Genomic DNA, 144,179 nt, shown 5'->3' on the forward strand with positions numbered 1-144,179 from the left:
GAGTGAATGTTGAAGGTGGTGAAGTTTAGATGAAGATCAGAGTGTGGTAAAGGAGCATATATTCAGGCATGGACTTGTTGGGCCAGCGGCCTGTTGCTGTGCTGAAAATACTACGTAATTCTCTGCAAGTGTTGCTGGATAACTTTAATACTTTGACAGGCCCCAGCTGCCACTTTGATCTCATGTTCCAAGCGATGAAGCTTTGTTTTGTCCTGCTATTGTATTCCAACATTCCAGTTTGAGATGAGGTTTATTTTTAGCCGGGTTTATCAGCAGTGTCACAGCGAGGAAAAGACTTTTACTGTCAGGGAGAGAGCGAGTGAGATTCTGCTTTCTAACAACCGACATCAAACAACGTTACCGTGGAGAAGAAACGCAATGGGGAACTACAAATCCAGGCCGAACCAGACCTGCACGGGTAAAGCAACCTTTGTGCGACTCAATTTCATGTGAAAGGGAAGATTAAAGCGGTCATTTTAGGAAGGCGAGTCCTTGAGTTTGCTGGTCCCGTGTGTGAAGCAGATGCCAGGCTTTCTGTCCAGTGTGTTGGACAGTGTGGCGGGCCAAGCCTTTCTGTAATGTCTTATTAATATTTAGTACCCCCTCACTACTCCCTCCCAGACAGCTCGGTGCTTTTTCTCCATTGAATGGCCGAGCTTTCTGGTCCCAGGTTTGATGGCCATTCTGTGCTGACCCGTGACACCCATTTCTCAAGGGTCTAATTATAAATGGGCACCCTACACCCTGCAACACAGGGGGTTGTGCGGAGAGCTCATTTATATATGTTAATGCAGAACAGGGAGAGCTCATTTATACAGGTGCAGCGTCCCGAATCTGGAATCCTCAGGACCGAGGCCGTTCCTGATTTTGCGTTTTGCCAGATTTTGGAACGTCTTTCTGACGGAACGAGTCCGGAAACTCACGAGTCCAGGTTCGGGTATTTCCAGATTTCGGAACGTCAGAAAGGGGTGGGGGTGAGGGGGGGAGAAGGGGAGAAGGGGAGTGCTCGGCGATGAGCTGTTCGGGTCGGCGAGTGGGGCCCCACGCCGAGGAAGTGTTCGGGCGGGCCCCCACCTCCGAGGAAGTGTTCGGGCGGGCCCCCACCTCCGAGGAAGTGTTCGGGCGGGCCCCCACCTCCGAGGAAGTGTTCGGGCGGGCCCCCACCTCCGAGGAAGTGTTCGGGCGGGCCCCCACCTCAGAGGAAGTGTTCGGGCGGGCCCCCACCTCCGAGGAAGTGTTCGGGCGGGCCCCCACCTCCGAGGAAGTGTTTGGGTGGGCCCCCACCTCCGAGGAAGTGTTCTGGTGGCCCCCACCGCCGAGGAAGTGTTCGGGCGGGCCCCCACCTCCGAGGAAGTGTTCGGGCGGACCCCCACCTCCGAGGAAGTGTTCTGGTGGCCCCCACCGCCGAGGAAGTGTTCGGGCGGGCCCCCACCTCCGAGGAAGTGTTCTGGCGGGGCCCCCACCTCCGAGGAAGTGTTCTGGCGGGGCCCCAACCTCCGAGGAAGTGTTCTTGCGGGCCCCACCTCCGAGGAAGTGTTCTGGCGGGGCCCCCACCTCCGAGGAAGTGTTCGGGCGGGCCCCCACCTCCGAGGAAGTGTTCTGGCGGGGCCCCCACCTCCGAGGAAGTGTTCTGGCGGGGCCCCCACCTCCGAGGAAGTGTTCGGGCGGGCCCCCACCTCCGAGGAAGTGTTTGGGTGGGCCCCCCACCGCCGAGGAAGTGTTCTGGTGGCCCCCACCTCCGAGGAAGTGTTCGGGCGGGCCCCACCTCCGAGGAAGTGTTCTGGCGGGGCCCCCACCTCCGAGGAAGTGTTCTGGCGGGGCCCCCACCTCCGAGGAAGTGTTCGGGCGGGCCCCCACCTCCGAGGAAGTGTTTGGGTGGGCCCCCCACCGCCGAGGAAGTGTTCTGGTGGCCCCCACCTCCGAGGAAGTGTTCGGGCGGACCCCCACCTCCGAGGAAGTGTTCTGGTGGCCCCCACCTCCGAGGAAGTGTTCGGGCGGGCCCCACCTCCGAGGAAGTGTTCGGGCGGGCCCCACCTCCGAGGAAGTATTCGGGCGGACCCCCACCTCCGAGGAAGTGTTCTGGTGGCCCCCACCTCCGAGGAAGTGTTCGGGCGGACCCCCACCTCCGAGGAAGTGTTCGGGCGGACCCCCACCTCCGAGGAAGTGCTCGGGCGGGCCCCACCTCCGAGGAAGTGTTCGGGCGGGCCCCACCTCCGAGGAAGTGTTCTGGCGGGCCCCACCTCCGAGGAAGTGTTCGGGCGGACCCCCACCTCCGAGGAAGTGTTCGGGCGGGCCCCCACCTCAGTGTAAGTGTTCTGGCGGGCCCCACCTCCGAGGAAGTGTTCGGGCGGGCCCCACCTCCGAGGAAGTGTTCGGGCGGGCCCCACCTCCGAGGAAGTGTTCGGGCGGGCCCCACCTCCGAGGAAGTGTTCGGGTGGGCCCCCACCTCCGAGGAAGTGTTCGGGCGGACCCCCACCTCCGAGGAAGTGTTCGGGCGGACCCCCACCTCTGAGGAAGTGTTCGGGCGAGGCCCTGCCGTCAAGGAGGAATTCCTTGTCTGGCTCGAGGTAAGTGGGGTCGGGCAGCCCCCACAAAGGGGAGGGAGGGGGGCCGGGGCGAGGTCGGTTCGCCGAGGCGGGGGGGCATCCGGATATCGGAACATTTTCCAGTTTCTGGACAACCCCGCCACGGATTGGCCCGGTGTCCAGATTCTGGACCATTCTGGATTCCGGAACTCTGGATTTTGGAGATCGAACCTGTAAATGTTAATCATACAATGATACAGCACAGAACGAGGCCATTCAGCCCACCGAGTTTGCACCGGCTCTTTTGAAGAGCGATCCAGTCAGTCCCACTCCCCCGCTCTTTCCCCATATCCCTGCAATTTTTTTGCCTTTGAGTATTTACCGAATTCCCTTCTAAAGGCATCTATTGAATCTATCAGACAGTGCATTAATGTAGAACAGAGAGCTAATTTGCATATGTTAATGTGGAACCGGGAGAACATATTTGCATACATTAATCTAGAACAGTGAAAATGAATTTACATATGTTAATAAGATTTTCCGAGGGGTAGGGGGCGTTTCCTGGCTCCTGAAGTTTTAGGTTTCGGAAGTAGTCATGTGACATAGAGTGCATCATGGACCTCGCTCGATTTCTCCAATCAGGTTTCCCTGATTCTCATTGGGTGAAATCATTAAGCCTTGGAGAGGGGGCAGAGGTGATTTACTAAAATGGTATCCGGGATGGGGAACTTCAGTTATGTGGAGAGACTGGAGAAACTGGGATTATTCTCCTTCGAGAGGTTAAGGAGAGACTTAGTAGAAGCGTTCAAAATTTTGATAGAGCAGATTTGGAGAAACTGCTTCCAATATTTTGACGGGATTGGACAGGTTAGATGCAGGAAGAATGTTCCCGATGTTGGGGAAATCCAGAACCAGGGGTCACAGTCTAAGGATAAGGGGTAAGCCATTTAGGACCGAGATGAGGAGAAACTTTTTCACTCAGAGAATTGTGAACCTGTGGAATTCTCTACCACAGAAAGTTGTTGAGGCCAGTTCGTTAGATATATTCAAAAGGGAGTTAGATGTGGCCCTTACAGCTAAAGGGATCAAGGGGTATGGAGAGAAAGCAGGAATGGGGTACTGAGGTTGCATGATCAGCCATGATCATATCGAAGGGCCGAATGGCCTGCTCCTGCACCTATTTTCTATGTTTCTGTGTTAATGGCAGGAGGGTCGGTAACCAGGGGGACACAGATTGAGGGTAATTGGCAAAAGAACCAGAGGGGTAGGTGAGGAGAGTTTATTTACGCAGCGAGTTGTTGTGATCGGGAACGCGCTGCCTGAAAGGGCGGTGGGAGCAGATTCAATAGTAACTTTCAAACGAGAATTGGACAAATAGTTGAAAAGGAAACATTTACAGGGCCGTGGGGGAAAGAGCAGGGGGAGTGGGACTAATTGGATCGCTCTGTCACAGGCACGATGGGCCGAATGGTCTCCTGCGCTGTGTGATTTTATGATTGACGAATCTAGGCTTCAGTGTGCATGCCGATAGGTGAAGACTGCCCTCACGTAGGTGAGGTACATAGGTCACTGGTGCCCAGGATGTTGTACCCCAGCAAGGAGTCGCTGCCTTCGGAAGGAGAAGGAAGGGGTTGTGGGGGGGCGTAAACTGGGGGGGAAGAAAAGAAGTTTAAATAAAAATGTGCCGTTTCCCGACAGATGAATGGAAGAAGAAAGTGAGTGAATCTTACGCTGTGGTGATCGAGAAACTCGAGGACGATCTATGTATTAAAGACAGCGAGCTTCTCGAACTCAAGCACGTTTTCAGGTGAGGAGGAAAAGGCGGACACTGTTTTGAATTTTTTCAGTGTTTTTACGAAGCGGGCGTCATCCCTGGTTACCTTGGAGTTCCATTTGCCCCTGAGCTGAGCTTCCGACCCTATGTCCTCTCCATCATCAAAGACCGTCTACTACCACCGCCGTAACATCGCCCATTTCCACCCCTGCCTCAGCTCATCAGCTGCTGAAATCCTCATCCATGCCTTTGTTACCTCCAGACTCGACTATTCCAACGCATTCCTGGCTGGCCTCCCATCTTCCACCTTCCGTAAACTTCAAAACGTCCAAAGTTCTGCTGCCCGTGTCTTAACTCGCACCCAGTCCCGCTCACCCATCACCCCCTGTGCTCGCTGCCCCGTGTCCTAACTCACACCCAGTCCCGCTCACCCATCACCCCATGTGCTCGCTGCCCCGTGTCCTAACTCACACCGAGTCCCACTCACCCATCACCCGCTGTGCTCACTGCCCCATGTCCTAACTCACGCCCAGTCCCGCTCACCCATCACCCCCTGTGCTCACTGCCCCGTGTCCTAACTCACACCCAGTCCCGCTCACCCATCACCCCCTGTGCTCACTGCCCCATGTCCTAACTCACACCCAGTCCCGCTCACCCATCACCCCCTGTGCTCACTGCCCCGTGTCCTAACTCACACCCAGACCCGCTCACCCATCACCCCCTGTGCTCGCTGCCCCGTGTCCTAACTCACACCCAGTCCCACTCACCCATCACTCCCTGTGCTCGCCGACCTACATTGCCTCCCGGTCCGGCAACACCTCGATTTTAAAATTCTCATCTTTGTGTTCAAATCCTTCCATGGCCTCGCCTCTCGCTGTCTCTGCAACATCCTCTTGCCCCACAGCCCGCCGAGATCTCTGTGCATCTCCATTTCTGGCCTCTTGTCCATTCCCAGTTTTCATCACTCCACCTTTGGTGGCCGTGCCTTCAGCTGCCTGGGCCCCAAGCTCTGGAATTCCCTCCCTAAACCTCTCCACCTCTCTTCCTCTCTCTCCTCCTTTAAGACGCTCCTTAAAACCTACCTCTTTGACCAAGTTTTTGGTGACCTGTCCTGATATCTCCTTAAGTGACACGGTGTCAGTTTTTGTCTGATAATACTCCTGTGAAGCGCCTTGGGACGTTTTACTATGTTACAGGCGCGATATAAGGTTGTTGTGCTCGGCTGCTTCATGACATCACTGGGTTCCACGTAATCCCAGATCCATTGACTGCGAGTGGCCTGGGAGCTGACCCTGGTAACTCAATCCGTGGGGAATCATGGCCAATGGTTGGGAACGGTATATGCTGTCAATGAAGCTGTTCCTAAGACCATGAGTGGGTTCTGGTCAGAAGCATTGCCAAGGGGCCTAGGAGGGGAGATTTTGAAGTGTTCAAAATTACAAGGGGTTTTGATCGAGCAAATAATGAAAAACTGTTTCCAGTGGCAGGAGGGTCAGGAACCAGAGGGACAAAGACTGAAGGTAATTGGTAAAAGGACCAGAGCGGGAGAGGAGAGTTTATTTACACAGCGAGTTGTTGTGATCGGGAACGCGCTGCCTGAAAGGGCAGTGGGAGCAGATTCAATAGTAACTTTCAAACGGGAATTGGATAAATACTTGGAAAGGAAATATTTGTCGGGCTGTGGGGAAAGAGCGGGGGGAGTGGGACGAACTGGATAGCTCTTTCACAGAGCAGGCACGATGGGCTGAATGGCCTCCTTCTGTGCTGTCTCATTCTACGATAAGGTGACAAGGATGATGGGTGAATGGGACATGGTGCGAGTTAGGATATGGACAGCAGAGTTTTGGTTGAGCTGATGGTGTAAAGTGGGAGGCTGGTCAAGAGAGCATTGGAATAGTTGAGTCTGGAGGGGACAGAGGCATGGATGAGGGTTTCAGCAGCAGATGGGCTGAGGCAGGGGCGGAGACAGGCGATGTTACAGAGGTGTAACATCAGCAGGCCGGGGCCATTGGAGGGAGCAGCGTGCAGCGGCCCGGCCTGGAAATCGGCGCGGTCCCAGCCTGCAAGACCATCAGTAGGCCGGGACCACTGCAGGGAGCAGCACGTGTTGCTGCAGGAGGGCGACGGCTGGGATGCCAGGTCGCTGACTGCAGCGCGGGCAGGCACAGCAGGAGGGACGAAGGAGCGGCAAGAGACTGTAGAGGGAAGTGACCGGGGCCCAGGAGAGGCGTGAGTCCGGGGCCCAGGAAAGGCGAGGGCCCTGGGGCAGCATGGGCCCAGCCCACACTGCGATATGTGTGCGCACTAGGTCTGTGCAGCAGAGCAGGTCTCCAGTCATCCTGGGTAATCCTTGCCACTGGACCAAGACCTAGCTCTGTCAAGCCCGTGTGGTGGCTGGTGTGCAACGGTCACCCCACGTTAAAAAAATCCACGCACAGGCATCTTCCACCCTTCAGGGTGTAGTTTGGGACCTGGAATATTAGGTACTTCATTGAAACACCCGTGAACTCATCCCTTTTTGACGTGGAAGCAAGTCATCCTCGCTTTGAGGGACTGCCTATGATGATGATACAGAGGTGGAAGTGGTCGGTCTTTGTGGCAGAGAGGATTATGGGGTCAGATGCTCAGCTCAGGGTTGAATAGAGCGGCAATGTTGCGAACAGTCTGGTTCAGCCGGGGACAGTGGCCAGGGTACCGGGGGGTTTAGGCGAGGGCACCATCGCCTTGCACGGGATGTTGAAATAGTCAGTGTCGCGTGAGTAATGGGCACTTGTGCAGGGTACAGTAAAATTACCATCTTCCATTTAAGAGAATCAGCTCCTTCAGGAGGGGAATGGGAGAAAGTATTACAAAGAATGATATCATATTTACAGCACAATAACAGGCCCCACCGCTCCGTGCCGGGGTTTATGCTCCACCGCTCCGTGCCGGGGTTTATGTCCCACCGCTCCGTGCCGGGGTTTATGCCCCACCGCTCCGTGCCGGGGTTTATGCTCCACACCAGCCCCCTCCCACCCCTCTCCATCTCACCCTATCACCATATCCTTCTATTCCTTTCTCCCTCATGTGTTTATCCAGCATCCACTTAAAGCATCGATACTATTCACCTCAACCCTTCCCTGTGGCAGCGAGTTCCACATTCTCACCGCTCTCTGGGTAAAGAAGTTTCTCCTGAGTTCCCCGTTGGATTTATTAGTGACTATCTTATATTGATGGCCTCTCGTTCTGGTCTCCCCCCATAAGTGGAAACATCTCCTCCACATCTAACCCTATCGAACTCTTTCATAATTTTAAAGACCTCTATCGGGTCACCCCTCAACTGTCTCTTTTCTAGAGAATAGCGCCCCAGATTGTCCAATCTTTCCTGATCTGTATTTACATTCTCCAGTGCCTCTATATCCATTTTATAATATGGAGACTAGAAAGTTGCACAGCACTCCAAGTGTGGTGAAACAATCTAACCTCTCTGCTTTTCAATTCTATCCCTCAAGAAATCAACCACAGTGCTTTGTTTAATTTGTATGGCCTTATTAAACAGTGGTGCTAATTGCAGTGATCTGTGTCCCTATAACCCCAAACCCCTCTGCTCCTTTACTCCATTTAGACTTCGATGGTATGAGACGTAAATTGGCTAGGATAGACTGGCGAATTATACTTAAAGGGTTGACGGTGGATAGGCAATGGCAGACATTTAAAGATCACATGGATGAATTACAACTATTGTTCATCCCTGTCTGGCATAAAAATAAAACAGGGAAGGTGGCTCAACCGTGGCTAACAAGGGAAATGAGGGATAGTGTTAAATCCAAGAAAGAGGCATATAAATTGGCCAGAAAAAGCAGCAAACCTGAGGACTGGGAGACATTTAGAATTCAGCAGAGGAAGACTAAGTGTTTAATTAAGAGGGGGAAAATAGAGTATGAGGGGAATCTTGCCGGGAACATAAAAACTGACTGCAAAAGCTTCTATAGATATGTGAAGACAAAAAGATTAGTGAAAACTAATGTAGGCCCCTTGCAGTCAGAATCAGGTGAATTCATAATGGGGAACAAGGAAATGGCAGACTAATTGAACAAATACTTTGGTTCTGTCTTCACCAAGGAAGACACAGTCTAGCGGGAAGGAGGAACTGAGGGAAATCCTTATTAGTCAGGAAATGGTGTTAGGGAAACTGGTGGGACTGAAAGCCGATAAATCCCCAGGGCCTGATAGTCTGCATCCCAGAATACTTAAGGAACTGGCCCTAGAAATAGTGGATGCATTGGTGATCATTTTCCAACAGTCTATCGATTCTGGATCAGTTCCTATGGATTGGAGGGTAGCTAAAGTAACCCCACTTTTTAAAAAAGGAGGGAGAGAGAAAACAGTGAATTATAGACTGGTTAGCCTGACATCGGTGGTGGGGAAAATGCTGGAATCAATTGTTAAAGATGTAATAGCAGCGCATTTGGAAAGCAGTGACAGGATCGGTCCAAGTCAGCATGGATTTATGAAAGGGAAATCATGCTTGACAAATCTTCTAGATTTTTCTGAGGATGTAACGAGTAGAGTGGATAAGGGAAACCAGTGGATGTGGTGCATTTGGACTTTCAAAAGCTTTTGACAAGGTCCCACACAAGAGATTAAGGTGCAAAATTAAGGCACATGTCATTGGGGGTAATGTATTGACGTGGATAGAGAACTAGTGGGGTGCCGCAGGATTCAGTGCTGGGATCCCAGCTATTTATAATATACATTCATGATTTAGACGAAGGAATTGAATGTAATATCTCCAAGTTTGCAGATAACACTAAGCTGGGTGGCAGTGTGAGCTGTGAGGAGGATGCAAAGAGGCTGCAGGGTGACTTGAACAGGTTAGATGAATGGGCAAATGCATGACAGATGCAGTATAATATAGATAAATGTGAGGTTATCCACTTTGGTGGCAAAAACAGGAAGGCAGATTATTATCTGAATGGTGACAGATTAGTAAAAGGGGAGGTGCAAAGAGACCTGGGTGTCATGGTACATCAGTCACTGAAGGTAGGCATGCAGGTACAGCAGGCGGTGAAGAAAGCAAATGGCATGCTGGCCTTCATAGCGAGAGGATTTGAGTACAGGGTCAGGGAGGTCTTACTGCAATTGTACAGGGCCTTGATGAGACCACACCTTGAGCATTGTGTGCAGTTTTGGTCTCCTAATCTGAAGAAGGACGTGCTTACTATTGCTCTTTGAGGATATAACGAGAATGGTGGATAAAGGTGTACCGATGGATGTGGTGTATTTAGATTTCCAAAAGGCATTCGATAAGGTCCCACACAAAAGGTTACTGCAGAAGATAAAGGTACCCGGAGTCAGAGGAAATGTATTAGCATGGATAGAGAATTGGCTGGCTAACAGAAAGCAGAGAGTCGGGATAAATGGGTCCTTTTCGGGTTGGAAATCGGTGGTTAGTGGTGTGCCACAGGGATCGGTGCTGGGACCACAACTGTTTACAATATACATCGATGACCTGGTAGAGGGGACAGAGTGTAGTGTAACAAAATTTGCAGATGACACAAAGATTAGTGGGAAAGCGGGTTGTGTAGAGGACACAGAGAGGCTGCAAAGAGATTTAGATAGGTTAAGCGAATGGGCTAAGGTTTGGCAGATGGAATACAATGTCGGAAAATGTGAGGTCATCCACCTTGGGAAAAAAAACAGGAAAGGGGAATATTATTTGAATGGGGAGAAATTACAACATGCTGCGGTGCAGAGGGACCTGGGGGTCCTTGTGCATGAATCCCAAAAAGTTAGTTTGCAGGTGCAGCAGGTAATCAGGAAGGCGAATGGAATGTTGGCCTTCATTGCGAGAGGGATGGAGTACAAAAGCAGGGAGGTCCTTCTGCAACTGTATAGGGTATTGGTGAGGCCGCACCTGGAGTACTGCATGCAGTTTTGGTCACCTTACTTAAGGAAGGATATACTAGCTTTGGAGGGGGTACAGAGACGATTCACTAGGCTGATTCCGGAGATGAGGGGGTTACCTTATGATGATAGATTGAGTAGACTGGGTCTTTACTCGGTGGAGTTCAGAAGGATGAGGGGTGATCTTATAGAAACATTTAAAATAATGAAAGGGATAGACAAGATAGAGGCAGAGAGGTTGTTTCCACTGGTCAGGGAGACAAGAACTAGGGGGCACAGCCTCAAAATACGGGGGCGCCAATTTAAAACCGAGTTGAGAAGGAATGTCTTCTCCCAGAGGGTTGTGAATCTGTGGAATTCTCTGCCCAAGGAAGCAGTTGAGGCCAGCTCATTGAATGTATTCAAGTCACAGATAGATAAATTTTTAACCAATAAGGGAATTAAAGGTTATGGGGAGCGGGCGGGTAAGTGGAGCTGAGTCCACGGCCAGATCAGCCATGATCTTGTTGAATGGCAGAGCAGGCTCGAGGGGCTAGATAGCCTACTCCTGTTCCTAATTCTTATGTTCTTATGTTCTTATGAGTGCAGCGAAGGTTCACCAGACTAATTCCCGGGATGGCAGGACTGACATATGAAGAAAGACTGGCTTATACTCACTCGAATTTAGAAGAATGAGAGGGGATCTCATAAAAACATATAAAATTCTGACGGGATTGGACAGGTTAGATACAGGAAGAATATTCCCGATGTTGGGGAAGTCCAGAACCAGGGGTCACAGTCTAAGGATAAGGGGGAAGTCATAAAGGACCGAGATGAGGAGAAACCTTTTCACCGAGAGAGTGGTGAACCTGTGGAATTCTCTACCACAGAAAGTTGTGGAGTCCAGTTCCTTGGATATATTCAAGAGGGAGTTAGATGAGGCCCCTCAAAGGGATCAAGGGGTATGGAGAGAAAGCAGGAATAGGGTACTGAGGTTGCATGATCAGCCATGATCATATTGAATGGCGGTGCAGGCTCGAAGGGCTGAATGGCCTACTCCTGCACCTATTTTCTATGTTTCTATGTTTATTTTCCAAGCAGTATGTGGCCTCCTTATTCATCCTACCAAAATATACCACCTCACACTATGGAAGCAAAGATAAGGACACATGTTTCATTCGTAAATAAAACAAATTACATTTTTTGCGCTGTGATTTCATTTGATGCTGTGTTGAATCCTGGCAAATATTTTTCTTTCCAGTTCAGACGAAGCTTTCAGTAAAGTAAATATGAACTACCGGACAAAGAATGGGTTATCTCTCCTTCATCTCTGCTGCATTTGTGATGGTGAGTTACCTCCAGACTCAACTATTCCAATGCTCTCCTGGTGGGCGTCCTGCCTACCACCCTATGTAAACTTAGCTCATCCAAAACTCTGCTGCCCATGTCCTAACTCACACCAAGTCCCGCTCATCTATCACCCCTGTGCTCGCTGACCTACATGGTGTCAGGGTCCGGCAACACCTCGATTTTAAAATTCTCATCCACGTATTCAAATCCCTCCGTGGCCTCGCCCCTCCCTATCTCTGTAACCTCCTCCAGCCCTACAACCCTCCGAGATCTCTGCGCTCCTCCAATTCTGGCCTCTTGCGCATCCCCCGATTTCCTTCACTCCATCATTGGCGGCCGTGCCTTTAGCTGCCTGGGCCCCAAGCTCTGGAACTCCCTCCCTAAACCTCTCGCCGTCTCTCTCCTCCTCTAAGATGCTCCTTAAAACCTACCTCGCCTATCCTAATATCTCCTTATGTGGATCAGTTTCAAAACATATCTAATGATGCTCCTTTGAAGTATTTTCCTAGATTGATCGAATCATATAGCACAGAAAGAGGCCATTTGGCCCATCGTGCCTGTGCTGGCTCTGTGACAGAGAGATCCAATCAGTCCCACTCCCCGCTCTTTCCGCACAGCCTGGCAAATATGTCCCCTTCCAGTATTTATCCAATTCCCTCTTGAAAGTTACTATTGAATCTGCTCCCACCGCCCTTTCAGGCAGCGCGTTCCCGATCACAATAACTCACTGCGTAAATAAACTCTCCCCATCTCCCCTCTGGGTCTTTTGCCGATCACCTTCAATCTGTGTCCTCTGGTTACCGACCCTCCTGCCACAGGAAACAGTGTCTCCTTATTTACTCGATCAAAAGCCTTCATGGTTTTGAACACCTCCATTAAATCTTAACCTTCTCTGCTCTAAGGAGAACAACCCCAGCTTCTCCAGTCTCCCCACATAACTGAAGTCCCTCATCCCTGGAACCATTCCAGTAAATCTCCTCTGCACCCTCTCCAAGGCCTTGACATCCTTCCTAAAGTGCGGAGCGCAGAATTGGACACAGCTTTTGTAAAGGCTTTATAACAGGGCACTATATAAATGCCAGTTATTGTTGAGAGTTGAACATTCCCAATGAAGGGTACTCCCAATCTCAAATCCTAGATCTGATTGGTAGACAGTAATGTGCCGAGTTGACGTCAGGCTGTCTGTTTGACTCTGTAACCCCCCCCAGGATGGTCTGTTCATGATGTTTATTTTTTCAATTTATTCATTCATGGGATCTGGGCAGCGCTGGCAAGGCCGGCATTTATTGCCCATCCCTAATTGCCCCTTGAGAAGGTGATGGTGAGCCGCCTCCTTGAACCACTGCAGTCCATGTGGTGACTTTTTTGTGTGGCAACAGAGCATCTTGCTAGACAACTTCAGAGGGTCTGGAGTCATATATCGGCCCAGACAGGGTAAGGGCAGCAAGTTTCCTTCCCTGAGAAAGCAGGAATGGGGTACTGAAGTTGCATGTTCAGCCATGAACTCATTGAATGGCGGTGCAGGCTCGAAGGACCGAATGGCCTACTCCTGCACCTATTTTCTATGTTTCTATGTTTCTAAAGGGAGCATATTGGTGAATCGGTTGGGTTTTGATGACAACCCGATAGCGTCAGGCTCCCTTTTATCGAGACCAGCTTTGAATTCCAGATTTATTTAATGAACTGAATTTAAATTCACAAACTGCCATGGTTGGGATTTGAACTCACGTCCCTGGATTATCAGTTCAGGCCTCTGGATTACTAGTCCAGTAACATAACCGCTATGCTGCTGTACCCGATATCTCAATACAAGCTGTTGTTCATTAAAGGTAATAAGGCCCATATCAGGACCTTGATGCTGAAAGGCCTTCGGCCATCGAGGCTCACCAGGAATGGATTCACGGCACTGCATCTGGCTGCGTTCAAGGTGAGTGTGAGTTGACAATGAATGGAGCAATATCCCGGAGCCTCATCCGCTCCAGAGGGATTTAAATTGCTTTCTTTATGCTTAACATTGTGACGTGAAAATCATACGCAGTCCCTCGAAATGAGGATGACTTGCTTCTACGCCAAAAAGGAATGAGTTCACAGGTGTTTCAATGAAGGACCTAATATTCCAGATACTGAACTACATCCCGAAGAGTGGAAGATGCCTGTGCGTGGATTTTTTTAACATAGAAACATAGAAACATAGAAAATAGGTGCAGGAGTAGGCCATTCGGCCCTTCGAGCCTGCACCGCCATTCAATGAGTTCATGGCTGAACATTCAACTTCAGTACCCCATTCCTGCTTTCTCGCCATACCCCTTGATCCCCCTAGTAGTAAGGACCTCATCTAACTCCTTTTTGAATATATTTAGTGAATTGGCCTCAACAACTTTCTGTGGTAGAGAATTCCACAGGTTCACCACTCTCTGGGTGAAGAAGTTCCTCCGCATCTCGGTCCTAAATGGCTTACCCCTTATCCTTAGACTGTGACCTCTGGTTCTGGACTTCCCCAACATTGGGAACATTCTTCCTGCATCTAACCTGTCTAACCCCGTCAGAATTTTAAATGTTTCTATGAGGTCCCCTCTCATTCTTCTGAACTCCAGTGAATACAAGCCCAGTTGATCCAGTCTTTCTTGATAGGTCAGTCCCGCCATCCCGGGAATCAGTCTGGTGAACCTTCGCTGCACTCCCTCAATAGCAAGAATGTCCTTCCTCAGGTTAGGAGACCAAAACTGTACACAATACTCCAGGTGTGGCCTCACCAATGCCCTGTACAACTGTAGCAACACCTCCCTGCCCCTGTACTCAAATCCCCTTGCTATGAAGGCCAACATGCCATTTGCTTTCTTAACCGCCTGCTGTACCTGCATGCCAACCTTCAATGACTGATGTACCATGACACCCAGGTCTCGTTGCACCTCCCCTTTTCCTAATCTGTCACCATTCAGATAATTGTCTGTCTCTCTGTTTTTACCACCAAAGTGGATAACCTCACATTTATCAACATTATACTTCATCTGCCATGCATTTGCCCACTCACCTAACCTATCCAAGTCGCTCTGCAGCCTCACAGCATCCTCCTCGCAGCTCACACTGCCACCCAACTTAGTGTCACCCGCAAATTTGGAGTGACCGTTGCACACCAGCCACCACACGCGCTTGACAGAGCGAGGTCTTGGTCCAGTGGCAAGGGTTACCCAAAATGACTGGAGACCAGCTCTGCTGCACGTACCTAGTGCGCACACATATCGCAGTGTGGGCTGGCCTGTGCTGCCCCTGGGCACCTCGCCTCTTCTGGGCCCCAGATTCACGCCACTCCTGGGCCCCAATCACTCCCATCTACGGGCTATTGCTGTTCCGTCGCCCCTCCTGCTGTGCCTGTCCGCACTGCAATCAGCGACCTAGCTCCCTGCAGTGGTATGCCACCACACGCTGCTCCCTCCAGTGGCCCCGGCCTGCTGATGGTGTTGCAGGCTGGGACTACACCGATTTCCGGGCCAGGCTGGGCCGCCACACACTGCTCCCTCATTTGTGAAAAATGTGTAACATAGCAACAGAGGGAAGCTATTCAGACTCTCAAGCCTGTTCCCCCATCCAATTAGATCATGGCTGATCTGTATCTTAAACCTAGCTACTCACCTTGGTTTCACAACCCTCAATACCCTTACCGAACAAAAATCTCAATCTCAGTTTTGAAATTTTCAGTTGATCCCCAGCTATTTGGGGGAGAGAGTTCCAGATTCCCACTGCCCTTTGTGTGAAGAAGTGCTTCCTAACATCACCCCTGAACGGCCTGGCTCTGATTTTAGGGTTATTGCCCCCTTGTTCTGGACTCCCCCACCAGAGAAAATAGTTTCTCTTTGACTACCCTGTCAAAACCCTTTTACCGTCTTAATCACCTCAATTAGATCACCCCTTAATTTTCTAAACTCAAGGGAATACAAGCCCAGTCTATGCCACCTGTACTCATAATTTAACCCTTTTAGCCCCGGTATCATTCTGATGAATCTGCGCCGTAAAGTGCCTAATCGAAAGATGAGGTGCTGTTCCTCGAGCTTGCGTTGAGCTTCATTGGAACAGTGCAGGAGGCCGAGGACGGAGAGGTCAGAGTGGAAGTGGAACGGAGAATTAAAGTGACAGGCGACCGGAAGCTCAGGGTCACGGTTACGGACTGAACGGAGGTGTTCCACAAAGCAGTCATCCAATCTGCGCTTGGTCTCCCCAATGTAGAGGAGACCACATCGCGAGCAGCGAATACCGTATACTAAATTGAAAGAAGTACAAGTAAATCGCTGTTTCACCTGGACGGAGTTAAGGGAAGATTGTGTCTGACTAATTTGATTGAATTTTCTGAGGAATTAACAAAGAGGGTCGATGAGGGTAGTGCGCTTGATGTAATGTATATGGATTTTAGCAAGGCTCATGATGTTAGCCTGGCAGACTGGTTATGAAAGTAGAAACCCACGGGATCCAGGGTAAAGTGGCAAGTTGGATCCAAAATTAGCTCAGAGGCAGGAAGCACAGGGTAATGGTTGGTGGGTATTTTTGTGACTGGAAGGATGTTTCGAGTGAGTGGGGACCCGCAGGGCTCAGTACTCGGTACCTTGCTTTTTGTTGTATATATCAGTTATTTAGACTTGAATGTAAGGGGTATGATTAAGAAGTTTGCAGAGATACAAAAATCGGCTGTGTGGTTGATAATGAAGAAGAAAGCTGTGGACTGCAGGAAGATATCAATGTACTGGTCAGGTGGGCAGAACAGTGGCAAATGGAATTCAATCTGGAGAAGTGTGAGGTAATGCATTTGGGGAGGGCTAACAAGGCAAGGGATTACACATTAAATGGTACCACACTGAAAAGTGTAGAGGAACAAAGGGGCCTTGGAGTGCAGGTCCACAGATCCCTGAAGGTAGCAGGCCAGGTAGATAAGGTGGTTAAGAAAGCATATAGAATGCTTGCCTTTATAAGCCAAGGCATAGAATACAAGAGCAGGGATGTAATGCTTGAAATGTATGAAACTTTGGTTAGGTCACAGCTAGAGTACTGCGTGCAGTTCTAGTCACCGCATTACAGGAAATATGTGATTCCACTGGAGAGGGTGCAAAGGAGATTTACTAGGAAGTTGCCTGGACTGGAGAATTTGAGCTGTGAGGCTTAACTCCAACTGTCCCATCCTACTCTCTCGCCCAGCACGGCCACTGGGGGCTAACCTTGCCCATCTTCTCCCCATCCCACTCACCCCCGCTTCCCCCCCCCCCCCCCCCCCCAGCGCTGACTCTGTGGACGCTGGCAGTGGGGCAACTGTTACATCTTGAATAAAGAGTCAGACGAGATACTGTAAGCTCAAAGTAAGGTGTGACCGTAGTCCTTCATTACAGATCTCAGAGTGCCTCTCCTGCCTGTGAGGCCTCCTTATATATAGGTGCTCCCAAGGGATTGTGGGATCCCTTGGGACTCCAGGGGATAAGCCCTCTGGTGGTTAGACATGGTATTTACAGGTTTACATACATAACAGCAACCTCCACTGACCCTCTCCGCATCGCCCTCCAGAACATCCATTCACTTGCGAACAACGCCCTTCCCATCCACGAGCCTATCGTGGACGATGGCATCGACATCATGGTGCTGACGGAAGGCCTCCCCGCCTGGCTATACCTTCCACCACTTGCCCCGTGATGGCAGTATAGCTCTCATCAGCAAATCCCACCTTGGTCTGTCCCGCTGCTCACAAGATCATAAGGAATAGGAGCAGGAGTAGGCCATACGGCCCCTCGAGTCTGCTCCACCATTCAATAAGATCCTGGCTGATCTGATCATGGACTCAGGTCCACTTCCCTGCCCGCTCCCCATAACCCCCTTATCCCCTTATCATTTAAGAACATGTCTATTTCTGTCATAAATTTATTCAATGTCCCAGCTTCCACAGCTCTCTGAGGCAGTGAATTCCACAGATTTACAACTCTCTGAGAGAAGAAATTTCTCCTCATCTCAGTTTTAAATGGCCGGCCCCTTATTCTAAGATTATGCCCTCTAGTTCTAGTCTCCCCCATCAGTGGAAACATCCTCTGCATCCACCTTGTCAAGCCCCCTCATAATCTTACACGTTTCGATAAGTTCACCTCTCATTCTTCTGAATTCCAATGAGTAGAGGCCCAACCTACTCAACCTTTCCTCATAAGTCAACCCCCTCATCCCCGGAATCAACTGAGTGAACCTTCTCTGAACTGCCTCCAAAGCAAGTATATACTTTCGTAAATATGGAAACCAAAATTGCACGCAGTATTCCAGGTTTGGTCGCACCAATACCCTGTATAACTGTAGCAAAACTTCCCTGCTTTTATACTCCATCCCCTTTGCAATAAAGACCAAGATACCTCCGGCACCTTTTCCTCCTTTGAACATCTCACCTTATTCCACCCCTCTCATCTCTCATTTAAAATTCTGCTTCTCTACCGCCCACCCAAGCACAATAAAAAGTTTATTACTGATATATCCTCACTGCTTTCCTCCCTCAGCCTCTGCACCCAGCGACTTCTCATCTTCGTTGATTTCAACCACCATCTAAATTCATCATACTGGCTCTCCTCTGAGTTCACTACCCTCCTATCCTCCCTTAATCTCTCCCTCCATGTAAACTCCCCAACCCATATTCACGGCCACCCCCTCGATCTTGCCATCCCTTGTAGCCTCGATGCTCCCATTGTGTCAATCGCAGATAAGGCCACTTGCTCGTATCGCTCTCCAGCCACATCCCCCATCTACCCCGCACCCTGCCCCCCCAACCCTATCTCCTCTTGTGTCCGTCCCTGGAAAAAACTCTCTCCCGACTCTCTTACCAACACGCAACTTATCAACACCCCACTGTCCAGCCTTGGGCCCTCCATTCACCATGACATATCTGTAGCCTCCGACCTGCTCATCCACATCCTCATCACCACCTTTGATGCCCCAGTTCTTTTTAAAACGATTACTCTCTCTCACACTGACTGTTCCCCCTGGTACAGCCCTGATCTTCGCTCCCTTAAGTCCAAGGGACATAGGGCTAGATTTTCCACTTTATTTGCATGCTTAATGCCCACTTAACATCCATTTACCGCTGAAATGACGTATAAGGCCCAGATATCGCCCATTTAGCCACAAAATGGAAACTGATGGGCATTTTTCAGACACTTATCGCCGAGCGTTAATTTCCGCACTGATTTAACGCCGAGATTCAATAATACCGCCCGCCCACTTTTTTTGGGCGGAATCATCAGAATGGGCGAAATCAACGGCCATAATATCGGCCAGCGTTACTTCCCGCACGGAATTAATGCCGAGTTTCAATAATACCGCCCGCCCACTTTTTTTTGTTGTAAAGATTATATTTGCCGAAACTAGCAGCCAGGAGATCGTCCAGTGTCACTTTCACCACCTCGTGTACATATCGGCCACAATATCGCTCGCCCAAAAAACCGCCCGGAAAAAGTGGAACTAATCGGAACTAATCCCAGCGGTATGGACGTCATGTTCTACATCACATGTCGCATCATTTAAAAGGCTGCTCTGCTTCAACCTCGGGGGAGTTCGGATGTACTCTGCTGGTCATTGGAGTTGATGTGAACATCTGTACAAACATCTTGACCATACTGTGACCGATTGGAATTGAATAGGTGTCTTCGTTGGGACATTCCTTCTTTGTGACCAATCGGTGGAAAACAGAGAGCTACTGCAATAGGACCTGTCCTTTCTCACCCTCTCTTGATGACCAATTACATGCAGCAGACTCGAGATGGGCAAAGGTACGCTCCACAGCATTATGTGCCCAATGTAAGCCATGCCAGACTGATGAGGACCAGACATTACACCCTCCGCAAGTACAGACAGAAGCAGTCTTACCTCGACTTGCCCGACACCACCTGCTTTCGGAGACTGCGCTTCCACAAAGAGGTTATCACTGGGGTATGCCAACTCATAAGGGGAAATCTGCAGCCTGCCAGCACTATCAGTACTGCACTGTCTGTCCAGGTCAAAGTCACTGCGGCACTGTCGTTCTATGCCTCGGGTTCTTTTCAGGCCTCAGCTGGTGACATTTGTGGACTGTCTCAGCATGCCACACATCGCTGCATTAGAGCTCTGTACACACGCAGGATGGACCTGATCAGCTTCCCTATGACCAGGGAGGCTCGGACTGAGAGGGCTTTAGGATTCTCCTAAATTGCTAACTTCCCCAAGGTTCAGGGAGCAATAGACTGTACGCACATCGTGATGTGGGCAACTTTTCAGGATGCAGAGGTTTTCAGGAACTGTAAGGGATTCCACTCCCTGAACGTACAACTCGTTGTCGACCACCAGCAAATTATAATGGCAGTGAATTATAATTCATTGGGCAGCATCCTGCGTGAGAGCACTGTAACTGACTTGTTTAACAATCAGCCACAAGGTCAATGCTGGATGCTTGGTTACAAAGGATATGGCCCCGCCACCTGGCTGATGACCTCCTCTCATGACACCCACACCGAAGCCGAGAGGCGATACAACGAGAGCCACAGGGCCACTCGCAATATCATGGAGAAAACCATTAGAGTGCTTAGCAGCACTTTAGATGACTGGATCACTCAAGAGGCGAGCTCCAATACCACCCTGAGCAGGTAACTCAATTCATGGTGGTGTGCTCCATGCTGCACAACTTGGCTATCAGGAGGGGACAAGAGTCTGACAGTCCATCTCACCAGAGAGAGTAAGAGGAGGACCCGGAGGTGGATGCTGACATCAGCCCAGACAATCAGACTGATGCTGAAGCCATGCCCCCGCCCCCCTGTAGACCGCATGAAAGGGCCCGTAGTGGCATGATAGCTGCAAGAGCCTTACGTCAGGAGCTCATCAATGAGCGCTTTGCCTGAAAGAACGTTGTTGTTATTTACAAGGCTGACACACTGCTGCGTGTGCAGGTCATACATCAATGGTGGGCATCACCTTGGAGACAGTTAAAGTTTAAGTTGATTGAAGTTAAGTGTAATTATACCCTTTGATGTTAAGGAATCACCAGCATGTAACGGTGCAGCTATCTGAGACAATGCGCAACAAGGTTTTATTAAATAAAAAAATGAACCGTTGTCTGAAATCATCAGTATTTCTGTAAAAACCAACCCTTCCCCCCGCCCGCCCCGCCCCGCTTCTCCTCCCCACCTCTACCCCTTCCCCTTCCCCTCCTGACTCCGAGCCTCCTGGCCGAGGAGCTCCTCAGGCGATGCTTCATTGATGGGGGGGATGACGGCCGAACCGCTGCTTGGATGGATACTGGAGAGGTCGGTCCCGAGGTGGGAACATGCTCCGAGCCAGAAGCAAGATGTTACTCCTGGCTCTCATGTGTGGTTGGCAATGGAGAGGGTCACCTTGGGGTGCAGTGCCGTGCTCCGGGACCACTGGGAGCCCTCTGCCACCAGTGTTCCTGGCTACCAGCTCCAGGGCCTCCAACATCCCTTCCATGTTATATCATATTTGTTGGCCAAAACTCGGTGCCAACTATGTTCTTGGTGCTCAGTGGGCTTTTTGCTGCTGGTGAATCTCCCTCGTGCCTCCCAAACAAGCACACACCACACCCACACCCACACATGCCTTCAGTCCCTCTGAGCTCCCTCTCTCCCTGACTCCTCTTCTGTGTATATCATGATGACCTTTGACCTCCTGAATCGCGGGAATCGAGCGTTGCCATGCCATTGCTAAGGTCAGCGACACTTTATGGCAGAAGGTCAGCGCGATTTAACGCTACTGCCCATTTCATATCGCTCACGGTAACGTCCAATTTCAAAAATGGAGACTAGGTGCTTTGAGAATGGGCGAGAATCTGGCGATCTGAAAACCCATTTTTACCGCCCACGCCGGAAATAACGCCCATTTTTTGGCGATCTGCTCAAAAGTGTAAAATCTAGCCCGTAGACTTGAACGGATATGGCGGACAACTGGTTTATCCATTCAATGCTAGATCTGGCTGGAACACATAAAGCATCATCGGGTCTGCTCTCGTCTGCCAAACTGGCTCGCTATTCCAGAATCATTCTGGAATGCAAAGATAACAGCCGGCTTCTATTCTCCACTGCTAACCGTCTTTTTAAACCCCTCTCCCCAGTCTCCCCCATCACCTCCGACAATAAGTGTGAGCAGCTCATGGACTTCTTGGTCTCTAAGATTGAGACCATCCATTCGGCCGCCTTTTCCTCTTCCCTTCCTTCCCCTAGCCCACCGGGCCAATCTTCCTCTAAGGATCCCCCCTCCCCTGTCCCTGACCTCATATCTTTCTCCAGTTTCTCTCCGATCTCCCCTCATGACCTCTCCGAGCTCATATTGTCCATGAGACCCACTTCCTGCTCCCTTGACCCATTCCCACCAAACTGCTGACCACCCAGCTTCTTTTTCTAGCTCCCACGTTAGCCGACATTGTTAACGGTTCTCTCTCCTCAGGTACTGTCTCGCTCAAATCTGCCATCATAAGAACATAAGAACATAAGAAATAGGAACAGGAGTAGGCCATACGGCCCCTCGAGCCTGCTCCATCATTCAATACAATCATGGCTGATCTGATCATGGACTCAGCTCCACTTCCCTGCCCACTCCCCATAACCCCTTATTCCCTTATCGGGTAAGAAACTGTTTATTTCTGTCTTAAATTTATTCAATGTTCCAGCTTCTACAGCTCTCTGAGGCAGCGAATTCCACAGATTTACAACCCTCTGAGAGAAGAAATTTCTCCTCATCTCAGTTTTAAATGGGCGGCCCCTTATTCTAAGATCATGCCCTCTAGTTCTAGTCTCCCCCACCAGTGGAAACATCCTCTCTGCATCCACCTTGTCAAGCCCCCTCATAATCTTACTCGTTTCGGTAAGATCACCTCTCATTCTTCTAAACTCCAATGAGTAGAGGCCCAACCTACTCAACCTTTCCTCATAAGTCAACTCCTTCATCCCCGGAATCAACCTAGTAAACCTTCTCTGAACTGCCTCCAAAGCAAGTATATCCTTTCATAAATATGGAAACCAAAACTGCACGCAGTATTCCAGCTGTGACATCACCAATACCCTGTATAGCTGTAGCAAGACTTCCCTGCTTTTATACTCCATCCCCTTTGCAATAAAGGCCAAGATACCATTGGCCTTACTGATCACTTGTTGTACTTGCATACTATCCTTTTGTGTTTCATGCACAAGTACCCCCAGGTCCCGCTGTACTGCAGCACTTTGCAAACTTTCTCCATTTAAATAATAATTTACTCTCTGATTTTCTTCTGCGAAAGTTCATGACCTCACACTTGCCAACAATATATTCCATCTGCCAAATTTTTGCCCACTCACTGAGCCTGTCTATGTCCTTTTGCAGATTTTTTGTGTCCTCGTCACACATTGCTTTTCCTCTCATCTTTGTATCGTCAGCAAACTTGGCTACGTTACACTCAGTCCCTTCTTCCAAGTCATTAATATAGATTGTAAATAGTTGGGGTCCCAGCACTGATCCCTGCGGTACCCCACTAGTTACTGGTTACCAACCAGAGAATGAACCATTTATCCCGACTCTCTGTTTTCTGTTCGTTAGCCAATCCTCTATCCATGCTAATATATTACCCCCAACCCCGTGAACTTTTATCTTGTGCAGTAACCTTTTATGTGGCACCTTGTCAAATGCCTTCTGGAAGTCCAAATACACCACATCCACTGGTTCCCCTTGATCCACCCTGTTCGTTACATCTTCAAAGAACTCCAGCAAATTTGACAAACTTCATGACTTCCCCTTCATAAATCCATGCTGACTCTGCCTGGCCGAATTTTGCTTTTCCAAATGTCCTGCTACTGCTTCTTTAATAATGGACTCCAGCATTTTCCCAACCACAGATGTTAGGCTAACTGGTCTATAGTTTCCTGCTTCCATCACCCCTCTCCTCAAAAAACCAACCCTCGATCCCTCCGTCATTGCAAACTACCACCCCATCTCCAGCCTCCCTTTCCTCTCCAAAGTCGTTGAACACGTTGTCACCGCCCAAATCCGTGTCCATTTTTCCCGCAACTCCATGTTTGAATACCTCCAATTTGGTTTCCTCGCCTGCCACAGTACCGAAATGGCTCTCATCAAAGGCAATATTTGACACAGTTGACCACTCTGTCCTTCTCCAACGCCTCTGCACCATCGTCCCGCTGGGTGGGACTGCACTCGCCTGGTTCCATTCTTATCTATCTAATCGTAACCAGGGAATCACCTGCAATGGCTTCTCTTCCCACCCCCGCATCGTTACCTCTGGTGTCCCCCAAGGATCTATCCTTGGCCCCCTCCTATTTCTCATCGACATGTTGCCCCTTGGTGACATCATCCGGAAACACAGCGGCAGTTTCCACATGTACGCTGAGACACCCAGCTCTACCTCACCACCACTTCTCTCGACCCCTCCACCGTCTCTAAATTGCCAGACTGCTTGTCCCACATCCAGTTCTGGATGAGCAGACATTTTCTCCAATTGAATATTGGGAAGACCGAAGCCATTGTTTTCGGTCCCCACCACAAACTCCGTTCCCTGAACACTGACTCCATCCCTCTCCCCAACTTCTGTCTGAGGCTAAACCACACTATTGGCAACCTTGGTGTCATATTTGACCCTGAAATGAGCTTCTGGCCACATATCCGCAGCATAACTAAGACCGCCTATTTCCACCTCCACAACATCGCCCATCTCTGCTCTTGCCTCAGCTCATCTGCTGAAACCCTCATCTATGCCTTTATTACTTCTAGACTTGACTTGACTATTCCAACGTACTCCTGGCTGGCCTCCCACCTTCTACCCCACATAAACTAGAGGTGATCCAAAACTCGGCTGCCCCGTGTTCTAACTCGCACCAAGTCCTGCTTGCCCCGTCTGCTCACCGACCTACATTGGCTTCAGGTTAAGCAGCGCTGCGATTTCAAAATTCTCATCCTTATTTTCAAATCCCTCCATGGCCTCATCCCTCCCTATCTCTGTAATCTCCTCCGGCCCCACAACCCACCGAGATGTCTGCGCTCCTCTAATTCTACCCTCTTGAGCATCCCTGATTATAATCGCTCAACCATTGGAACTCCCTCCCTAAACCTCTCCACCTCTCTACTTCTCTTTCCCCTTTCAATATGCTCCTTGAGCAAGCTTTTGGTCACCTGCGCTAATTTCTACTTATATGGCTCGGTGTCAATTTTTTAGCGCATAATACTCCTGTGAAGCGCCTTGGGACATTTCACTACGTTAAAGGCGCTATACAAATACAAGTTGTTGTTGTTCTGTACTGATATTTTACTTACGTTAATTTTATTGTATCCCTGTCCCCGATTCAATATTAGTTTCCGTGGGATTTCAACCATCCGACAGTGCAGCGCTCCCTCAGTACTGCCCCTCCGACAGTGCGGCGCTCCCTCAGTACTGCCCCTCCGACAGTGCGGCGCTCCCTCAGTACTGCCCCTCCGACAGTGCGGCGCTCCCTCAGTACTGCCCCTCCGACAGTGCGGCGCTCCCTCAGTACTGCCCCTCCGACAGTGCGGCGCTCCCTCAGTACTGCCCCTCCGACAGTGCGGCGCTTCCTCAGTACTGCCCCTCCGACAGTGCGGCGCTCCCTCAGTACTGCCCCTCCGACAGTGCAGCGCTCCCTCAGTACTGCCCATCCGACAGTGCAGCGCTCCCTCAGTACTGCCCCTCCGACAGTGCGGCGCTCCCTCAGTACTGCCCCTCCGACAGTGCAGCGCTCCCTCAGTACTGCCCCTCCGACAGTGCAGCGCTCCCTCAGTACTGCCCATCCGACAGTGCAGCGCTCCCTCAGTACTGCCCCTCCGACAGTGCGGCGCTCCCTCAGTACTGCCCCTCCAACAGTGCGGCGCTCCCTCAGTACTGCCCCTCCGACAGTGCAGCACTCCCTCAGTACTGCCCCTCCGACAGTGCAGCGCTCCCTCAGTACTGCCCCTCCGACAGTGCAGTGCTCCCTCAGTACTGCCCCTCCGACAGTGCAGCGCTCCCTCAGTACTGCCCCTCCGACAGTGCAGCGCTCCCTCAGTACTGTGGCTGGAGTGTCAGCCTGGATTATATGCTCTATTCTCCTGGAGTGGGACTTGATCCCACAACCTTCTGTCTCAGAGGCAAGAGTGCTGCCCACTGAGCCACGTCTGACACGAAGGGTTAAAGTTACTAAGTGTGATATTGGTGGATAAATACTTACTACATGCGCATGACAGACATCTGCTGTTTGAATTGAAGGATACACGAAAGGTACTCTTTGAACAAAGCTCCACCGACCTCAGCTTTAGATTGTCGAACTGTCACGCTCTCTGATTGAAGGTTGGCTCGATGCTGTGGAAGGTCAGAGGGATGTGGCTGTTTGGAAAAATGAGGAATTAAAATAATGTTATTATTTGTTCCTGCAATGTGGGCATCGCTGGCAAGGCCGGCATTTATTACCCATCCCTAATTGCCCTGGAGAAGGTGGTGGTGAAGCACCTTCTTGAACCATTGCAGTCCACGTGAAAACGACTTGCTTGGTGCTGTTAGGGAGGGAGTTCCAGGATTTTTGATGAAGGAACGGTGACATATTTCCAAGTCAGCTTGGTGTGTGACTGGGAGGGGAACGTGGAGGTGATGGTGTTCCCATGCGCCTGCTGCCCTTGTCCTTCGAGGTGGTAGAGGTCGGGGGTTTTATCGCAAGAGGTGCAGAACAATCAGGGTCGGGTGGTGTAGTGGTTACGTAACCCAGATGAGGAAGTACTATTCACTGAGCCACGGCTGTGCGACTCTTTGTCATGGCTGAGGGTGGGACCGTGCTGAGTCTGACAAAGGTGCACATAAAAAGCATTGTTTGTTGATAACTGCGTTTGATCTTCAGGCCAATGCGGAGGTGGTCACTGCACTGCTGCACGGTGGAGCTGATATTCAGCAGGTCGGCTATGGAGCGCTCACTGCCCTTCACATTGCAACCATCGCTGCACACGATGAGGTAAGGATTCCATCTCGAAACAACAACAGCAACTTTCATTTTCACAGTGCCTTTCATGGCGGCCGTGTCTTCAGCTGCCTGGGTCCAACGCTCTGGAATTCCCTCCCTAAACCTCTCTACTGTTCTCTCCTCCTTTAAGACATTCCTTAAAACCTACCTCTTTGACCAAGCTTTTGCTCACTTGGTCCTTATGTCTCCTTATGTGGCTCGGTGTCAAATTCTGTTTGATGATGGCTCCTGTGAAGTATCTTGGGGAGGGTTACCCCATTAAAGGTGATGTCTAAGTATGAGCTGTTGTTGCAGTAAAGCATCCCACGGCGCTCCACAAGGTGTAACATCGGCCATCTCTGCTCCTGCCTCAGCTCAGCTGCTGCTGAAATGCCCATTTCGTGCCTCATTCACCTCCAGACCCCACTATTCCCACGTTCTCCTGGCCGGCCTCCCACCTTCCACCCTCCGCAAACTTCAGCTCATCCCAAACTCTGCTGCCCCGTGTCCTAACTCGCACCCAGTCCCACTCACCCATCACCCCCTGTGCTCACTGCCCTGTGTCCTAACTCGCACCGAGTCCCGCTCACCCATCACCCTCTGTGCTCACTGCCCTGTGTCCTAACTCGCACCCAGTCCCGCTCACCCATCACCCCCTGTGCTCACTGCCCTGTGTCCTAACTCGCACCCAGTCCCGCTCACCCATCACCCCCTGTGCTCACTGCCCTGTGTCCTAACTCGCACCCAGTCCCGCTCACCCATCACCCTCTGTGCTCACTGCCCTGTGTCCTAACTCGCACCCAGTCCCGCTCACCCATCACCCTCTGTGCTCACTGCCCCGTGTCCTAACTCACACCAAGTCCCGCTCACCCATCACCCCCTGTGCTCACTGACCCGTGTCCTAACTCGCACCGAGTCCCGCTCACCCATCACCCCCTGTGCTCGCTGACCTACATTGGCTTCCGGTCCAGCAATACCTCGATTTCAAAATTCTCATCCTTGTTTTCAAATCTCTCCATGGCCTCGCCCCTTTCTATCTCTGTAACCTCCTCCAGCCCCACAACCTTCTGAGATCCTCCAACTCTGGCCTCTTGCACACCCCTGATTTTCATCGCTCCATCATCGGTGGCCGTGCCTTCAGCTGCCTGGGCCCTCAGCTCTGGAATTCCCTCCCTAAACCTCTCTGCCTCTCTCTCCTCCTTTTAAGACATTCGTTAAACCCTGCCTCTTTGACCAACCTTATGTGGCTCAGTGTCAAATTCTGTTTGATAATCGCTCATGTGAAGCACCTCGGAATGTTCTAACACGTTAAAGGTGCTATAAAACGCATGTTGTTGTGTGTTTGATATGGCAGTCTGTGTGTAGTTTGCGTGTAGTTTGTGTGTAGTCTGTGTGTGATTTGTGTGTAGTCTGTGTGTAGTTTATGTGTAGTCGGTGTATAGTCTGTATGTGATTTGTGTGTAGTCTGTGTAGTCTGTGTGTAGTTTGTGTGTAGTCTGTGTGTAGTTTGTGTGTAGTTTGTGTGTATCTTGTATGTAGTTTGTGTATAATCTGCGTGTAGTTTGTGTGTAGTCTGTATGTAGTCTGTGTGTAGTTTTTGTGTAGTCTGTGTGTAGTTTGTGCGTAGTCTGTATGTAGCCTGTGTGTAGTCTGTGTGTGATTTGTGTGCAGTCTGTGTGTAGTTTGTGTGTAGTCTGTGTGTGATTTGTGTGCAGTCTGTGTAGTTTGTGTGTAGTTTGTGCGTAGTTTGTGTGTAGTCTCTGTATAGTCTGTGTGTGATTTGTGTGTAGTATGTGTGTAGTTTGTGTGTAGTCTGTGTGTAGTTTGTGTGTACTCTGTGTATAGTCTGTGTGTGATTTGTGTGTTGTCTGTGTGTAGTTTGTGTGTAGTCAGTGTGTAGCCTGTGTGTGATCTGTGTGTAGTTTGTGTGTAGTCTGTGTATAGACTGTGTGTCGTCTGTGTGTGATCTGTGTGTAGTTTGTGTGTAGTCTGTGTATAGACTGTGTGTCGTCTGTGTGTCGTCTGTGTGTAGTTTGTGTGTAGTTTGTGTGTAGTCTGTGTGTAGTCTGTGTGTAGTCTTTGTGTAGTCTGTGTGTAGTTTATGTGTATCTTGTGTGTATCTTGTGTGTAGTTTGTGTATAGTTTATGTGTAGTCTGTATGTAGTCTGTTGTAGTTTGTGTATAGTTTGTGTGTAGTTTGTGTATAGTCTGTGTGTAGTCTGCGTGTAGTTCGTGTGTAGTCTGTATGTAGTCTGTAGTTTTTGTGTAGTCTGTATGTAGTCTGTGTGTGATTTGTGTGCAGTCTGTGTGTAGTTTGTGTGTAGTCTGTGTGTGATTTGTGTGTAGTCTGTGTGTAGTTTGTGTGTCGTCTGTGTATAGTCTGTGTGTGATTTGTGTGTTGTGTGTGTGTGTAGTTTGTGTGTAGTCTGTGTGTAGCCTGTGTGTGATTTGTGTGTAGTTTGTGTATAGTCTGTGTGTAGTCTGTGTGTAGTCTGTGTGCAGTCTGTGTGTAGTTTGTGTGTAGTTTGTGTGCAGTCTGTGTGTAGTTTGTGTGTAGTTTGTGTGTAGTTTGTGCATAGTCTGTGTGTAATTTGTGTGTAGTTTGTGTGTAGTTTGTGTGTAGTTTGTGTGAGGAATCAGTAAGTTCCTTGGCTGTACACCTGTTCCCTGAAGTTGGTAATGCCCGTGTTTCCCAACATTACAACAGTGAAAGGCCCTTCAAAAATAACAGTACTCCCATTGGTTCTACAGCACTCAGAGGCATCCTGAGGTTCTGAAAGGCGCTATAGAAATGCAAGGCCTTTAGTACTTTTTATTAACGGTCCCATTCCCGGAGCTGCGCTGAGTTAGCGGATCTTGTGGAGTGGGGGGGGGGGGGGGGAGGGGGCAAATGTCGGGCGAGGACAGCTGAATTGCAATGCCACCTGCACCCACGTTCACCATCTGTGCTTAGATACAAGCCGAGAGGTGACAGGACACCATTACCCCAGGGATCAGCAAGGGTCGGGGGAGGGGGGCGGATAATTGGAAAGGGAGACGGCACAAGACAGACACACAACCTTCCCCCGGATTGGGTTTCACCTCCAACAGTTGCATTTCTTTCCCGGCAGCCCCTGCTAATTCTTTCGGGTTATTTTCCACAGATCGTTGACATCCTACTGCAACATGGAGCCTTCGTTAACGTACAGGATGCTGTGTTCTTCACCCCTTTACATATCGCCGCTTACTTTGGTCATGAACAGGTAAAGGTTTAACTGGCCGTGAGTCACAGACAGATATTTTATCACGTGGCCTTTAACAGATAAAGGCAGAATGCCATGGTAAACCACTTCATAGTTGACCACACTGTCCACAAGCTTGTATCATTGTAAAAATTGTATCGTACCTTGGTTAGACCACACTGGAAGCACTGTGCACAGTTCTGGCCTCCATATCACACTGGGAGCACTGTGCACAGTTCTGGTCTCCATATCACACTGGGAGCACTGCGCACAGTTCTGGTCTCCATATCACACTGGGAGCACTGTGCACAGTTCTAGTCATATCACACTGCGAGCACTGTGCACAGTTCTGGTCTCCATATCACACTGGGAGTATGTGCACAGTTCTAGTCATATCACACTGCGAGCACTGTGCACAGTTCTGTCATATCACACTGGTAGCACTGTGCACAGTTCTGGTCATATCACACTGGGAGCACTGTGCACAGTTCTGGTCATATCACACTGGGAGTACTGTGCACAGTTCTAGTCATATCACACTGGGAGCACTGTGTACAGTTCTGGTCATATCACACTGGGAGCACTGTGTACAGTTCTGGTCATATCACACTGGGAGCACTGTGCACAGTTCTGGTCTCCATATCACACTGGGAGCACTGCGCACAGTTCTGGTCTCCATATCACACTGGGAGTACTGCGCACAGTTCTGGTCATATCACACTGGGAGCACTGTGCACAGTTCTGGTCTCCATATCACACTGGGAGCACTGTGTACAGTTCTGGTCATATCACACTGGGAGCACTGTGCACAGTTCTGGTCTCCATATCACACTGGGAGTACTGTGCAAGAGGAAATAGTTCAGGTATAGTTGAGGTACGTTCCTACGAGGGGGAAAGGTAGGGTGACTAAAGTCAGGGCTCCTTGAATAACGAAAAAGATAGAGAATATGATGAAGCAGAAAAAGAGTGTGTTTGACAGATGCCAGGTTGCAAATACATCTGAGAATCAGGCTATATATAGAAATGTCAGAGGAGAACTGAAAAAAAAGTAACAGAGACAAAGAGAGAGTTTGAGAATAGAATGGCATCCAATATAAAAGGTCATCAATAAGTCTTCTATAGACCTATAAATAGTAAAAGGAGGGATGGGGCCGATTAGGGACCAAAATGGACACCTAAGCATGGTTGCAGAGGGTATGGTTGAGGTACTAAATGAGGGCATGGGATCCTGGGCTTCATAAATAGAGGTATAGAGTATAAAATTAGTGTAGAAGTTATGATGAACCTTTATAAAACACTGGTTCAGCCCCAACTGGAGTATTGTGTCCAATTCTGGGCACCGCACTTTAGGATGGATGTGAAGGCCTTAGAGAGGGTGCAGAAAAGATTTACGAGAATGGTTCCAGGGATGAGGGACTTCAGTTACGTGGATAGACTGGAGAAGCTGGGGTTGTTCTCCTTGGTGCAGAGAAGGTTGAGAGGAGATTTGATCGAGGTGTTCAAAATCATGAGGGGCCTGGACAGAGTAGAGAGAGAGAAATTGTTGTAATTGGTGGAAGGGTTGAGAACCAAAGGACACAGATTTAAGGTGATTGAAGGCAGAAGAACCGAAGGCGATATAAGAAAAAACGTTTTTACGCAGGGGGTGGTTAGGATCTGGAATGCACGGCCTGAAAGAGTGGTGGAGGCAGACTCAATCTTATCTTTCAAAAGGGTTTGGATAAGTATCTGAAGGAAAACAAATTGCATGGCTACGGGGAGAGGGCGGGGGAGTGGGACTGGCTGAAATGCTCTTGCAGAGAGCCGGCACGGGCTCGACGGGCCGAATGGCCTGCTTCTGTGCTGTACCTTCTATGTAACTCGATGTTGCGGACTGCTCTTGTTACCCTTCAGGTTACCAAGCTGTTGCTGAAGTTTGGGGCTGACACCAACATTAGTGGGGAGGTGGGGGACAGGCCACTGCACCTAGCCTGTGCGAAAGGGTTTCTCAACATCATCAAACTCCTGCTGACCGAAGCCAGCAAAACAGATGGTGAGACAACACAGACAGCCTTAACCTTTGAACAAATAGTCACGATAATATTTGTGCTATTTTGAGAGCCTTATCTAATATGAACACTCGTGCGTGGAATGTGGTGTGATGATAGAGTGCAAAGGCTTTGGATCAATTGTTCAAGTGGCTAAAGTCCATGGGGGGAGGCCAGAGTAAGGTGGCATCACCTTAAAATTAGAGCCAGGCTGTTCAGGGTGATGTCAGGAAGCACTTCTTCACACAAAGGGCGGTGGGAATCTGGAACTCTCTCCCCCAAAAAGGCTGTGGGTGCTGGGGGTCAATTGAAAATATCAAAGCTGGGATTGTTGGATTTTTGTTGGGTCAGGGTCGGGTCCAGGATCAGGGTCGGGTCATGTCCAGGATCAGGGTCAGGATCAGGGTCGGGTCATGTCCAGGATCAGGGTCGGGTCATGTCCAGGATCAGGGTCGGGTCGGGTCCAGAGTCGGGTCAGGGTCGGGGTCAGAATCAGGATCAGGTCAGGGTCAGGTCCAGGATCAGGGTCGGGTCAGGTCCAGGGTCAGGGTCAGGATCAGGGTCGGGTCATGTCCAGGATCAGGGTTGGGTCGGGTCCAGAGTCGGGTCAGGGTCGGGGTCAGAATCAGGATCGGGTCAGGGTCGGGGTCAGAATCAGGATCGGGTCAGGGTCGGGTCCAGGATCAGGGTCAGGTCAGGTCCAGGGTCAGGATCAGGATCAGGGTCGGGTCATGTCCAGGATCAGGGTCGGGTCAGGTCCAGGGTCAGGGTCAGGATCAGGGTCGGGTCATGTCCAGGATCAGGGTCGGGTCGGATCCAGGGTCGGGTCAGGGTCGGGTCAGGGTTGGGTCAGGATCAGGATCGTGTCAGGGTCGAGTCAGGTCCAGGGTCAGGGTCAGGATCAGGATCGGGTCATGTCCAGGATCAGGGTCGGGTCAGGTCCAGGGTCAGAGTCAGGATCAGGGTCGGGTCATGTCCAGGATCAGGGTCGGGTCGGGTCCAGGGTCGGGTCAGGGTCGGGTCAGGGTCAGGATTGGGTCAGGGTCGGGTCGGGACCAGGGTCAGGGTCAGGATCAGGGTCGGGTCATGTCCAGGATCAGGGTCAGGTCGGGTCCAGGGTCCGGTCAGGGTTGGGTCAGGATCAGGATCGTGTCAGGGTCGAGTCAGGTCCAGGGTCAGGGTCAGGATCAGGGTCGGGTCATGTCCAGGATCAGGGTCAGGTCGGGTCCAGGGTCCGGTCAGGGTTGGGTCAGGGTCAGGATCAGGATCGTGTCAGGGTCGGGTCAGGTCCAGGGTCAGGGTCAGGATCAGGGTCGGGTCATGTCCAGGATCAGGGTCGGGTCAGGTCCAGGGTCAGGGTCAGGGTCGGGTCAGGGTCAGGATCAGGATCGTGTCAGGGTCGGGTCCAGGATCAGGGTCGGGTCAGGTCCAGGATCAGGGTCGGGTCGGGTCCAGGGTCGGGTCAGGGTCGGGTCAGGGTCAGGATCAGGATCGTGTCAGGGTCGGGTCCAGGATCAGGGTCGGGTCAGGTCCAGGGTCAGGATCAGGGTCGGGATCAGGGTCGGGTCATGTCCAGGATCAGGCTTGGGTCACATCCAGGATCAGGGTCTGGTCGGGTCCAGGGTCGGGTCAGGGTCGGGTCAGGGTCGGGTCAGGGTCAGGATCAGGATCGTGTCAGGGTCGGGTCCAGGATCAGAGTCGGGTCAGGTCCAGGGTCAGGATCAGGGTCGGGATCAGGGTCGGGTCATGTCCAGGATCAGGCTTGGGTCACATCCAGGATCAGGGTCTGGTCGGGTCCAGGGTCAGGTCAGGGTCGGGTCAGGGTCAGGATCAGGATCGGGTCAGGGTCGGGTCCAGGATCAGGGTCGGGTCAGGTCCAGGGTCAGGGTCAGGATCAGGGTCGGGTCGGGTCCGTGTTTGCAATCGGGTCGGGGATGGGGTCAGGGTTCAAGATCGGGTCGGGGGTTGGATTCGGGTTCACGATCGGGTCGGGGGATGGGTCCAGGTTCACGATCGGGTCGGGGATGGGGTCCGGGTTCACGATCAGGTCGGGGATGGGGTCCGGGTTCACGAACAGGTCGGGCATGGGTCCAGGTTCACGATCGGGTCGTTGATGGGGTCCGGGTTCACGGTCAGGTCGGAGGTTGGGTCCGGGTCCACGATCAGGTCGGGGATGGGGTCGGGGTTCATGATCGGGTCGGGGGTTGGGTCCGGGTCCACGATTGGGTCGGGGGTTGGATCTGGGTTCACGATCGGGTCGGGGATGGATCTGGGTTTACAATTGCGTCGGGGACAGGGTTGCGATTTACGATCGGGTCGGGGGATGGGTCCGGGTTGACGATCCGGTCGGGGGTTGGGTGCGGGTTCATGATCGGGTCGGGGGTTGGGTCCAGGTTCACAATCGGGTCGGGGGTTGGGTCCGGATTCACGATCAGGTAGGGGATTGGATTTGGGTTTACGATCGGGTCAGGGGTTGGATCCGGGTTCACGATCGGGTCGGGGGTTGGGTCCAGGTTCACAATCGGGTCGGGGGCTGGGTCCGGATTCACGATCAGGTAGGGGATTGGATTTGGGTTTATGATCGGGTCAGGGGTTGGATCCGGGTTCACGATCGGGTCGGGGGTTGGGTCCAGGTTCACGATCGGGTCAGGGGTTGGATCCGGGTTCACGATCGGGTCGGGGGTTGGGTCCAGGTTCACAATCGGGTCGGGGGTTGGGTCCGGATTCACGATCGGGTAGGGGATTGGATTTGGGTTTATGATCGGGTCAGGGGTTGGATCCGGGTTCACGATCGGGTCGGGGGTTGGGTCCAGGTTCACGATTGGGTCAGGGGTTGGATCCGGGTTTACGATCGGGTCGGGGGTTGGGTCCAGGTTTACGATTGGGTTGGGGATGGGTCCGGGTTCACGATCGGGTCGGGGGTTGGATTTGGGTTTACGATCGGGTCGGGGACAGTGTCGCAGTTCACGATCGGGTTAGGGAATGTGTCCAGGTTCAGGATCCGGTCGGGGATGAGGTCCGGGTTCTCGATCGCGTCGGGGGTTGGGTCTGGGTTCACGATGGGGTCGGGGGTTGGGTCGAGGATCAAGGCTGGGTCCAAGAATACTAACCAATGGTTTTCTCCTGTTATCTGATGACCTCAGTGAATGCTCAGGACAATGAGGACCATTCACCCCTCCATTTTAGCTGCCGCTTTGGTCACCGTGAAATCGTGAGGTACTTGTTACAAGGCAACTTTGATGTGCAGCCCCATGCGGTGAATATCTATGGCGATACAGCGCTCCACCTGTAAGTGGACTGATTCATTCTCTTCATCATTGCCTAGATTATCATTAAAAATGAGTGTACAAGTGCAACATATAATCAAAGAGGAGAATGGAATGTTGGCCTTTATCTTAGGAGGGCTGGAATACAAAGAGGTGGAAGATATGTTACAGTTTATATAAATCTCTGGTCAGACCCCACCTGGGCACCGCCCCTCAAGGAGGGTAGATCGGCCTCGGAGGGTGTGAACACAGATTCACCAGACTGATACCAGGGCTAAAGGGGTTAAATGAGGACAGGATGCATACACTAGGCCTGTATTTCCTGGTGTATAGAAGATTGAGGGGTGATCTAATTGAGGTGTTTAAGATGATTAAAGGAGTTGATAGGATAGATAGAGAGAAACTATTCCCTCTGGTGGGGGGAGTCCAGAACAAGGGGCAGAACCTTAAAATTAAAGCCAGGCCGTTGATGTCAAGAAGCACTTCTTCACACAAAGGGCAGTGGGAATCTGGATGTCTCTCCCCTCAAAAGCTGTTGAGGCTGGGGGTCAATTGAAAATGCAAGAGTATTAAGGGTTACGGAACCAAGGCGGGTTTATTGGAGTTAAAAAACATATCAGGAGTGATCTACGAGCCATCAGTATAAGACAGTCACTAATAAATCCAATGGGGAATTCAGGAGAAACTTCTTTACCCAGAGAGCGGTGAGAATGTGGAACTCGCTGCCACAGGGAGGGGTTGAGGTGAATAGTATCGATGTATTTAAGGTGAAGCTGGATAAACACATGAGGGAGAAAGGAATAGAAGGATATGGGGATAGGGTGAGATGGGAGGGGGCTGGTGTGGAGCATAAACCCCAGCATGGAGCGGTGGGCCCAATGGCTGTAAAACATCGGTTATTCTATGTAATGGCAGGGGAGGCTAGGGGGCTGAATGGCTGCATCCTGTGCCTACATTCCTAGATTCGCCTTTAGTAGAAATGAGCCGGTGTTGCTGTTGTATGTTCCTCAGGGCTTGTTACAACGGTAAACTGGACGTGGCCAGCGAACTCATCCAACTGTCGGGGACAGAAAGCTTGACCAAGGAAAACATCTTCAGTGAAACCTCCTTCCACAGGTGTGTTCCCGTCCGCGGAGACCGGCAGACGGGCCCCTTGCTGCACACTCATTCACTCTTTCTTTCTACGCAGAGCAGGAACTGCTTGAGATTTACTCTTCGCAATCTTTACCGCAGCTCCTGCACTTACGGGAAGAACCTCGAACTGGTGGAGTTCCTGATCAGCCAGAATGCGATGGGCATAAACCATCAGGGGAGGGATGGACATACTGGTAAGGATATGGGGATAGGGTGAGATGGAGAGGGGTGGGAGGGGGCTGGTGTGAGCATAAACCCCGGCACGGAGCGCTGGGCCCAATGGCCTGTTCCTGGGCTGTACATTCTCTGTAATTGCACTTATCCAGCAAACATAGTTTTACCTGGATCTCTAGAAGGCAGTTAGTAAAGTTCCATTTGCGAAACTTTTGATGCAGTTTAAGGCTGGCGGAATTAATTGCAGAATAGTTCGCTGGATTGAAAGCTGGCTGGATAGAAAGCTCTCAGTAGTGGAGAGTTAATGGGAATATTTTAGATCATGTGATGTTTATTAATTGTGATATAATAAATTTGTTCATGAAACCACGCTATTTGACGAGACAAAAAATATAAAGAAGCTAAGTAGTATTCAGAGAAATCAGCATTAACATATCTGGGCTAAGAAATGTTTGGATAGATTGTAAATAGTTGAGGCCCCAGCACCGATCCTTGCGGCACCCCACTAGTTACTGTTTGCCAACCGGGAAATGACCCATTTATTCCGACTCTCTGTTTTCTGTTAGTTAGCCAATCCTCTATCCATGCTAATATATTACCCCCAACCCTGTGAACTTTTACCTTGTGCTGTAACCTTTAATGTGGCACCTTCTCGAATGCCTTCTGAAAATCCAAATACACCACATCCATTGGTTCCCCCTATATCCACCCTGCTCGTTACATCCTCAAAGAACTCCAGCAAATTTGTCAAACATGATTTCCCTTTCATAAAATCATGCTGACTCTGCTTGATTGTATTACAATTTTCTAAATGTCCTGCTACTACTTCCTTAATAATGGACTCCAGCATTTTCCCAATGACAGATGTTAGGCTAACTGGTCTGTAGTTTCCTGCTTTCTCTCTGCCTCCTTTTTTAAATAGGGGCATTACATTTTCCAATCCGCTGGGGCCTCTCCAGAATCCAAGGAATTTTGGTAGATTACAACCAAAGCATCCACTATCTTTGAACCACTTCTTTTAAGACCCTAGGATGCAGACCATCACGTCCAGATGATTTAGCCATCTGTAGTCCCATTAGTTTGCCTAGTACTTTTTCTCCAGTGATAGTGATTGTTTTAAGTTCCTCCCTTCCTATAGCCCCTTGATTATCTATTATTATTGGGATGCTTTTAGTGTCTTCTGCCGTGAAGACCGATACAAATTATTTGTTCAAAGTCTCTGCCATTTCCCTGTTCCCCATTATTAATTCCCCCGTCTCATCCTCTAAGGGACCAACATTTACTTTAGCCACTCTTTTCCTTTTTATATACCTGTAGAAGCTCTTATGTCTGTTTTTATATTTCTTGTTAGTTTACTCTCATCTTCTCCCTCTTTATTATTTTTTTAGTCATCCTCTGCTGGTTTCTAAAAATTTCCCAATCATCTGGCTCCCCACTAATCCTCGCAAAATGATATGCCTTTGTTTTCAATTTGACAGCATCCTTAACTTCCTTAGTTAGCCACGGATGGTTCATCCTTCTCTTACAGTCTTTCTTTCTCACTGGAATATATCTTTGCTGAGAGTTATGCAATTTCTCCTTAAACGTATGCTTCTGCTTATCTACTGTCTTCGCCTTTAATCAATTTTCCCAGTCCACTTTAGTCAACTCTGTCTTCATACTTTTGTAATTGCCTTTATTTAAGTTCAGGACATTAGTTTGAGATCAAACTTTCTCACCCTCAAACTGAATTTGAATTTCTAACATGCCATGATCACTCTTCCCAAGAGAATCCTTTACTATGAGATCATTCATTAATCCTGTCGCATTACACATTACCGGATCTAAAATAATCTGCTCCCTGGTTGATTCCACAGCGTATTGTTCTAAGAAACAATCCCGAATACTCTCTATGAACTTGTCCTCAATTTGCCAATTTGATTTCTATATGAAGATTAAAATTGCCCGTGATTATTGCAGTACCTCTCTTACAAGCCCCCATTATGTCTTGATTTATACTCTGTGCTACAGTATAGCAGCTGTTAGGAGGCCTGTAGACCACTCCCACCAGTGACTTATTTCCCTTCATTATTTCTTATCTCTGCCCAAACTGATTCTACATCTTGATCTTCTGAGCCAGTATAATTTCTCACTACTGCACTGATCTCAGTAGAGCTATCCCACCTCCTTTTCCTTTCTGCCTATCCTTCTGAAATGTCAAATACGCCTGAATATTCAGTTCCCAGTCTTGGTCACCTTGCAACCACATCTCTGTAATGGCTATCAGGTCATACCCATTCATATCTATTCGTGCCATCAACTCATTTATCTTGTTACAGATGCTGCGTGCATTCAGATAAAGAGCTTTTAAATATGTCTTTGTACCATTTTTCCCTACTCTGACCCCATGTTCTGGTACACTCTTCTGTTTATACATTCTGCCCCTTCCTGTCATGCTCTGGTTATCATTACCCCTATCGCTACCCTGCCCTAATGCCTTCTCCTTTCTCTTTGACTTTTAAAATTTCCCCCCCCCCCCCCCGCCCACTATTTAGTTGAAAGCCCTATCTACAGCCCTAATTATTTGATTCGCCAGGACTCATAGAAACATAGAAACATAGAAATTTACAGCGCAGAAGGAGGCCATTCCGGCCCATCGTGTCCACGCCGGCCGACAAAGAGCCGCACGGCCCTCGGTCAGCAGCCCTAAAGGTTACATATAAGCCTATGAACAATGACAGAAAGGCAAAGAGCACCCAGCCCAACCAGTCCGCCTCACACAACTGCGACACCCCTTATACTGAAACATTCTACACTCCACCCCAACCGGAGCCATGTAAAGCCTGTCTCAACGGAACAGCTCCCTCTTACCCCAGTACTGGTGCCAGTGCCCCATGAATCGAAACCCATTTCTCCCATAACAATCTTTGAGCCATGCGTTCATCTCGCTTATCTTATTGACCTTATGCCAATTTGCTCGTGGCTCAGGTAGTAATCCAGAGATTATTACCTTTGTGGTTCTACTTTTTAATTTAGCCCCTAGCTGCTCATACTCCCTCAGCAGAACCTCTTTATTAGTCCTACCTATGTCGTTGGTACCCACGTGGACTACAACAACTGGATCTTCCCCCTCCCACTCCAAGTTGCTCTCCAACCCTGAGGAGATGCCCTTAACCCTGGCACCGGGTAGGCAACACAGCCTTTGGGACTCACGCTCTGGGCTGCAGAGAACAGTGTCTATCCCCCTAACTGTACTGTCCCCTACCACTGCAACATTTCGTTTTACTCCCCCCACTTGGATGGCCCCCTGTACCACAGTGCTGTGGTCAGTTTGCTCATCCTCCCTGCAGTTCCTGCTCTCGTCCACACAGGCTGCAAGTACCTCGTACCTGTTGGACAAGTGCAAGGGCTGAAGCTCCTCCAATGCTATTCTGGAATTATAGATTATAGGATTATAGGAATAGGATTTGGGTTGGATAACCAATAGCGTCCAAAATAGTTTCTGTGCTGCTGGGGTTAATGGGTTGGGTTTATTTATTCATTTATTCATTCAGGGGATGTGGGTGTCGCTGGCAAGGCCAGCATTATATTGCCCATCCCGAATCGCCCCTTGCCAAGGTGGTGGTGAACCGCTTTCTTGACCTGCTGCAGTCCGTGTGGTGAAGGCGCTCCCACAGTGCTGACAGGGAGGGTGTTGTTTGTGGAGGGAGTCAATATTGGAGATGTGCAGAAAGAAAGGATGCAAGTTCCTGGAGTTTTGCTTGAGTTTGAATGGGTGGTGTTCAGTGCATGACAGGATGTGTTGGCCATGGTGTGTGGAAGGAGCAAGCTGACTCACCCAGCAAGCATTATCCCCTTGCATGCTTGTGGTACAATAAGGGTAAATTTTGTCAGGCTGCTCTGAGTCAGGGGTGGACCTCACGCGCATCTCGTTGCTGCAGTTTTCCGCCAGACTGTTTCACTGGACACGCGAGTCGGGTCGCCAACCCTCCTGGATTGTCCTGGAGTCTCCCGGGATTCGGGAGAGAAACCTTTGGGGCATTGTAACAAAGAGTCCGCTCACTTTCCAGTTGGCGTGGGAAGGCGGTGTGATGCGACCAATGGCGGGTGTGTGGGTGGCAGACCGGGGTGATTGGAGGTCATGTGATCAAACCTCCAGGAATACCTCCAACCAGAGTTGGCAACCCTACATGGGAGGTGATTAGGAAGTTGTGCTAAACCTTTAGAAATCACAGGTTGGCCCCAGCTGGAGTATTGTGTCCAATTCTGGGCACCGCGTACTTTATGAAGGATACCAAGGCCTTGGAGAGGGGGCAGAAGAGATTTACCAGGGATGGGAGAGTCCAGAGAAGCTGGGATTCTTCTCCTGAGAGTGGAGAAGGTTAAGGGGAGATTTAATAGAGGTGTTCAAAATCATGAAGGACTTTGATCGAGTACATAAGGAGACACTGTTCCTACTGGCAGGAGGGTCAGTAACCAGAGGGCACAGATTGAAGGTAATTGGCAAAATAACCAGAGGGGTGATGTGTGTAATATATTTGCTTCATGCGTTCTTTGCTTAAGAATTCATAGCAACACATTGCTCTTAAGAACCAGTTGGTTTATTAGCAAAGGTTCAACAATCACATTACACATTACCAGTTCATCCACCAGGCTCACAACCACCTGCCCCATCGTGGATCCCCGAACCCAACTGGCCGGGGTTTTATTGAGTCTTGTGATAATCACGTGACTGGCTAAGTCACTCCCAACTCAACAGCTCAACCAACCTGTGAGAATACTCAAAGGTGCCTACATTACAAGGAGAATGTTTTTACACAGCGAGTTGTTGTGATCTGGAATGCGCTGCCAGAAAGGGCGGTGGGAGCAGATTCAATAGTAACTTTCAATTGGATAAATACTTGAAGGAAAGATGTGCGGGGCTGTGGAGAAGAAGCGGAGAGTGGGACTAATTGGATCGATCTGTCACAGAGCTGGCACAGGATCGATGGGCCGAATGACCACCTTCTGTGCCGTAGCATGCTGTTTCATTGGCGTCCGTGGGGCTTCCCGAACTGAGCTCTTAATTTCTATTAAAGGTCTGCACAGTGCCTGTTACCACGGGCACATTCGCCTGGTGCAGTTCTTGCTGGACAGTGGAGCTGACATGAATTTGGTGGCCTCTGACCCCAGCCGTTCCAGTGGAGAGAAGGATGAGCAGACCTGCCTGATGTGGGCCTACGAGAAAGGTATGTGAGTAGCTGGCATAATGCAGTGGGTGCCAGCCAAGGCCTCTGACTTCCACTCCAGAAACTTGAGCACAAAAATATAGGCTGACACTCCAGTGCAGGACTGAGGGAGCTCTGCACTGTGGGAGGGGCAGTACTGAGGGAGCTCTGCACTGTCGGAGGGGAAGTACTGAGGGAGCTCTGCACTGTGGGAGGGGCAGTACTGAGGGAGAGCTGCACTGTCGGAGGGGCAGTGCTGAGGGAGTTCTGTACTGTCGGAGGGGCAGTACTGAGGGAGCTCTGCACTGTGGGAGGGGCAGTGCTGAGGGAGCTCTGCACTGTCGGAGGGGCAGTGCTGAGGGAGTTCTGTACTGTCGGAGGGGCAGTATTGAGGGAGCGCTGCACTGTCGGAGGGGCAATACAGAGGGAGCTGCACTGTCGGAGGGGCAGTACTGAGTGAGTGCTGCACTGTCGGAGGGGCAATACAGAAGGAGCGCCGCACTGTCAGAGGGGCATTACTGAGGGAGCGCCGCACTGTCGGAGGGGCAGTACTGAGGGAGTGCTGCACTGTTGGAGAGACAGTACTGAGGGAGTGCTGCACTGTCAGAGGGGCAGTACTGAGGGAGCCCCGCACTGTCAGAGGGGCAGTACTGAGGGAGTGCTCCACTGTCGGAGGAGCTGTACTGAGGGAGCGCTGCACTGTCGGAGGGGCAGTACTGAGGGAGTGCTGCACTGTCAGAGGGGCAGTACTGAGAATGCACTGCATTGTCAGAGGGGCAGTACTGAGGGAGCGCCGCACTGTCGGAGGGGCAGTACTGAGGGAGTGCTGCACTGTCGGAGGTGCTGTGTCACGGCTAAGATGTTAAACCGAGGCCCTGTCTGACCTCTCAAGGCGGACGTAAATGATCCCACAGCACTATTTCGAAGAAGAGCAGGAGAGTTCTACCCGATGTCCTGTCCAATATTTATCCCTCAACCAACATCACTAAAAACAAATTAATTGATTGTTTATCCCATTGCTGATTGTGGGAGCTTGCTGTGCCCAAACTGACTGCCGCATCTCCTACGTTGCAACAGTGACTACGCTTCCAAAATAGTACATCATCTGTAAAGGGCTTTGGCACATTCCGAGGTTGAGAAAGGCGCTATAGATATCCGTCTTTCTTAATTGTAAAGCGCCAGAATTTGTCATACGTACACAGAACATGCATGAAACTTAGCTGCAAACATTGCTGTGCATCAGGAGAGTTTCCTGTTAATGCTGCTGCTGTTCTTTCTGCAGGCCACGACGCCATAGTGACTCTGCTTAAGCATTATAAAAGACCTCAGGACGAAGCTCCTTGCAATGAATACTCCCAACCTGGCGGAGGTAAGTGCATGGCTTTGAGATTATTACACTTCACCTCTGTAGCAACGCAAGTTACTGAGATGGCGCAGAATAAGAATCACAATCATATTTACAGCTGAATTTGAACTTGCTCAATGCTTTAAGTGTCAGCCATGGAAAGTTGAGCGTTCAAATCCAACTTGAGCACATAATCCAGGCTGACACTCCCAATGCAGTACTCAGGGAGTGCCGCACTGTCGGAGGGGCAGTACTGAGGGAGCGCTGCACTGTCAGAGGGGCAGTACTGAGGGAGTGCTGCACTGTCGGAGGGGCAGTACTGAGGGAGCGCTGCACTGTCAGAGGGGCAGTACTGAGGGAGTGCTGCACTGTCGGAGGGGCAGTACTCAGGGAGCGCTGCACTGTCGGAGGGGCAGTACTGAGGGAGCGCTGCACTGTCAGAGGGGCAGTACTGAGGGAGTGCTGAACTGTCGGAGGGGCAGTACTCAGGGAGCGCTGCACTGTCAGAGGGGCAGTACTGAGGGAATGCTGCACTGTCGGAGGGGCAGTACTCAGGGAGCGCTGCACTGTCGGAGGGGCAGTACTGAGGGAGTGCTGCACTGTCGGAGGGGCAGTACTGAGGGAGCGCTGCACTGTCGGAGGGGCAGTACTGAGGGAGCCCCGCACTGTCGGAGGGGCAGTACTGAGGGAGCGCTGCACTGTCGGAGGGGCAGTACTGAGGGAGTGCTGCACTGTCGGAGGGGCAGTACTGAGGGAGTGCTGCACTGTCGGAGGGGCAGTACTGAGGGAGTGCTGCACTGTCGGAGGGGCAGTACTGAGGGAGTGTTGCACTGTCGGAGGTGCAGTACTGAGGGAGTGCTGCACTGTCGGAGGGGCAGTACTGAGGGAGCGCTGCACTGTCGGAGGGGCAGTACTGAGGGAGCACTGCACTGTCGGAGGGGCAGTACTGAGGGAGTGCTGCACTGTCGGAGGGGCAGTACTGAGGGAGTGCTGCACTGTCGGAGGGGCAGTACTGAGGGAGTGCTGCACTGTCAGAGGGGCAGTACTGAGGGAGTGCTGCGCTGTAGGAGGGGCAGTACTGAGGGAGAGCTGCACTGTCGGAGGGGCAGTACTGAGGAGCGCTGCACTGTCGGAGGGGCAGTACTGAGGGAGCGCTGCGCTGTCAGAGGGGCAGTACTGAGGGAGCGCTGCACTGTCGGAGGGGCAGTACTGAGGGAGCGCTGCACTGTCGGAGGGGCAGTACTGAGGGAGCGCTGCACTGTCGGAGGGGCAGTACTGAGGGAGTGCTGCACTGTCGGAGGGGCAGTACTGAAGGACATCCTGAAGTCGTGAATGATAATTTTAAGATAATTGACATAAGAAACTGGGGGATTTGAAGAGAATTTATTTCTTGTTGATCACAAGGGAGTGAACTTGTGGGAGACACTCCTAACCTGGACTTTCAGGTATAAAAGGGGAAGCTCCACCCACCTTCATCACTTGAGGTCTTGGTAATAAAGGTAACTGGTCACAGAGTGACCTTCTCTCAAGAATGGGCCTCGTGTGTATTTATACTGTATAGTAAGGACGTATCAAATCGGATCGCTCTTTCACAGAGCCAGCACAGGCACAATGGGCCGAATGGCCTCCTCCTATGCTGTGAGATTCTGTGGGCTAGACTTTAACCTCACATCGCCCATATATTGCCCAAAACAGCCGACTATCGCCCATTTTGAGCAAAATGTGGAAATTCAGGTTGGAACTTCGCCGGGAAATTAAGCCCCCAAGTTTTGGCTCACATTGCCGAACTGGTCGCCGAGGTGATCGCCCGCACATTGCCGTGAGGAGCTTTCGGCACATCGCGGCACATCGCCGGGCTGACCGCTCGCCGAGAACATCGCTGGAGAATAGTTGCTTTTCCCGGGCCTTCCTCACCGTACTGGGCACTACGGACGCTATTTTGAATATCGGAGGAAGGAAGGAGGCAGCAAAAAAACCCGAGCTAAGATATTTGTGAGTTATTTAATGGTCTTTTACTGATAGATCCACTCACATTTATACTTATATTTAATTGTACTAATATTAGCTTAGTAGATTAGGCATGTTTGTTACTAAAAAGTGCATTTATAGCAAGTGAAAATAATTATTGATAGTGATGGGGTCTATGATTTTTTGGGCGATAGCCAGCAAAGCGGAAAGTCTAGCCCTATGATTCTATGAAAGGCGCGCTTATAAATGCTAGTTCTTTCTTTCACTTTAGGTACGTCCTAATCCTAATTGTGTAGGTAATGGATTCAAAACCGATATTAATCTTAAACGGCACTTCTTTCTCTCACAGATGGGTCGTATGTTTCTGTACCATCACCACTTGGAAAGATCAAAAGCATGACGAAAGGTGAGCAGGTGCAGGTTAGAGTGAGAGCATCTTTCAATATCGAGACCTCTCCAGGCAAAATCTGCAGATTGATGGCAGGACCTCAAGTGAAAGAAATTGGGGGGGGATTTTAGCCCGAGTCGCTCAGCAGAAACCTGGCGGGCGGGTAGTTAAACTCGCCCCGGCACTTACCCGTCCGAGAGCCGCCGTGATCGCAACATCGGCGATTGGAACCCGCTCTCCTGAGCAGGCAGCAAGGACAGGCGCCCCGAGCCTACAGGGTCCTTCTTCACGTGGGCATGTTGCGGCCCGATGATGTCATTGAGCCCCGCCTGTAATTTTAACTCGACCCTGAGCGGGGAATCCGCCCGCAGTTAAAATCGGGGCCACTTTCACTGACCTGAGATTCCATCCCGAATTGACAAACAGGCAGATAGATTCGGGGTTAACACTGACAGCGGAGTCATTGTTTTTGTATAAGTTGGGCTCAATCCTCAGTAAACGGCAACAGGTATCCGAGACACAAACTGAGAGATCAAAGCCGAGCCTGGTCTCAGCCGTGGTGGCTGGAGCAGGGCCGCGCTTGGTCTCAGTGACTCTGGGTTTGGTGAAAGAGGAAAGGAAATGTCAGCAAAGATTGGTGGTCCGACTCGCCACCCAGTGACCCTCACCGGAAAGTTTCGGTACGTCGGCTGGGCTCAGCCGTGAGGCCTCCCACAGTCGGACTGGTGCACATTGTCTCGACTCACACAGGGACCGGGATGAGTAAATGGACCCCCAGAAAGGAGGCAGCGTCTTCGGGAGGATAAAGGAAAAGATTAGAGGACGAGAATGCAAAAGAGAAATGAAATGCGTAATCTGTTCTTTGAGCCTTACTGGTATCATTGTGCTGAGATAGATGAGGAGATTTTCCCTAAAGCTCCTGCATAATGTTGCCCCAATATACATGGTGCACTGTGACGGGATCAGATCACCCTCCTGGGGAGCTAAACACCAGCTAATGCACGATGGGACAAATGGCACCCTCCCTATCTCTGTAACCTCCTCCCACCCTACACCCCTCCCTATCCCTGTAACCCCCTCCCCCCCTCCACCACTCAGTATCTCTGTAACCTCCTCCCACCCTACACCCCTCCCTATCCCTGTAACCCCCTCCCCCCTACACCCCTCCCTATCCCTGTAACGCCCTCCCCCCTCCACCACTCCGTATCTCTGTAACCTCCTCCCACCCTACACCCCTCCCTATCCCTGTAACCCCCTCCCCCCTACACCCCTCCCTATCCCTGTAACCTCCTCCAGCCCTACACCCCTCCCTATCTCTGTAACCCCCTCCCACTCTACCCCCCTCCCACTCTACACCCCTCCCTATCTCTGTAACCTCCTCTCACCTACACCCCTCCCTATCCCTGTAACGCCCTCCCCCCTCCACCACTCCGTATCTCTGTAACCTCCTCCCACCCTACACCCCTCCCTATCCCTGTAACCCCCTCCCCCCGACACCCCTCCCTATCCCTGTAACCCCCTCCCACCCTACTCCCCTCCCTATCTCTGTAACCCCCCTCCCACCCTACACCCCTCCCTATCCCTGTAACCTCTTCCAGCCCTACACCCCTCCCTATCTCTGTAACCCCCTCCCACCCTACACCCCTCCCTATCCCTGTAACCCCCTCCCACCCTACTCCCCTCCCTATCTCTGTAACCCCCCTCCCACCCTACACCCCTCCCTATCCCTGTAACCTCCTCCAGCCCTACACCCCTCCCTATCCCTGTAACCCCCCTCCCACCCTACTCCCCTCCCTATCCCTGTAACCCCCTCCCACCCTACACCCCTCCCTATCCCTGTAACCCCCTCCCACCCTACACCCCTCCCTATCCCTGTAACCCCCTCCCACTCTACACCCCTCCCTATCTCTGTAACCTCCTCACCTACACCCCTCCCTATCTTTGTAACCTCCTCCAGCCCTACACCCCTCCCTATTCCTGTAACCCCCTCCCACTCTACACCCCTCCCTATCTCTGTAACCTCCTCTCACCTACACCCCTCCCTATCCCTGTAACCCCCTCCCACCCTACACCCCTCCCTATCCCTGTAACCCCCTCCCACTCTACACCCCTCCCTATCTCTGTAACCTCCTCTCACCTACACCCCTCCCTATCTTTGTAACCTCCTCCAGCCCTACACCCCTCCCTATCTCTGTAACCCCCTCCCACCCTACACCCCTCCCTATCCCTGTAACCTCCTCCAGCCCTACACAGCTCCCTATCCCTGTAACCTCCTCTCACCTACACCCCTCCCTATCTTTGTAACCTCTTCCAGCCCCTACAACCCTCCGAGATCTCTGCGCTCCTCCAATTCTGGCATCTTGAGCATCCCCGATTTTAATCGCTCCACCATTGGCGGTCGTGCCTTCAGCTGCCTGGGCCGTAAGCTCTGGAATTCCCTCCCTAAACCTCTCCGCCTTTCCCTCCTCCTTTAAGATGCTCCTTAAAACCTCCCTCTTTGACCAAGCCCTGTCCTAATATCTCCTAATACCCTCCTGTGGGATATTTTCACTATGTTAAAGGTGCTATATAAATACAGGTTGTTGTTGAATTTGCGGCGACTCTGTGATCACACTGTCTCTTTATTCCCACCCCCGCCTCTCTCCCCACAGAGAAAGCTGATGTTCTCCTGTTACGATCCGGCCTCCCCTCACACTTCCACCTTCAGCTGTCGGACATCGAATTCCACGAAATTATTGGATCAGGTAAAAAAAAACTCCCCACGCGATTTGTTGTGTCTTCAGATGCTCTGATAATGACTCCACGAGGCACTGTATTGCACTTGAACTGTAGTGACCTTAGTCCATTTAATGTAACTCCAGAGTGAGGATCACACCTGGTGGCCTGCCTTTTATACTAGGCCTGGCATACCTGTACAGGTAACCTACAAGTCTCCCACTGCAGTGCCCTCTGGTGGCACACCTTAGTGACCATACAGCTGGTGTACAAGTTTCCCATAGTAGTGCCCTCTGGTGGCACATCATATGAAATAGTACAGGCAGTAACATGTCGAGATACATGACATGATTGAAATGGAAAGCGCCAGAAATTGGGTTTCGTCAATTTCTCATGCGGCAGGCTGAGTCTGACCACCTTTTATCTGTGAAACACTTAGGTTCGTTTGGGAAAGTTTACAAAGGGAGATGCAGGAATAAAATTGTTGCCATTAAAAGGTAAGATCTTAATTGTTCTGTGAACTTTAGCTCATCCACCCCTCTGCTGCCCCGTGTCCTAACTCGTATCCCTCTGCTGCCTCGAGTCCTAACTCACACCCCTCTGCTGCCTCGTGTCCTAACTCACACCCCTCTGCTGCCCCGTGTCCTAACTCACACCCCTCTGCTGCCTCGTGTCATAAGTCACACCCGTCTGCTGCCCCGTGTCCTAACTCACACCCCTCTGCTGCCTCGTGTCCTATCTCGCATCCCTCTGCTGCCTCGTGTCCTATCTCGCATCCCTCTGCTGCCTCGTGTCCTAACTCACACCCCTCTGCTGCCCCGTGTCCTAACTCACACCCCTCTGCTGCCTCGTGTCCTATCTCGCATCCCTCTGCTGCCCCGTGTCCTAACTCACACCCCTCTGCTGCCTCGTGTCCTAACTCACACCCCTCTGCTGCCTCGTGTCCTTACTCACACCCCTCTGCTGCCCCGTGTCCTAACTCACACCCCTCTGCTGCCTCGTGTCATAAGTCACACCCGTCTGCTGCCCCGTGTCCTAACTCACGCCCCTCTGCTGCCTCGTGTCCTATCTCGCATCCCTCTGCTGCCCCGTGTCCTACCTCACACCCCTCTGCTGCCTCGTGTCCTATCTCGCATCCCTCTGCTGCCCCGTGTCCTAACTCGCACCCCTTTGCTGCCTCCTGTCCTTACTCACACCCCTCTGCTGCCCCGTGTCCTAACTCACACCCCTCTGCTGCCTCGTGTCATAAGTCACACCCGTCTGCTGCCCCGTGTCCTAACTCACACCCCTCTGCTGCCCCGTGTCCTAACTCACACCCCTCTGCTGCCTCGTGTCCTATCTCGCATCCCTCTGCTGCCCCGTGTCCTACCTCACACCCCTCTGCTGCCTCGTGTCCTATCTCGCATCCCTCTGCTGCCCCGTGTCCTAACTCGCACCCCTTTGCTGCCTCCTGTCCTTACTCACACCCCTCTGCTGCCCCGTGTCCTAACTCACACCCCTCTGCTGCCTCGTGTCCTTACTCACACCCCTCTGCTGCCTCGTGTACTATCTCGCATCCCTCTGCTGCCTCGTGTCCTATCTCGCATCCCTCTGCTGCCTCGTGTCCTAACTCACACCCCTCTGCTGCCCCGTGTCCTAACTCACACCCCTCTGCTGCCTCGTGTCCTATCTCGCATCCCTCTGCTGCCTCGTGTCCTATCTCGCATCCCTCTGCTGCCTCGTGTCCTATCTCGCATCCCTCTGCTGCCTCGTATCCTAACTCACACCCCTCTGCTGCCCCGTGTCCTAACTCACACCCCTCTGCTGCCCCGTGTCCTAACTCACACCCCTCTGCTGCCTCGTGTCCTATCTCGTATCCCTCTGCTGCCCCGTGTCCTAACTCGTATCCCTCTGCTGCCCCGTGTCCTAACTCGTATCCCTCTGCTGCCCCGTGTCCTAACTCACACCCCTCTGCTGCCCCGTGTCCTAACTCATATCCCTCTGCTGCCTCGTGTCCTAACTCACATCCCTCTGCTGCCCCGTGTCCTAACTCGCACCAAGTGCCTTCAGCTACCTGGGGCCATATGCTCTGGAACTCCCTCCCTAAACCTCTCCATCTCTCCACTTCCCTCTCCTCCCTTAAAACCTACCTCATAGACGAAGCTTTTGGTAACTTGTCCTAATGTCTCCTTATGTGGCTCAGTGGCACATTTTGTTTGTTAATCGCTTTAACGTTTGACTTACCGCTTCCAATCTTAAAATGAGGCAGATTCACCAGAATGATACCAGGATCTACAAGGTTAAATTACCAGCATAGATTTCTGCAACTTGGCTTCAACTCCAGTTCTGACGAAGGGTCATCGACCTGAAACGTTAATTCTGTTTCTCTCTCCACAGAGGCTGCCTGACCTGCTGAAATTTCCAGCATTTTTTGTTTTCTATTTCATGTAAGGACTGTTGTATAAAGCTCTGGTCAGACCCTATTCTGGAATATTGTTCAGTTCAGGGCACCATACCTCAGGAAGGATATATTGCCCCCTCCGACAGTGCAGCACTCCCTCAGTACTGCCCCTCCGACAGTGCAGCACTCCCTCAGTACTGCCCCTCCGACAATGCAGCACTACCTCAGTACTGCCCCTCCGACAATGCAGCACTCCCTCAGTACTGCCCTTCCGACAGTGCAGCACTCCCTCAGTACTGCCTCTCCGACAGTGCAGCGCTCCCTCAGTACTGCCCCTCCGATAGTGCAGCGCTCCCTCAGTACTGCCCCTCCAGCAGTGCGGCACTCCCTCAGTATTACTCCTCTGACAGTACAGCTCTCCCTCAGTACTGCACTGGGTGTGTCAGCCTAGATTATGGGCTTAAGTCAATGGAGGGGGATTTCAATCCTTGACCTTCTGACGTAGAGCTGAGTGTACTACCCATTGAGCTAAGGTTGACACATGCAATGGAGGTAAGATACAGATCAGCTAGGACCTAATTAAACATCGGAAGAGGCTCGAGGGGCTGAATGGCCTCTCTTGTTCCTCAGTAACACCGCTGTTAAAATATTGTAATCTGATACCAAATGTCAGTCCAGTGATATCGCAGAGAGCGCAGCAGTCTATTATTATCGTGACTAACACAAAATGTCTTTTTAATGTTCGCTGAGCAATGCTGTTTGGTCATGATCTGGAGAATTGGTCTGTACACTTCTGTAATGCATGCCCCGATGAGGATGCTCACAGGTTGGTTGAGCTGTTGAGTTGGGAGTGGCTTAGCCAGTCACATGATGTTCACAAGACTCAATAAAACCCCAGCCAGTTGGGTTCGGGGGATCCACGATGGGGCAGGTGGTTGTGAGCCTGTTGGATGAACTGGTAATGTGTAGTGTGATTGTTAAACCTTTGCAAGGTGTTGCTATGAATTCTTAAGCAAAGAACTCATGAATCAAATACATTACAGCTTCCAATGCATTTATGTTTTTTACCAGGTATCGCGCCAACACGTTTTGCTCCAAGTCCGACGTGGACATGTTCTGCCGGGAGGTGTCCATCCTGTGCCGCCTCAACCACCCCTGCGTCATCCAGTTTGTCGGTGCCTGTCTGGATGATCCGAGCCAGTTCGCCATCGTAACGCAGTACATCTCGGGGGGATCCTTGTTCTCCCTCTTACATGAACAAAAGAGGTAAGGTGTCTACTTGCTAACGTGCTACTCGTTTTGTTTCCATAGAATCCGACCGCACAGAAAGAGGCCATTCGGCCCATCGTTCCTGTGCTGGCTCTGTGACAGAGCGATCCGATTAGTCTCACTCCCTGCTCTTTCCCCATAGCTCTGTAAATTTTTCCCCTTGAAGTATTTATCCAATTCCCTTTGGAGAGTTACTATTGAATCTGCTCCCACCGCCCTTTCAGGCAGCACGTTCCCGAAGCAGGGAAGTCTTACTGCAATTGTACAGGGCCTTGGTGAGGCCTCACCTGGAATATTGTGTTCAGTTTTGGTCTCCTAATCTGAGGAAGGACGTTCTTGCTATTGAGGGAGTGCAGCGAAAGTTCACCAGAGTGATTCCAGGGATGGCTGGACTGACATATGAGGAGAGACTGGATCAATTGGGCCTTTATTCACTGGAGTTTAGAAGGATGAGAGGGTATCTCATAGAAACATGTAAGATTCTGACGGGACTGGACAGGTTAGATGCGGGAAGAATGTTCCCGATGTTGGGGAAGTCCAGAACCAGGGGACATAGTCTTAGGATAAGGGGTTGGCCATTTAGGACTGAGATGAGGAGAAACTTCTTCACTCAGAGAGTTGTTAACCTGTGGAATTCCCTGCCGCAGAGAGTTGTTGATGCCAGTTCATTGGATATATTCAAGAGGGAGTTATATATGGCTCTTACGGTTAAGGGGATCAAGGGGTATGGAGAGAAAGCAGGAAAGGGGTACTGAAGGAATGATCAGCCATGATCTTATTGAAGATCCTGCACCAATTTTCTATGTTTCTATGTTTCTATCACAACAACTCGCTGCGTGAATAAACTCTCCTCACCTCTCTCTCTGGTTCTATCGCCGATTATCGTCAAACTGTGTCCCTCTGGTTCCCGACCCTCTTGCCACTGGAAACAGTGTCTCCTTATTTACTTTATCAAACCCCTCATAATTTTGAACACCTCTATTAAATCTCCCCTTAACCTTCTCTGCTCCAAGGAGAACAACCCCAGCTTCCCCAGTCTATTCACGTAACTGAAGTACCTCATCCCACTAGTACCATTCCAGTAAATCCCCTCCACACCCTCTCCAAGGCCTTGACATCCTTCCTAAAGTGCTGGGGCTTAACCAGTGATTTATAAAGGTTTTGTACTCTATGCCTCTGTTTATAAGCCAAGGTTCCTGTGCTTTTTGTTACACCGTCTCTGGGTTTTCCATTTTAAGTTTTTATTCTTTGGTCAAATATGCTTTGGTCACCCCCAGACTTGACTATTCCAATGCTCTCCTTGTCGGCTTCCCAACTAACACCCTCCTGCAACTCTGCTGCCCGTGTCCTAACTCACACCGAGTCCCACTCACCCATCACCCCTGTGCTCGCTGCCCCGTGTCCTAACTCGCACCGAGTCCCACTGACCCATCACCCCCTGTGCTCGCTGCCCCGTGTCCTAACTCACACCGAGTCCCACTCATCCATCACCCCTGTGCTCGCTGCCCCGTGTCCTAACTCGCACCGAGTCCCACTCACCCATCACCCCCTTGGCTCCCGGTCCGGCAACGCCTCGATTTTAAAATGATCATCCTCATGTTCAAATCCCTCTGTGGCCTCGCCCCTCCCTATCTCTGTAATCTCCTCCAGCTCCACGACCCTCCGAGATCTCTGCACGCCTCCAATTCTGGCCTCTTGCACATCTCTGATTTTAATCGCCCCCACTATTGGCGGCCATACTTTCTGTTGCCTGGGCCCTAAGCTCTGGAATTCCCTCCCTAAACCTCTCTTCCTCGCTACCTCTCTCTCTCCTCCTTTAACAACCTCTCTTTGAGCTTGCTTTTGGTCACCATATCTCCTAATGGGGCTCGGTGTCAACTTTAGCGCTCCTGTGAAGGGCCTTGGGACGTTTTATGATGTTAAAGGTGCAAGTTATTGTTTACACCTGCCAGTCTCTCTTGCTGTTTTTCTTTTATCAATCCACAGAATCATTGATCTTCAATCCAAATTAATCATTGCGATTGATGTGGCCAAAGGCATGGAATACCTTCACAACCTGCCTCAACCAATCATACACCGAGACCTCAACAGGTACGCCGACCTGCGCCTCTGGGGCGGTGAGGATACCGGTGTGGGCACTGGGCTTGCTTCACCCATTGGTTCAACTCAACTTTCAAAACCAAAAGAATGAACCTCGCTCAGGCCGGCACTCGTTAATGCTGGGCGACATTAATAAACTTGCAGAATGGGCGTGTGATCGGCAAATCCGCGACAATAAGTGTGAGGTGGTGCCTTTTAGGGAGGACACTTCCTCCTTGGGATGGGGGGGAGGAGCAGAGGGATGGGCGGGCACAGATGGGCGGGACAAGCCACTAAAAGTGGTGACGCAGGTTAACAAGGCCATAAAACAAGCAAGCCAGGCACGGTGGATTCTTTTGTAGAGGGATAGAATTGGAAAGCAGAAAAGTTATACTAAACGTGCGTAGACCCTTGGTTCGCCCACACTTGGAGCACTGTGCACAGCTCTCTCCTCCATATCATAAAAAGGAGAGGGAGGCATTGCAGAAGATTTAATACCAAGGATGATAGTTTTCACCTTGTGGTTCTGCTATCAGGAAACTAACTGGGGTTCTTTATCGAGATAAGAGACGGCTGGGGGGGGTGACCTGATGGAGGTCTTTAAGATTATGAAGCGGTTCGATAGGGGAGACGTACAGAAGATGCTTCCACTTGTGGGGGAGACCAGAACTAGGGACTGAAAGGTTGCACGCATCGGAAAGATTCAATACGTTTACTTAACAATTTATATGGAAAGTAATTAATGTTTTTATCTTCTCTCTTGGATCTGCCAGCCACAACATCCTGCTGTATGAAGATGGCCATGCAGTGGTTGCTGATTTTGGAGGTTTGAACTTTGTGTATAAGAACATGGCTGATGTGCCTTGTCTAATGGTCCCGACCGAAGTACAGCGGCCTGCAGATGGCTCAACCCACAACTTGGACCTGAAAATGTGGTCAATGTCACACCCATTTCGCCAATCTCAAGTTACGCCCACCTGTCTCCCAATCTCATTAGAATAAGTCATGTTTGCAATCAGTCTCCAAGGAAAGCGCTGATCCCACATCAAAGGACCATAGGAGGAGGCCATTCGGCCCATCGTGCCTGTGCCGGCTCTGTGACAGAGCAATCCAATCAGTCCCACTCCCTGTACTTTCACCACAGCCCTGTAAATTTATACTTTTCAAGTATTTATCCAATTCCCGTTTGAAAGTTACTATTGAATCTGCTCCCACCGCCCTTTCAGGCAGCGTGTTCCCGATCTCAACAACTCGCTGCGTAAATAAACTCTCCCCATCTGGCTTTTTTGCTAATTACCTTCAATCTGTGTCCTCTGGTTCCCGACCCCCCTGCCCCTGGAAACAGTGTCTCCTTAGTTACTCGATCAAAACCACTGATAATTTTTGAACACCTCTATTAACTCTTCCCTTAACCTTCTCTGCTCGAAGGAGAACAATCCCAGCTTTTCCAGTCTCTCCAAGTAGCTGAAGTCTTTCATCCCTGGGACCATTCTGGTATATTTCTTTGAGTCTTAGAAGTAAAGTTTCAAGTTATTTAAGCATCATTCGTGTTTCAGAACCTGCAATCAGGAAAATGTTCCAATTTTAAAAATATATTCAAAAGCCCATCCAATGAGCCAGAAAGTACAGAGCAGGTCTCGGTGAGGAGACTAATTCAAAAATGCTCAAATAAATGTGCTTGAAAATCTGTTTGCAATGTTGAGAAGCTCCTCGGCAGGCCCCTCCCTCCGTCCCACACCCTACACCCCAACACCACACCACTCCAACAACAAACACAATTGGAAAGAAAATTTGCATTTCTGTAGCACCTTTCACGATTTCAGGACATCCCAAAGTGCCACAGAAACTGGATTGTAGTCACTATTGCAATGTAGGAACTGCGGCAGCCAATTTTCACACAGCAAGCTCCTACAAACAGCAATGTGATAATGACTCGATAATCTTTTTGGTGATGTTGATTGAGGGATAAATATTGGCCAGAACACCGGGGAGAACTCCCCTGCTCGTCCTCGAACAGTGCCATAGGATCATCTATATACACCTGAGAGGGCATACTAGATCTTGGCATAAAGTCTCATCCGAAAGACGACAGTGCAGCACTCCCTCAGTATTGTCCCTCCAGCAGTGCAGCACTCCCTCAGTACTGCCCCTCCGACAGTGCAGCACTCCCTCAGTACTGCCCCTCCGACAGTGCAGTGCTCCCTCAGTATTGCCCCTCCGACAGTGCAAAGCTCCCTCAGCACTGCCCCTCCAAAAGTGCAGCACTCCCTCAGCACTGCCCCTCTGAAATTGCAGCACTCCCTCAGTACTGCCCCTCCGAAATTGCAGCACTCCCTCAGTACTGCCCCTCCGACAATGCAGCGCTCCCTCAGTACTGCCCCTCCAACAGTGCAGCACTCCCTCAGCACTGCCCCTCCGACAATGCATCGCTCCCTCAATACTGCCCCTCCGACAGTGCAGCATTCCCTCAGTACTGCCCCTCCGACAGTGCAGCACTCCCTCAATACTGCCCCTCCGACAGTGCAGCACTCCCTCAATATTGCCACTCCGACAGTGCAGCACTCCCTCAGTACTGCCCCTCCGACAGTGCAGCACTCCCTCAGCACTGCCCCTCCGACAGTGCAGCACTCCCTCAGTACTGCCCCTCCGACAGTGCAGCACTCCCTCAGCACTGGGGTATCAGCCTAGATTTTATGCGCTCATGTCTCTGGAGTGGGACGGGAACCCCCGGCCTTTTGACTCAGAGAGGCGAGAGAGATACCCACAAAGCCACAGCTGACACAGGAGGATACCAGCATTTAAGAGCTGGTGGGAGGGGGGGGGGTAATGACCAGTTTTGTGGGGGGAGTTTCGTTTGAATGGCTTAATGGATTTATGTAAAAGATGGAGGCGAATTGCGTGTATTGCCGTTCCCACGTTGCTCACCCGGGCCCAGTGTTGTGTGATCTGGGTGTGCATTAGGAGGGAACTCCAGGCCAATATATTCAACATCTGTAACACGTACATCTATAACAGATCAACTTTAATCTCTGTTAACTTAAGTTTCGTCATTCTTATATTTACTGATTTGCAACATAAATAGTGAGCGTGTTGCTAAAAAGCTTCCTCTACTTTCAGAGTCCAGATTTCTTCTGTCGCTGGAGGAAGACAACATGACGAAGCAACCAGGGGTAGGTGATATCATTATCTTCAAATCCCTCCACGGTCTCACCATTACCTGTCTCAGTAACCCCCTCCCACCCCACACCCTCCCTGTCCCTGTAACCCCTCCCACCCTACACCCTTCCCTATCTCTGTAACCCCTCTCCCACCCTACACCCCTCCCTATCCCTGTAACCCCCTCCCACCCTACACCCCTCCCTATCTCTGTAAACCCCTCCCACCCTACACCCTCCATATCCCTGTAACCTCTCCCACCCTACGCCCCTCCCTATCCCTGTAACCCCATCCCACCCTACACCCCTCCCTATCTCTGTAACCTCCTCCCCCCCCTACACCCCTATCTCTGTAACCCCCTCCTACCCTACACCCCTCCCTATCCCTGTAATCCCATCCCACCCTACACCCCTCCCTATCTCTGTAACCTCCTCCCCCCCTACACCTCTCCCTATCCCTGTAATCCCCTCCCCCCCCCTACACCCCTATCTCTGTAACCCCCTCCTACCCTACACCCCTCCCTATCCCTGTAACCCTTCCCACCCTACACCCCTCCCTATCTCTGTAACTCCCTCCCACCCTACAACCCTCCCTATCCCTGTAACCCCCTCCCACCCTACACCACTTCCTATCCTTGTAACCCCCTCCCACCCTACACCGCTCCAAGATCGCTGCGCTCCTCCAATTCTGGCCTCTTATCCATCCCGGATTTTGATCGCTCCACCATTGGCGGCCGTGCCTCCAGCTGCCTGGGACCTAAGCTCTGGGTCATTATGTAATCTGAGACACGTAGGCAAGTTTTCATTGGCCCAACCTTGTTTATGGTCTGCCTAGGGTTGCCAACCCTCCAGGATTGTCCTGGCGTCTCCAGGAATGAAAGGTTATTCCCCTGGACATTGCTGCCAGCAAAAAGGGGTCACAGTCTCAGGATAAGGGGTCGGCCATTTAACACTGAGATGAGGAGGAATTTCTTCACTCAGAGGGTGGTGAATCTTTGGAATTCTCTCCCCCACAGGGCTGTGGAGGCTCAGTCGTTGAGTCTATTCAAGGCTGAGATCGATAGGTGTTTGGATATTAAGGGAATCCAGCGATATGGGGATAGTGCAGGAAAGTGGAGTTGTGGTAGAAGATCAGCCTTGATCTTATTGAAGGGCGGAGCAGGCTCGAGGGGCCGAATGGCCTATTTCTGCTCCTATTTCTTATGTTAAAATGCAGGAGCAAAATGATAGGGGCTAAAAAAATGTCTGTTTTTGAAAAATAATATTTTGAACACTTTCATTTATTAGTTCTAAAAATATTGGAGATTGGGGAAAAGGGGCTGTTCGAGCGGGTGGGGAGGTTTGGAGGCAGGAGGTCATGTGATGAAACCTCCTGGAATATATCCACCCAGAGTTGGCAACCCGGGGATCGCAAGATGTTGCAAATTACCGTTGTCTGGATGGTCAAGGTGTAAGTCTTGGTTAAGATATAATTGAACATGTGTCTGCCCACCAGAACCTGCGCTGGATGGCTCCCGAGGTGTTCACCCAGTGTACCCGCTACACCATCAAAGCCGACGTCTTCAGTTACGCCCTGTGTCTCTGGGAACTGCTAACTGGCGAAATCCCATTCGCCCATCTCAAGCCCGGTGAGTTCAAAGGTGAAGAAAGAAAGAGCGGGGATAAAAAGAAAGCCTGATAGGATAAAAGGAGGAAAGAAAGCATGAATGGTTGAAAGACATACGTTAGAAGTGTGGTCGCTGTTGCAATGTATGAAACGTGGCAGCCAATTTGTGCACAGCAGACTACAATGAGATATTGACCAGATAATCAGTTTTGGTGATGTTGATTGAGGGATAAATATTGGCCCCAGGACACCGGGGAGAACTCCCCTGCTCTTCTTCGAAATAATGCCATGGGATCTTTTACGTCCACCTGAGAGGGCAGACAGGGCCTCGGTTTAACGTCTCATCCAAAAGACAGCACTTCAAAAGTACTTCATTGGCTGTTAAGCATTTTGGGACATCCTGAGTTTGCTATATAAATGCAAGTTTGTGCTTTCATCTTGAATTGCCTAATTATACGTTTCCTGGAACATTAGCCCAGTATTTTAATTCATTCACACGTCGGTGTTGTTTATTCAGCTGCTGCTGCTGCCGACATGGCGTACCACCATGTCCGACCTCCGATCGGATACTCCATACCCAAACCCATCTCATCTCTACTAATGAGGGGGTGGAATGCGTGTCCAGAGGTCAGTGATCCAAGCACGCGGTCAATCTGTCTATTGGTACTGTCTGTTGCTTCTTATGTTGGTCACAGAATCACAGAATCCGACCACACAGCAGGAGGCCATTCGGCCCATCGTCACTGTGGCGGCTCTGTGAAAGAGCGATTCAATTAGTCCCACTGCCCTGGTCTTTCCCCATGGCCCTGCTAATCTTTCCCCTTCAAATATCCATCCAATTTGAAAGTTACGATTAAACCCTCTTCCACCATCCTTTCAGGCAACGCTGAGCTCGTGATGTTAACACATTTGATGTGAATTATTCAGCACAACCAAATTATAACCCTTCCCGTTGACTTGCAGAGAAGGTTAAGGGGAAAGTTAAACAAGGGGCTCAAAATTATGATGGGTTTTCCTCGAGTTAATACGGAGAACCTGTTTCCAGTGGCGGTAGGGTTGGTAACCAAAGGAAACCAATTGAGGGTAGCTAGGGATCAGAGGGGAGGTGATATACTTTTAATGCAGTGAGTTATTATGATCTGGAATGTGCTGCCCTCCCTCCTGCATTGTGTGCGCGGAAAACGCAACCAGCTGACGGGGTCTGATGGCCATCCCAGGTCGGTTCATATCGCTGCGCACTCAGCTTCGTCGCGCGACTCCTGAGCAGGGCCGACAAACGCAAGCCGCCCCGCGCTGGATTCACAGGCACTAAGAGGCCCACTCTGCTCCTACAATGGCGGGCAGAAAGCCGGCGCTCATTTCCGTCAGGATGTGCGCCAGTAGCTGCCATATTGGATACGGTAAATGCGCCGGTGGCAATGAGGGCCGTGCATGTCTCAATCTCCGAGCGCTTCACTCTCCTCGCTCATGACTGTATCTGCCACCCCCCCCACCCCCACCCCCCAGACCCCCCATACATACCCCAATGTGCAGCCGGAGAAGCAGGGAGTCCCTTTGTGACCCCACAGTAAATGAGGACAGGCTGCTCCCCTCCCCCACCCCCCCCCACCCCCATCCCCCACGGGTCAGCAATTGCCCATCGCCTGACCTCCAACCCACCAGCCCGAGGCCCGATTGACCTCCGATTGACCCCTGCCAACCCCACATCTGTCCTGGTAACATTAATGTGCTCACCACCAGATTCCAGCGAGTTGTTGTGATCGGGAACGCGCTGCCTGAAAGGGCGGTGGGAGCAGATTCAATAGTAACTTTCAAAAGGGAATTGGGAAATATTTGTAAAGGAAAAATGTTCAGGGGTGTGGGGAAAGAGCAGAGGGAGTGGGACTAATTGGATTGCTCTTTCACAGAGCTGGCACAGGCACGATGGGCCGAATGGCCTGATTATTCAACAACTCCTTTATTGTATCATGTGACAACCAGGATGGTAGAAAGCATACTGGATGGACCTTGGTTTATTTTCCTCTGTGAATGGCCTCCTCCTGTTCCTGTGTAATAGGATCGAGGGGCTGAATGGCCTCCTCCTGTTCCTGTGTAATAGGCTCGAGGGGCTGAATGGCCTCTTCCTGTTCCTGTGTAACAGGCTCGAGGGGCTGAATGGCCTCCTCCTGTTTCTGTGTAACAGGCTCGAGGGGCTGAATGGCCTCCTCCTGTTCCTGTGTAACAGGCTCGAGGGGCTGAGTGGCCTCCTCCTGTTCCTGTGTAACAGGCTCGAGGGGCTGAATGGTCTCTTCCTGTTCCTGTGTAACAGGCTCGAGGGGCTGAATGGCCTCCTCCTGTTTCTGTGTAACAGGCTCGAGGGGCTGAATGGCCCCCTCCTGTTCCTGTGTAACAGGCTCGAGGGGCTGAATGGCCTCCTCCTGTTCCTGTGTAACAGGCTCGAGGGGCAGAATGGCCTCCTGTTCCTGTGTTTTTAAAGAAAAATGACAGATTCTGATCATCGACAGAAATTCTGAAAAATCATAACTAAGTTGATTTTGAAGATGAACAAACTTTATTACAATACACTGGCTAGGAAGAGGGCGTTCATTTTAAGAAGGGCAAGGAAATCTACCAAAATATACATGCCACATTCTCAGTATAAAGTCATCAAAAAAATGGAAATCCTCCTTTATCTGAAAATAGTTAAAAAAAAATGTTTGCTGCAATTGTTTCTTTACAAAGCTTTCTGTAACCTTGAAGTTGGGATTGAATAAAGTGACAATGAGTAGAAACGCATAATGTGATATTCTGCGTAGCAATTTGGAGAATGTAACGGGCCGGGTCTTGCTGGGACAATAACTGTGTGTTAAGGACGCATGCCGTTATTAATAAGCAAAGCGGCCAGCGAGGTCAGCGGATGAAGAGATGTGCCGTGAGTTGTGACTCTCCAGAACTTGCGGCTCGATTTACGCCGTTAGCCTCTCACAGATGGCATCTCGCCCTCAGCCTCCCCGCTATTTTTAAGAATTTGCTGGATTTGCCCATTAAACCCGCCGCAGAAAGTTAAATCTGGCAATTAACAGCATAAGTACCTTCTAACACGGTGATAATTGTTACTGCAATGCCAATCAACCTTTCCAGGCCCAGAAAGGGAACAATTTAAACTGTTCAATCTCATTCCTGCAAGTAGTAAATTGTTGTTAGAGATTTTAAAAATGTCAAAATTACATTCTCCTACTCTTTTCTGTCTTTCCCTCTTTATTTCTCTTTCTCCCAAACCCTGATTTGACTCTAATTCGCCTGATTTCCTTCTCCGTCGTTCCTCTGTTTCTTTCTCAATCCTTAAATCTCAGTGGTTAAGGAGATAGATCGTTGGTCCCGTCGTTCACGGAGGTTCCCAGATGTCCCGTGTCCTCACCCCACCGTTATCAGCGACACTCCCAGCACATTACGGCAGTAAAAGATTTTAAGCAGGAGGGTGAGGGAAACAGTCAAACTAGTGGCAGATGCCCCCTTCCAGCAATTGGTGGCCGTGCCTTCAGCTGCCTGGGCCCCAAGCTCTGGAACTCCCTCCCTAAACCTCTCTGCCTCTCTACCTCTCTTTCTCCTGCTTTAAGATGCTCCTTGATGCTACCTGCCCTAATATCTCCTTATGTGGCTCATTACCAAATTGTGTTTGATAACGACGCTGTGAAGTGCCTTGCGACATTTTACCGCGACGAAAGCGCTGTATGAATGCAAGTTACCGTGTGTTTCTTTCCTTGATCAGCCTCCCGTTACCTCGGTACGTCCGTCCAGTTATCGAACCTTCCGATTGCCAGCGTTATTAGACTCGCCGCCTGGTCTCTCGGGGATGACCAGCCGGATCTTCCTTCGCGGATTGTCTGGATCGGCTGCTCCGTCCCACGCGCCCAGGCTGTGTATCGGCAGCAGCGTGCAGTCCCACAGCCGGACCTCCCCCGTCGCCATCCCCTCACCGTCCTTCTCATAGCTGACCAGCCGGACGTTGGAGCCGCGGCCCTCTCTGGCGCCGGGCGGTGACGCGAGCGGGGGATAGTCACCGTCGCCGTTGGGGTCCGGACCGCCCAGCGCGGCGCTCCCGCCGTCCATCCGCTCTTGGTTCCGGGGTCCGGGCGCCGCGGAGGGATGCGGGAGCGAAGGCGGGCGGTCCGCGGGCTGCGGCCGGCGGTCCGCTCCCTCGGCCGGTTCGGCCGCTCCCTCCTCCGCCCTCCCGCCCACCCCGCGTGCCGCCGCCTCTCCCGCCAAGGCACCGGCGGCCGGAGAGCCCCGCCCTCGGCCAGTCGGCGGGTGCGTGCCGGCTGCTGTTGCTGGTGTGGAGCCGCTCGGCGGCTTGCCCTCGGCAGCCCTCGCCTCGCCCTCTGCGCCGCCCTCTGCCGCTTCCCTTTGGCTCGTGGGACCTGACTCCTCGCTCTGCTCTGCTCCTGTTTGCCCGTCCCCTTCCCCCGGGAAGTGTTGCTTTGGCGGTCGGCCACCCCCGGGCGTGTCCCCCGCCTCCGGCTCGCCAGACGGTTTCGCGCCGGGGGCGTGCCCCAATGGCGGAGCGGCCGCTCCCTCCACGCCCTCGCTGTCACTACTCGGGGTGGCCCCCTGTCGGCGGGAGGTACCGGCGGTGATTGGCTCCAGCCCCGCCTGCGTCGCTTTGGCTTCACTGCCATCGGCATAGGCCCCAGAGGCAGGAGGATGAGGTGCACCTGCAGCAGAGTTCCGCGATGGTGGAGTCTTGTGCGCTGTAGCCGCAGGAGCAAGGCTGGGCGGTGTGCTCGGTGTTACAGCAGGCACCACTGACAGAGCAGATCCCTGTGGTGTGGCGGCGTGAATACCGAGAGGGCTTTTAACGGACGGGGGCAACTTGTTGCATTCACCGGCTGCCACAGGCTTGGGGAACGTTGGTGACAGCCCTCCAGACGTCATTCCTGGATCTGAATGCAAACTTCCACTGTCTTCTCTCACTCCGTCTCTCTCCTCGGGCCCCGTGGAGGTTTGGGGTTGGTGGAATGGCTTGTTGTGAGATGATGCTGATGGGCGTTTCTTTGACGTCTTTGGCCGCTGCACTGGTTGTAGACCAGGGATGGATGTGATGCTTAGGCAGCCGGGAGGTTTCCTGGCCTGCCTCCTTTTGTGGGTCTCGGTCAATTCTTTCTTCTTTGCGGCGACCTGCTTCTTCTTCCTCAGCGGCCCCTTGACCCCTGCTACTTCACCCGGGTGGATCTTTGCGTGTTTGGTGGGGTGCAAGATAAATTTCACCATCAGGACGTTCACTGAAGCTCCGCGTTCAATCGCTCTCCCGGTCTCGTGATCGGCTGAGATCCCCTTAGTATCCATTCTCCTTCTGGCCCCGCCGCTTGGCCCCCGAGCGGCACGGGGTCTGACCAAGGGCGTTCCCTCCGCCCTCAACCTTCTGCTGCTCCCCAAACACTCAGCGCTAGCTCGGGCCTTCCTTCCCTCCCCTCGTCTTTCTGACCCTGCCTCGGTAGAACGCGTTGATTCTGCGTCGGCGAAGTCCGGCGAATCAAACGTGACCGCCTTCGGTCTCCGGACCCTGCCCCCTCCCCAAACGGTTCCGAGAATTTCAATATGGTCGATCAAGCGACTGTCTCCGTGACTGGGCTCGTCCTTCACGTACAGCCTCTGCCCCTCCTTTCCAAATGGATGGTGATTGGTTCTGTTCCTCCCGCGGTTTGCAAGGACCAGTATGTCACCGTGCGGTTCTGCATTCACATCGCGGGTAGCGCTTCCGGCCCCCGGCTCACCGCCCACCTTTGACCTGACCGTCTTGCCCACCGCTGTTGGAACTCTGTTGCTGAAGTGAAGAAGTTGCCGATGGTTGTCCCGGTTACCGGAGAGGTCATTTCCTGGCAACAGCTCCGCACTCCGCAGTCTGCCCGGTGGGAAAGGCCAATGGCCAACTTCATAAAACGGTCCCGTCCCTAAAGCAACTGTGCCAAGCTGCGCATGTAGGCGGGTGCGGGGCAAGCTTGGGAAGTACCTGCTTGGTGATTGAAGCTGGTCTGGTAGCCATTTATAATAACGAGTCCCCGGATGACATATTCCCATGGGTTCTTTCGACAGGTAGCAACTGTTGCCTGGACATTCGTTGCCAGCTCGCGAACCTTCTGTGGAACCTGTTGGAACGAGAGAAGGAACAGTGTTAATATTATCCACATACTCGTGTGGGCAGATATTTCTAACATCCTGCACTGCTTCTTCATTTCTTCTTTTAATTGGATTTATTGTTTCCCATCGAATAAACATGACAGAGACTTGCATTGATAGTGTCCGTAACGTGGTGAAACATCCCAAGGCGCTGCATAGGAGAATAATCCCGAGCATAATTAAGTGCCTTTGGAAGTTTTACGACAACAATAATATCTTGAATTTATATAGTGTCTTTAGCGTAGTGAAACGTCCCAAGATGCTTCACAGGAGTATTATGAGACAACATATTTGACACCGAGCCGCATAGGGAGAAATTAGGGCAGGTGACCAAAAGCTTGGTCAAAGAGGTAGGTTTTAAGGAGTGTTTTGAAGGAGGAAAGGGAGGTGGAGAGGTTTAGGAAGGGAGTTCCAGAGCTTGGGGCCCAGGCAAGAGAAGGCATGGCCGGCAATGTTTGAGTGATTATAATCAGGGATGCTCAAGAGGGCAGAATTTGAGGAGCGCAGAAATCTCGGAGGAGGGAGATTACAGAGATAGGGAGGGGCGAGGCCATTGAAGGATTTGAAAGCAAGGATGAAAATTTTGAAATCGAGGTGTTGCTTAACCGAGAGCCAATGTAAATCAGTGAGCACAGCGGGTGATGGGTGAGCGGGACACGGTATGAGTTAGGACATGGGAGCAGTGAGCACAGGGGGTGATGGGTGAGCGGGACTTGGTGTGAGTTAGGACACGGGGCAGCGAGCACAGAGGGTGATGGGTGAGCGGGACTGGGTGTGAGTTAGGACACGGGGCAGTGAGCACAGGGGGTGATGGGTGAGCGGGACTTGGTGTGAGTTAGGACACGGGGCAGCGAGCACAGAGGGTGATGGGTGAGCGGGACTGGGTGTGAGTTAGGACACGGTCAGTGAGTACAGGGGGTGATGGGTGAGCGGGACTGGGTGTGAGTTAGGACATGAGTCAGTGAGCACAGGGGGTGATGGGTGAGCGGGACTGGGTGTGAGTTAGGACACGGTCAGTGAGCACAGGGAGTGATGGGTGAGCGGGACATGGTGTGAGTTAGGACACGGGGCAGCCAAGTTTTGGATCACCTCTAGTTTACGTCGGGTAGAATGTTAACCGTGACAAATAAATGCAAATTGCCATTGTTGTCGTCAGACAAAATTTGAAACTGAGCCACATAAGGAGATATTTGGACAGGTGACTAAAAGCTTGATCAAAGAGGTTTTAAGGAGCGTCTTAAAGGAGGAGAGAGAGAGGGAGGGAGGTGCAGTGGTTTAGGGAGGGAATTCCAGAGCTCAGGGCTCGGGTAATGGTGGGGTGAAGGGACTGGGGGATGGACAAGGGGGCTGGATTACAGAGGGGAGGAAGTGAAGCTTCACTTGTACAGAGCCCTGGTCAGACCACATCTGGACACTGCGTTCAGTTCTGGGCACCGCCCCTCAGGGAGGGTAAATCGGCTTTGGAGGGTGTTATGTATGGAGAAAGAGTCGGACTGAACACTGAGCTCAAAGTAAAGTGTGACTTTAGTCTTTTATTGCAGGTCTCCAGAGTGCCTCTCCAACCTGTGAAGCCTCCTTAAATACCTGTGCTCCCAAGGGATTATGAGATCCCTTGGGACTCCAGGGGATGAGCCCTCTGGTGGCTGTACAGAGTAAATACAAGTTTACATATATGAGGGGTTTAGCGCAGATTCACCAGAATGATACCCGGGGCTGAAAGGGTTAAATAATGAGGACAGTTGCACAGACTACAACAACAATTTTTATTTATATAGCACCTTTAACGTAGTAAAACATCCCAAGGCGCTTCACAGCAGTGTTATAAGACAAAACAAATAACTTTGGCACCGAGCTGCATAAGAAAAAATTACGGCAGGTGACCAAAAGCTTGGTCAAAGAGGTCGGTTTTAAGGAGCGTCTTAAAGGAGGAGAGAGAGGTAGAGAGGTGGAGAGGTTTAGGGAGGGAGTTCCAGAGCTTGGGGCCCAGGCAGCTGAAGGCACAGCCACCGATGGTGGAGCGACTATAATCAGGGATGCTCAAGAGGGCAGAATTAGAGGAGCGCAGACATCTCGGGGGGGTTGTGGGGCTGGAGGAGGTTACGGAGATAGGGAGGGCAGTCCAGAGCTAGGCTGATCAGGGGGTGATGTCAGGAAGTACTTCTTCACACAAAGGGCAGTGGGAATCTGGAACTCTCTCCCCCAAAAAGCTGTCGAGGCTGGGGGTCAATTAAAGTTTTCAAAACTGAGATGGATAGATTTCTGTTGGGTTACACAACCAAGGCGGGTAGATAGAGTTAAGGTACAGATCAGCCCATGATCTCATCGAATGATGACTCAGCGTCGCGGGGCTCAATGGTCCCATGTGCCCAATTAACACAAATAATTGGTTTGGCAAAAATATTTTGAATTGTGACAATCCTTTTTTCCGGCGTACAGAGACTCACCATGATTGGCTCCTTCCACTTGGTGGGGTCCCGTCCGCTTGGTGCCCCAGAGAATGCCATCTCGGGCCCCTCTTGTTGTCCCAGCAGCGAATTTACCCGCCGGCCTCCTGGCCTCCCCACCGGCGGACGGTGTTCTGAACGTGTGCACCAGCCTGCAGCACTGACACGCAAAGTAATCCTTGCCCGCGCTCTGCTCCTTGCCTTGATTTAATTGGCCCGGGCATCTGTGGTGAGAGCTCTCCTCATTACTTGCTTGCCTGCACTTGGAACTAACGGTGTCCTTCTGGGAGAGCTGGGGACGACTGATGGAGCTCTCTATTGACACGGCTCCTACCTCACTGTCGCAATTAAATTGGGAGCGAGGGACCCGCTCGAAAATGCGTTCTCCCTCGCGATGAGATCCTGGCCCAGACAGTTGCCCATTTTTCTCTCTGGGGTCCCTTCTTTGATGACGTTTGTTGCACAGGAGAGTTGCGACTGCGAATGTGAGTCCCACAGCCCCTGCAATGGGTCGCAAAATTAGATTACAAGGAGCTTGTACGGAATGTAACATTCGAAGAGTGTGGACATATGGCACTAAGTGGCAGAAAAAGTCATTAATTCTGGGCTGGCTGACACCCTTAAACAGGTACTGGATCAGTTTTAAGGAGTGCCTTAAAGGAGGAGTGTGTGGTGGACAGGTTGAGGGAGGGGATTCCAGAGCGTAGGGTCTGGAGGTTAGAAGGCACGGCCTCCAATGGTGGGGCGAAGGGAGTGGGGGATGGACAAGAGGCTAGATTTGGAGGAGATCGCGGAGGGTTATAGGGCTGGACGTGGTTACAGCGATAGGGATGAGCAAGGCCATGGAAGGATTTGAAGAGGCGGATGAGAACTTTAATATTAAGATGTTGCGAGACCGGGAGGCAATGTCGGTCAGTGAGCACAGGGCGGGGGGGATAGGTGAGTACAAGCGACTGTTAGCGAAAACAAAATCACATGGTGTTGGAGGCAACCTATTGACCTGCGGAGGAAATTGGTTCGGAGGGAGGAGACAGAGAGTAGGGATAATGAGCATGTACCCAAATTGACACGATGGGCGAATGGTGTCCCCAGGTTTGCTGAGGACACAAAGTTAGATAGCACAGTAAGTCATGTAGATGGAAGCAAAATGTTGCAAAGGGATATTGATAGATGACGTGAGCAGGCAAAACTGTGGCAGAGATAGAGTTCAATGTGAGGAAAGTGTGAGGTCTTCCACATTGGACCCAAGAAAGATTGATCAGAGTATTTTCTAAATGGTGAGATAGAAACATAGAAACAGAAAATAGGTGCAGGAGTAGGCCATTTGGTCCTTTGAGCCTGCACCGCCATTCAATATGATCATGGCTGATCATGCAACTTCAGTACCCCATTCCTGTTTTCTCTCCATACTCCCTCCCCTGATCCCTTTAGCTGTAAGGGCCACATCTAACTCCCTTTTGAGTATATCTAACAAACTGGCCTCAACAACTTTCTGTGCTAGAGAATTCCACAGGTTCACAACTCTCTGAGTGAAGAAATTTCTCCTCATCTCGGTCCTAAATGGCTTACCCCCTATCCTTAGACTGTGACCCCTGGTTCTGGACTTCCCCAGCAACGGGAACATTCTTCCTGCATCTATCCTGTCCAATCCCATCAGAATTTTATATGTTTATATGAGATCCCCTCTCATTCTTCTAAATTCCAGTGAATATAAGCCTAGTCGATCCAATCTTTCTTCATATGTCAGTCCTGCCATCCCGAGAATCAGTCTGGTGAACCTTTGCTGCATTCCCTCAATAGCAAGAATGTCCTTCCTCAGATTAGGAGACCAAAACTGTACATAATACTCAAGGTGAGGCCTCACCAAGGCCCTGCACAACTGCAGTAAGACCTCTCTGCTCCTATACTCAAATCCTCTCGCTATGAAGGCCAACATGCCATTTGCCTTCTTCGCCGCCTGCTGTACCTGTATGCCAACTTTCAGTGACTGATGCTAGGAACTGTGGAGGAGCAGAGAGGTTCACCAAGCACAGAAATCCCCAACAGTGAACACCACTGTACATCGTTCTGGTCTCCATATTAGAGGCACTGGGAAGATGATGCAAAAAAGATTTATTAGAATGATACCAGAACAGGAAGGATTGACCAGGCTGGGTCTCTTTTCTCTCTAGAAAAGAAAAAACTGAGGGGGTGACCTGATAGCGGTCTTTAAGATTATGAAAGGGTTTGATAAGGTAGACGTAGAGGGAGAAAGGAATAGAAGGATATGGGGATAGGGTGAGATGCAGAGGGGTGGGAGGGGGCTGGTGTGGAGCATAAACCCCGGCAAGGAGCGGTGGGTCCAATGGCCTGTTCCTGTGTGGCCGCGCTTCACAGGAGCGTTATCGAACTAAATGTGACACTGAACCACATAAGGAGATATTAGGACAAATGACCAAAAGCTTGGCCAAAGAGGTAGGTTTTAAGGAGCATCTTAAAGGAGGAAAGAGAAAGGCGGAGAGGTTTAGGGAGGGAATTCCAGAGCTTAGGACCCAGACAGCTGAAGGCACAGCCACCTCTGGTGGAGCAATTATAATCGGGGACGCTCAAGAGGCCAGAATTGGAGGAGCGCAGAGATCTCGGAGGGTTGTGGGGCTGGAGGAGATTACAGAGATAGGGAGGAGTGAGGGCCATGGAGGGGTTTGAAAACAAGCATGCAAATTTCAACATGGAGGCTTTGATGGACTGGGAGCCAGTGTAAGTCAGTGAGCACAGGGGGTGATGGGTGAGCGGGACTGGGTGCGAGTTAGGACACAGGGCAGCGAGCACAGGGGGTGATGGGTGAGCGGGACTCGGTGCGAGTTAGGATACAGGCAGCAGAGTTTTGGATGAGCTCAAGTTTATGGAGCGTGGAAGATGTCGGCCACGAGAGCCTTGGATTGGTCAAGTTCGAAGAGAGCAAGGGCATGGACGAGGGTTTCAGCAGCAGATGAGCTGAGGCAGGGTGGGGATCAGCATCCTGGAGACTAATATTCATTCCTGGTCACTCCAGGGCAAATCCAGAGAGTTGGCAACCCTCGGCACATGGCCTACCCTTCAGTTGTCACTTTCATTGAATCAGACGGCACAGAAGGAGGCCATTCGGCCCATCGTGCCTGTGCTGGCTCTGACAGAGCGATCCAATTAGTCCCACTCCCCGCTCTTTCCCCAGAGCCCTGAAAATGTTTCCCCTTTGCTGCATAAAATGTTATTCCTCATGTTGCCTCTGGTTCTTTTGCCTTAAATCTGTGTCCTCTGGTTACTGACCCTTTAGCCATTGGAAACAGTGTCTCCTTATTTACTCTATCAAAACCCCTCATGATTTTGAACATCTCTATCAAATTTCCCCTTGCTCTTCTCTGCTCTAAGGACAACAATCCTAGCTTCTCCAGTCTCTCCACACAAGAATAATGAGAGGCGATCTCACCGAAATATATAACATTCTTAGAGGGCTTGACCGGGTAGATGCAGGGAGGATGTTTCCCCTGCTAGAGTCTAGAACTAGGGGGGGTTATAGTCTCAGGATAAGGGGCCAGCCATTTAGCATTGAGATAAGGAGACATTTCTTCAGGCAAAGCGTTGTGATTCTTTGGAATTCTCTACCCCAGAGGGCTGTGGATACTCAGTTGTTGAGTCTATTCAAGACAGATCGATTTTTGGATACTAAGGGAATCAAGGAGATAGGGTGGGAAACTGGAGTTGAGGTAGAAGATCAGCTATGACCTTATTGAATGGCAGAGCAGGCTCGAAGGCCGAATGGACTACTCCTGCTCCTATTTCTTATGTTCTTACAGCTGAAGTCCCTCATCCCTCGTAAACTTTCTCTGCATCCTCTAAGGTCTTGAGACCCTTCCTAAAGTGTGGTGCCCAGAATTGGACCATAATACTCCAGCTGGGGCCGAACTGGTGATTAATATTTAGCATAACTTCCTTGCTTTTGTACTCTATGCCTCTATTAATAAAGCCAGGGATCTCGCATGCCTTTTTAACAGCCTTCTCAACTTGTTCTGCTGCCTTCAGATTTCTGTCCGTAAACCCCCCAGGTCGCTCTGTTCCTGCATCTCCTTTAAAACGATTCCTTTTAGTTTATATTGCCTCCCCTCATTCTTCAGCCATGATCTTATTGAATGGCGGAGCAGGCCTACTCCTGTTCCTATTTCTTATGTTCTTATACAAACATAGAAACATAGAAAATAGGTGTAGGAGTAGGCCATTCGGCCCTTCAAGCCTGCACCACCATTCAATAAGATCATGGCTGATCATTCACCACAGTACCCCATTCCTGCTTTCTCTCCATACCCCTTGATGCCTTTAGCTGTAAGGGCCATATCTAACTCCCTCTTGAATATATCCAATGAACTGGCCTCAACAACTGTCTGTGGCAGGGAATTCCACAGGTTCACAACTCTCTGAGTGAAGAAGTTTCTCCTCATCTCAGTCCTAAATGGCTTACCCCTTATCCTTAGACAATTTCTCCTGGTTCTGGACTTCCCCAACATCGGGAACATTCTTCCTGCATCTAACCTGTCCAATCCTGTCAGAATTTTATATGTTTCTGAGAGATCCCCTCTCATCCTTCTAAACTCCAGTGAATACAGACCCAGTCGATCCAGTCTCTCCTCATATGTCAGTCCTGCCATCCCGGGAATCAGTCTGGTGAACCTTTGCTGCACTCCCTCAATAACAAGAACGTCCTTCCTCAGATTAGGAGACCAAAACCGAACACTATATTCCAGGTGAGACCTCACCAAGGCCCTGTACAACTGCAATAAGATCTCCCTGCTCCTATACTCAAATCCCCTAGCTATGAAGGCCAACATACCATTTGCCTTCTTCACCGCCTGCTGTACCTGCATGCCACCTTTCAATGACTGATGTACCATGACACCCAGGTCTCATTGCACCTCCCCTTTTCCTAATCTGCCACCATTCAGATAATATTTTGACTTCGTGTTTTTGCCACCAAAGTGGATAACCTTGCATTTATCCACATTATACTGCATCTGCCATGCGTTTGCCCACTTAACTAACCTGTCCAAGTCACCCTGCAGCCTCTTAGCATCCTCCTCACAGCTGACACTGCCACCCAGTTGGTGTCATCTGCAAACTTGGAGATATTACACTCAATTCCTTCATTGAAATCATGAATGTATATTGTAAATAGCTGGGGTCCCAGCACTGAGCCCTGTCTGCCAACTAGTTCTCTATCCACGTCAGTACATTACCTCCAATACAATGTGCTTTAATTTTGAACACCAATCTCTTGTGTGGGAACTTGTCAAAAGCCTTTTGAAAGACCAAATACACCACATCCACTGGTTCTCCCTTGTCCACTCTACCAGTTACATCCTCAAAAAACTCTAGAAGATTTGTCAAGCATGATTTCCGTTTCACGCTTTTGAAATGTGCTGCTATTTCATCTTTAATAATTGATTCCAACATTTTCCCCACTGATGTCAGACTAACCGGTCTATAATTACCTGTTTTCTCTCTCCCTCCTTTCTTAAAAAGTGGTGTTACATTAGCTACCCTCCAGTCCATAGGAACTGATCCAGAGTCGATAGACTGTTGGAAAATGATCACCAATGCATTCACTATTTCTACGGTCACTTCCTTAAGTACTCTGGGATGCAGACTATCAGGCCCTGAGGATTTATCGGTCTTCGATTCCATCAATTTCCCAAACACAATTTCCCGCCAAATAAGGATTTCCTTCAGTTCCTCCTTCTCACTAGACCCTCGGTCCCCTAGTATTTCCGGAAGGTTATTTGTGTCTTCCTTCGTGAACTGGTCTGCCATTTCTTTGTTCCCCATTATAAATTCACCTGAATCTGATTGCAAGAGACCTATGTTTGTCTTCACTAATCTTTTTCTCTTCACATATCTATAGAAGCTTTTGCAGTCAGATTTTATGTTCCCGGCACGCTTCCCCTCATATTCTATTTTCCCCCTCTTAATTAAACCCTTTTTCCTCCTCTGCTGAATTATAAAATTCTCCCAGTCCTCAGGTTTGCTGATTTTCCTGGCCAATTTCTATGCCTCTTCCTTGGATTTAACACCATCCTTAATTTCCCTTGTTAGCCACGGTTGAGCCACCTTCCCTGTATTATCTTTACTCCAGACAGAGATGTACAATTGTTGAAGTTCATCCATGTGATCTTTAAATGTTTGCCATTGCCTATCCACCATCAACCCTTTAAATATCATTCGCCAGTCTGTTCTAACCAATTCATGTCTCATACCGTCGAGGTTAGCTTTCCTTAAGTTCAGGACCCTAGTCTCTGAATTAACTGTGGCACTTTCCATCTTAATAAAGAATTCTACCATATTATGGTCACTCTTCCCCAAGGGGCCTCGCACAACAAGATTGCTAATTAGTCCTTTCTCATTACACATCACCCAGTCTAGGATGGCCAGCTCTCTAGTTGGTTCCTCGATATATTGGTCTAGAAAATCATCCTTAATACACTCCAGGAAATCCTCCTCCACCGCATTGCTACCAGTTTGGTTAGCCCAATCAATATGTAGATTAAAGTCACCCATGATAACTGCTGTACATTTATTGCACACACCCCTAATTTCTTGTTTGATGCTGTCCCCAACCTCACTACTACTGTTTGGTGGTCTGTACACAACTCCCACTAGCGTTTTCTGACCTTTGGTATTCCGTAGCTCCACCCATACCGATTCCACATCATCCAAGCTAATGTCCTTCCTTACTATTGCATTAATTTCCTCTTTAACCAGCAATGCCACCCCACCTCCCTTTTCTTTCTGTCTATCCTTCCTGAATGTTGAATACCCCTGGATGTTGAGTTCCCATTCTTGGTCACCCTGGAGTCATGACTCCGTGATGCCAATAACATCATATCCGTTAACTGCTATCTGCGCAGTTAATTCGTCCACCTTATTCCGAATACTTCTCACGTTGAGGCACAGAGCCTTCAGGCTTTTCTTTTTAACACACTTTGCCTCTTTAGAATTTTGCTGCTATGTGGCCCTTTTTGCTTTTTGCCTTGGGTTTCTCTGCCCTCCACTTTTACTTTTCTTCTATCTATCTTTTGCTTCTGCTCCCATTCTACTTCCCTCTGTCTCCCTGCATAGGTTTCCATCCCCCTGTCATATTAGTTTAACTCCTCCCCAACAGCACTAGCAAACACTCCCCCTAGGACATTGGTTCCGGTCTTGCCCAGGTGCAGACCGTCCGGTTTGTACTGGTCCCACCTCCCCCAGAACCGGTTCCAATGTCCCAGGAATTTGAATCCCTCCCTTCTGCACCACTCCTCAAGCCACGTATTCATCTGAGCTATCCTGTGATTCCTACTCTGACTCGCACGTGGCACTGGTAGCAATCCTGAGATTACTACCTTTTGAGGTCCTACTTTTTAATTGAGCTCCTAGCTCTCTAAATTCATCTTGTGGGACCTCATCCCATTTTTTTACCTATATTGTTGGTACCTATATGCACCACGACAACTGGCTGTTCACCCTCCCCCTTCAAACTGTCCTGTAGCCGCTCCGAGACATCCTTGACCCTTGCACCAGGGAGGCAACATACCAGCCTGGAGTCTCGGTTGCAGCCACAGAAACGTCTATCTATTCCCCTTACAATAGAATCCCCTATCACTATAGCTCTCCCACTCTTTTTCCTGCCCTCCTGTGCAGCAGAGCCGCCCACAGTGCCATGAACTTGGTTGCTGCTGCTCTCCCCGATGAGTCATCCCCCTCAACAGTACTCAAAGCAGTGTATCTGTTTTGCAGGGGAATGACCGCAGGGGACCCCAACACTACCTTCCTTCCACTGCTCTTCCTGTTGGTCACCCATCCCCGATCTGGCTGTGTAACCTTTACCTGTTATGTTCTTCTGTTGTCTAATTACAAATTTTGAGCCAATCACATCTAAGTGTGATGCAACATTTGCATATGGATGAGTGTGACGCCCAAGTGTGACAACTGAAACGTGATGGACAAACTGTGCTAGATTCTTTAAGGATAGATTGTACTGTACACCTGGAGTACTGCGTGCAGTTTTGGTCTCCATATTCAAGGAAGGATATACTTGCATTGGAGGCTGTTCAGAGAAAGTTCACTTGGTTGATTTTGGAGATGAGGGGGTTGACTTATAAAGATAGGTTGAGTAGGTTGGGCCTCTACTCATTGGAGTTCAGAAGAATGAGAGGTAATCTTATCGAAACAAATAAGATAATGAGGGGGCTCGACAAGGTGGATGCAGAGAGGATATTTCCACTCACAGGGGAAACTAAAACTAGGGAACATAGTCTCAGAATAAGGGACCGTCCATTTAAAACTGAGATGAGGAGCAATTTCTTCCCTCAGATGGTTGTAAATCTGTGGAATTCAATGCCGCAGAGAGCTGTGGAGGCTGGGTCATTGAATATATTTAAGACAAAGACAGACAGATTTTTGAGCAATAAGGGAATAAAGGATTATGGGGAGCTGGTAGGGAAGTGGAGCTGAGTCCATGATCCGATCAGCCATGATCTTATTGAATGGGGCCAAATGGCCGACTCCTGCTCCTATTTCTTATGTTCTTACCTGCAAAGCAGAACAGTGCTGCTAAAACAACATCCCGCACATAATGCCTGTACCTCCAGCTCGTCACTATAATCGTGGCATTCTGGGACTGAGTGGCACAGTTGCTGTCTGCTAACTGCAACACCGTCTGAATCTCCGAGTTCTGTGCCGTCTGGCAAACCAGCACTTTGCCGTTTATTAAGGTCCGATCAGGACTTTTAACAAAGTTTCTCAGAAAGACGGCCAGCTCGTGGAGTCGGCAGGTACAGGCCCAGCGATTGAGGTCGAGGTTTAGCACCGAGAGCCTCGATAGGCACGAGAAGGAGTCAGTCATACCCGACAACCTGTTCCTCGAGAGGTCCAGCCACCTCAGTCCTCTCAGTCCGCCAAAGGCCTCCCTGGCGATGTAATCGATGGAGTTGTCCGAGAGGTCCAAGATCTGGAGGCCCTGAAGGCTGGACCTCGAGAAGGTGTCCGCTTCCAGTTTGGCGATCTGATTCCTCCCCAAGTCCAGAGCGCCGAGGTTAGCCATGTTCCAGAACCAGGTCCCATTGATTTGGCCAATGGCATTGCTGCCCAGATCAAGTCTTTCTAGGTTTGGAAGCCCAGCGAAAGTGGATTCCGTGACGGTCTCGCTGGTTATTTGATTCTGATCTAGCAGCAAGACCATGAGACCCGATAGCCCGTGAAAAGCATCCTCCTTTATGTCCACGATCCCATTGTTGCTTAGCCTCAACATGATCAAGGAGGACAGGTTGGCCAAGTTGGGTTTCTCTATGGAGGCGATGGTGCCATCGGTAAGCAGCAAGGCCCTTGTGGTTAGGGGAACAACTGCAACAAAGTAACCAACTGGATTACACCAAGAGATTTCAAACAGTGCGCATGCAGTGTGACTTTAGCAAGGTTTTGAATTAAGCTCACGCACCAAGTCCCGTTTCTCAGGAATCATAGTGTAAAGGATGAGGCCATTAATCCCATTTTGCCTGCTGTGTCGGCTATTTGAACGAGCGATCCAATTAGTCCCCCTCCCCCCCGCTCTTTCCCCATGGCCCGGCACATTTTTCCTTTTCAGTTATTTCTCCAATTCCCTTTGGAAAGTTACTATTCAATCTGCTCCCACCGACCTTTCAGGCAGCGCATTCCCAATCACAACAACTCGCACGTTAATGTTACCAGGACAGATGTGGGCTGGCAGGGGTCAATCGGAGAAGATAGCCGAAATCGTTGCCAAAATGGGTCCCTCAGTACTGCCCCTCCGAAGGTGCAGCGCTCCCTCAGTACTGCCCCTCTGACAGTGCAGCGCTCCCTCAGTACTGCCCCTCCGACAGTGCAGTGCTCCCTCAGTACTGCCCCTCCGACAGTGCGGCACTCCCTCAGTACTGCCCCTCCGACAGTCCGGCGCTCCCTCAGTACTGCCCCTCCGACAGTGCGGAGATCCCTCAGTACTGCCCCTCCGAAAGTGCAGCACTCCCTCAGTACTGCCCCTCCGACAGTGCGGCACTCCCTCAGTACTGCCCCTCCGACAGTGCGGCACTCCCTCAGTACTGCCCCTCCGACAGTGCAGCACTCCCTCAGTACTGCCCCTCCGACAGTGCAGCACTCCCTCAGTATTGCCCCTCTGGCAGTGCGGTGCTCCCTCAGTACTGCACTAGGAGTGTTAGCCTAGATTTTGTGCTCAAGTCTCTAGGGTGGGACTTGAACCCACGAGAGGCAAGAGCACTATTAACTGAGCCACGGCTGACATCGTCACCTGCAGCAATTGAGGTCAAAGGTCAGGTGATCCGGTGAGACGAACCTGGGGTTTTGTTTAAAGTGCTCATGGGTCACTGAGCCAAGTAATGGGCACCACCCTGTCAGTTTGCTATATATGGGCCTCGGGCTGGTGGGGAGGGTGTTGGGTAGGGGGGTAGGGGGCCGGGCAATCGCTGACCGGCGGAGGATGTGGGGGAGGGGAGCAGCCTGCCCTCATATACTGTGGGGTCGCAAAGGGCCCCCCCTGCTTCTCCGGCTGCACATTGGGGTAAGTATAGGGGGGTCGGATACAGTCACAGGCGAGTTCAGCGCGAGGCGCGTGAAGCGCTGGGGCGCTTGGAGATTGAGACACGCACGGCCCTCATTGCCACCGGCGCATTTACTGTGTCCAATGTGGCGGCTACTGGCGCACATCCTGACGGAAACGTGCGCCGGTTTCCTGCCCGCCATTGTAAGAGCGGAGTGGGCCGCTTCGTGCCTGTGAATCCAGCGCGGGGCGGCCTGCGTTTGTCGCCCCTGCTCCATCGGATCAGAAAACTCGCGGCGAAGCTGAGCGCGCGGCGATATGAACCGACCTGGGATGGCCATCAGACCCCGACAGATGGTTGTGTTTTCCGCGCACACGATGCAGGAGGGAGGGCAGCCGGAGCCGGTTGAGGGTAGTAGCGACACGGAGAAGATTGCCGAAATCGTGGCCAAAATTCCTGGAACAACACGACGCCAAAGTTTAATGACTTGCTGTTTCAAACTAAAAGTTTCACTGAGTCACTTAGTTCCCCGAAGCCACCACTCCCAGCGAAGGTGCTGACTCATTTTAGATTGGCTTCCACTGGCTGCACGAACTCCGAACCACGCCCCCTCACCCCCTGCCGAAGTGTGTCAGCCTAGGCAGTGAATGTCTGCTGGCTATTCGACTACAGGAGCTGCACTCAACCGCTGTCCTCGCCTGCCGGCCATAGCAGGGGTGACCGGACAGTACTCAGGAGAGACAACTGGCTGATGTTCCATTCCGTAACCCAAGGGGAGGGGCGGGGGGGGCGCGATGAGCCAACTTCATCGCCCAAACACAACGTTGGCATACCGGTCCGCAGTATAGCTCCTATCCGTGCATCATGTGTTGCAGAATATATGACAAACTGACAGGGTGGTGCCCATTACTTGGCTCAGTGACCCATGTGCACTTTAAGCAAAGCCCCAGTTTCGTGTCACCGGATCAGCTGATCTTTGACCTCAATTTCTGCAGGTGATGATGTCAGCCGTGGCTCAGTTACTGACGCTCTCTCCTCTCGTGGGTTCAAGTCACACCTTAGAGACTTGAACACAAAATCTACGCTAACACTCCTAGTGCAATACTGAGGGAGCGCTGCACTATCGGAGGGGCAGTACTGAGGGAGCGCCGCACGGTCGGAGGGTCGGTACTGAGGGAGTGCCGCACTGTCGGAAGGTCAGTACTGAGGGAGTGCTGCACTGTCGGAGGGGCAGTACTGAGGGAGTGCTGCACTGTCGGAGGGTCAGTACTGAGGGCGTGCTGCACTGTCGGAGGGGCAGTACTGAGGGAATGCCGCACTGTCGGAGGGGCAGTACTAAGGGAGCGCTGCACTGTTGGAGGGACAGTACTGAGGGCGTGCTGCACTGTCGGAGGGTCAGTACTGAGGGAGTGCTGCACTGTCGGAGGAACAGTACTGAGGGAGTGCTGCACTGTTTGAGGGGCAGTATAAGAACATAAGAAATAGTAGGCCATTTGGCCCCTCGAGCCTGCTCCGCCATTTAATAAGATCATGGCTGATCTGATCATGGACTCAGCTCCACTTCCCTTACCGCTCCCTGTAACCTTTCACTCCCTTATCATTCAAAAATCTGTTTATCTTCGCCTTAAATATATTCAATGACCCAGCCTCCACAGCTCTCTTGGGCAGAGAATTCCACAGATTTACGACTCTCTGAGAGAAGAAATTCCTCCTCATCTCAGTTCTAAATGGGTGACTGCTTATTTTTAAACTATGCCCCCTAGTTCTAGATTCCCCCACGAGGGGAAACATCCTCTCTGCATTTACTTTGTCGAGTGCCCTCAGTATCTTATACATTTCAATAAGATCATCTCTCATTCTTCTAACTCCAATGAGTATAGGTCCAACCTACTCATCCTTACCTCATCAGTCAACTCCTTCATCTCCAAAATCAACCTAGTAAACCTTCTCTGAACTGCCTCCAATGTAAGTATATCCTTCCTTAAATACGGAGACAAAAACTGTACGCAGTACTCCAGGTGTGGCCTCACCAATACCCTGTACAGTTGTAGCAGGACTTCTCTGCTTTTATATTCTCTTGTCCTTTGCAATAAAGGCCAACATTCCATTTGCCTTCCTGATTACTTGCTGTACCTGCATACTAACTTTTTGTGTTTCATGCACAAGGATCCAAGGTCCCTCTGTGCTGCAGCATTATGTAATCTCTCCTCATTTAAATAATTTGCTTTTTTTTTCCTGGCAAAATGGATAACCTCACACTTTTCCACATTATATGCCATCTGCCAAATTTTTGCCCACTCACTTAGCCTGCCTATATCCCTTTGCAGAATTTTTCTGTCCTCACAACTAGCTTTCCCACCCATCTTTGCATCATCAGCAAATTTAGCTACATTACACTCGGTCCCTTCATCCAAGTCGTTAATATAGATTGTAAATAGTTGAGGACCCAGCACCGATCCCTGCAGCACCCCACTAATCACTGTTTGCCAAACGGAAAATGACCCATTTATCCCGACTCCCTGTTTTCTGTTAGTTCGCCAATCCTCTATCCATGCCAATATATTGTCCCCAACCACGTGAACTTTTATCTTGCGCAGTAACCTTTTATGTGGCACCTTATCGAATGCCTTCTGGAAATCCAAATACACCACATCCACTGGTTTCCCCTTATCCACCCTGTTCGTTACATCCTCAAAGAACTCCAATAAATTTGTCAAACATGATTTCCCTTTCATAAAACTATGCTGACTCTGACTGTATCATGCTTTCCCAAATGTCCTGCTACTGCTTCCTTAATGATGGACTCCAGCATTTTCCTAATGACAGATGTTAGGCTAACTGGTCTAGAGTTTCCTGCTTTCTGTCTGCCTCCTTTTTAAAATAAGGGCTTTACATTTGCGGTTTTCCAATCTGCTGGGACCTCTCCAGAATCCAGGGAATTTTAGTAGATTCATCATCATCATCGTCATAGGCAGTCTCTCGGAATCAAGGAAGATTTGCTTCCACTCTTAGCATGAGTTCTTAGGTGGCTGAACAGTCCAATACGAGAACCACAGTCTCTGTCACAGGTGGGACAGACAGTGGTTGAAGGAAAGGGTGGTCAGGGAGTCTGGTTTGTCGCACGCTCTTTCCACCAATGCATCCGCTATCTCTGCAGCCACTTCTTTTAACACCCTAGGTTGTAAGCCATCAGGTCCAGCGGACTTGTCCACCTTTAGTCCCATTATTTTACCGAGTACTTTTTCTTTAGTGATAGTGATTGTATTAAGCTCCTCCCTCCCTATAGCCCCTTGATTATCCACTATTGGGATGTTCTTACTGTCTTCAACCGTGAAGACCAATACAAAATATTTGTTCAACATCTCTGCCATTTCCCTGTTCCCCATTATTAATTCCCCAGTCTCATCCTCTAAGGGACCAACGTTTACTTTAGCTACTCTTTTCCTTTTTATATATCTGTAGAAACTCTTACTATCTGTTTTGATATTTTTTGCTAATTTACTCTCGTAATCTATCTTTCCTCCCATTATTTTTTTAGTCGTCCTTGGCTGTTTTTTTAAAAGTTTCCCAATCCTCTGGCCTCCCACTAATCTTGGTCACTTTGTATGCAATTGTTTTCAATTTGATACCATCCTTTACTTCCTTATTTAGCCATGGATGGTTATCCCTTCTCTTAAAGTATTTCCTTCTCATTGGAATATATTTTTGTTGAGAGTTTTGATATATCTCCTTAAATATCTACCACTGTTTATCAACTGTCTTACACTTTAATCTATTTTCCCAGTCGACATTAGCCAATTCTGCCTTGATACCTTTGTAGTCTCCTTTATTTAAGCTTCGGATACTGGTTTGAGATCCAACTTTCTCACCCTCCAACTGAATTTAAAATTTAACCATGCTATGATCACTCTTTCCTAAAGGATCCTTTACTTTGAGATCATTTATTAATCCTGTCTCATTATACAGTACCAGATCTAAGATAGCCTGCTCCCTGTTTGGTTCTGCAACATACTATTCAAGGAAACTATCCCGGATACACTCTGAGGGCAAGCTGCACTGTTGGAGGGGCAGTACTGAGGGAGCGCAGCACTGTCGGAGGGGCAGTACTGAGGGAGCGCAGCACTGTCGGAGAGGTAGTACTGAGGGAGTGCCGCACTGACGGAGGGGCAGTACTGAGGGAGCGCTGCACTGTTGGAGGGGCAGTACTGAGGGGCACCTCACAGTTGATAAGCTCCCCGCTGGAGTGGAGTTGAACTACAGAACCAGTGGGAAGCTGTTCAACCTGCGCCGTCTCCAGGCCAGGTCCAAGACCACTCCAACCTCTGTCGTCGAGCTACAGTACACGGACGACGCCTGCGTCTGTGAACACTCAGAGGCTGAACTCCAGGACATAGTCGACGTATTTACCGAGGCGTATGAAAGCATGGGCCTTACGCTAAACATTAGTAAGACAAAGATCCTACATCAGCCTGTCCTCGCCGCACAGCGCTGACCCCCAAACATCAAGACCCACGGCGGGACCCTGGACAACGTGAGACACTTCCCATATCTCAGGAGCCTCCTATCAACAAGAGCAGGCGTTGATGTTGAGATCCAATACCGCCTCCAGTGCGCCAGTGCAGCCTTCGGCCGCCTGAAGAAAAGAGTGTTTGAAGACCAGGCCCTCAAAACTGTCACCAAGCTCATGGTCTGCAGGGCCGTAGTAATACCCGTCCTCCTGTATGGCTCAGAGACATGGACCATGTACAGTAGACACCAAGTCGCTGGAGAAATATCACCAGAGATGTCTCTGCAAGATCCTGAAAATCCCCTGGGAGGACAGACGCACCAATATTAGCGTCTTCATCCAGGCCAACATCCCCAGCATTGAAGCACTGACCACACTCGATCAGCTCCACTGGGCAGGCCACATAGTTCGCATGCCAGACACAAGAACACAAGAACACAAGAACACAAGAACACAAGAACACAAGAAGGCCATCTAGCCCCTCGAGCCTGCTCCACCATTCAACAAGATCATAGCTGATCTGGCCGTGGACTCAGCTCCACTTACCCGCCCACTCCCCATAACCCTTAATTCCCTTATTGGTTAAAAATCTATCTATCTGTGACTTGAATACATTCAATGAGCTAGCCTCAACTGCTTCCTTGGGCAGAGAATTCCACAGATTCACAACCCTCTGGAAGAAGAAATTCCTTCTCAACTCGGTTTTAAATTGGCTCCCCCGTATTTTGAGGCTGTGCCCCCAAGTTCTAGTCTCCCCGATCAGTGGAAACAATCTCTCTGCCTCTATCTTGTCTATCCCTTTCATTATTTTAAATGTTTCTATAAGATTACCCCTCATCCTTCTGAACTCCAACGAGTAAAGACCCAGTCTACTCAATCTATCATCATAAGGTAACCCCCTCATCTCCGGAATCAGCCGAGTGAATCGTCTCTGTACCCCCTCCAAAGCTAGTATATCCTTCCTTAAGTAAGGTCCTTCCTTAAGTAAGACTCCCAAAGCCAGCGCTCTACTCGGAACTCCTTCACGGCAAACTGGCCAAAGGTGGGCAGAGGAAACGTTACAAGGACACCCTCAAAGCCTCCCTGATAAAGTGCAACATCCCCACCGACACCTGGGAGTCCCTGGCCAAAGACCACCCTAAGTGGAGGAAGTGCATTCGGGAGGGCGCTGAGCTCCTCGAGTATCATCGCCGAGAGCATGTAGAAATCAAGCGCAGGCAGCAGAAGGAGCGTGCGGCAAACCTGTCCCACCCACCCCTTCCCTCAACCACTGTCTGTCCCACCTGTGACAGAGACTGTGACTCTCGTATTGGACTATACAGCCACCTAAGAACTCATGCTAAGAGTGGAAGCAAGTCTTCCTCGATCCCAAGGGACTGCCTATGATGATGACTGAGGGAGCACTGCACTGTCGGAGGGGCAGTAATCAGGGAGCACTGCACTGTTGGAGGGGCAGTACTGAAGGAGCACTGCACTGTTAGAGGGGCAGTACTGAAGGAGCACTGCACTGTCAGGGGCAGTACTGAGGGAGCGCTGCACTGTCGGAGGGGCAGTACTGAAGGAGCACTGCACTGTTGGAGGTGCAGTACTGAAGGAGCACTGCACTGTCAGAGGGGCAGTACTGAGGGAGCGCTGCACTGTCGGAAGGCAGAACTGAGGGAGCGCTGCACTGTCGGAGAGGCAGTGCTGAGGGAGTGCTGCACTGTCGGAGGGGCAGTACTGAGAGAGTGCTGCACTGTCAGGGGCAATAGTGAGGGAGTGCTGCACGGTCATAGATGCTATTTATCGGATGAGACATTAAACCAAGGACCCTTGAGAAGGTGGTGGTGAGCCGCCTTCTTGAACCGCTGCAGTCCGTGTGGTGAAGGTGCTCCCACAGTGCTGTTAGGGAGGGAGTTCCAGAATTTTGACCCAGTGATGATGAAGGAACGGCTGATTATATGTCCACGTGTGGACGGTGTGTAACTGGGAGGGGAACGTGGAGGTGGTGGTGTTCCCATGTGCCTGCTGCCCTTGTCCTTCTAGGTGGTGAAGGTTGAGGGTTTGAGAGGTGCTGCCGAAGATTAAATCGGTTAATACTTCTGATAAAATAGTGGAGACAAACATGTTAAACTGCGATCGCACAATGCAATCTCGAAGCCCAGGGTTTAATTTGCAGTTCAGTCATTCTTTAATAATATTTAAGTGTAAGCAAATGAATTTACTTCTCCTGTTGTCCATGTTAAAGCAATTCCCAGTGACTGTTTACATCCGGTCATGAAACGTTGGACGAACTTTGTCCAGCAGTGATCATCTTTGAAGGATCCCTGCTGAAAGAGGAAAATATCGCATTAAACGCGTACATGAAGGAAGTATCATCGGCGACAGAATGTGCCGATATATCAGTGGAGTTAATGTGTGGCTAGTTCAGATTGCTATCATTATCTAGTTAATACTTGGCTCAATACCTTTTTTGCAGTTGTAAACTTATTTAAAAGGAAGACTTGCATTTTTATAGCGACTTTCACAACTTCAGGACTTCCCAAAGTGCTTTACGGTCAATGAAGTCTAGCCATGATCGTAATGTGGGAAACACAGCAGCCAATTTGTGCACAGCAAGCTCCCATAAACAGCAATGAGATAAATGACCAGATAATCTGGGTTTTTTTTGAGGGTTGTTGATTGAGGGATAAATATTGGCCAGGACACCGGGGAGAACTCTCCTGCTCTTCTTCGAAATAGCGCCATGGGATCTTTTACGCCGAGCTGCGAGAGCAGATGGGGCCTCGGTTTAACGTTTCATCCTAAAGATGGCACGTCCGACAGTGCAGCACTCCCTCAGCACTGCACTGGAGTGTCAGCCTGCAGTGGGACTTGAACATTGTGACTCAGGGACAAGAGTGCAAGCCATTGAGCCACGGCTGACACGAATGCCAGGCAGGTCAGATTTGGAATTGAGATACAGATCAGCCATGATCTAATCGAATGGCGGAACAGGCTTGAGGGGCTGATTGGTCTCCTCCTGTTCCTACGGAAGGCACTAGATGCCAGTAGGGTTGGTATTATATCTGTAATGTACCTATGAATGACTCCACGAGGCAATGTGTTGTACACAAACTGTAGTGACCCTGGTCCTTTATTCCTAACTCCAGAGTGAGGCAGCCACATGGTGGCTCCCCTTTTATGCAGCCCCTGCCACCAGGGCAGGAAACCCCGATCTCCACCAGTTGCACCCTCTAGTGGTGCCAGCATGTATATACAGTGTAAACCTTATTGATGGTATATCAGGTAACAAGTCTCCATCTGATGCAACTATACAGTGACTACACAGAGAGTATATCTATAGTCTGCATATATAACAGTTGGAATGCTGGAAAAGATCTCAAAGATGAAAATGATGATTTTGAAATGTGGTGCAGGGTGGGGGTGGGCGGGGGAGTGAGGGGGTTGATTGTAAATTTAGTGACACTTATCAAATGTTTTGCTCCGCCCTACCTCAACTAATAATTTTTATACAGAATTACAGAGAATGAAAAGCACAGAAACAGGCCACTGAGCCCAACCGCTCCACACCAGCCCCCTCCCACCCCTCTCTATCTCACCCTATCCCCATATCCTTCTATACCTTTCTCCCTTTATCTAGCTTCCTCTTAAATGCATGAATAGTATCCACCCCGGCCACTCCCTGTGGCAGCGAGTTCCACATTCTCACCACTCTCTGGGTAAAGAGGTTTCATCTGATTGGAGTAACGATCTATTTTATTGATGGCCCCTAATTTTATTCTTCCCCATATGTCTAAACATCTTCTCTACGTCTACCTTATCCATCCCCTTCAGAGCAGGGAATGTTAAGGGGAGATTTTGTTATGCATGTAACCCTTGGTAACCTGTATTACACCACCACCAGAGGGCCTACCTGTTGGAGTCCCAGGGGATCCCAGCATCCCTTGGGAGCACGGTATATAAGCAGGTCACCCACGAGGTACCTGCACTCTGGAGTCTTATTAAAGGAGCTAAGGTCACACTTACTCATTGCTCACAGTACTCAGTTTCATCCTTTATTATGAGCATATCAGCTTTAACAGAGGTATTCAATATTGTGAGGGGTTTTGATAGACCAAGTAGAGAGATGCTAGTTCGTCCGGCAAGTGGGACAGTAATCAAAGGTCACAGATTTAAATTAATTGGCAAAAGATCGATGGGGGAAATTCGGAGAAATTCCTTCACACAGGGAATTGTGAAGATCCGGAGCATACAACTTGAAAGGGAGGTGGAAGCAGATTCAAAAAGCAATTGGACATGTATTTGAAGAGGGCTAATTTGCAGGTTATGGGGAAAACTCTGGGGTTTGCGACTAAATTGCATCTTTCAAAGCCAGCACAGGCACGACGGGCCAAATGTGTGCAGTGAGATTCTGTGATTCGATGATCATTTTAAAGACCCCTATCAGGTCACCTATCAGCCTTCACTTTCGAGAGAAAAGAGTCCCAACTGGTTCTATCATTCTTGATCGATATAATCTCTCAGTTCTGGTATCATCCATGTAAATCATTTTGTATCTTCTCCAGTGTCTCTATATCCTTTTTATAAAATGGAGACCAGAACTGTGCGCAGTGCTCCCAGTGTGATATGGAGACCAGAACTGTGCGCAGTGCTCCCAGTGTGATATGACCAGAACTGTGCGCAGTGCTCCCAGTGTGATATGACCAGAACTGTGCGCAGTGCTCCCAGTGTGATATGACCAGAACTGTGCGCAGTGCTCCCAGTGTGATATGACCAGAACTGTGCGCAGTGCTTCCAGTGTGATATGACCAGAACTGTGCACAGTGCTCCCAGTGTGATACGGAGACCAGAACTGTGCACAGTGCTCCCAGTGTGATATGACCAGAACTGTGCACAGTGCTCCCAGTGTGATACGGAGACCAGAACTATACACAGTGCTCCCAGTGTGATATGACCAGAACTGTGCGCAGTGCTTCCAGTGTGATATGACCAGAACTGTGCACAGTGCTTCCAGTGTGATATGACCAGAACTGTGCACAGTGCTCCCAGTGTGATATGGAGACCAGAACTGTGCGCAGTGCTTCCAGTGTGATATGACCAGAACTACGCGCAGTGCTCCCAGTGTGATACGGAGACCAGAACTGTACACAGTGCTCCCAGTGTGATATGACCAGAACTGTGCGCAGTGCTTCCAGTGTGATATGACCAGAACTGTGCACAGTGCTTCCAGTGTGATATGACCAGAACTGTGCACAGTGCTCCCAGTGTGATATGGAGACCAGAACTGTGCGCGGTACTCCCAGTGTGATACGACCAGAACTGTGCACAGTGCTCCCAGTGTGATACGGAAACCAGAACTGTGCGCGGTACTCCCAGTGTGATACGACCAGAACTGTGCACAGTGCTCCCAGTGTGATATGGAGACCAGAACTGTGCGCAGTGCTTCCAGTGTGATATGACCAGAACTACGCGCAGTGCTCCCAGTGTGATACGGAGACCAGAACTGTACACAGTGCTCCCAGTGTGATATGACCAGAACTGTGCGCAGTGCTCCCAGTGTGATATGGAGACCAGAACTGTGCACAGTGCTCCCAGTGTGATATGGAGACCAGAACTGTGCACAGTGCTCCCAGTATGATATGACCAGAACTGTGCACAGTGCTCCCAGTGTGATACGGAAACCAGAACTGTGCGCGGTACTCCCAGTGTGATACGACCAGAACTGTGCACAGTGCTCCCAGTGTGATACGGAGAGCATAACTGTGCGCAGTGCTCCCAGTGTGATATGACCATAACTGTGCACAGTGCTCCCAGTGTGATATGACCAGAACTATGCGGAGTGCTCCCAGTGTGATACGGAGACCAGAACTGTGCACAGTGCTCCCAGTGTGATATGGAGACCAGAACTGTGTGCAGTGCTCCCAGTGTGATATGACCAGAACTGTGCACAGTGCTCCCAGTGTGATACGGAGACCAGAACTGTGCACAGTGCTCCCAGTGTGATATGGAAATCAGAAGTGTGCACAGTGTGATTTGGAGACCAGAACTGTGCACAGTGCTCCCAGTGTGATATGACCAGAGCTGTGCACGGTGCTCCCAGTGTGATATGGAGACCAGAACTGTGCACAGTGCTCCCAGTGTGATATGGAGACCAGAACTGTGTGCAGTGCTCAGTGTGATATGGAGACCAGAATTGTGCACAGTGCTCCCAGTGTAAAATGGAGACCAGAACTGTGCACAGTGCTCCCAGTGTGATATGGAGACCAGGACTGTGCACAGTGCTCCCAGTGTGATATGACCAGAACTGTGCACAGTGCTCCCAGTGTGATATGGAGACCAGGACTGTGCGGAGTACAAATAAGGTTGGCACACTATCTTACCACTTTTACCTTTCACCTGTAGGAAAGACCTGACTTTTCAGAACTGCTGACCAATTTGGAGGAGTGCCTTTGCAACGTCGAGGTAAGAATGGACGAGTAACTACATCAGGTGGATCTTTGTTGAACTGGAGGAATGATCTTCACTGGGCAATTGGGATTTTTCTTAGCCTTGTCATTCCTCACGGTTTCTCCTATCATTATCATCTAACGTCTCCTTCTTCCTCCTCCTTGGACCCAGCTGATGTCCCCGGCCTCCAGTAACAGCAGCGGCTCCCTCTCGCCCTCGTCCTCCTCCGACTGCCTGATGGCCCGCGGGGGGCCAGGCAGGAGTCACGTGGCGGCTCTGCGTACCCGCTTCGAGCTGGAGTACGCGCTGAACGCGCGGGCGTACGCGGCCTGGTCTCAGAGGTAAGCCGCAAGGCGGGCGATGGGACTCTGGGCGAGCCAGGACTTCAAAGTAATGTGACTTTAGCAAGGGTGCCCAAGACGTAAAAATACACGGCCTCAAATTTCCTCAGGGCAGAAGGGCTGGTCGGAAAAAGGCGCCGACATGTCTGCATCAATTAGCAACAACAACTTGCATTTATATAGCGCCTTTAACATAGGGAAACATCCCAAGGCGCTTCACAGGAATATCATGAGATACAAATTTGACACCGAGCAGTATAATTAGAAATTAGCACAAGTGATCAAAAGCTTGGTCAAAGAGGTCGGTTTTAAGGAGCGTCTTGAAGGAGGAGAGATAGTTAGAGAGGCGGAGAGGTTTAGGGAGGGAGTTCCAGAGCTTGGTGCCTAGGTAACAGAAGGCATGGCTACCGATGATGGAGCAGTTATAATCAGGAATGCTCAAGAGGGCAGAATTAGAGGAGCGCAGAGATCTCGGAGGGGCGGCGGGGGTGGGAGGAGGGGCTGTTGTGGGGCTGGGGCTGTTGTGGGGGCTGGAGGAGATTAGAGATAGGGAGTGGCGAAGCCATGGAGGGATTTGAAAATAAAGATGAGAATTTTGAAATCGAGGCGTTGCTTAACTGGGAGCCAATGTAGGTCAGCGAGCACAGGGGGTGATGTGTGAGCGGGACTTGGTGCAAGTTAGGACACGGGCAGCGAGTTTTGGATGACCTCAAGTTTACGTAGGGTAGAATGTGGGAGGCCAGCCAGGAGTGCGTTTGAGTACTCAAGTCTAGAGGTAACAAAGACATGGATGAGGGTTTCAGCAGTAGATGAGCTGAGGCACGGGTGGAGACGGGCGATGTTACGGAGGTGAAAATAGGCGGTCTTAGTTATGCTGCGGATATGGGAGTCGAAAGTTCATTTCAGGGTCAAATACGACACCAAGGTTGTGAACAGTCTGATTCAGCCTCAGACAGAAGTTGGGGAGAGGGATGGAGTCGGTGGCTGGGGAACGCAGTTTGTGGCGGGGATCGAAAACAATGGCTTCGGTCTTAAGGGATTCTGCGATCAGTGAAATCTCCACCAGCCCCTCGTAGCAGCTTAGAAATCACTAGATCTACTTTGCCTTCTACCAGCCTTGATACAAGAATAACGGAGTTGTTGACTAATCATAGCAATGAATCTCTATCCAGTTGCTCATAAGTGTCAGCTTGGCTCTGAGTAGCACTCTGACTTTGGAGTCAGAAGGTTGTGGGTTCAAGTCCCACTCCAGAGCCTTGGCCACATTATCCATGCTGTGGGAGCGCTGCACTGTTAGATGAGCCATTAAACCACGGCTCCGTTTACCTGCTCAGGTGCATGTAAAAGATCCCACGGCACTATTTTGAAGAAGAGGGGAGTTCTTCCCGGTGTCCTGGGGCTAATATTTATTCCTCAATCAACATCACAGAAAACAGATTATCTGGGTCATTATCACATTGCTGTGTGTGGGAGCTTGCTGTGCGCAAATTGGCTGCCGCGTTTCCCACATTACAACAGTGACTACACTCCAAAAGTACTTCGTTGGCTGCGAAGAGCTTTGGGATGTCCTGAGGAGGCCGTGAAAGATGCTATACAAATGGAAATTATTTTTATTGTTGTATGATTCTGATTCACTTTGAATACACTGGAAATTAAGTAATTTCAGGGAAAATTGTCGATGTCATTCACATTGGGGGTGTCAATCTGACCTGGGATAACTTGGTATTACACAAGGTTTCCTCTTGTAGTTATGTCCTTTTCGTCTGCCAGGCTTCCTAGCAACCATCTCCACGTACACAGTGACAATGGATTCCATACGCTGCTGGTTGAACAAATGTAACATCCAGCGACACGGCCCACCTGCGGGCGGAGACAACCATTGAATGAGTGTTTGTATTGGACACAGTGTCAGGAAGCACTGCGTGCTTGTCTGCGGACCGACAACAGCTCACCTCCGCCTCACCTGCCTATCCACAGACCGCTGGACAGGAAGACTTGCATTTCTGCAGTGCCTTCCGCCACCCCATGACATCCCAAGGTATTCACCGCGACACTTCTGAAGTGTATTCACCAACTCCCCCAGGGGTACCCACCACCAATGCTCCCCCTCATTTACTTTGGGTGGCCGGGCCCCTTTAAGGGGCTGCGTGGCCCAGTCACAGTCTTGCGCATGCGTGGAAATTAACCCTGGGAATGCTGGTACTGGGCTGTGCAGGACCGTAATGTAGCTAAGCTGCTTAGAAACATAGAAAATAGGAGCAGTAGTAGGCCATTTGGCCCTTCGAGTCTGCACCACCATTCAATATGATCATGGCTGATCCTCTTTCTCAACACCATATTCCCGCTTTTTCCCCATACCTCTTGTCATTTTTGTCTAGAAATCTATCTATCTCTCTCTTGGATATATTCAGTGTCTCGGCCTCCACAGCCTTCTGTGGTAGAGAATTCCACAGGTTCACCACCCTCTGAGTGAAAAAATGTCTCCTCATCTCTGTCCTAAATTTCCTACCCCATCATCATCATAGGCAGTCCCTCGAAGCGAGGATGACTTGCTTCCACACCAAAAAGGGATGTGTTCACAGGTGTTTCAATGAAGGACTAATATTCCGGGTCCCGAACTACATCCTGAAGGGTGGAAGATGCCTGTGCGTGGATTTTTTTAACGTGTGGTGGCCGTTGCACACCAGCCACCACACGGGCTTGACAGAGCGAGGTCTTGGTCCAGTGGCAAGGATTAACCAGGACTAACTGGAGACCAGCTCTGCTGCACGGACCTAGTGCGCACACATATTGCACAGTGTGGGCTGGTCCGTGCTGCCCCTGGGCCCTTGCCTCTCCTGGGTCCCAGACTCACACCTCTCCTGGGCCCCGGTCACTTCCCTCTACATTCTCCCGCCGCTCCTTCGCCCCTCCTGCTGTGCCTGCCCGTACTGCAATCAGCGACCTGGCATCCCAGCCGTCGCCCTCCTGCAGCAACACACGCTGCTCCCTGCAGTGGTATACCGCCGTACGCTGCTCCCTCCAATGGCCCCGGCCTGCTGATGGTCTTACAGGCCGGGACCGCGCCAATTTCCAGGCCGGGCCACCACATGCTGCTCCCTCCAATGGCCCCATATCCTGAGACTGTGACCCCTTGTTCTAGACTTCCCAGCCAGGGTAAGGTCACCCACCAACCTTCCCCCTCCCCCGCGACTTACCTCACCCGGCAGCCCCAGCCCGATCTCGAGACCATGAGTGGTGGGGGGGGGCTCCTAAACTGTGAGGTGGGGGTTCTCTTCCCCAACTTCACTCACTCCCAAGGGTAGTGCCCCCAAGGTGAAGACGAGGAAGGCTGAGAGAGAGGTGGGTCACTGTAGGGTATAGCGGTGAGCAGGTGCTGCTTTACAGGGGGGTGCAGCGTAACTTAAGATCAGCCTCAGGGTTCACTCCAGCAAGCTGACCTCATGAGTCATGGTCGTGTGTTTACAAGGATTGATGTACCAACCTTATAACAACAACAACTTGCATTTATACAGCGCCTTCAACGTAGCAAAACATTCCAACGCGTTACAGATGAGCATAATCAGGTAACTAATTGACACCGAGCCACATAAGGAGATATTGGGACAGGTGACCAAAAGCTTGGACAAAAAGGTAGGTTTTAAGGAGCGTCTGAAAGGTGGGGAGAGGTAGAGAGACGGAGAGGTTTAGGGAGGGAGTTCCAGAGCTTGGGGCCCAGGCAGCTGAAGGCACGGTCGCCAATGGTGGAGCGATGGAAATCGCAGATGCGCAAGAGGCCGGAATTGGAGGAGTGCAGAGATCTCGGAGGGTTGTAGGGCTGGAGGGAGTTACAGGGATAGGGAGGGGTGTAGGGTGGGAGGGGGTTACAGAGATAGGGAGGGGTGTAGGGCGAGAGGGGTTACAGAGATAGGGAGGGGTGTAGGGTGGGAGGGGTTGCAGAGATAGGGAGGGGTGAAGGGGGAGGGGTTACAGAGATAGGGAGGGGTGTAGGGTGGGAGGGGTTACAGAGATAGGTAGGGTGGGAGGGGTTACAGAGATAGGGAGTGGTGTGGGGGAGGGGGTTACAGAGATAGGGAGGGGTGTAGGGTGGGAGAGGGTTACAGGGATAGGAAGGGGTGTAGGGTGGGAGGGGGTTACAGGATAGGGAGGGGTGTAGAGTGGGAGGGGTTACAGGGATAGGGAGGGGCAAGACCACAGAGGAATTTGAAAACAAGGACGAGAATTTTTAAATCAAGGCGTTGCCGGACCGGGAGCCAATGTAGGTCATTGAGCACAGTGGGTGATGGGTGAGCGGGACTGGGTGTGAATTAGGACACGGGGCAGTGAGCACAGGGGGTGATGGGTGAGCGGGACTGGGTGTGAGTTAGGACACGGGGCAGTGAGCACAGCGGGTGATGGGTGAGCGGGACTGGGTGTGAGTTAGGACACGGGGCAATGAGCACAGGGGGTGATGGGTGAGCGGGACTGGGTGTGAGTTAGGACACGGGGCAGCGAGCACAGGGGGTGATGGGTGAGCGGGACTGGGTGTGAGTTAGGACACGGTCAGTGAGCACAGGGGTTGATGGGTGAGCGGGACTGGGTGTGAGTTAGGACACGGGGCAGCGAGCACAGGGGGTGATGGGTGAGCGGGACTGGGTGTGAGTTAGGACACGGTCAGTGAGCACAGGGGGTGATGGGTGAGCGGGACTCGGTGTGAGTTAGGACACGGTCAGTGAGCACAGCGGGTGATGGGTGAGTGGGACTGGGTGTGAGTTAGGACACGGTCAGTGAGCACAGGGGGTGATGGGTGAGCGGGACTGGGTGTGAGTTAGGACACGGTCAGTGAGCATGGGGGGGGTGATGGCTGAGCGAGGCTAGTGCAAGTTAGGACACGGGGCAGTGAGCACGGGGCGGGGGGGAGGGTGAGTGGGACTGGGTGTGAGTTAGGACACGGGGCAGCGAGTTTTGGAAGAGCTGAAATTTACAGAGGGTGCAAGGTGGGAGGCCGGCCAGGAGAGGAGGAGGTCGGTAGAGGACAGAATATCTGCTGATCTTTTATTGCCGAATAAAGTTGCTGACACTGGATAGTAATATTGTTGTGATCTGCAACGCGCTGCCTGAAAGGGGATGTGGGTTGAAGCAGATTCAATGGGGACTGCCGAAAGGGGAGTGGGCTTTCAATGGCTCGTCACGAGGACCTGCAGCATCTTCAGACAGCTGTTGGAAAACATGAGTGAGCAGGTGAGGGATGGATGTCTGTCATTGTACTGAAGGCTGAGAGAGGACTATTGTGTGGTTGAGCGCTGAGATGTTAGAGTGGAGCTGCCAGTCATGGTATTCACTGTGTAAAAGGAGAGAGACGCACCATAATACAAAGCTTACCTGTCGAAAGGAAAGTCACCCAGTAACCCCAGCTACCTTGACGTCCTTTCATTGAGAACTTTCCGTCTTGCCCGCTGGCCTATCACAGAGTGCGCGCTCTGTGAAATGTATCTGTGGAAATAGACGGGCGAATCTCACAGCGAGACGGCCTTGCAGCTCAGCTCATGGGCTCGGGTTTCCGGCTCGGGTTATTAATGTGGATGCAGTCAGCTGCAGCTGGGTGCCTGACACCTGAGACGATGCCCGGTTACTGCTGCCGAGCGTGTCGGATTGTCTGCCATCAGTATGAACGAAAGAACTTGCATTTCTGTAGCGCCTTTCACGACCTCCGGACGTCCCAAAGCGTTTCACAGCCAATGAAGCAAGTTCTTGCAGTGTCGTCGCGGTTGCAATTCAGGGAACACGGCAGCCATGGCTCGGTGGGTAGCCGCCTCGCCTCTGACCCAGGTCGTGGTCATCACTGAAACAGATTATCTTGTCATGTTCACTGGCTGCTCTCTGTGGGAGCTTGCTGTGCAGAAATTGTCTGATGTTTCCTACATTATAACAATGATTACACTTCATTGCTGTGATGCGCATTGGCTTTCGGACGTCCTGAGGTTGTGAAAGTGGACTATATAAATGTAAGTCTTTTTTTCAAATTGTGCACCACAAGGAAACATAAACAGCAACATGATAATAACCAGGTAATGATATTATGATGTTGGCTGAGGGATAAGTATTAGCCAGGACACCAGGGAGAACTCCCCTGCTCTTCTTCAAAATAGTGCCGTGCGATCTTTTCCATCCGCCTGAGAGGGCTGAAGGGGCCTCGGTTTGATGTTGCATCCAAAAAATGGCATCTGCGACAGTGCGGCGCTCCCTCAGTACTGCCCCTCCAACTGTGCAGTGCTCCCTCATTATTGTCCCTCCAACTGTGCAGCGCTCCCTCCGTACTGCCCCTCCGACAGTGCAGCGCTCCCTCCGTACTGCCCCTCTGACAGTGCAGCACTCCCTCATTATTGTCCCTCCAACTGTGCAGCGCTCCCTCCGTACTGCCCCTCTGACAGTGCAGCGCTCCCTCCGTACTGCCCCTCTGACAGTGCAGCACTCCCTCAGTACTGCCCCTCCGACAGTGCGGCACTCCTTCAGTACTGCCCCTCCGACAGTGCGGCGCTCCCTCAGTACTGCCCCTCCCACAGTGCAGCACTCCCTCAGTACTGCACCTCCGACAGTGCAGCACTCCCTCAGTACTGCCCCTCCGAGTGTCAGCCTAGATTTTGTGCTCATGTCTCTTATGTTGGACTTGACCTCATGACCTTCTGACTCAGAGCTTGGGAGTGCTGTCCACTGAGCTATGACTGACACCTTGGGAGAATGTGGAACATGGTGTCCAGAGCTGGACCTAAATTGTCTCCCAGTCCTCCAATGCCTTGATTTTCAAATTCACAAACTCATGTTCAAATCTCTCCCTATTTCAAAGAGCCAATGCAGCCACAATGGGCCCAATGGCCTCCTCATTAATGAAATTAAATCAAATCAAACTTTACATCAGGCTTCCTTCTCACCGGATGGAATGAGTAGTCTTGGCACTCGCTCTGATGAAGTGGCTATGGTATTAGCCCTCGCCTTGTGAGTTCAAATCACAACATGACTAGTTATGAAACTGCATTCAATCATTCTGCTGATCTGCGGGCTAGAACCAGAACAACATTAGATGGATTGCTGGGATGAGGTAGATTGAGTAGATAGGGCCTTTACTCTCTGGAGTTTAGAACAATGAGAGGTGATCTCATTGAAACATGTACAATTCTAAGGGGGCTTGATCAGGGTAGATGCAGGGAGGATGTTGCCCCGGGCTGGGGAGTCTAGAGCTAGGAGTTACAGTCTCAGGATAAGGGGTCGGCCATTTAGGACTTAGATGAGGAGGAATTTCTTCACTCAGAGGGTTATGAATCTTTGGAATTGTCTGCCTCAGAGGGCTGTGGATGTTCAGTCATTGAGTATATTCAAGGCCGAGATCAATAGATTTGAGGAATCAAGGGATATGGGGATCGGGCGGGAAAGTGGAATTGAGGTCGAAGATCAGCCGTGACCTCATTGAATGGCGAGGGGGCTCCTGCTCCCATTTCTAGAAAAGCAGCTGAAATGCTGTAAAAAAACCCGACTGGTTGTCCGATCCCCCTCGGGGTAGGGAGTCTGAGGCAGGCGTGGATTACAGAGGGCTTCAGTCTCGCACTCTGCCCAGAGAGTAACTACGAATGGGCAATAATTGGGCCTTTGCCCGTGTTGACACATCCTGAGAACAAATTCCTGAAAGAAGGTTCAAATCCGTCGTGTTTCCTTCATTGCAAATTCAGGAAGAGTTATAATCGAGTAAATCAGGAGACACTGTTTCCAGGGGCAGGAGGGTCGGTAACCAGAGGGCACAGATTGAAGGTGATTGCTGAAAGAACCAGAGGGGGATGAGGACAATGTTTTTACGCAGCCAGTTGTTGTGATCTGGAACGCACTGCCAGAAAGGGCGGTGGGAGCAGATTCAATAGTAACTTTCAATGGATGCTCAGTCATTGAGTAGATTCAAGGCTGAGATCGAGAGATTTTGGGGCACTAACGGAATCAAGTGCTCATGGGATCGGGCGGGAAAGTGGAGTTGAGGTCGAAGATCAGCCATGATCTCATTGAATGGCGGAGCAGGCTCGAGGGGCCGAATGGCCGACTCCTGCTCCTATTTCTGATGTTCTTGTATTCAAAAAGGAAACGGATACAGACGTGGAAGGGAAAGATTTTCCGGGCTTTGAGGAAAGAGCGGGGAGTGGGACTAATTGGATAGCTCTGTCACAGAGCCGGCACAGGCAAGATGGGCCGAATGGCCTCCTTCTGTGCTCTGTGATTCTATGATTCTATTATTTTTCTTCCCAGCAATGACCGTCATTCTGCCCAAGGATTCCCGCTGGAGGACCTCAGGAAGAATGTGCAGTATCCACCGATGGATGTAAATGGTAAGCGGTATTGTTCCTAATTTCAGCAATCGTACAACTAGATTGCCGGCATTGCAGCCTTGGGTGGCAGGCCTGTGGCGAAAGTACTGGATTAGTAACTGAAGAGGTGTCAGCCGTGGCTCAGTGGGCAGCACTCGCCTCTGAGTCAGAAGGTTCTGTGGTTTTCAGTCTCACTCCAGAGATTTGAACACATAATCGAGGCCAACACTCCAAGTGCAGTACTGAGGGAGCAGTGCACTGTCGGAGGTGCAGTACTGAGGGAGTGCTGCACTGTCGGAGGTTCAGTACTGAGGGAGTGCCGCACTGTCGGAGGTGCAGTACTGAGGGAGTGCTGCACTGTCGGAGGTTCAGTACTGAGGGAGTGCCGCACTGTCGGAGGGGCAGTACTGAGGGAGTGCTGCACTGTCGGAGGGGCAGTACTGAGGGAGCGCTGCACTGTCGGAGGGGCAGTACTGAGGGAGCGCTGCACTGTCGGAGGGGCAGTACTGAGGGAGCGCTGCACTGTCGGAGGGGCAGTACTGAGGGAGTGCTGCACTGTCGGAGGGGCAGTACTGAGGGAGCGCTGCACTGTCGGAGGGGCAGTACTGAGGGAGCGCTGCACTGTCGGAGGGGCAGTACTGAGGGAGCGCTGCACTGTCGGGACAGTATTGAGGGAGTGCTGCACTGTTGGAGGGTCAGTATTGAAGGAGCGCTGCACTGTCGGAGGGGCAGTATTGAGGGAGCGCTGCACTGTTGGAGGGGCAGTATTGAGGGAGCGCTGCACTGTCGGAGGGGCAGTATTGAGGGAGCGCCGCACTGTCGGAGGGGCAGTACTGAGGGAGCCCCGCACTGTCGGAGGTGCCGTCTTTCGGATGAGACGTTAGACCGAGGCCCCGTCTGCTCTCTCAGGTGGACGTAAAAGATCCCAGGGATCTATTTTGAAGAGCAGGGGAAATTCTCCCCTGTGTCCTGGGCCCAATATTTATCCCTCCACCAACATCACTAAAACAGATGATCTGATCATGATCGCATTGCTGTTTGTGGGAGCTTGCTGTGCGCAAATTGGCTGCCGCGTGTCCCACATTAGAACAGTGACTACACTCCAAACATACATGCTGAGGATGTGAAAGGTGCTATAGAAATGAATGTTGTTTGTTTAGAATATAAAATGCTGGGCCACAAAGGGCTATTCAGGCAGAACATTATTAAAAAGGGGAATTGGACACGTTTATGAAAAGGAAGAATATAAAAAGGTGAGGAATTGTGAAGTAGACGACCCTAGTTGAATGGCTGGCACCAACACAAGGGGTTGAATGGCCTCCTTCTACACTTGTAATTCCTACGGTTCTAAGCCCAGAGACACTGCAGGCAAGAATACTTTAGACTGAGGAGTGCAGCTTTAAAATGCTCGCTTCTTTGTGTTGCAGGTTACGTGTCTGACCCTCTCAGTACCATGCGGTACAATTCCTGCAGCAGCGGCAGTTTCGAAGATAGTGGCTGAGATCCCACAGGATCACTTTACGGCTGAGTAAATCCCCGATGGGCGAGGGACTCACTGACAGAGGAGGAGGAAGAGGAGTTGCTGAATCGACCATAAGCAACAGCATTAAATACCAATTAGGCAGAGAATATCGGCGAGTGGTTCGGTCTCAGTTGTCACTCCGCTAATTCCTCACTTAATTTTGTTGAACGCTTATATTCCCAATATAGAATTGCACAGAGAATGTACAGCACATGAACAGACCATTGGGTCCGTCGCTCCGTGCCGGGGTTTATGCCCCACCGCTCCGTGCCGGGGTTTATGCCCCACCGCTCCGTGCCGGGGTTTATGCTCCACACCAGCCCCCTCCCACCCCTCTCCATCTCACCCTATCCCCATATCCTTCTATTCCTTTCTCCATCATGCGTTTATCCAGCTTCCCCTTAAATACATCGATACTATTCACCTCAACCCCTCCCTGTGGTAGCGAGTTCCACATTCTCACCGCTCTCTGGGTAAAGAAGTTTCTCCTGAATTCCCCATTGGGTTTATCAGTGACTGTCTTATACTGATGGTCCCTAGTTCTGGTCTCCCCCACAAGGGGAAACATCTTCTCTACGTTGACCCGATCAAACCCTTTCATAATTTTAAAGACCTCTATCAGGTCACCCCTCAGGCTTCTCTATTCTAGAGAAAAGAACCCCAGGTTGTACAGCCTTTCCTCATAGCTATACCCTCTCGTCCTTGTAATATGTGATAAACTGAAACAAACCGTACAGTTTTATCAATCGGTCAATTAATGCGATGCAAAGATTGTGTGTTGAATTTCAAGATGTTATAACAGAATATTTGTCTTTTTTGCTGAAGATTATCATATTATTTGCTGAGACCAATATCAAGGGTCAGTTATTAATGTCTCCTTCCCTGGCTGTCTGATGTGCTGATTGCAATTGCACTGATTGACAGGGGCGAAAGGAAGCGACTCAATATAGAGTCAATAGAATGTTGGAAAATGATCACTAATGCATCCACTATTTCTATGGCCACTTCCTTAAGTACTCTGGGATGCAGACTATCGGGCTGCGGGGATTTATCGGCCTTCAATCCCATCAATTTCCCCAACACAATTTCCTGACTAATAAGGATTTCCTTCAGTTCCTCCTTTCCGCTAGACCCTCGAATCCCTATTATTTCTGGAAGGTTATTTGTGTTTTCCTTCGTGAAAACAGATCCAAAGTATTTGTTCAATTGGTCTGCCATTTCTTTGTTCCCCATTATAAATTCATCTGATTCTGACTGCAAACGACCTACGTTGGTCTTCACTAATCTTTTTCTCTTCACATATCTATAGAAGCTTTTGCAGTCAGTTTTTATGTTCCCGACAAGCTTCCTCTCATATTCTATTTTCCCCCTCCTAATTAGACCCTTTGTCCTCCTCTGCTGAATTCTAAATTTCTCCCAGTCCTCAGGTTTGCTGCTTTTCTGGCCAATTTATATGCCTCTTCCTTGGATTTAACACTATCCCTAATTTCCCTTGTTAGCCACGGTTAAGCTACCTTCCAAGTTTTATTTTTACTCCAGTCAGGGATGTACAATTGTTGAAGTTCATCCATGTAATCTATAAATGCCTGCTATTGCCTATCCACCGTCAACCCTTTAAGTATCATTTGCCAATCTATCCTAGTCAATTCACGTCTCATACCATCAAAGTTACCTTTCCTTAAGTTCAGGACCCTAGTCTCTGAATTAACACTGTCACTTTCCACCTTAATAAAGAATTCTACCATATTATGGTCATTATTCCCCAGGGGGCCTCGCACAACAAGATTGCTAATTAGCCCTCTCTCATTACTCATCACTCAGCCTAGGATGGCCAGCTCTCTAGTTGGTTCCTCGGCTCCCTCCAAAAAATTCTCCAGGATGCCCACTGTTCCCTGCATCTTTGGGTCCGCTATCTGTATCCCATCGCCAGTTGTTATGTATGGAGAAAGAGTCAGACTGAACACTGTGAGCTCAAAGTAAAGTGTGACCTTAGTCTTTTATTGCAGGTCTCGGGGATGCTCAAGGGGCCAGAATTGGAGAAGTGCAGAGATCTCGGAGGGTTGTGGGGCTGGTGGAAGTTACAGAGATTGGGAGGGGAGTCTTTAATACAACTCCAGAGTGCCTAAGCAGCATGGCAGACAACCTTTTATACTCCCTTGCGCGAGGTGTGTGGGTGACCCTTGTGCCTCCAACAGTTGCGCCCTCTGGTGGCAAATCTTGCACAGTTACAATGTTTCCATACATAACATCACTCCCCGCCCCCCCCAAAGTCTTTGATACAAATTATTTACAAGTTGAGACAGTCTGGGGCCCTATGCTCCCTGGTTGATCGTCTGAGTTCAAACTCTGGCATGGGTGAGCTGGTCGGACCATTGCTGCACTGTGGCGCGGCTGGTGTGACAGGACTGTTGGGAATGGTGGGTTCATCCTCTTCATTGACAGTGAGGTCGATTGATGGTTGGGTGTGTGTTGGTTGATCGACGATGGTGATGTCCTCTTCAGGTTGTTCCTGGTTGTCGGTGAACCGCAGTTTGGTCTGATCCAAATGCTTTCTGCACGTTTGTCCATTCAATAGTTTGACTATGAACACTCTATTCCCCTCATTGGCCAAGACAGTGCCAGCAACCCATTTAGGACCATGACCGTAATTAATGACAAACCCAGGGTTATTAACATCAATGGCACGCGATACAGCCGCGCGATCGTGGTACATGTTTTGCCGGTGACGCCGAGTTTCCACATGATTATTTAGATCCGGGTGGACTAGGGAGAGCCTGGTTTTGAGTGCTCTCTTCATTAGCAATTCTGCAGGGGGATCCCCAGTGAGCGAGTGGGGTCACGTCCGATAGCTGAGCACAACCCGAGATAACCGGGTCTGCAAGGAACCTTCTGTCATGTATGTAACCTCCATGTAACACCACTGCAATACTGTATATACTTAAGCAATGCACACCTTGACCACAGGGGTGAACTTGTGGGAGACACTCCTTACCTGGTCACCCAGATATATAAAGGGAGGTCCCACGCAGGGTCATCACTTCTTGGTCCTGTGAATAAAGGTTCAGCTCATAGAGTGACCTTGTCCATAGAATGTGCCTCGTGTGGGTTTTGTGCCATTGAGTAAGGACATTACATTGGCGACGAGAAACGGGAATCAACGACCCACGAGAATGGCCATCGGTAGCACAGAGGAACGGTACTTTGTTGGTGAGGACTGGGACGATTTCATTGAGCGGCTCCAGCAAAGCTTTGTCATGAAAGATTGGCTGGGAGATGCAATGGCCGACAAGCGAAGGGCACATCTGTTGACCAGCTGCGGACCTAAGACTTACGCGCTCATGAAGGACCTACTAGCACCCGAAAAGCCGGCGGACAAAACCTTTGAAGAGCTCAGCAAACTAATCGGTGAGCACCTCAAACCGGCGAGCAGCATACACATGGCCCGACACAGATTCTATACCCACCGACGTCGTGAAGGACAGAGCATACCGGACTTCATTGTGGACCTCCGGCATTTGGCCAGCCTCTGTAAGTTCACAGACGCCTGCAGGGGGGGGGGGATGTTAAGGGATTTCTTTATTGAGGGCATCGGTCATGCGGGGATTTTCCAAAAGTTAATTGAGACCAAGGACTTGACTTTGGAAGCGGCGGCGGTGATGGCTCAGACTTTCATGGCGGGGGAGGAGGAAACCAAAATAATATACGCGTGCAATTCTGCCTCCAACACGGTGGGGGATCAGGGAGTCAATATCATAAACGCGACTCAGAGCCCTGCAGGCAGTCAAGGGCACTTCAACACACCCCAGGCAGCAATAGACCCCAGAGTAGGTTTTCAACAGAGACAATGACAGGCTGAACGGATATTTACGCCATCACAGTGGACAATGCGGTTCGGGATGGGGCTATTGACACTCACTAACAGTGTACTCAAGGGCAGTCAAAGGGACAACCAGCGAGGAATGCAGGGTCATAGCTCCTTTGTTCACAACAATGGGAATCTCAGCTCATGCTGGAGGTGTGGGGGCAAACACTTTGCCAGGACTTGAAGGTTTCAACAATTTGTCTGTAGAAATTGCAACCTCAGTGGCCATTTAGCTCGAATGTGCAGGAAGCCTGTAACCAGGCTAATTTATGAGGCGGATGGACCAGAAAAGGGGTCTGTGAGGCAGGATGACTCTTGGGGCAAATCAATGGATGCTGAAGTTCAGCGGGTTCATGTGGCAAACATTCACAGCTCATATACCAAAATGCCTCCAATGACGATGAAGGTTTTATTAAACGGCATCCCTGTACGCATGAACACGGGGGACAGCCAGTCATTCATGAGCGTTCAACAATTCGAAAAGCTATGGCCACTCAAAGCTAGTAGACTCAAACTAGAACGCATTGAGACACAACTACGGACGTATACCAAAGAAATCATTCCAGTACTCGGCAGTGCAATGTTGGCGGTCACACACAATGGATCAGAGAACCAGCTGCCGCTCTGGATTGTCCCAGGCAATGGTCCCGCACTGTTGGGGAGGAGCTGGTTAGCTGAGATCAACTGGAAATGGGGGAATGTGCACGCAATGTCATCTGTGGAGCAAAGTTCGTGCTCACAAGTCCTACAACAATTTGAGTCACTATTCCAACCTGGTGTCGGGACGTTCAAAGGTACCAAAGTAATGATACGCATCACCCCGGACGCCAGACCAGTGCACCACAAAGCCAGAGCGGTGCTGTATGCGATGCGGGAGAAAATTGAGAGCGAATTGGACCGTTTGCTGAGAGAGGGCATCATCTCGCCCGTTGAATTCAGCAACTGGGCGAGCCCCATCGTTCCCATCCTAAAAGTGGATGGTTCTGTCAGGATCTGTGCCGACTACAAGGCCACTATCAATCGGGTATCCCTACAAGACCAAAACCCGCTCCCAAGAGCGGAGGATCTTTTCGCTACGCTGACAGGCGGCAAGCTGTTTACCAAGTTGGATCTCACTTCAGCCTACATGACCCAAGAACTGGCCAATGAATCTAAACAACTGGCCACCATGACTACGCATAAGGGACTGTTCGTTTACAACAGGTGCCCGTTTGGCATTCGATCAGTGGCCGCGATTTTTCAAAGAAACATGGAAAGCCTGCTCAAATCCATTCCTGGAACAATCGTATTTCAGGACGACATCCTCATCACCGGTCGTGACACTGAGGAACACCTCCACAACCTGGAGGAGGTGCTACGCTGACTGGACCGGGTAGGCCTACGACTCAAGAAGTCTAAATGTGTGTTTTTGGCTCCTGAGGTTGAGTTCCTGGGCAGGAGGGTTGCTGCAGATGGGATTCAGCCCACCGAATCCAAAACAGGCGATTCAACGAGCATCCAGGCCCGGCAACACATCGGAGTTGCGTTCATTTCTGGGACTCTTGAACTATTTCGGGAACTTTCTGCCGAACTTAAGCACATTGAAGTCGCTGCACGTGCTCTTGCGTAAGGGTTGTGATTGGTTTTGGGGGGACTGTCAAGAACGGCTTTCAATCGGGCGCGGAACCTACTTTGTTCAAATAAGTTATTGACCCTGTACGACCCCTGTAAGAAATTGGTTCTGACATGTAATGCATCGTCCTATGGGGTTGGGTGCGTGTTGCAGCAGAGTAATGCTGAGGGCCAACTACAACCTGTGGCTTATGCTTTCAGGTCGCACTCTCCAGCTATACGGGGGTATGGGATGGTTGAGAAGGAGGCACTCGCATGTGTCTATGGTGTAAAAAAAAATGCATCAGTACCTTTTTGGCAGGAGGTTCGAATTAGAAACGGACCACAAGCCGTTAACATCCCTGTTGTCAGAGAACAAGGCTGTCAATGCCAACGCGTCAGCTCGCATACAGCGATGGGCTCTCACGCTGGCTGCTTATGACTACACCATCCGGCACCGGCCTGGCACCGAAAATTGCGCTGACGTGCTCAGCAGGCCACCACCGAGGGGGCAGCGGAACAAAGCGCTGAGATAGTCATGGCCATTGATGCCTTTGACAGCGCAGGCTCCCCTATCACAGCCCGCCAGATCAAAATCTGGATGAACAGAGATCCCCTCCTATCTCTGATTAAGAAATGTGTCCTGACTGGGGATTGGGCGCCTGCACACGGAGCACTCCCTGAGGAGGTCAGACCGTTTCACAGGCAGATGGATGCGCTCTCCATCCAAGCTGACTGCCTACTATGGGGCAGCTGGGTAGTCATGCCCCAGAGGGGCAGAGAGGCATTCATCAGGGAACACCACAGCGAGCATCCAGGCATCGTGCTGATGAAGGCCATTGCCCGGTCACATGTTTGGTGGCCGGGAATTGACTCAGACCTGGAACACTGTGTTCGCAGGTGCACCATGTGTGCCCAGCTGGATAATGCCCCCAGGGAGGCCCCACTCAGCCTGTGGCCCTGGCCCACCAGGCCATGGTCACGTATTCATGTAGATTACACGGGTCCGTTCATGGGAAAACTGTATCTCATTGTGGTAGATGCGTACTCGAAATGGATCGAGTGCATCATTTTGAATTCGTGCACGACATCCACCATTGTGAAGAGTCTACGTGCGGTCTTTGCAACCCACGGCTTGCCAGACATCCTTGTTAGCGATAATGGCCCATGTTTCACGAGCTACAAATTCCGGGAGTTCATGTCGGGCAATGGCATCAACCATGTCAAGACAGCATCGTTCAGGCCAGGCAGAACGTGCGGTCCAAATCATTAAACAAGGCATGCTCAGGATTCAAGGACCCTCCCTTCAATGCCACCTATTGCGCCTCCTGCTGGCCTATAGGTCCCGACCGCACTCGCTCACGGGGGTCCAGCCCGCTGAGCTACTTATGAAACGAACATTCAAAACTCGGTTAACCCTCATTCACCTAGTCCTGGCCGACATAGTTGAGGGCAAGTGCCAGTCCCAAAACGAGTACCATGACCGAAATTAAAGGGGGAGATGTATAGAAATAAATGACCCCGTATTTATCCTCAATCACGCCGTGAGGCCCAAATGGTTTGAGGGTACTGTAATAGACAAAGAGGGGAACAGGGTCATCATGGTTAAACTTAACAATGGTCAGATATGCCGTAAGCATCTGGACCAAGTAAAAAAAAAGGTTCAGCTTCGACACGGAGGAACCTGAAGAAAACCATGAGATGGAGCTCACACCACCGCCAGTGAACGAGCAACAAGAGCAATCGGCAGCAGGCACAGTCCCTGCGGTCAGCCCGGACAGGCCGGAATCACCACAGGTGACAGACACTCACGCCAAGGCTCAGCAATCAGAGCCCCAACTGCGGCGCTGCACGAGGGAGCGTAGACCACCTGAAAGACTAAACCTATGATCCCAATAAGACTTTGGGGGGAAGGTGATGTCATGTATGTAATCTCTGTAACACCACTGCAACACTGTATATGCATAAGCAATGCACACCTTGACCACAGGGGGTGAACTTGTGGGAGACACCCCTTACCTGGTCACCCAGGTATATAAAGGGGGGTCCCATGCAGGGTCATCACTTCTTGGTCTTGTGAATAATAGTGACCTTGTCCATAGAATGTGCCTTGTGTGGGTTTTGTGCCAATGAGTAAGGACATTATACTTTCCATCATGCGTTTCAAGCTCTGCTTGATAGTTTGGACTGCCCGTTCCGCTTGACTGTTGGATGCGGGCTTAAAGGGGGCAGACCTGACATGCTTGATGCCATTGCGAGTCATGAACTCGTTGAATTCTGAGCTGGTGAAACACGGTCCATTGTCACTGACAAGGATGTCGGGCAAGCCATGGGTGGCGAACATAGCCCGGAGGCTTTCAATGGTGGCAGTTGATGTGCTGGATGACGTGATTACGCATTCGATCCATTTAGAGTAAGCGTCCACTACAACTAAAAACATCTTTCCGAGAAAGGGGTCAGCAAAATCTACGTGTATCCTGGACCACGGTTTGGAGGGCCATGACCACAGACTCAATGGAGCCTCCCTTGGTGCATTGCTCAATTGTGAGCACGTGTTGCACTACTGTACACATGACTCTAAGTCCGAGTCAATGCTGGACCACCAAACATGCGACCTGGCTATAGCCATCATCATGACTATATTTGGGTGGGTATTGTGTAGATCGCGTATAAACGTTTCCCTGCCTTTTTTAGCAAAACCACATGATTACCCCACAAGAGACAATCCGACTGGATGGACATTTCATCTTTGCGTCGGTGAAACGGCTTAATTTCATCTTGCATTTCCTCGGGAATGGCCGACCAGCTCCCAATGAGGACGCAACATTTTACAAAGATAGCACAGGATCCTGGCTGGTCCAGGTCCTGATGTGGCGAGCAGTGATGGGTGACTCCTCGCTCTCAAAAGCATCCATGACCAGAAGCAAGTCTGTGGACTGCGCCATTTCCACCCCAGTAGTGGGCAGTGGTAGTTGACTGAGGGCACCAGCACAGTTCTCCGTGCCTGGTCTGTGGTGGATAACATAGTCATAGGCGGACAATGTTAGTGCCCATCATTGGATGCGGGATGAAGCATTGGTGTCTGAAAACATCAAAATCAGCAGTTTGTGTTCGGTTTCCAGCTCAAACCAAAGTCCAAATAGGTATTGGTGCATTTTCTTAACCCCATATACACATGTTAAAGCCTCTTTTTCGACCATATTGTAGGTTCTTTCAGCCTTGGACAGACTTCTAGATGCGTATGCAACCGGTTGAAGTTTGCCCGATACATTGCTTTGCTGTAACACACAGCCGACCCCGTACGAAGATGCATCACAAGCTAGCACGAATCGTTTACACGGTTCATACAGTACAAGTAACCTATTAGAACAAAGTAGGTTTCTGGCCTTCTCAAAGGCTGTCTCTTGAGATTTACCCCAAACCCAGTCGTCACCCTTACGTAGCAACATGTGCCACGGTTCCAGCAAAGTGCTTAATCCGCGTAGAAAGTTACCAAAATAGTTGAGGAGTCCCAGGAATGAACGCAGTTCCGTCACGTTCGGTGGTCTGGGTGCATTCTTGATGGCCTCTGTCTTTGAGTATGTGAGTCTGATGCCGTCTGCCACAATCTTTCTCCCCAAAAATTCGACCTCTAGCGCCAGGAAATCACACTTGGAGCGTTTCAGCCTGAGTCCCACTCTGTCTGGTCGACTTAGAACCTCTTCCAGGTTGTGCAGGTGTTCGGTGGTGTCACGACCGGTGATCAGGATGTCGTCTTGAAACACAACAGTGCGCGGAACCGATTTCAGCAAACTCTCCATATTCCTCTGGAAGATGGCAGCAGCCGAGCGAATCCCAAAAGGGCACCTGTGGTATATAAACAGTCCTTTGTATGTGTTGATGCACGTCAATCTTTTTGAAGGTTCAGCCAGCTCCTGTGTCATGTAGGCAGAGGTTAGGTTCAGCTTGGTGAACGACTTCCCCCCCTGCTAATGTTGTGAACAGGTCATCCGCCTTGGGTAGCGGGTACTGGTCCTGTAATGAGACTCTGTTGATCATTACCTTGTAATTTTCGTAGATTCTGACCGTGCCATTGCTTTTCAACACCGGAATAATAGGACTGGCCCACTCATTGAACTCAATTGGCGATATGATTCCCTCTTGTTGAAGTCTGTCCAGTTCGATCTCGACTTTTTCCTTCATCATATATGGAACCGCTCGCGTCTTGTGATGAACGGGCCTTGCATCGGGGACTAGATGGATCTGCACCTTGGCACCTGTGAATTTGCCGATGCCTGGTTCAAATAGCGAAGGAAACTTGCTCAGCACTTGGGCGCACGAGGCATCATCCACTGAAGATAGTGCTTTGACGTCGTCCCAGTTCCATCGAATCTTTCCAGGCCAGCTTCTGCCAAATAGCGTTGGGCCATCGCCGGGTACAATCCACAGTGATAAATCGTGCACAGCTCCATCGTACGATATCTTAACTGCCGCACTGCCAATGACTGGTATGAGCGCTTTGATGTAGGTGCACAGCTTTGTCTGAATCGGGCTCAGTTTGGGCCTTTGTGCCTTGTTGCCGCACAGTTTCTCAAAAGCCTTCTGGATCATAATTGACTGACTCACCCCCGTGTCCAATTCCATTGATATTGGAATTCTGTTCAATTTGACTTTCAGCATGATAGGAGGGCTCTTGGTGGTGAAGGTGTGTACCCCGAACACTTCTTCCTCAGGTTGAATTGCCTCCCTTCTTTGTTCTGCGTGATCCGCGCCAGATCGATCATCCTCTGCCCACTCTGCCATGTGGTGAGTCGCAGGACTCCTGCACATTCGCTGGAGGTACCCCATTGTTTCACAGCCTTTGCACACGTAGTGCTTGAATCGATATTGATGGGCTCGATGATTAACCCCGCAGCACCAACATGGTGCTAATGGATTGGCATTCACGACCGATGGTGGACTCTGAGTCATCCTAGGTCTTGCAGCTGCAGACGTGTAGGCCCTGCCTTATGCAATTCTGCCTGCTAGCGACATTATTTTATGCAAAGTACTTGCCAGTGAGCTTCAATGCTGGGAAGATATCTGTCTGGTATTATCGCTCGTGGACATGAAAGCCTTGGCTATCATGTGGCCTTGCTCAGGTCTAGGGATTTGGCGGACAGCAGCTTGCGAAGAATTGCCTTGTGGCTGATGTCAAGCACAAAAATGTCCCACAGCGTTTCCCCAAAAATCCAGCAAATTCGCAACTTCCCGCAAGGCATCTCAGGTCGGCACGTCCTGGCCCTCGGAGCGGCGGTGTAGAAGCGATACCTGGCCATTAAGATGCTTTCCTTCGGCTTGAGGTGGTTCCGAACCAGCGTACACAACTCTCTGTGTCTCTCTAGTGGTTTCTCTGGTACTAGCAGATTCTTGATGAGGCCGTATATTGTGGACCCACACACGGTGAGGAGAATCGCCCTGCGCTTGATCACTTTATTGTCCCCATCCAGCTCGTTGGCCACGGAGTACTGGTCGAGACGCTCAAAGAAGACTTCTCAATCATCACCCTCTATAAATCTCTCTACGATACCAACGGCAGCCATGAGTACGTGTAAGTTCATAATCTGTTACTCGTCGCCAATTGTTAAGTATGGAAGAACTCCACAAGACTGAGTACTGTGAGCTAACACTGATGTGACCTTAGTCTCTTTAATACAACTCCAGAGTGCCTAAGCAGCATGGCAGACAACCTTTTATACTCCCTTGCACGAGATGTGCAGGTGACCCTTGGGCCTCCAAAAGTTGCGCCCTCTGGTGGCAAGTCTTACACAGTTACAATGTTTACACACAAAACAAAAGGCGCTATATGAATGCAAGTTGTTGTTTCCCGCACCTCATGTCCAGGTCTGTTGTAAACTCATTGATCGCTGGGATTGGTCAACAACTCCAATATCGCTGGATCATTTGACTACCGGGATGGTAAAAGTTGAACTAGATGGACCTCGGCCATTGTTCCAGCAACTCCTGTTCCTACTTTAAGTCTCCACTTCAGTTAAGAGCTTTTCAACAAGCATGCAGAAACACAGGTTTAAAACTCATTGGCACTTTGCCAAATCATATCACCACTGATATCAACCGTGGCTCAGTGGGAAGCACTCTCGCCTCTGAGTCAGAAGGTTGTGGGTTCAAGAGACTTTGAGGATATAGTATAGGCTGACACTCCAGTTGGAGGGGCAGTACCGAGGGAGCACTGCGCTTTCTGAGGGACAGTACTGAGGGAGTGCTGCACTGTTGGAGGGCTAGTATTGAGGGAGTGCTGCACTGTTGGAGGGCTAGTATTGAGGGAGTGCCGCATTGTCGGTTGGGCAGTACTGAGGGAGCGCTGCGCTTTCGGGGGGCAGTACTGAGGGAGTGCTGGACTGTCGGAGGGGCAGTACTGAGGGAGTGCCGCACTGTCGGAGGGGCGGTACTGAGGGAGTGCTGCACTGTTGGAGGGGCAGTACTGAGGGAGCACTGCGTTTTCGGAGGGGCAGTACTGAGGGAGTGCCGCACTGTCGGAGGGGCAGTACTGAGGGAGTGCCGCACTGTCGGAGGGGCGGTACTGAGGGAATGCTGCACTGTCGGAGGTGCAATGCTGAGGGAGTGCTGCACTGTCGGAGGTGCAGAACTGAGGGAGTGCTGCACTGTCGGAGGGGCAGTACTGAGGGAGTGCTGCACTGTCGGAGGGGCAGTACTGAGGGAGCGCCGCACTGTCGGAGGGACAGTACTGAGGGAGCGCCGCACTGTCGGAGGGGCAGTACTGAGGGAGTGCTACACTGTCGGAGGGGCAGTACTGAGGGAGCGCCGCACTGTCGGACGGGCAGTACTGAGGGAGTGCTGCGCTTATGGAGGTGATGTCCCTGGGATGAAATGTTAAATCGAGGCCCCTTCTGGCCTCTTGGGTGGATGTAAAAGATCCCGTGGCACGATTTCGAAGAAGTGCAGTGGAGTTCTCCTCGTATCCTGACCAATATTTATCCCTCAATTAACATCACTCAAAAAATCACATTGTCTGCTTATTGTAACTTTGCAGTTTGTGGGAGCTTGCTGTGTGCAAATTGGTTTCTGTATTTCCCACATTACATCAGTGACTACACTTCAGAAAAGTACTGAATTGACTGTAAAGTGCGTTGTGGTGCCCGAGGTTGAGAAAGGCGCTATGGAAATGGCAGTCCTTCCTTTTCTTTCTCTGTTTAGTGTGAACTCCTGTATTTTATCCCCTGTAAATGTTTGTTTTGAGTAAGTTCCTCCTGATGACTGGTTCAGAATCATTTACCGACGGCAGAAATGACGGGTGAACATCACAAAAGATGAGACAGATTTAAGTGAAGTAGCTCGAGCTTGCAGTGGCGCAACTTGTTTAAATAATGGATAAAGTCATCAGCCTGCAGCCCTCAGTACTCATTCTGTTCAGACCCACAACATTCGATGTGTGTAACCTTATCCATCTCCGTAACATCGCCCACCTCCGTACCTGCCTCAGCTCATCCGCTGCTGAAACCCTCATCCCTGACTTTGTCCCCACCAGACTCGACTATTCCAATGCTCTCCTGGCCGGCCTCCCACCTTCCACCCTCCTTAAACTTCAGCTCATCCCAAACTCGGCTGTCCCGTGTCCTAACTTGCACCATGTCCCGCTCACCCATCACCCCCTGTGCTCGCTGCCCCGTGTCCTAATTCGCACCCAGTCCCGCTCACCCATCACCCCCTGTGGTCGCTGCCCCGTGTCCTAACTCACACCCAGTCCCGCTCACCCATCACCCCCTGTGGTCGCTGCCCCGTGTCCTAATTTGCACCCAGTCCCGCTCACCCATCACCCACTGTGCTCACTGCCCCGTGTCCTAACTCGCACCCAGTCCCGCTCACCCATCACCCCTGTGCTCGCCGACCTACATTGTCTCTCAGTCCGGCAACACCTCAATTTCAAAATTTTTATCATGCGTTCAAATCCTTACACGGCCTCACCCTTCCCTATAGAAACATAGAAACATAGAAAATTGGTGTAGGAGTAGGCTATTCGGCCCTTCGAGCCTGCACCGCTATTCAATAGGATCATAGCTGATCATTCCCTCAGTATCCCTTTTCCTGCTTTCTCTCCATATCTAACTTTCTCATGAATATATCCAATGAACTGGCCTCAACAACTCTCTGCGGCAGGGAATTCCACAGGTTAACAACTCTCTGAGTGAAGAAGTTTCTCCTCATCTCAGTCCTAAATGTCCTACCCTTTATCCTAAGAATGTATCCCCAGGTTCCAGACTTCCCCAACATCAGGAACATTCTTCCCACATTTAACCTGTCCAGTCCCGTCAGAATCTTATATGTTTCTATGAGATCCCCTCTCATCCTTTTAAACTCCAGTGTATAAAGGCTCAGTTGATCTGGTCTCTCCTCATATATCAGTCCAGCCATCCCGGGAATCAGTCTGGTGAACCTTTGCTGCACTCCCTCAATAGCAAGAACGTCCTTCCTGAGATTAGGAGACCAACACTGAACACAATATTCCAGGTGAGGTCTCACCAAGGCCCTGTACAATTGCAGTAAGATCTCCCTGCTCCTATACTCAAATCCCCTAGCTATGAAGGCCAACATGCCATATGCCTTCTTCACCGCCTGCTGTACCTGCATGTCAACTTTCAGTGACTGATGAATCATGACACCCAGGTCTCGTTGCACCTCCCCTTTTCCTAATCTGCCGCCATTCAGATAATATTCTGCCTTCGTGTTTTTGCCACTAAAGTGGATAACCTCACATTTATCCACATTATACTGCATCTGCCATGCATTTGCTCACTCATCTAACCTGTCCAAATCACCTGCAGCCTCTTAGCGTTCTCCTCACAGCTCACACCGCCACCCAGTTTAGTGGCATCTGAAAACTTGGAGATATTACACTCAATTCCTTCATCCAAATCATTAATGTATATTGTAAAGAGCTGGGGTCCCAGCACTGAGCCCTGCGGCACTCCACTAGTCACTGCCTCCCATTCCGAAAAGGACCCGTTTATCCCGACTCTTTGCTTCCTGTCTGCCAACCAATTCTCTATCCACGCCAGTACATTACCCGCAATATGCATGTGCTTTGATTTTGCGGGACCTTGACAAATGGCCTTTTAAAAGTCCAAATACACCACATCCACTGGTTCTCCCTTGTCCACTCTACTAGTTACATCCTCAAAAAATTCCAGAAGATTTGTCAAGCATGATTTCCCTTTCATAAATCCATGCTGATTTGGACCGATCCTGTCACTGCTTTCCAAATGTGCTGATATTTCATACTTAATAATTGATTCCAACATTTTCCCCACCATTGATGTCAGGCTAACCAGTCTGTAATTACCCGTTTTCTCTCTCCCTCCTTTTTTAAAAAGTGTTGTTACATTAGCTACCCTCCAGTCCATAGGGACTGATCCAGAGTCGATAGACTGTTGGAAAATGATCACCAATGAATCCACTATTTCTAGGGCCACTTCCTTAAGTACTCTGGGATGCAGACTATCAGGCCCCGAGGATTTATCGGCTTTCAATCCCATCAATTTCCCTAACACAATTTCCCGCCTAGTAAGGATATCCTTCAGTTCCTCCTTCTCACCAGACCCTCGGTCCCCGAGTACATCCAGAAGGTTATTTGTGCCTTCCTTCGTGAAGACAGAACCGAAGGATTTGTTCAATTGGTCTGCCATTTCTTTGTTCCCCATTATAAATTCACCTGAGTCCGACTGCAAGGGACCTTGGCGAGAGGCGGGAGCAGCGGGAGTTGGAGAGGCGGGAGCGGCGGGAGTTGGAGAGGCGGGAGCGGCGGGAGTTGGAGAGGCGGGAGCGGCGTGCGTTGGAGAGGTGGGAGCGGCGGGAGTTGGAGAGGCGGGAGCGGCGGGAGTTGGAGAGGCGGGAGCGGCGTGCGTTGGAGAGGCGGGAGCGGCGGGAGTTGGAGAGGCGGGAGCGGCGTGCGTTGGAGAGGCGGGAGCGGCGTGAGTTGGAGAGGCGGGAGCGGCGTGCGTTGGAGAGGCGGGAGCGGCGTGAGTTGGAGAGGCGGGAGCGGCGTGCGTTGGAGAGACGGGAGCGGCGTGCGTTGGAGAGGCGGGAGCGGCGTGAGTTGGAGAGGCGGGAGCGGCGTGCGTTGGAGAGACGGGAGCGGCGTGCGTTGGAGAGACGGGAGCGGCGGGAGTTGGAGAGACGGGAGCGGCGTGCGTTGGAGAGACGGGAGCGGCGGGAGTTGGAGAGGCGGGAGCGGCGGGAGTTGGAGAGGCGGGAGCGGCGGGAGTTGGAGAGGCGGGAGCGGCGTGAGTTGGAGAGGCGGGAGCGGCGGGAGTTGGAGAGGCGGGAGCGGCGTGAGTTGGAGAGGCGGGAGCGGCGGGAGTTGGAGAGGCGGGAGCGGCGTGCGTTGGAGAGGCAGGAGCGGCGGGAGTTGGAGAGGCGGGAGCGGCGGGAGTTGGAGAGGCGGGAGCGGCGTGAGTTGGAGAGGCGGGAGCGGCGTGAGTTGGAGAGGCGGGAGTTGGAGAGGCGGGAGCGGCGGGAGTTGGAGAGACGGGAGCGGCGGGAGTTGGAGAGGCGGGAGCGGCGGGAGTTGGAGAGGCGGGAGCGGCGGGAGTTGGAGAGGCGGGAGCGACGTGAGTTGGAGAGGCGGGAGCGGCGGGAGTTGGAGAGGCGGGAGCGGCGGGAGTTGGAGAGGCGGGAGCGGCGGGAGTTGGAGAGGCGGGAGCGGCGGGAGTTGGAGAGGCGGGAGCGGCGGGAGTTGGAGAGGCGGGAGCGGCGTGAGTTGGAGAGGCGGGAGCGGCGTGAGTTGGAGAGGCGGGAGCGGCGTGAGTTGGAGAGGCGGGAGCGGCGGGAGTTGGAGAGGCGGGAGCGGCGTGAGTTGGAGAGGCGGGAGCGGCGGGAGTTGGAGAGGCGGGAGCGGCGTGAGTTGGAGAGGCGGGAGCGGCGTGCGTTGGAGAGGCGGGAGCGGCGGGAGTTGGAGAGGCGGGAGCGGCGGGAGTTGGAGAGGCGGGAGCGGCGGGAGTTGGAGAGGCGGGAGCGGCGGGAGTTGGAGAGGCGGGAGCGGCGGGAGTTGGAGAGGCGGGAGCGGCGGGAGTTGGAGAGGCGGGAGCGGCGGGAGTTGGAGAGGCGGGAGCGGCGGGAGTTGGAGAGGCGGGAGCGGCGGGAGTTGGAGAGGCGGGAGCGGCGGGAGTTGGAGAGGCGGGGCTTGTGCAGCTCCAGCCGGGAGAAAAAGCAAAAAAGTAGAAAGAAATCAAAAGGTGACGTCACAGCCAAAGTGGTAAGTGATTGGCTGGTGATTGGTGAGTAGCTTTTCTTTTTCTTTTTTATATCAGTAAGTAACCTGTTAACATTGTTGTCGCCAAATTAAGTGTATCTAAGGGTTAAGTCATGGCAGGAGAGCTCGGTCACGTGATATGCTCCTCCTGTACCATGTGGGAACTCAGGGACGACTCCAGTGTCCCTGACGACTACGTGTGCAGGAAGTGTATCCGCCTCCAGCTCCTGACGGACCGCATTGCGGAATTGGAGCTGAGGGTGGATTCACTCTGGAGCATCCACGATGCTGAAAATTACATGAGTAGCACGTGTAGCGAGTTGGTCTTACCGCAGGTGATGGGTACACAGCCAGATAGGGAATGTAAGGCCAGCAGCAAGAGCAGTGCATGGAAGGTAGTGCAGGAGTCCCCTGCGATCATCCCCCTGCAAAACAGATATACTGCTTTGAGTACTGTTGAGGGGGATGACTCATCAGGGGAGGGCAGCAGCAGCCAAGTTCATGGCACCGTGGCTGGCTCTGCTGCACAGGAGGGCAGGAAAAAAAGTGGGAGAGCTATAGTGATAGGGGATTCAATTGTAAGGGGAATAGATAGATGTTTCTGCAGCCGCAACCGAGACTCCAGGATGGTATGTTGCCTCCCTGGTGCAAGGGTCAAGGATGTCTCGGAGCAGGTGCAGGACATTCTGAAAAGGGAGGGTGAACAGCCAGTTGTCGTGGTGCATATAGGTACCTACGATATAGGTAAAAAATGGGATGAGGTCCTACGAGACGAATTTAAGGAGCTAGGAGCTAAATTAAAAAGTAGGACTTCAAAAGTAGTAATCTCGGGATTGCTACCAGTGCCACGTGCTAGTCAGAGTAGGAATCGCAGGATAGCTCAGATGAATACGTGGCTTGAGCAGTGGTGCAGAAGGGAGGGATTCAAATTCCTGGGGCATTGGAACCGGTTCTGGGGGAGGTGGGACCAGTACAAACCGGATGATCTGCACCTCGGCAGGACTGGAACCAATGTCCTAGGAGGAGTGTTTGCTAGTGCTGTTGGGGAGGAGTTAAACTAATATGGCAGGGGGATGGGAACCAATGCAGGGAGACAGAGGGAAACAAAATGGAGACAGAAGCAAAAGACAGAAAGGAGATGAATAAAAGTGGAGGGCAGAGAAACTCAAGTCAAAAAACATAAAGGTCCAATGTACAGCAAAATTCTAAAGGGTCAAAGTGTAATAAAAAGGCAAGCATGAAAGCTCGGTGCCTCAATGCGAGGAGTATTCGGAACCCAGAAGAGGGCTCTGAGCTAGTTAGAGTGGGTGAGAGCTCAGATGATCAGGACCCCGAGAAAGAATGCAAAAGGCAGGAGGCAACAGAGCAGAGTAGCACTGGGGTAAGTGTAAACCACAAGGTGATAGGAAGGGACAATATGTATGAATATAAAGGGGCTGCAGGAGGGGTCAAAACTAAAAATCATGGTTTAAAAACTAGTATTAAAACACTCTACCTAAACGCACGCAGCATTCAAAATAAAGTAAATGAGTTGACGGCACAAATCATTACAAATGGTAATGATTTGGTGGCCATTACAGAAACGTGGTTGCAGGGTGGCCAAGACTGGGAATTAAACATACAGGGGTATCTGAAAATTCGGAAGGATAGACAAGAAGGGAAAGGAGTTGGGGTAGCTCTGTTAATAAAGGATGATATCAGGACAGTTGTGAGAGACGATATTGGCTCTAATGAACAAAATGTTGAATCACTGTGGGTGGAGATGAGAGATAGTAAGGGGAAAAAGTCACTGGTGGGCTTAGTTTATAGGCCCCCAAATAATAACTTCATGGTGGGGCGGGCAATAATTAAGGGAATAATGGAGGCATGTGAAAAAGGAATGGCAGTAATCATGGGGGATTTTAACCTACATATCGATTGGTCAAATCAAATCGCATGGGGTAGCCTTGAGGAGGAATTCATAGAATGCATACGGGATTGTTTCTTAGAACAGCATGTTACAGAACCTACAAGGGAGCAAGCTATCTTAGATCATTTCCTGTGTAATGAGACAGGAATAATAAACGATCTCCGAGTAAAAGATCCTCTCGGAATGAGTGATCACAGTATGGTTGAACTTGTAATACAGATTGAAGGTGAGGAAGTAGTGTCTCAAGCGAGCGTACTATGCTTAAACAAAGGGGACTACAGTGGGATGAGGGCAGAGTTGGTTAAAGTAGACTGGGAACACAGACTAAATGGTGGCACAATTGAGGAACAGTGGAGGACTTTAAAGGAGCTCTTTCATGGTGCTCAACAAAAATATATTCCAGTGAAAAAGAAGGGCGGTAAGAGAAGGGATAACCAGCCGTGGATAACCAAGGAAATAAAGGAGAGTATCAAATTAAAAACCAATGCGTATAAGGTGGCCAAGGTTAATGGGAAACTAGAAGATTGGGAACATTTTAAACGACAGCAAGAATGACTAAGAAAGCAATAAAGAAAGGAAAGATAGATTATGGAAGTAAACTTGCGCAAAACATAAAAACAGATAGTAAAAGCTTTTACCGATATATAAAACGGAAAGGAGTGACTAAAGTAAATGTTGGTTTCTTAGAAGATGAGAAGGGGGATTTAATAATGGGAAATGTGGAAATGGCTGAGACCTTAAACAGTGGAAGACACAAAAACCATGCCAAAAATTGCTGGTCACGGGAATGTGGGAAGGGAGGACCTTGAGACAATCACTATCACTAGGGGGGTAGTGCTGGACAGGCTAATGGGACTCAAGGTAGACAAGTTCTCTGGTCCTGATGAAAAGCATCCCAGGATATTAAAAAAGATGGCAGAAGTTATAGCAGATGCATTCGTTATAATTCTCTGGACTCTGGGGAGGTACCAGTGAATTGGAAAGCAGCTAATGTAATGCCTCTGTTTAAAAAAGGGGGAAGTCAAAAGGCAGGTAACTATAGGCCGGTTAGTTTAACATCTGTAGTGGGGAAAATGCTTGAAACTATCATTAAGGAAGAAATAGCGGGACATCTAGATAGGAATAGTGCAATCAAGCAGACGCAACATGGATTCATGAAGGGGAAATCATGTTGAACGAGTTTACTGGAATCCTTTGAGGATATAACGAGCATGGTGGATAGAGGTGTACCGATGGATGTGGTGTATTTAGATTTCCAAAAGGCATTCGATAAGGTGCCACACAAAAGGTTACTGCAGAAGATAAAGGTACGCGGAGTCAGAGGAAATGTATTAGCATGGATAGAGAATTGGCTGGCTAACAGAAAGCAGAGAGTCGGGATAAATAGGTCCTTTTCGGGTTGGAAATCGGTGGTTAGTGGTGTGCCACAGGGATCGGTACTGGGACCACAACTGTTTTCAATATACATAGATAACTTGGAAGAGGGGACAGTGTGTAGTGCAACAAAATTTGCAGATGACACAAAGATTAGTGGGAAAGCGGGTTGTGTAGAGGACACACAGAGGCTGCAAAGAGATTTGGATAGTTTAAGCGAATGGGCTAAGGTTTGGCAGATGGAATACAATGTCGGAAAGTGTGAGGTCATCCAGCTTGGAAAAAAAACAGTAAAAGGGAATATTATTTGAATTGGGAGAAATTACAACATGCTGCGGTGCAGAGGGACCTGGGGGTCCTTGTGCATGAACTCTTTTTGGGAGCAAACAAAAAACATTAAACCGTGCCCCCCGATCTGGGGGAAACACCAAAAATTTACAAGGCCCTTTTATTTTTTTTTGTGTTTTTTTTTTGGCACAAAATCGTATTTTTTCTCCAACTGCCCCCTTTCAAAGGGGAGGGGGACACTAACAGCACCGGCAATTAAAACAGATTAACTTAAAAATATAAAATCAAATTAAAATTTGGTTGCCGGGCGTGATGATGCACTCCAGTGCCTCCGGTGCCCACCTCTCGCGGAAGGCCGCGAGCCCAAAAAGTTAGTTTGCAGGTGCAGCAGGTAATCAGGAAGGCGAATGGAATGTTGGCCTTCATTGCGAGAGGGATGGAGTACAAAAGCAGGGAGGTCCTGCTGCAACTGTACAGGGTATTGGTGAGGCCGCACCTGGAGTACTGCGTGCAGTTTTGGTCACCTTACTTAAGGAAGGATATACTAGCTTTGGAGGGGGTACAGAGACTATTCACTAGGCTAATTCCGGAGATGAGGGGTTTACCTTATGATGATAGATTGAGTAGACTGGGTCTTTACTCGTTGGAGTTCAGAAGGATGAGGGGTGATCTTATAGAAACATTTAAAATAATGAAAGGGATAGACAAGATAGAGGCAGAGAGGTTGTTTCCACTGGTCGGGGAGACTAGAACTAGGGGGCACAGCCTCAAAATACGGGGGAGCCAATTTAAAACCGAGTTGAGAAGGAATTTCTTCTCCCAGAGGGTTGTGAATCTGCCCAAGGAAGCAGTTGAGGCTAGCTCATTGAATGTATTCAAGTCACAGATAGATAGATTTTTAACCAATAAGGGAATTAAGGGTTATGGGGAACGGGCGGGTAAGTGGAGCTGAGTCCACGGCCAGATCAGCCATGATCTTGTTGAATGGCAGAGCAGGCTCGAGGGGCTAGATGGCCTACTCCTATTCCTAATTCTTATGTTCTTTTGTTCTTATGACCTACATTTGTCTTCACTAATCCTTTTCTCTTCATATATCTATTGAAGCTTTTGCAGTCAGTTTTTATGTTCCCTGCAAGCTTCCTCTCGTACTCTATTTTCCACCTCCGAATTAAACCCTTTCTCCTCCTCTGCTGAATTCTAAATTTCTCCCAGTCCTCAGGTTTGCTGCTTTTTCTGGCCAATTTCTATGCCTCTTCCTTGGATCTAACACTATCCTTAATTTCACTTGTTAGTCACGGTTGAGCCACCTTCCCTGTTTTATTTTTACTCCAGACAGGGATGTACAAATGTTGAAGTTCATCCATGTGATCTATAAATGTTTGCCATTGCCTATCCACCGTCAACCCTTTAAAAGTATAATTTGCCAGTCTATTCTTGCCAATTCACGCCTCATACCGTCAAAGTTAGCTTTCCTTAAGTTCAAGGCCCTAGTTTCTGAATTAACTGTGACACTCTCCATCTTAATCAAGAATTCTATCATATTATGGTCACTCTTCCCCAAGGGGCCTCGCACAACAAGATTGCTAATTAGTCCATTCCTCGACATATTGGTCTAGAAAACCATCCCTAATACACTCCAGGAAATTCTCATCCACCGCATTGCTACCAGTTTGGTTAGCCCAATCAATATGTAGATTAAAGTCACCCATGATAACTGCTGCACCTTTATTGTACACATCCCTTATTTCTTGTTTGATGCTGTCCCCAACCTCACTACTACTGTTTGGTGGTCTGTACACAACTCCCACCAGTGTTTTCTGCCCTTTGGAATTCCGTAGCTCTACCCATACCGATTCCACATCATCCAAACCAATGTCCTTCCTTACTATTGCATTAATTTCCTCTTTAACCAGCAACGCCACCCCGCCTCCTTTTCCTTTCTGTCTATCCTTCCTAAATGTTGAATACCTTTGGATGTTGAGTTCCCAGCCTTGGTCACCCTGGAGCCATGTCTCTGTGATGCCAATTACTTCATATCCATTAACTGCTATCTGCACAGTTAATTCGTCCACCTTATTCCGAATACTCCTCGCATTGAGGCACAGAGCCTTTAGGCTTGTCTTTTTAACACACTTTGCGCCTTTAGAATTTTTCTGTAATGTGGCCCTTTTTGTTTTTTGCCTTGGGTTTCTTTGCCCTCCACTTTTACTATTCTCCTTTCTACCTTTTTTCTCTGTCTCGTTTTATTTCCCTCTGTCTCGCTGCATAGGTTCCCATCCCCCTGCCATGTGAGTTTAACTCCTCCCCAACAGCACTAGCAAACACTCCCTCTCGGACATTGGTTCCGGTCCTGCCCAGGTGCAGACCGTCCGGTTTGTACTGGTCCCACCTCCCCCAGAACCGGTTCCAATGTCCCAGGAATTTGAATCCCTCCCTGCTGCACCACTGCTCAAGCCACGTATTCATCTGTGCTATCCTGCGATTCCTACTCTGACTAGCACGTGGCACTGGTAGCAATCCCGAGATTACTACTTTTGAGGTCCTAGTTTTTAATTTAGCTCCGAGCTCCCTAAATTCGTCTCGTAAGACCTCATCCGGTTTTTTACCGATATAGTTGGTACTTATATGCACCACGACAACTGGCTGTTCACCCTCCCTTTTCAGAATGTCCTGCACCCACTCCGAGAAATCCTTGACCCTTGCACCAGGGAGGCAACATACCATCCTGGAGTCTCGGTTGCAGCCGCAGAAATGCCTATCTATTCCCCTTACAATTGAATCCCCTATCACTATTGCTCTCCCACTCTTTTTCCTGCCCTCCGCAGCAGCAAAGCCAGCCATGGTGCCATGAACTTGGCTGCTGCTGCCCTCCCCTGATGAGTCATCCCCCTCAACAGTACTCAAAGCGGTGTATCTGTTTTGCAGGGGGATGACCGCAGGGGACCCTGCACTACCTTCCTTGCACCGCTCTTCCTGTTGGTCTTCCATTGCCTATCTGGCTGTGTACCATTTACCTGCAGTAAGACCAACTCGCTAAACGTGCTATTGACGTCATTCTCAGCATCGTGGATGCTGCAGAGTGTTTCCACCCTCAGTTCCAGTGCCGCAATGCGGTCTGTCAGGATCTGCAGGCGGATGCACTTCCCGCACACGTAGTCGTCAGGGACAACGGAAGCATCCCTGAGTTCCCACATTGTACAGGAGGAGCATAACACGTGTCCGAGCTATCCTGCCATGACTTAACCCTTGGATTAACTTAATTGGGCAACAACAATGCTAAAGGTTACTTACTGATAAAGAACGAAAAAGAAAAGCTACTCACCAATCACTAGCCAATCACTTACTCCCTTGGCTGTGACGTCACCTTTCGATTTCTTTCTACTTCTTTTTGCCTTCTCCATGTAGCTGCACCGGCTGGCCTCGACGTCCCCGGAACTCGCTCCTCCTCCGACTAGCTCTCCGACTACGGACTCCCACTGGGCCTTTATAGGCCTCGACATCCCCGGAACTCGCTCCTCCTCCGACTAGCTCTCCGACTACGGACTCCCACTGGGCCTTTATAGGCCTCGACATCCCCGGAACTCGCTCCTCCTCCGACTAGCTCTCCGACTACGGACTCCCACTGGGCCTTTATAGGCCTCGACGTCCCCGGAACTCGCTCCTCCTCCGACTAGCTCTCCGACTACGGACTCCCACTGGGCCTTTATAGGCCTCGACATCCCCGGAACTCGCTCCTCCTCCGACTAGCTCTCCGACTACGGACTCCCACTGGGCCTTTATAGGCCTCGACATCCCCGGAACTCGCTCCTCCTCCGACTAGCTCTCCGACTACGGACTCCCACTGGGCCTTTATAGGCCTCGACATCCCCGGAACTCGCTCCTCCTCCGACTAGCTCTCCGACTGTCATGTATTCAACTATCATTGTAACCCATGCATAAGCTGACCTAAGTTGTACACCTTGAGAACACTGACCACAAGGGGGTGAACTTGTGGGAGACATTCCTAAGCTGGACTTTCCGGTATAAAAGGGGAAGCTCCACCCACCGTCTGCCTCTTGATGTTTTGGTAATAAAGGTAACTGGTCATAGAGTGACCTTCTCTCAAGTATGGGCCTTGTGTGCATTTATACTGTATAGTAAAGACATATCATTGGCGACGAGAAACCGGGATTTAAACCACGCGAGCATGGCCACTAGCAGCACAGAAGAGAGGTACTGTGTTGCTGATGATTAGGACGACTTTATTGAGAGACTACAGCAAAGTTTTGTCACTAAGGAATGGCTGGGACAGGATTCGGCCGACAAACGCAGGGCTCATCTCCTGACGGTTTGTGGATCCAGAACGTATTCCCTGATGAAAGACCTTCTAGCGCCAGAGAAGCTGGCGGACAAGACGTTCGAAGAGCTCAGTAAGTTGATCGGGGAACACCTTAAACCGGCGAGCAGCATGCACATGGCGAGACACCGGTTTTACACGCACCAGCAGCGAGAAGGGCAAAGCGTTCCTGACTTCGTGTCAGATCTCCAGCGACTGGCGAGCCGATGTAAGTTCCCAGATGCATGCAGAGCTGAGATGCTGCGAGACTTTTTTATTGAGGGCATTGGGCACGCTAGGGTTTTCAGGAAACTGATTGAGACCAAAGACTTGACCTTGGAAGCGGCGGCTCTGATAGCCCAGACATTTATCTCAGGGGAGGAAGAGACCAGAATGATTTATGGCAAAAATCTTGCCTCAAATGCGGCAAACGACCAGGGAGTCAACATTGTTAATGCGGCACACAGTTCTCTAGGCAGACAAGGACAATCGGACATGCCCCAGCATGTAGTCGAACCCAAAGGGGGAATTCAACAGAGCCAATGGCTAGCTGAACGGCGATTCATGCCATCGCAATGGACAATACGGCCAGTAATGGGGCCATCAACATCTGTCAATGGTGCGCTTAAGGACAGTTACAGAGACAGTCAGAGACGATCGACTGGTAATGGACCTTTTGTTTCCAACAATGGGGCCTCCAGCTCATTTCGGAGATGTGGGGGCAAACACCCAGCCAGAGCTTGCAGGTATCAGCAATATACCTGCAGAAATGCAACGTCAGCGGTCACTTGGCGCGTATGTGCAGGAATCCTGCAGCCAGGTTGATGTACGAGAAGGACGGGCCCGATGTAAGCCCTACGAGGCCAAATGAATACTGGGGGAAATCGCTGGAAGCTGAAGTTCAGCGAGTTCATGTGGGGCACATATACAGTTCATATACCAGGACGCCATCGATAATGATGAAAGTGCTCCTAAATGGCATCCCAGTATCAATGGAGCTAGACACGGGGGCCAGCCAGTCCCCGATGAGTATCAAGCAGTTCGAAAGGTTGTGGGTGTCCAAGGCCAGGAGGCCAAAAATTATTGCTGATTGACGCACTGCTACGGACATATACAAAGGAGATCATTCCGGTGCTAGGCAGCGCCACGGTAGTCGTGACCCACAAAGATTCGGAGAACAGGTTGCCACTCTGGATTGTCCCAGGGGACGGTCCCGCACTACTGGGGAGGAGTTGGCTTGCTGTCATGAACTGGAAATGGGGCGATGTCAATGCAATTTCTTCTGTGGAGCGAGTATCATGCTCACAGGTCCTGGACAAATTTGACTCATTATTTCAACCCGGCATTGGCACTTTCATGGGGGCCAAGGTAGTGATTCACATAAACCCGGACGCCAGACCAGTGCACCACAAGGCCAGAGCGGTGCCGTACGTGATGCGGGAAAAGATCGAAGGCGAACTGGACCACATGCTGAGGGAAGGCATCATCTCGCCAGTCGAATTCAGTGACTGGGCGAGCCCGATCGTGCCGGTGCTCAAGGCGGATTGGTCGGTCAGGATATGTGGTGATTACAAGGCCACCATCAATCAGGTATCACTCCAAGACCAGTACCCACTACCGAGAGCGGAGGACCTCTTTGCGACGCTATCCGGTGGCAAACTTTTTTCAAAATTGGACCTGACCTCAGCTTACATGACCCAGGAGCTGGCGAGTGAGTCGAAGGAGCTGACCACCATCACGACACACAAGGGGTTGTTTGAGTACAACAGATGTCCATTCGGGATTCGTTCAGCCGCCTCTATCTTTCAGCGAAATATGGAAAACCTCCTCAAATCGATTCCAAGGATGGTGGTTTTTCAAGACGACATCCTCATCACGGGTCATGATACTGAAGAACACCTCCACAACCTGGAGGAGGTGCTACGCAGACTGGACCGGGTAGGGCTGCGACTGAAAAAGGCGAAGTGCGTCTTCCTAGCTCCAGAGGTAGAATTCCTGGGGATGAGGGTAGCAGCAGACGGGATCAGACCTACTGCGCCCAAAACGGAAGCGATCCAGAGAGCACCCAGACCCTGCAAAACAACGGAGCTGTGTTCGTTCCTGGGGCTCCTGAACTATTTTGGTAACTTTCTTCCCAAATTGAGCACGCTGTTAGAGCCGCTACACGTGCTCCTACGCAAAGGTCGTGATTGGGTCTGGGGGGACAGCCAGGAAAGAGCACGCAATTTGTTATGCTCCAACAAACTGTTAACGTTATATGACCCGTGTAAGAAACTAGTTTTAACGTGTGATGCTATGGGGTCTGGTGTGTGTTGCAGCATGTGAATGCCAATGGTCAGTTACAGCCGGTAGCTTATACCTCCAGAAGCCTATCCCAGGCAGAAAGGGGCTACAGGATGATAGAAAAGGAGGCGCTAGCATGTATATATGCAGTAAACAAAATGCACCAGTACCTGTTTGGCAGGAAATTGGTCTGGAGACAGATCACAAACCCCTAACGTCCTTTTTGGCCAACAACAAGGCCATAAATGCGAATGCATCGGCCCGCATACAGAGGTGGGCACTTACGTTAGCCGCCTATGACTACACAATTCGGCACAGACCGGGCACTGAAAACTGCGCCAATGCACTCAGCAGGCTCCCACAAGCCACCACTGAGGGGGCAGCTGAGCATGATGCTGAGATGGTCATGGCTGTTGAAACTTTCGAAAGCGAAGGCTCACCTGTGACAGCCGTCAGATTAAAGTCTGGACAAATAGAGATCCGCTATTGTCTTTAGTTAAGAAATGTGTCCTGAATGGGGACTGGGCAGCCACGTACCGGGCATGCCCTGAGGAGTTTAAACCGTTTCATAGATTTGATAGCCTACTGCCGATAGCCTACTGTGGGGAAACCAAGTAGTCATGCCCCAGATGGGCAGAGAGGTGTTTAACAGATAACTTCACCATGAGCACCTGGACCTGAAGGCAATTGCCAGGTCACACGTTTGGTGGCCAGGGATAGATGCAGACCTGGAACTTTGTGTTCGCAGGTGCAACACGTGTGCCCAGCTGAGCAACGCACCAGGGAAGTCCCCCTTAGCCCCTGGTCCTGGCCCGCCAAGCCATGGTCATGCATCCATGTGGATTACGCAGGTCCTTTCGTTGGAAAAATGTTTTTGGTTGTAGTAGACGCCGACTCCAAATGGATTGAGTGTGCCATTTTAAATTCAAGCACATCCTCTGCCACGGTAGAAAGTCTACGGGCAATGTTCGCCGCCCACGGTCTACCGGATGTCTTGGTCAGCGACAATGGCCCGTGCTTCACAAGCACTGAATTCCAGGACTTCATGACAGGCAATGGAATCAACCGTGTCAGAATGGCACCGTTCAAGCCGGCCTCAAACGGCCAGGCGGAACGAGCAGTGCAGATAATCAAACAGGGGATGCTCAGAATCCAAGGGGGCTCCCTACAAAGCCGCTTATCATGCCTCCTGTTGGCCAATAGATCCCGACCACACTCGCTCACAGGGGTTCCACCCGCAGAGCTGCTAATGAAAAGGACGCTCAAAACCAGGTTATTCCTTATACACCCTACTATGAAAGAAATTGTTGAGAGCAGGCATCAGTCACAATGTGACTACCATGACAGGAATGCGAGGGCGCGATGTATTGATGTCAATGACCCTGTTTTTGTCCTTAATTACACTGCAGGGCCCAAATGGCTCGCAGGCACTGTGATTGCCAAAGAGGGGAATAGGGTTTTGGTAGTTAAACTAACAATGGACAAATCTGCCGCAAAAACGTGGATCAAACTAAAAGGAGTTTCAGCAACCCCATAGAAGAAGCAGAGGAAGAACACGACATAGAGTTTACTCCACACAGGTGACCGAACACCGGAACCAAGTGGAGGAGAGCCCAGTCACTGTGGGAAGTCCGGACAGGCCTGAGGCACTGCAAACAGCAGACACTCAGGCCAGCGCCCAACAACCGGAGCCCCAACTCAGGCGCTCTATAAGGGAGCATAAACCACCAGAGAGACTTAATCTGTGATCCCAATAATACCTTGGGGGGGAGGTGATGTCATGTATTCAACTGTCATTGTAACCCATGTATAAGCTGACCAAAGTTGTACACCTTGAGAACACTGACCACAGGGGGCGAACTTGTGGGAGACACTCCTAACCTGGACTTTCCGGTATAAAAGGGGAAGCTCCACCCACCGTCTGCCTCTTGAGGTCTTGGTAATAAAGGTAACTAGTCACAGAGTGATCGTTTCTCTAGTATGGGCCTCGTGTGCATTTATACTGTATAGTAAGGTCATATTACCGAACACGAACTCCCGCTGGACTTTACAGTCCTCGACGTCCCCGGAACTCGCTCCTCCTCCTCCTAGCTCCAATGTTGCCCGCTCATGCCCCACAGAGCAAACATAACCTCGTCCTACAGCCCTCCGAGATCGCTGCGCTCCTCCGATTTTGCCCTCTTATCCATCCCTGATTTTAATTGCTCCACCATTGGTGGAAGTGCCTTCAACTGCCTGGGCCCCAAGCTCTGGAACTCTCTCCCTCAATCTCTCCGCCTCTCTCTCCTCCTATAAGATGTTCCTTACAGCCTGAATCTTTGACCAAGCTTTTGGTCACCTGTCCCAATATCTCCTTATGTGGTTCGGTGCAAATATTTGTTTGATAATCGTTCCTGTGAAGCGCTTTGGGACATTTTACGACATTAAAGGCACTATATCAGTACAAGCTGTTGTTGCTGTTTATCACCTGTTGTATTACCATTCTGTGTAGTTAGTGAAACTTCAATCTTGTGCGGTGAAGCATTTATATAGCGCCTTTCATAAGAACATAAGAAATAGGAGCAGGAGTCGGCCATTTGACCCCTCGAGTCTGCTCCGCCATTCAATAAGATCATGGCTGATCTGATCATGGACTCAGCTCCACTTCCCCGCCCGCTCCCCGTAACCCTTTATTCCCTTATCGCTCAAAAATCTGTCGATCTCCGCCTTAAATATATTCAATGACCCAGCCTCCACATCTCTCCGGGGAGCACTAATGCGACGCAATGGTACTTTTGCCCAGGGGAGTGGGTTGTCTCGGAGCTTTGGGGGGGGGGGGCAATGTCCCAGCAGTGGTGCGCCCCGCGATTACCGCCCCGGGGTGGTGTGTAACCGGTGATGATCTCTCACCGCCCTGTGGCGACCCCTCACCGTGCCGCGAGGCGGGCATCCATTGCCGGGGCGCCCCTTGAAGGGGAGGCCTTTAGTGCCCTGGGCTGCCATCTGTATTCGTGGGCCGACACTCGGGTCAGCCCGACAGTGGCGTCCCTCGCGTCGAGCAGGCCGTCATCGTGAAGCCCGGCGCTCCGCTTTGGGTGCCGGGCTGCTGGGCCGGTCGATCACGTCCCCAGTGGCCCAGTGGCGGCCACCATCGGGCCTGCAGTGTGCCCTTTAATCAAATGGGAGGGGGGCGTTGTCGTACGTCAGCGCGACACGGAGCATCCACTTACCACTAGCCTGCTCTGCGCAGTGCTGGACTCAGCGCCCCGTTTCCTTTGAGGGGCGCATGGCCCAATTCCCCATCGGGGGCAGGACCTCCGAGTCGGGCGCAGGAATTCCCGGCCCCAGTCGGGGCGAGGGGCAATTTCTAGCCCACATGTTTCTTGCACAAGGACAGCCAAATCTCTCTGAACACTAACATTTAATAGTTATTCACCATTTCAAGTATATACAGCTTTTCTACTCTTCCTACCAAAGTAAATAACCTCACATTATACTCCATCTGCCACCTTACTGCCCACTCACTTAACCCTCCTATGTCCCTTTGCAGGCTCTGTGTCTCCTCCTCACTGTCATGTATGTATGCTTGGGGTTACTAGCCACCAGGTGGCACCACTGTCGGAGGTCATTGGGCTGTACGCACGTGTGTGCGGCCCAGGTATAAAAGGCCAGCCATCATGTAATGTAATCACTTTGGGCCCTAATAAAGCAGAGCCAGGTTTGTACCTGTGTTAGTTTACAGTATTCAGTCTATCGAGTTATTACATACGTGACCTTTGGCGACGAGGTAAATTAAGGAACCTACGAATGCAAAAATGAGCACAATTGGAATTCTGGAGGGATTTGTGGAGGGAGAGGACTGGGCAGATTTTGTAGCTCACCTGGACCAGTACTTCATGGCCAACAAAATGGAGTTAGGCTCAGGGCGGTCTTCCTCATGGTTTGCGGTCCGAAAATCTAAGGACCCACAAAGAATCTTCTCTCGCCTGCAAGTCCAACGGACAAGGACTATGAGGAATTGTGTGCTCTGGTACGTGACCATCTCAAACCAGAAGAAGGCATCACCATCTCACGATATCGATTCTACACGCACGTCCGTTCTGAGGGCCAAGATGTGTCGGAATTCGTTGCCGACCGAAGACGTCGAGCTGGACTTTGAAAGTTCGAAAACACGCTGGGAGACATGCTGCGAACTTCTTTGTAATCGGCATCAACCACGAGGTGATACTGCGTAAGCTACTGGCAACCGGGATGCTGGATTTGAGCAAGGCCATCACAATTGCCCGGGCATGCATGACAACGGACAAAAATTAAAGCAGATATCATTGAGAAATCGGAACTCAGCCAGTATTGTAAATGAGATTTTATCGTCATTTGGCAGAGTTCCGTATGGCAGGGCCTGCTTGACTGTGTATGCGAAACCTGTGGGCGCCCAAAGTCCGCCAATGGGAATGAATCTGATTTCACCGTGTTGGCTTGGGGGGGCAATTATCAGCATCATCAGTGTCGGTTTAAACAGTACATTTGTAAAGGCTGTTCGAGACTGGGGCATCTGCAGCACATGTGTCCGCAACTGAGCAAGCGTGCTGCGACACACCACGCGGAGGATGATGACCAGTATAGCGCGGATCCGGATATGCAATCCGAGATACCAGAGGAGGAAGTGTATGGACTGTATTGGTTCCTAACAAAGAACCAACCAATAATGATTAATGTGAAACTTAACAGTGTGCCGGTACCGATGGAATTGGACACGGGTGCGAGTCAATCAATAAGGTGCCAGAGGACATTCGACAAGCTGTGGATACTAAGGCTGTGAGGCCTAAGCTGAGTCCAGTCAATGCCAAGTTGCGTACGTACAGTGCAGTGCAGTAGTCAAGGTGTCGTATGGTGGTGCGGTTCATGATTTACCGTAATGGATTGTTCCAGGCAATGGTTCAACGCTGTTCGGCAGGAATTGGCTTGAAAAAAAATCAAATGCAATTGGAACGATATCACAGCGTTGTTGACAGAGGGTGATACTCCATGTGCTCAAATGCTGCAGCCATATTTCAGAGGAACATGGAGAGTCTACTGAAGTCCGTCCCTAGAACCGTTGTGTTCCAAGATGACATCCTGGTCACAGGTCGTGACACCGCCGAACATCTGAACAACCTGGAAGAGGTTCTACATCGTCTGGACAAAGTGGGACTCAGACTGAAACATTCGAAGTGCACCGGAAGTCGAATTCCTGGGGAGGAATATTGTTACTGATGGCATCAGGCCTACGGACTCGAAAACCAAGGCCATCAAGAATGCACCCAACCCTCAGAATGTGACGGAGATGCGTTCGTTCCTTGGTCTACTCAACTACTTTGATAATTTCCTACATTGAGCACTTTATTAGAGCCATTGCACATGCTGCTAAGAAAAGGCGACAACTGGGTTTGGGGTGCGTCATAAGATAGAGCTTTTGAGAAAGCTACTAATCTGCTTCGCTCGAACAAGCTGCTGCTACATTATGATCCGTGCAAGTATCTAGTATTGGCTTGTGATGCTTCATCATATGGAGTTGGTTGCATGCTCCAACAAGCTAATGAGTCGGGTAAACTACAAACTGTTGCGTATGCTTCTAAAAGTTTGTCAAAGGCGGAAAGAGCCGACAGCATGGTAGAAAAAGAAGCATTAGCCTGTGTGTATGGGGTTAAAAAGATGCATCAATATCTGTTTAGTCTTCGGTTTGAACTGGAAACAGATCACAAGCCACTCATTTCACTGTTTTTGGAAAACAAAGGTATCAATACCAATGCATCGTCCCGCATCCAGAGGTGGGCGCTGACGTTATCTGCCTATGATGCTGTCATTCGCCATAGACCTGGCACCGAGAATTGTGCCGATGCACTGAGCCGTCTGCCATTGTCCACACTGGAGGAGGAGACGCCACAACCTGCAGACCTACTGTTAGTTATGGATGCTTTTGAAAGTGAAGGAACCCCTGTCACGGCTCAACAAGTTAAGACCTGGACCAGCCAGGACCCGATATTATCGGTTGTGAAACGTCGTGTCTTTAGTGGTGATTGGTCTACCATACCCAAGCAAATGATTGATGAGACCAAACCTTACAACCGTCGTAAAGACAAACTATCCATTCAGTCAGGTTGTTTACTGTGGGGTAATCGTGTTGTTATGCCTAAGAAAGGCAGAGAGACATGATCTGCATAGCACTCATCCAGGTATTATCATGATGAAAGCCATTGCCAGGTCTCATGTATGGTGGCCTGGAATTGACTTTGATCTGGAATCATGTGTGCATCAGTGCATCATAGAAACATAGAAACATAGAAAATAGGTGCAGGAGCAGGCCATTTGGCCCTTCGAGCCTACACCGCCATTCAATATGATCATGCAACTTCAGTACCCCACTCCCGCTTTCTCTCCTGTCATGTATTCAACTATCATTGTAACCCATGTATAAGCTGACCTAAGTTGTACACCTTGAGAACATTGACCACAAGAGGGTGAACTTGTGGGAGACACCCCGAACCTGGACTTTCAGGTATAAAAGGGGAAGCTCCACCCACCTTCATCACTTGAGATATTGGTAATAAAGGTAACTGGTCACAGAGTGACCTTCTCTCAAGTATGGGCCTCGTGTGCATTTATATTGTATAGTAAGGACATATTATTGGCGACGAGAAACTGGAATTTAAACCATGCAAGCATGGCCACTAGCAGCACAGAAGAGAGGTACTGTGTTGGTGATGATTGGGACGACTTTATTGAGAGACTACAGCAAAGTTTTGTCACTAAGGAATGGTTGGGACAGGATTCGGCCGACAAACGCAGGGCTCATCTCCTGACGGTTTGTGGATCCAGGACGTACTCCCTGATGAAGGACCTTCTAGTGCCAGAGAAGCCGGCGGACAAGACATTCAAAGAGCTCAGTAAGTTGATCGGGGAACACCTTAAACCGGCGAGTAGCATGCACATGGTGAGACACCGGTTTTACACGCACCGGCGGCGAGAAGGGCAAAGCGTTCCAGACTTCGTGGCAGACCTCCGGCGACTGGCGAGCCGATGTAAGTTCACAGATGCATGCAGAGCGGAGATGCTGCGAGACTTTTTTATTGAGGGCATCGGGCACACTGGGGTTTTCAGGAAACTGATTGAGACCAAAGACTTGACCTTGGAAGCGGCAGCTCTGATAGCCCAGACATTTATCTCAGGGGAGGAAGAGACCAGAATGATGTATGACAAAAATCTTGGCTCAAATGCGGCAAACAACCAGGGAGTCAACATTGTTAACACAGCACACAGTTCTCTAGGCAGACAAGGGGAATTGGACATGCCCCAGCATGCAGTCGAACCCAAAGGGGGAATTCAATAGAGCCAATGGCTAGCTGAATGGCGATTCATGCCATCGCAATGGACAATGCGGCCAGTAATGGGGCCATCAACACCTGTTAATGGTGCGCTTAAGGACAGTTACAGAGACAGTCAGAGACGATCGACTGGTAATGGACCTTTTGTTTCCAACAATGGGGCCTCCAGCTCATGCTGGAGATGTGGAGGCAAACACTCAGCCAGAGCTTGCAGGTATCAGTAATATATCTGCAGAAACTGCAACATCAGCGGTCACTTGGCGCATATGTGCAGGAAGCCTGCAGCCAGGTTGATGTACGAGGAGGACGGGCCCGATGTAAGCCCTACGAGGCCAAATGAATACTGGGGGAAATCGCTGGAAGCTGAAGTTCAGCGAGTTCATGTGGAGCACATATACAGTTCATTCTCCAGCACAACACCGATAATGATGAAAGTGCTCCTCAATGGCATCCCAGTATTAATGGAACTAGACATGGGGACCAGCCAGTCCCTGATGAGTATCAAACAGTTCGAAAGGTTGTGGGTGTCCAAGGCCAGGAGGCCAAAAATTATTGACGATTGACGCACAGCTACGGACATATACAAAGCAGATCATTCCGGTGCTAGGCAGCGCCACGGCAGTCGTGACCCACAAAGATTCGGAGAACAGATTGCCACTCTGGATTGTCCCAGGGGACGGTCCCGCACTACTGGGGAGGAGTTGGCTTGCTGTCATGAACTGGAAATGGGGCGATGTCAATGCAATTTCTTCTGTGGAGCGAGCATCATGTTCACAGGTCCTGGACAAATTTGACTCATTATTTCAACCCGGCATTGCCACTTTCATGGGGACCAAGGTAGTGATTCACATAAACCCAGACGCCAGGCCAGTACACCACAAGGCCAGACAGGTGCCGTACGTGATGCAGGAAAAGATAGAATGCAAATTGGACCGCCTGCTGAGGGAAGGCATCATCTCTCCAGTCGAATTCAGTGAATGGGCGATCCCGATCGTGCCGGTGCTCAAGGCGGATATGTGGCGATTACAAGGCCACCATCAATCGGGTGTCACTCCAAGACTAGTACCCGCTACCGAGAGCGGAGGACCTCTTTGCGACGCTATCCGGTGGCAAACCTTTTTCAAAATTGGACCTAACCTCAGCTTACGTGACCCAGGAGCTGGCGAGTGAGTCGAAGAAGCTGACCGCCACACAAGGGGTTGTTGAGTATAACAGATGTCCGTTCGGGATTCGCTCGGCCGCCGCGATCCTTCAGCGAAATATGGAAAGCCTCCTCAAGTCGATTCCAGGGACGGTGGCTTTTCAGGACGACATCCTCATCATGGATCGTGATACTGAAGAACACCTCCACAACCTGGAGGAGGTGCTACGCAGACTGGACCGGGTAGGGCTGCGACTGAAAAAGGCGAAGTGCATCTTTTTAGCTCCAGAGGTAGAATTCCTGGGGAGGAGGGTAGCAGCAGACGGGATCAGACCTACTACGTCCAAAACGGAAGCGATCCAGAGAGCACCCAGACCCTGCAACACAACGGAGCTGCGTTCGTTCCTGGGGCTCCTGAATTATTTTGGTAACTTTCTTCCCAAATTGAGCACGCTGTTAGAGCTGCTACACGTGCTCCTATGCAACGGTGGCGATTAGGTCTGGGGTGACAGCCAGGAAAGGGCTTTTGATAGAGTACGCAATTTGTTATGCTCCAACAAACTGTTAACGTTATATGACCCGTGTAAGAAACTTGTTTTATCGTGCGATGTGTCGTCCTATGGTGTCGGGTGTGTGTTGCAGTATGTCAATGCCAATGGTCAGTTACAGCTGGTAGTTTATGCCTCCAGAAGTCTGTCCCAGGGAGAAAGGGGCTACAGGATGGTAGAAAAGGAAGCGCTCATTTGTGTATATGCAGTAAAGAAAATGCACCAGTACCTGTTTGGCAGGAAATTTGAGCTGGAGACAGTTCACAAACCCCTAACATCCCTTTGGTTGACAACAAGGCCATAAATGCGAATGCATCGGCCCGCATACAGAGGTGGGCACTCACGTTAGCAGCCTATGACTACACAATTCGGCACAGACCGGGCACCGAAAACTGTGCCGATGCACTCAGCAGGCTCCCAGTAGCCATCACTGAGGGGGCTACCGAGCATGATGCTGAGATGGTCATGGCTGTTGAAACTTTCGAAAGCGAAAGCTCACCTGTGACAGCCCGTCAGATTAAAGTCTGGAAAAATAAAGACCCACTACTGTCTTCAGTTAAGAAATGTGTCCTGAATGGGGACTGGGCAGCCACGTACGGGGCATGCCCTGAGGAATTTAAACTGTTTCATAGGCGCAAGGATGAACTCTCGATTCAGGCCGATTGCCTCCTGTGGGGTAACCGCGTAGTCATGCCCCAGATGGGCAGAGAGCTGTTTATCAGAGAACTTCATACTGAGCACCCAGGCATTGTCATGATGAAGGCAATTGCCAGGTCACACGTTTGGTGGCCAGGGATAGATGCAGACCTGGAACTTTGTGTTCGCAAGTGCAACACGTGTGCTCAGCTGAGCAACGCACCAGGGAAGTCCCCCTTAGCCCCTGGTCCTGGCCCTCCAATCCTTGGTCATGCATCCATGTGGACTACGCAGGTCCTTTCATGGGAAAAATGTTTTTGGTTGTAGTAGATGCCTACTCCAAGTGGATCGAGTGTGACATTCTCAATTCAAGCACATCCTCTGCCACGGTAGAAAGTCTACGGGCAATGTTCGCCGCCCATGGTCTACCGGACGTCTTGGTCAGCGACAATGGCCCGTGCTTCACAAGCACTGAATTCCATGACTTCATGGCAGGCAATGGAATCAACTGTGTCAGAACGGCACCGTTCAAGCCAGCCTCAAACGGCCAGGTGGAACGAGCAGTGCAGATAATCAAACAGGGGATGCTCAGAATCCAAGGGGGTTCCCTACAAAGCCGCTTATCACGCCTCCTGTTGGCCAATAGATCCCGACCACACTCGCTCACAGGGGTTCCACCTGCAGAGCTGCTAATGAAAAGGACGCTCAAAACCAGGTTATCCCTTATACACCCTGCTAGGAAAGAAATTGTTGAGAGCAGGCATCAATCACAATGTGACTACCATGACAGGAATGCGAGGGCGCGATGTATTGATGTCAATGACCCTGTTTTTATCCTTAATTACGCTGCAGGGCCCAAATGGCTCGCAGGCACTGTGATTGCCAAAGAGGGGAACAGGGTTTTGGTAGTTAAACTTACCAATGGACAAATTTGCCGCAAACACGTGGATCAAACTAAAAAGAGGTTCAGCAACCCCATAGAAGAAGCAGAGGAAGAACACAACATAGAGTTTACTCCACACAGGTGACCGAACACCGGAACCAAGTGGAGGAGAGCCCAGTCACTGTGGGGAGTCCGGACAGGCCTGAGGCACCGCAAACAGCAGACACTCAGGCCAGCGCCCAACAACCGGAGCCCCAACTCAGGCGATCTACAAGGGAGCGTAAACCACCAGAGAGACTTAACCTGTGATCCCAATAAGACTTTGGTGGGGAGGTGATGTCATGTATTCAACTATCATTGTAACCCATGTGTAAGCTGACCTAAATTGTTCACACCTTGAGAACATTGACCACAAGGGGGCGAACTTGTGGGAGACATTCCTAACCTGGACTTTCAGGTATAAAAGTGGAAGCTCCACCCACCTTCATCACTTGAGGTCTTGGTAATAAATGTAACTGGTCACAGAGTGATCTTCTCTCAAGCATGGGCCTCATGTGCATTTATACTGTATAGTAAGAACATATTACCTCCATACCCCCTGCTCCCCTTAGCCGTAAGGTCCACATCTAACTCCCTCTTGAATATATCCAATAAACTGGATTCCACAACTTTCTGTGGTAGAGAATTCCACAGGTTCACCACTCTCTCGGTGAAAAGGTTTCTCCTCATTTTGGTCCTTTATGGCTTACCCCTGATCCTTAGACTATTTCCCCTGGTTCTGGACTTCTCCAACATCGAGAACATTCGTCCTGTATCTAACCTGTCCAGTCCCGTCAGAATTTTATAAGTTTCGATGAGATTCCCTCTCATTCTTCTAAATTCCATTGAGTATAAGCCTAGTCGATCCAGTCTTTCCTCATATGTCAGTCCTGCCATCCCAGGAATCAGTCGCTACACTCACTCAATAGCAAGCACGTCCTTCCTCAGATTAAGGGACCAAAACTGAACACAATACTCAAGGTGTGGTCTCACCAAGGCCCTGTACAACTGCAGTAAGACCTCCCTGTTCCTATACTCAAATCCCCTCGCTATGAAGGCCAGCATGCCATTTGCTTTCTTTACTGCCTACTGTACCTTCATGCCTACCTTCAATGACTGATGTACCATGACACCAAGGTCTCTTTGCATCTCCCCTTTTACGTATCTGTCACCATTCAGATAGTAATCTGCCTTCCTGTTTTTGCCACCAAAGTGGATAACGTCACATTTATCCACATTATACTGCTTCTGCCATGCATTTGCCCATTCACCTAACCTGTCCAAGTCTCCCTGCAGCCTCCTAGCATCCTCCTCACAGCTCACACCGCCACCCAGCTTAGTGTCATCTGCAAACTTGGAGATAGTACATTCAATTCCTTCGTCTAAATTATTAATGTATATTGTAAATAGCTGGGGTCCCAGCACAGAACCTGCGGCATCCCACTAGTCACTGCCAGCCATTCTGAAAAGGACCCGTTTATTCCTACACTTTGCTTCCTGTCTGCCAACTAGTTCTCTATCCACATCAATACATTACGCCCAATACCATGTGCCTTAATTTTGCACACTAATCTCTTGTGTGGGACCTTGTCAAAAGTCTTTTGAAAGTCCAAATAGACCACATCCACTGGTTCTCCGTTATCCACTCTACTGGTTACATCCTCAAAAAACTCTAGAAGATTTGTCAAGCATGATTTCCCTTTCATAAATCCATGCTGACTTTGACCGATCCTGTCACTGCTTTCCAGATGTGCTGCTATTAATCTTTAATAATTGATTCCAGCAATTTCCCCACTACTGATGTCAGGCTAACCAGTCTATAATTCCCTATTTTCTCTCTCCCTCCTTTTTTAAAAAGTGGTGTTACATTAGCTACCCTCCAATCCATGGGAACTGATCCAGTCAATAGAGTGTTGGAAAATTATCACCAATGCATCTACTATTTCTAGGGTCACTGCCTTAAATACTCTGGGATGCAGACTATCAGGCCCTCGGGATTTATCGGCCTTCAGTCCCTTCAATTTCCCTAACACCATTTCCTGACTGATAAGGATTTCCCTCAGTTTCCCCCCTCTCGTTAGACCTTCGGTCCCCTAGTATTTTCGGGAGGTTATTCGTGTCGAAGACAGAACCAAAATATTTGTTCAATTTGTCTGCCATTTCCTTGTTCCCCATTATGAATTCACTTGATTCTGACTAATCTTTTTCTCTTCACATATCTATAGAAGCTTTTGCAGTCAGTTTTTATGTTCCCTGAAAGCTTCCTCTCATACTCTATTTTCCCCCTCCTAATTAAACCCTTTGTCCTCCTCTGCTGAATTCTAAATTTCTCCCAGTCCTCAGGTTTGCTGCTTTTTCTGGCCAATTTCTATGCCTCTTCCTTGGATTTAACAAGGAACAAAGAATGAGCAAAGTAATCGGAATTCACAAAGCCCAATTAAAAAGTGCTGGAAATTCCCGGAGGAGAGACAGACTTGGAGTTGAGACAAATCCAGGGATGTATTGGGAGGACCTGTCACAGCGCGAAATCAGCCGCCCCATTGATGAAAATTACATTGGGAATTCAAACTGATTCAGCGTCAGAACACGAGCTGATCTGTTCAGTCGTGAGCTGAGCTTCAGATACAAACCTTATTCAAATACTTTCCAAGAGTCAACAGTGACCAAACGCATCTCCCCAATGGATGCTAAGAACATAAGAACATAAGAAATAGGAACAGGAGTCGGCCATTTGGCCCCTCGAGCCTGCTCCACCATACAATAAGATCATGGTTGATCTGACCATGGACTCAGCTCCAATTCCCTGCCCGCTCCCCATAACCCTTCACTCCATTATCGCTCAAAAATCTGTCTATCTCTGCCTTAAATATATTCAATGACCCAGCCTCCAGAGCTCTCTGGGGCAGAGAATTCCAAAGATTAACGCTCCTCTGAGAGAAGAAATTCATCGCCATTTCTGTTTTAAATGGGCGACCTCTTATTCTGAAACTATGCCCGCTAGTTCTAGATTCCCCCATGAGGGGAAACATTCCCTCTGCATCTACCCTGTCGAGCCCCCTCAGTATCTTATATGTTTCAATAGGATCGCCCCTCATTCTTCTAAACTCCAATGAGTATAGGACCAACCTTTCTTCATCAGATAGCCCTTTTATCTCAGGAATCAACCTCGTGAACCTTCTCTGAACTGCCTTCAATGCAAGTATATCCCTCCTTAAATAAGGAGACCAAAACTGTACGCAGTACCCAAGTACTTAAAGTGAGCAACTGGATATTGATAACAAGGAAATATGTCCTTGTAAGACTGCACTCCAAATTCATCACTCAATATGCCATTGAAATGTAGCGCATAACTTGTTAGCCTGTACTGACATCTTCAAAGATTTGTGCATGAACAGCCCAGTCTCTCTGTTCTTGCACCCCCCTTAAAATTGTATAATTTAGTGTGTATGGTCTCTCCTCATTCTTCCTACCAAAATGTATCACCTCACACTTCTGTGTTGGATTTAATCTGCCATGTGTCTGTCCATTCCACCAGCCTATCTATGTCTTCTTGAAGTCTATTACCACCTTTCTCATTGTTTACTGCACTTCCAAATCTGTCATCTGCAAATTTCAATATTGTGCCCTGTACCCCCAAGTCCAAATCATTAATGTCATCATCATAGGCAGTCCCTCGGAATCGAGGAAGACTTGCTTCCACTCTAAAAGTGAGTTCTTAGGTAGCTGAACAGTCCAATACGGGAATTACAGTCTCTGTCACAGGTGGGATAGACAGTGGTTGAGGGAAGGGGAGGGTGGGACTGGTTTGCCGCACGCTCCTTCCGTTGCCTGCGCTTGATTTCTGCATGCTCTCGGCGACGAGACTCGAGGTGCTCAGCACCCTCCCGGATGCTCTTCCTCCACGTAGGACGATCTTTGGCCAGGGACTCCCAGGTATCGGTGGTGATGTTGCATTTTATCAAGGAGGCTTTGAGGGTGTCCTTGAAATGTTTCCTCTGCCCACCTGGGGCTCGCTTGCTATGAAGGAGTTCCAAGTAGAGCGCTTGCTCTGGGCGTCTTGTGTCGGGCATGCGAACAATGTGGTCAAGTGTGGTCAGTGCTTCAATGCTGGGGATGTTGGCTTGGTCGAGGACGCTAATGTTGGTGAGTCTGTCCTCCCAGGGGATTTGCAGGATCTTGCGGAGACATTGATGGTGATATTTCTCCAGCTACTTGAGGTGTCTACTGTATATGATCCATGCCTTTGAGCCATACAGGAGGGCGGGTATCACTACGGCCCTGTAGACCATGAGCTTGGTGGCAGGTTTGAGGACATTAATGTATTTCAAAAATAGCAGCTGCCCTAGTACTGAACCCTGGGGAACACCGGTGTATACCTTCCTCCAGTTCACCACAGTTCTCTGCTTTCTATCTTGTAGCCAATGTTCTATCCATGCTGCTACTGCTGTGAATAGAATAGAATAACATTTAATCTTACAGCACAGAAGGAGGCCATTCGGCCCATCGTGCCTGTGCTGGCTCTGTGAGTGATCCAATTAGTCCCACCCCCTGCCCTTTCCTCCAGCCCTGCAAAATTAGTCCTCTTCAGGTACATGTCCAAATGCCCTTTGAAAGTTCCTATAGAATCTGATTCCATCCCCCTTTCAGGTCTTGCATTCCAGATCTTAAGCCTCTGTGTGAAGAAATTTCGCCTCATCTCCCCTCTAGTCCTTTTGCCAATTATTTTAAATCTGTGAACTCTGGTTATTGACCCACTTGACAGTAAGCTGTGAGGAGAACACAAAGTGTCTGCAAAGGGATATCGATAGACTAAGTGAGGTGTCAGATGGAGTATAATGTGGGAAAATATGAGGTTATTCACTTTGGTAGGAAGAATTTAAAAAATCTGAATATTTTTTAAATGGTGAGAAACTTTTAAATGTTGGTATTCAGAGAGATTTGGGGGTCCATTGTGCGAGAGACACAGAAAGCGAGCCTGCAGGTACAGCAAGCAATAAGGGAGGCAAATGGCCTGTTGGCTTTTATTGCAAGGGGGTTGGAGTATAAGAGTAAGGAAGTCTTGCTACAATTGTACAGGGCCTTGGTGAGACCACACCTGGAGTGCTGCGCACAGTTTTGGTCTCCTTATTTAAGGAAGGATATACTTGCCTTGGAGGTGGTGCAACAAAGGTTCACTAGACTGATTCCTGGGATGAGTGGGTTGTCCTACAATGAGAGATTGCGTAGAATGGGCCCATACTCTCCGGAGTTTAGAAGAATGAGAGGTGATCTCATTGAAACATACAAGATTCTGAGGGGGATTGACAGGGTAGATGCAGGGAGGGTGTTTCCCCCGGGCTGGGGAGTCTAGAACCAGGGGTCACAGTCTCAGGATAAAAGGTCGGCCATTTAAGACAGAGATGAGGAGGAATTTCTTCACTCAGAGGATGGTGAATCTTTGGAATTCTCTGCCCCAGAGGGCTGTTTTTGAGTATATTCAAGGCTCAGATAGATGGATTTTTGGACTCTGGGAAAGTGGAGTTGAGGTAGAAAATCAGCCATGATCTTATTGAATGGCGGAGCAGGCTCGAGGGGTCGACTGCTGCTCATAATTCTTATGTTCTTATTGTTAGAGGAAAGGGTTTCTCCTTACTTACTTATTCATAAGAATATAAGAACATAAGAATTAGGAACAGGAGTAGGCCATCTAGCCCCTCGAGGCTGCTCCGCCATTCAACAAGATCATGGCTGATCTGGTCGTGGACTCAGCTCCACTTACCCGCCCGCACCCCGTAACCCTTAATTCCCTTATTGGTTAAAAATCTATCTATCTGTGACTTGAATACATTCAATGAGCTAGCCTCAACTGCTTCCCTGGGCAGAGAATTCCACAGATTCACAACCCTCTGGGAGAAGAAATTCCTTCTCAACTCGGTTTTAAATTGGCTCCCTCGTATTTTGAGGCTGTGCCCCCTAGTTCTAGTCTCCCCGACCAGTGGAAACAACCTCTCTGCCTCTATCTTGTCTATCCCTTTCATTATTTTAAATGTTTCTATAAGATCACCCCTCATCCTTCTGAACTCCAATGAGTAAAGACCCAGTCTACTCAATCTATCATCATAAGGTAACCCCCTCATCTCCGAAATCAGCCTAGTGAATCGTCTCTGTACCCCCTCCAAAACTAGTATATCCTTCCTTAAGTAAGGTGACCAAAACTGCACGCAGTACTCCAGGTGCTGCTTCACCAATACCCTGTACAGTTGCAGCAGGACCTCCCTGCTTTTGTACTCCATCCCTCTCGCAATGAAGGCCAACATTCCATTCGCCTTTCTGATTACCTGCTGTACCTGCAAACTAACTTTTTGGGATTCATGCACAAGGACCCCCAGGTCCCTCTGCACCGCAGCATGTTGTAATTTCTCCCCATTCAAATAATATTCCCTTTTACTGTTTTTTTTCCCAAGGTGGATGACCTCACACTTTCCGACATTGTATTCCATCTGCCAAACCTTAGCCCATTCGCTTAACCTATCCAAATCTCTTTGCAGCCTCTCTGTGTCCTCTACACAACCCGCTTTCCCACTAATCTTTGTGTCATCTGCAAATTTTGTTACACTACACTCTGTCCCCTCTTCCAGGTCATCTATGTATATTGTAAACAGTTGTGGTCCCAGCACCGATCCCTGTGGCACATCACTAACCACCGATTTCCAACCCGAAAAGGACCCATTTATCCCGACTCTCTGCTTTCTATTCGCCAGCCAATTCTCTATCCATGCTAATATATTTCCTCTGACTCCGCGTACCTTTATCTTCTGCAGTAACCTTTTGTGTGGCACCTTATCGAATGCCTTTTGGAAATCTAAATACACCATATCCATCGGTACACCTCTATCCACCATGCTCGTTATATCCTCAAAGAATTCCAGTAAATTAGTTAAACATGATTTCCCCTTCATGAATCCATGTTGCGTCTGCTTGATTGCACTGTTCCTATCTAGATGTCCCGCTATTTCTTCCTTAATGATAGTTTCAAGTATTTTCCCCACTACAGATGTTAAACTAACCGGCCTATAGTTACCTGCCTTTTGTCTGCCCCCTTTTTTAAATAGAGGCGTTACATTAGCTGCTTTCCAATCCGCTGGTACCTCCCCAGAGTCCAGAGAATTTTGGTAGATTATAACGAATGCATCTGCTATAACTTCCGCCATCTCTTTTAATACCCTGAGATGCATTTCATCAGGACCAGGGGACTTGTCTACCTTGAGTCCCATTAGCCTGTCCAGCACTACCCCCCTAGTGATAGTGATTGTCTCAAGGTCCTCCCTTCCCACATTCCTGTGACCAGCAATTTTTGCATGGCTTTTGTGTCTTCCACTGTGAAGACCGAAGCAAAATAATTGTTTAAGGTGTCAGCCATTCCCCTTATCATTTTGAACACCTCTATTAGGTCTCCCATTAATCTTCTCTGCTCTAAGGAGAACAATCCCAGCTTCTCTAATCCCTCCACAATTGAAGCCCCTCATCCCTGATATCATCCTGCTAAATCTCCTCTGCCCCCTCTCCAGGGCATTGACATCTTCCCTAAAGTGAGGTGCCCAGAATTGGACATAAGGGGGCTGAAATTCCGGCCTAGCTGGGTGTGTACGAGGTGCCCACGGACCCGGCAAGGCCTCGCTGAAGCCGGTTCTCGGGGCGTGATGCACGTGCGGCGAAAATCAGATTTTACGATCTGTCAAGATTTCTCTTCACCCCAGGAGAAGGACATCCACGCGGGAGAGATCGGGCTATTTGCCCAACTCTTGCCCAACAAATGTCCTTTAAACTCTTACGCCTGGTGAAAGCAGGTGCATAGCTTACTTTTACCAGCATTTTAAAACATATATAAATTTAATTTAAACACTAATTTTTATATTAAAAAACCCTGTCCATTAAGGTAAGATTATTCTTAACATTATTAAAACACATTTTTTAAAACCCCCCCCAAAAAATGTTCCCCAAAACATTTAATTTCCATTAATGTTAAATATGTGAGGTGTTTTATTGATTGTGTTGTGTTTCAGTGTTTCAGGGGGTTTATTCTCATTGATAGTAATGGGAGTCCG

The 144,179-nt window shown here is 50.3% G+C and overlaps 1 protein-coding gene across 4 annotated transcripts; it reads left to right on the forward strand.

The window, feature by feature from the left end:
- Positions 1-279: 279 nt before the first annotated feature.
- tnni3k (TNNI3 interacting kinase) lies at positions 280-101,733 on the forward strand. Of its 4 annotated transcripts, XM_070886473.1 has the most exons (25): positions 280-418; positions 4,224-4,332; positions 11,426-11,511; positions 13,344-13,441; positions 26,361-26,471; positions 29,603-29,701; positions 31,574-31,712; positions 34,851-34,995; positions 35,985-36,089; positions 36,207-36,301; positions 41,339-41,488; positions 42,750-42,836; positions 45,130-45,186; positions 47,820-47,912; positions 48,323-48,380; positions 51,335-51,529; positions 53,519-53,623; positions 54,385-54,437; positions 56,729-56,781; positions 58,262-58,394; positions 58,890-58,999; positions 88,414-88,473; positions 88,630-88,799; positions 97,062-97,141; positions 98,548-101,733. In XM_070886473.1, the coding sequence occupies exons 1-25, from the start codon at positions 379-381 to the stop codon at positions 98,619-98,621; spliced, it is 2,505 nt and encodes an 834-aa protein (XP_070742574.1). In that variant the 5' UTR covers positions 280-378; the 3' UTR covers positions 98,622-101,733. The 4 variants fall into 4 exon arrangements, with proteins under 4 accessions (XP_070742574.1, XP_070742575.1, XP_070742577.1 ...); XM_070886474.1 differs by lacking the exon at positions 41,339-41,488; XM_070886475.1 differs by lacking the exons at positions 280-418; positions 13,344-13,441 and having other exon boundaries at positions 4,256-4,332.
- Positions 101,734-144,179: the final 42,446 nt, after the last annotated feature.

The sequence above is a fragment of the Pristiophorus japonicus genome, chromosome 8 (assembly GCF_044704955.1).
Source record: "Pristiophorus japonicus isolate sPriJap1 chromosome 8, sPriJap1.hap1, whole genome shotgun sequence".
Lineage (NCBI taxonomy): Eukaryota > Metazoa > Chordata > Chondrichthyes > Pristiophoridae > Pristiophorus > Pristiophorus japonicus.

Bases quoted from the DNA above. Each gene is read 5' to 3' on its own strand.
- tnni3k (XM_070886473.1), top strand. From the start codon at position 379: ATGGGGAACTACAAATCCAGGCCGAACCAGACCTGCACGG. The intron at 56,782-58,261 runs GTAGGTGATATC...TCTGCCCACCAG, and splicing joins ACATGACGAAGCAACCAGGG to AACCTGCGCTGGATGGCTCC. The intron at 97,142-98,547 runs GTAAGCGGTATT...TTTGTGTTGCAG, and splicing joins TCCACCGATGGATGTAAATG to GTTACGTGTCTGACCCTCTC.